The 142181-nt window shown below is 37.6% G+C and overlaps 9 protein-coding genes across 23 annotated transcripts; 3 read left to right on the top strand and 6 right to left on the bottom strand.

Moving 5' to 3' along the window:
• Positions 1–3049: 3049 nt before the first annotated feature.
• Positions 3050–21644, bottom strand: micall2b (mical-like 2b). 2 transcript variants are annotated; one of them, XM_041983374.1, is made up of 16 exons: positions 21262–21644; positions 16478–16526; positions 12933–13074; positions 12664–12851; positions 12326–12453; positions 10516–11217; positions 10236–10435; positions 9262–9325; positions 8575–8714; positions 8367–8431; positions 6755–6878; positions 6538–6640; positions 5725–5798; positions 5537–5651; positions 5098–5144; positions 3050–4473 (listed from the first exon to the last, which is right to left on the bottom strand). In XM_041983374.1, exons 1-16 carry the CDS (start codon positions 21414–21416, stop codon positions 4406–4408), a joined length of 2364 nt encoding a protein of 787 aa, XP_041839308.1. In that variant the 5' UTR covers positions 21417–21644; the 3' UTR covers positions 3050–4405. The 2 variants fall into 2 exon arrangements, with proteins under 2 accessions (XP_041839308.1, XP_041839306.1); XM_041983372.1 differs by having other exon boundaries at positions 8355–8431; positions 21262–21642.
• A 3235-nt stretch (positions 21645–24879) lies between these two features.
• gaa2 (alpha glucosidase 2) lies at positions 24880–37131 on the bottom strand. The gene is made up of 21 exons (XM_041982865.1): positions 36961–37131; positions 36251–36355; positions 35428–35988; positions 34414–34559; positions 33970–34135; positions 33506–33602; positions 31865–31984; positions 31536–31654; positions 31067–31198; positions 30870–30980; positions 30328–30441; positions 30142–30226; positions 29912–30029; positions 29634–29767; positions 29343–29494; positions 29040–29188; positions 28775–28916; positions 28566–28664; positions 28245–28409; positions 27660–27806; positions 24880–26253 (listed from the first exon to the last, which is right to left on the bottom strand). The coding sequence occupies exons 2-21, from the start codon at positions 36338–36340 to the stop codon at positions 26191–26193; spliced, it is 2910 nt and encodes a 969-aa protein (XP_041838799.1). The 5' UTR covers positions 36341–36355; positions 36961–37131; the 3' UTR covers positions 24880–26190.
• A 1917-nt stretch (positions 37132–39048) lies between these two features.
• Positions 39049–46390, bottom strand: LOC121638111 (zinc finger protein 2 homolog). 2 transcript variants are annotated; one of them, XM_041982596.1, is made up of 6 exons: positions 46205–46390; positions 44144–44268; positions 42832–43784; positions 42558–42741; positions 42328–42456; positions 39049–40901 (listed from the first exon to the last, which is right to left on the bottom strand). In XM_041982596.1, the coding sequence occupies exons 2-6, from the start codon at positions 44250–44252 to the stop codon at positions 40204–40206; spliced, it is 2073 nt and encodes a 690-aa protein (XP_041838530.1). In that variant the 5' UTR covers positions 44253–44268; positions 46205–46390; the 3' UTR covers positions 39049–40203. The 2 variants fall into 2 exon arrangements, with proteins under 2 accessions (XP_041838530.1, XP_041838531.1); XM_041982597.1 differs by having other exon boundaries at positions 42832–43751.
• Positions 46391–47340: 950 nt separating this feature from the next.
• On the bottom strand, positions 47341–55505 carry LOC121638113 (zinc finger protein 480-like). Of its 10 annotated transcripts, none has more exons than XM_041982598.1 (10): positions 55243–55505; positions 54669–54707; positions 53103–53153; positions 51819–51977; positions 51473–51538; positions 51279–51392; positions 51071–51186; positions 49429–49490; positions 48906–49125; positions 47341–48693 (listed from the first exon to the last, which is right to left on the bottom strand). In XM_041982598.1, the coding sequence occupies exons 1-10, from the start codon at positions 55464–55466 to the stop codon at positions 48416–48418; spliced, it is 1329 nt and encodes a 442-aa protein (XP_041838532.1). In that variant the 5' UTR covers positions 55467–55505; the 3' UTR covers positions 47341–48415. The 10 variants fall into 10 exon arrangements, with proteins under 10 accessions (XP_041838532.1, XP_041838534.1, XP_041838540.1 ...); XM_041982600.1 differs by having other exon boundaries at positions 48906–49047; XM_041982606.1 differs by lacking the exons at positions 53103–53153; positions 54669–54707; positions 55243–55505 and adding exons at positions 52145–52372; positions 53296–53301; positions 53857–54532.
• Positions 55506–62515: 7010 nt separating this feature from the next.
• Positions 62516–75908, bottom strand: LOC121638110 (zinc finger protein 37 homolog). Of its 2 annotated transcripts, none has more exons than XM_041982595.1 (12): positions 75743–75908; positions 72340–72517; positions 71805–72244; positions 70036–70219; positions 69445–69497; positions 68465–68612; positions 68297–68377; positions 68095–68169; positions 67511–67597; positions 66947–67024; positions 63963–64205; positions 62516–63662 (listed from the first exon to the last, which is right to left on the bottom strand). In XM_041982595.1, exons 3-12 carry the CDS (start codon positions 72138–72140, stop codon positions 62878–62880), a joined length of 2070 nt encoding a protein of 689 aa, XP_041838529.1. In that variant the 5' UTR covers positions 72141–72244; positions 72340–72517; positions 75743–75908; the 3' UTR covers positions 62516–62877. The 2 variants fall into 2 exon arrangements, with proteins under 2 accessions (XP_041838529.1, XP_041838528.1); XM_041982594.1 differs by having other exon boundaries at positions 72340–72514.
• Positions 75909–77618: 1710 nt separating this feature from the next.
• On the top strand, positions 77619–90906 carry LOC121637950 (bifunctional apoptosis regulator-like). Of its 2 annotated transcripts, none has more exons than XM_041982321.1 (9): positions 77619–77771; positions 79136–79436; positions 84579–84677; positions 84987–85080; positions 88069–88241; positions 88453–88597; positions 88846–89022; positions 89288–89484; positions 89636–90906. In XM_041982321.1, the coding sequence occupies exons 2-9, from the start codon at positions 79144–79146 to the stop codon at positions 89826–89828; spliced, it is 1371 nt and encodes a 456-aa protein (XP_041838255.1). In that variant the 5' UTR covers positions 77619–77771; positions 79136–79143; the 3' UTR covers positions 89829–90906. The 2 variants fall into 2 exon arrangements, with proteins under 2 accessions (XP_041838255.1, XP_041838254.1); XM_041982320.1 differs by lacking the exon at positions 77619–77771 and adding an exon at positions 77789–77998.
• A 756-nt stretch (positions 90907–91662) lies between these two features.
• txndc11 (thioredoxin domain containing 11) lies at positions 91663–100453 on the top strand. The gene is made up of 13 exons (XM_041982319.1): positions 91663–91940; positions 93141–93237; positions 93400–93519; positions 93973–94070; positions 94540–94669; positions 94800–94893; positions 94999–95111; positions 95221–95424; positions 96425–97133; positions 97437–97624; positions 98162–98274; positions 98387–98467; positions 98957–100453. Exons 1-13 carry the CDS (start codon positions 91816–91818, stop codon positions 99444–99446), a joined length of 2562 nt encoding a protein of 853 aa, XP_041838253.1. The 5' UTR covers positions 91663–91815; the 3' UTR covers positions 99447–100453.
• A 492-nt stretch (positions 100454–100945) lies between these two features.
• LOC121638858 (lipopolysaccharide-induced tumor necrosis factor-alpha factor homolog) lies at positions 100946–103971 on the top strand. The gene is made up of 4 exons (XM_041983894.1): positions 100946–101504; positions 101800–101829; positions 101924–102056; positions 103345–103971. The coding sequence occupies exons 2-4, from the start codon at positions 101805–101807 to the stop codon at positions 103451–103453; spliced, it is 267 nt and encodes an 88-aa protein (XP_041839828.1). The 5' UTR covers positions 100946–101504; positions 101800–101804; the 3' UTR covers positions 103454–103971.
• Positions 103969–138959, bottom strand: LOC121638857. Of its 2 annotated transcripts, none has more exons than XM_041983891.1 (65): positions 138846–138959; positions 136412–136513; positions 135053–135071; positions 134844–134880; positions 130686–130808; positions 130171–130370; positions 129984–130087; positions 129269–129381; positions 128894–129151; positions 127271–127345; positions 126923–127161; positions 126501–126588; positions 126202–126345; positions 125876–126081; positions 125683–125792; positions 125294–125412; positions 124998–125174; positions 124884–124915; positions 124307–124404; positions 122899–122921; positions 122745–122766; positions 122616–122640; positions 122448–122526; positions 122211–122354; positions 121892–122103; positions 121301–121401; positions 121103–121221; positions 120814–120990; positions 120692–120723; positions 120478–120575; positions 119776–119798; positions 119662–119683; positions 119540–119567; positions 119037–119121; positions 118773–118919; positions 118441–118652; positions 118213–118316; positions 117615–117733; positions 117337–117492; positions 116993–117207; positions 116802–116887; positions 116199–116335; positions 115991–116116; positions 115719–115909; positions 115550–115638; positions 115099–115226; positions 114860–114987; positions 114644–114761; positions 113274–113492; positions 112971–113141; positions 112650–112799; positions 112495–112559; positions 112255–112384; positions 111652–111737; positions 111440–111569; positions 109361–109551; positions 109014–109104; positions 108774–108903; positions 108483–108673; positions 106994–107149; positions 106769–106905; positions 106115–106254; positions 105918–106012; positions 105378–105762; positions 103969–104833 (listed from the first exon to the last, which is right to left on the bottom strand). In XM_041983891.1, exons 2-65 carry the CDS (start codon positions 136461–136463, stop codon positions 104745–104747), a joined length of 7896 nt encoding a protein of 2631 aa, XP_041839825.1. In that variant the 5' UTR covers positions 136464–136513; positions 138846–138959; the 3' UTR covers positions 103969–104744. The 2 variants fall into 2 exon arrangements, with proteins under 2 accessions (XP_041839825.1, XP_041839826.1); XM_041983892.1 differs by having other exon boundaries at positions 134844–134877.
• Positions 138960–142181: the final 3222 nt, after the last annotated feature.

Here is a 142181-nt window from a genome sequence, read left to right as displayed (position 1 = left end):
TTCTAGCACAAACAAACATGCATTCACAAAAAATAAAATGAAATAAAAAATAAAATCACAAGCCTAGGTTTCAATTCCTTCATTTATGTATTGAATGTTCATCTTTTTCTTCTCCTATTGCTGCCCTGTTGCTACCTTCTAGATTAGATTGGCCACTTCGAGGTTTTATCACCATATTTTTTTTTTTGTTGATGTTGTCTCTTTGAAGAAAGTGTATGTAATATTTAGGATTTGCCTTACTTCTAATTTATCATTTATCCCATTTACTGACTGATGCTGCTTAAATGTGAATTAAAGCTATTATAATCTATGAAAAAGAATTTTTAATTTTCAGTCAGCAAGAAAATGCAAACAAACCTGCAAATAACTGATAATGTTGCTCTTTATGAAAACCTTAAGGGCGATGAAATGATTGAAAAGCAAAATAATATTCAGGTTTCATTCAGCGTCATTAGAACCACATGATAACAAGAATTGTTAGTGCAGAAGAAGCAGGCTCATGCCTAAACTATTCAGGTCCCCCTTCTTGACCCTCTTCCTTGTCATACCCTAATTTTATTATTAGAAATGACTCATCAGACTTTTGCTCTAAACCAATGTTTTACTGGTTTTTGAGATCACTAAAATTTAGGGTGTAAATTAAAGTATTCAGTAGGTAGAACGTTGTGCAACTAAATGTCATTACGTTTACCACTCTGTATTTCAAGGAAGAGACTTTTTTTGTCAAACAAATAATTTGTTTAAAATTCAAGTTACACTTTCTTGAGATAATAGTTGGTTTTTGCATTTGGATTCTTTAGACTGGCCTTATGATGGTCTGGTGATCCCACCTGGATGTCTCGTTTGGCTGATACCAATCTATACAGATTAGAAACAATCATTTCTGAAATTAAAAAAAAAAGAAATGCAATCAATGTAACTTCAAAACTTTGTTAGATAATCACACATTAACATGACCATTAATGTTTTGTTCAACCGATACTGTTAGAAAGACCAACAATCCTGGTTTTTCCACATACAGTTATTTTTATGGATTATTTATCCAGGCCTATTGAGAGAAGAACTATCTTTTTTGAGGGAGTCCTGGTCCAGATGGCAGCAAAAAACAAAGTTTTCAGATGTTATTACAATAAAACTTGATATTGTAACACGTTTTTCACTGACTTGCCACATTTGATGCAACACCGAAAGGGAAAATACATTAAACCACAAAGGTTGTGAATAAAGAGGAAGACAACTTCAACAAGTCAAGTTGAAAAGTGAAATCTAAATGCAAGTCATTTAAATACTTCTGAGTGCACAGGAGTGACTTGTACACAGTGTGTCAAATTATGAACAGAGCCTCTTTTTTAACCTTAAAAGAGCAAAGAAAAGAACATAAAGGCATGAAAAAACAACAATGCCAGCAAGTTGGGAGCATGCTTATGGCAAGTTTACACAACTTTAACAGGGATCAAACGGATATGAACCATGAATGCTTCAATCACATTATGTCAGAACAGAGTGAGTCTCACAGAAACTCACTAAACTGTATGAAAGTGTGTGTGAATAATGTGTAAGGGCCCACTGTGTTATGTAAATGAACCACCTCAAAGGTATATTTAAACCCCAGTTTCCCACATTATAACTGCACCTTATTGAGTTGACTTCAAGGCACATTTTTAGCCCCAAAGATAAACATGTTCCTAAGTTGAGCAGAGACATGATTGATTCAGACACAGCGGTGCAGTGATGGAACATTTTATCACGGTTTCAGGGAGGAATCAACAAACATTTTCACACATAACAACAGGAACAGATGTTGCCTTTAGAGAGAGAAAGATTACACCGTTTTTACACACTGAAAGATATATAAAAAAATAAAAAATAAAAAACAAGAAGAGGAAGCTAAAAGGCCATTCCTCTGCTCTTTTCTACTTTTTTGGTAATATTTTTCTTTCCTGTAAAAGGACAAGCAAACTGTTGTAGAAAAATTGTTTCTGTGCTTGAAAGCTTTGTTTCTGTTGATGTCTAGTCCGTTTGCAGCAGCAGCTTTCGTGTGAAATCATTTTTCTGTACGTGTGCTCCTTCACCTGTAGCTTTTAGATGATGTGATCAAACCTGAACTGCTTGCAAAACTCTAAAAACACAAATTTCTGCTTTTACAAGCCTTTATGCACCATAAAACTTAAAGATGTCAGCCCAAGTGCTATTTCTGTCTTTTATTCCCCGTTTGATATTTCCTTTCTAAACTGCTCACATTAGTTTAACAAAGCTTGTGTGTAGTTGTAGCGTTTATAGCTAAGTGGGAAAGGTTGGAATATTTTTATTTAAAGCAAGTGCACAGTAGCTACACACAAGACAGAATTGCCCTCTATGAAATCTGGACTGATTTTAAAGTATTTGGTGGTTTGCAGTGAGAAAATTAGGTGACTTGTGCAGAAGTCAAACTTTAAATGGAGATTCAGATTGTTGTCAGGTTAAAATTTACAGCTTGTTTTGACATGTTTGCAACAACAAAATAAGAGCTAAAATCAAGCTACTATTTTAGTTTATTCTTGACAAATAAAGAAAATAAAGTGAAAATGAAGTAAATAAGGGAATAGCATGGATATGATATACAACTTTGGGAAGAAAAAAATATATATGTGGTGTGAGAAAACTCCAGGACTTTCTTTTAAAATAAATAAATATATGAATAATAATTTTATGATTTACATTATATATATATATATATATATATATATATATATATAGTATCTGTAGACTGTGTCTGTGATGATTCTTCATGCTGTAATTTAAATAAGCTGACATGAAGTCACATGCTGCCTCCTAGTGGTTGACCAGAGATTCTCCATCTGCAGTGTAGCCTGGGGGTAGCATTAAATTACTTGAAAATCTTCATCTCAAGCTGCTTACTAACTAGTATAAATTAGGATTGAAATTACATTAAAGTAACCATATGAATATCCTTAAATGGTCCCAGGTGAGCTGCATTAACTATTCCCAACTAAAATCACAAGTTTTCTTTTGTATCATAAACTATAATCACAGAGAACACCATCATCACTTAATTTAGACTTGTGTTTTATTAATAAAGTACATTTATTACAGTAATTAAAATTCAGGTAAGTTTGTCCAGTCAGTAATCAAGATTGTTGTGAGTAAAACCAAAAGGAGAATATGAACATATATACAATGTCCACTTCCACGCATTACCATTTACTTCTGATAAAAGTGAGTGAGTTAGATGACAAGACTATTAACAAGGTCACCAGAGTGCATCCTTGGCCTGATTAACACACCATTTCTAATGGCAACTGACATGCAGTTAATTCAGATGTATATATATATATATATTAAAAAAACATTCACAAATTCAAGTCCAATGTGGACCACATGTGGCATTTCCCTCCTTATGTTTGAGTTACTGGAAAGAAACACCCACCAGTGAGAGAAAGACCAGATCAATGAAATCAGAGTTCATGATGATGTGCAGAGCTCACTGCTTTTCGGGTGGACAAACAGTTTTCATCACAGATTGTGTATTTATCTGAAAAATGTTTTAGCTAAATAACAGAATTATTATTCCCTCTATTTGATGTATTTATATAACAATTCTCAATGGGAAAAAAAAGGAAAAGAAAAATCCTGTTAACCTGCTTTCTCCTTGCTAGATCTTCGGTTGGATGCCATTAGTCTAGAAAACACCACTACTTTTTCTTTTTTTTTTAATGCAATGTTCTGAGTAAAAAAAAGTTATTGCAAAAGAAAAATGTCAGAAAGATGCGTTTATCCTGCATAAAAATGAGCACCATACGTGGTTATACTGTATAACAACGAGCCAAGACATGATTCTTAACTTCCTAAATGTTTGAAGCCTGGACTGAAACATGAGCTGCAGGCAACTGTCTGACATCGGTAATGAATCTTGTTCTTTTAACTCCTATTAGCATCAATGTTTCCATATGAAAACAAAATTTCAACGAGGTGCACAAGTAAGAAGATGTAAGGAGACAGCAAGCAGTGTGTGTGAGGGCATTAAGTTTACAGATTAAGACTTGAAGGAGATTATAAGTAAACAAGCAGAGCACTGAACCCAATCACATCATGAGTGGGGAGTCATTAACCCTCCAGAATCATCGGTATACGTATGTTTGTGTGAGCTTTAATTGAGTGTGTGTGTGTGTGTGTGTTTTGTCGGCAGGCAGGACTAATGTCAGATCTTGACTGATGCAGTCGACAAAGGGGAGGGCTTCTTTTTTTTTAAGCAGCACTGAGGATGACAACTCATGCACACGCGCCTGCACATGTGGTACACACCAACACACAGTATCCATGTCATCCAATGAATCACAGGCTGAATACACTGACAGTAAGCAGCAGAAACATCAAAAGACAGACACAGCGGTGTGATTGTGGAGCATCATCTTTCCTTCTTGCTTCCCCAGCTGAACAGCTTGGATTTTTTCTTTGGTTTGTCCTTTTTAATGCCTGATAGAGAAAGAGAAGAAGTTCACACGTAAACATAAACTTACACAGGGCGGTACACAGAATGAGAATAAACTGTGAAACTTTGGCATTAACTTTATGAATACATTAAACTGAAATGGCTAATCTTTAGCCCACGGTCGGGCATTCACTCGCTGAAACATAATGACCTTTCACTTAAGTTCAATAAATCTCTTCAATTTCAGCTCTGCGTCCCTGATCATGAATTGCAAATGAAGTCCGTTTTAACTCTGTTCTATCACAGGGTCAAATTAGGCAGCTGCATTATCCATTTGTCTAACACGAACACTGCTGACAAAAGGGAGGGAGTATTTTGTCTGATGCCTTTTCCATTAGCAGATATGTGATCAAATGAGATGAAAAACATCACCCAACAGTACCCTTAAAATTGCATTACAAACTCGCACACAAACACGCACGCAAACTTCCATAAACCACAATGAGAATTCCATCTACTTCAATTAGAGATGAACATGATGGAAATCCTGAATTTCATCATTTGCAAGTCGACTAAATTGTTGTGACACTGAGGTTGTGATAACTAATGAACAGAATGAAGACAGGAGGTAGACCAGAGCCACCTGTGGAGGTGGTGGAAACACTCACTGAAATTCATCATCATCTTGTTTAGCTGCTCATCCTCCTCTTCCTCCCTAAGGAAAGTAAGCAAAGAAAAAAAAAGCAAAGAGATTAACAACTCAACATCCACATGTTTGCATGTACTGTTCTCTTACGGTGTTCCAAGGTGGACATTTGGATCATTATTTTAACCATTTATACTTAAATCTTCAGTAATCAGTAATGTGAAGTCTGCAACCTGTGGTGTGTTTACTTTGAACTGTTGCAGATGGAAAAATGTTGCTCCTCCAAATCGAGAGCGCTCTGATTCCTGCTGCACTACAACTCATATGTTCTACACAATCTCATTTACACATAAAAAAAAAAGGAAAATCCTTTTTAAATTGAGCTCCACATCTTATACTGATCTGTGTATGAATCCAGTTATTCACAACATATCCCTCCTGTTTTCTGGCTGAAAACACACCTGAGTCTGTCCTCGTCCAGACCCTCAACAATAGCGTTTCTATCGTTGACAATCTCCATTAGTTTTTCCATCAGCTGCTCTTCTCGCTTTCTTTCCCAGGCCGATTTCATATGTTCTAAAAGTACAAACAGATTTTAGTGTCACACAAGAACTTTGTGTTGTAGAGGAGCTAAAAGTGTTTTTCTCACCTGGTTTCTCCATCAGCCTCCTGAGCTCCAGCTCAACATTGGGCTGCTGTTCCTCCAGGTCCTGAGTTTTCCCACTGCACACGATGAAAAACACAACAACATGAAACATTTATCAAGCCAATCTTTTATTTACTGTAGGTATGTGGAAGATAGAAAAAATGTTGAAAGGAAGTGTGTTGCCCTTACAGGTATGGCCAAATGATAAATTCTACGAAATACAGTGCAAATAAATTCAAACCTAGCTAGCCTGACTTTATTTGCCAACAACTTTACAAAATCCAATGCCATTTGCACCGTTATAATTATCCTATATTGTGGCCATTTAAAAGTTTTACATCAAATGTTTTTGGGAACTTTGACAGAGAAGAAACAAACAGGCTTACAGTTATAAAGTTGAGATGGGCCAAGCTGCTAATTTTGAGAAAAGTTCACTACATTAGCAATGAATTCACTAAGAAGGTGGCGTACACAGAGTGAGCCATAACCAAATATGTATCCACAGGATTTTTAGCAGTTAAAATCGTGACAGGGTCCGGTTTATAATAAAATGTAATCAGGACTGATAATCCACAAAATATACTTATAAAAATAATTAATGTGTGTGTTTTGCTTCAATTTTTGTTTCTAGTTTAGCCGTTGGGAGGAGGGGTGGAGGGTCGTCTCGTTCCTTGCTGTGTGATGGAGGAGGGAGGACACTGGGAACTCAAACTGTCAACCTTCTGGTCACAAGTCTGTTTCACTAATAGTGGCATCCCCCATCTCTTAGTGTGTGACTTTATGTGTGTGTGTGTGTGTGTTTATGTATACACTCACATGTATACCAGCTCAGACTCCCGACGCATGGCCACCTGCTTGTTCCTGATCAGGTTGAACCACTCAACCATGAGCTCATCCATGAGTGTGTCATCATCCCCCTCTGACACACACACAAAAAACCCAGTTAATCACCGATACACTCCCTCCTCTCAGTCTCCCCGTTAGGCCACATCATGCCGACTAAAGATGTTTGTACGTTACGAGTTTATCTCACCTTCCTCACAGCTGCGCAGCTTCATCTCCAGCTCCACGCCTCTCTGCTCCAGCTCATTCAGATTATTTTCAATCTCCTGAAGCTCTCTGCTGATATCCTCTTTGGGAATGTAGTCTGGATTTGTCTACAGATGTGACATACATGCACAAACAAGAGCAGACAAAATTATATGGAAGATGTGCAGTTACAGTGTACAAAATTACAGACCATTAAACTAACCAGTCAACAGGTGTAAACTCTCGCCTGCTGATTATGTAACAATGTTTTTTTTATCATGTCTGTATTTATCATCAGGGTTTTGATCTAAGAGAGTTAAAGATATTTGACAACTTCTGTGGGCTCTTGGAAAAATCTCCTTTCCAATCTTTAAAAGAATTTCTCAGAGTCCAGCGTACCCAGAACAGCTAACAGCATGAATGACTTTTTTCAATAAGCAGCTTATTTTTAATTGACACTTCCTCCACCCACCAGTATAAGAAGGATTCATGAGGTGTTATAACGTACTGGGTTGTAGATGTTCTCCCTGTTAGGTCATTTAGAGGCTACCCACAACAACTGGCAACTCTCTTAAGAATGTACTGATAACAGCACTGGAGAAATGAACAAAAACATGTTATTTTCCATTTGATGGTTTTTCTGTTTCATCACCCTTGTTTGCATATTTGTTCATTTCAATTTTTATGTTGTCCTTGATGTAAAATATAAAAAAATAAAAAAGTGTATAAATAATGACATTTGGACATACTACTAACAGTGCAGCAAAAAATAAATAAAACAAAAATGTGTAAGTTCATAGTTGAGAATTAGCTGTTGGAGAACTTTTGATTCATAAAGCTCTGTGTTTACTTTATTTATGCTTATTTTTGCATAAGTAGCCATTTTGCATCCCCAGTGTTTTTATTTTTTTATTGTTACTAATGAGGATTATTGTTTTTTTTTTTTTGTGCTTCCACTGGATCATGAACTGGTAATCTGTCGTCCAGTCAGGTTTATGCACTGATGTAAATCTGTTGGAAGATGTACACTGGCATTTTAAAACATATTATGCAGCTTTTTTTTATTTGAATCATACAAACTCCTTAAATTCAACAAGCAAAAACAATGTTCTTAAGAGACTGCAGCTATTTACAGAACAAAGCAGTACATCTTAGGGAGAAATCAATCTGCTTGTCCATTTGTGTGCAAGGCCTGTATGATGTCATTTCATCATCTCCACCAGTCTTTCAGGACCAGGGCGCGTTACAGCAGGTTCTGTGCAACTAAAATATATATGTAACTGCACTGACAGACTGATAGTCAAGGTCAATCACCAAACAGTTTGCACACTGGGAAATCATGCTGCTAGCCTTACCAGTCAGACATGTGTGTTAGGACTGAGTAAATGAAACAGCAAAGCATTTTTGGGTAATCTTTCAGAAGCCCAAAATAAAAATTAAAAAAACTAGTTAAAGCAGTTGCTTGGGTAGCATGAACAGCTGCTAAATTAGGCAACTAAACTGATAAGTCATCCCCATCACCTGTACATGTTCCCAGATTGTGTGAAAACGTAAGCTTAATTTAATCTAAATCTGATCAGAGAAAAGATAAAGCAAACTGTTACCTGGCTTGTTACCTTAGAAACCTTTGACTCTGACTTGGTGCCATTTGCAGTTTGCGCTTTCTGGCCATTCTGAAATCCTAAAAGGAAAGAGTTGAAATGCACAAAGCAAATTCATAAAGTTGAAAACAAAAGGAGGGAAAAAAATAGAGAGAAAACTCTGCTAAATTGCAATCCATATTGAAACAGAACACAATCACAACACAGCTGATCATGTTCTTACCCTTTGATACTGGTGGGGTCAGAGAAAAACTTGGGCTGGGAATATGAGGGGAAGATGAAGAAGGCCCAGCAGAAACCCCTGGTGTTTTTTCAGCTCCATTAGACCATGGTTTAGGAGAAGACTGTGGAGGACCTGCAGGTCTGTGGACAGATGGAGAAAAACACAGGCAAAGGGACAGAAAGAATTTAACAACAGTTTATCTGCATCTACAAGTCATCCTTTCTCTGTATCTGCATCGTAGCTTTGATTCATGAGAGCGAGAGTAAAGGTCACGTGGGGAGAGGAACTCTGAGCACTGAACATATGCCGCACCACAGAGAACTCTGTTCAGACCTGACACCATTTGGGGCTCACATGCATGTGGCGGAAACGCAAAGACCGAGAGCTACGACTACAAATGATGGCTGAGCCATTTGGAGGAGCAGCAGGTACAGGCTTCCTGTGGGAAGAATGTTTGGGGAGACGGATGAAAGACGGGAGCACAGGATGGATGGATGGACAGGACATCAGGAGGGGAAAAAAAGATAAAGCTCAATGATGTCAATATGCTGAGAGCACACCCACATACACACACTCCCTGCTATTATGACAATAATAAAAGCAGCAGCCAAGAGGAGACCAAAACTACTCAGAAACATGAAAAATAGTCGCAACACAAACAAAATAACTCAGTAAAACAAGTCTTACTTGGTTTCTTTGGAGACAGGCTTGAGCTTTGATCTCCAATCTGCTGGCGACTCGTTGTCTGACACTGCGAAAAAATAAAAAAATAAAAACAAGGGAAACCCATGTTTTTTCACTCTCTGGCTCATTTCCTTCTCCACACTTGTCACACCCTCTATTATACTATAGATAATATACTATTGACATCTATTCTCCTTTTTATTGTGATAAAAATTGATAGCATATTTACCAACAATGGTGGGGCTAATACTAATTTAACACCTTTATATGAAATAAATAGAAAAAATGTTGATAAATTAACATGACTAACATAAAGCAAACAGACTTAAAAGTAGGTCTAAATAACTTCTCAGTCTTCAGGGAGGATGAATACTTGATTTTAACCATATTATCAAAGTATATTCTAGAAGCAGTCTAATTATTTACTGACTTAATGAAATAATTTCTCAGTGATTTGATTTTATTAATAAAGTAAAGCGATGTGTGAATGGTTTTGTTAGAAAAGTGTAACCTTTTCCTTTACATTATGATATAGTCAAGGCAATTTTATTTATAAGGAACATTTCCTACAGAAAAAGCAGCTCGATGTGCCTGACAGGAAACAAAGATAAACAACATTATACAGTAAAAGATTAAAGGCAACAAAAGACGAAGGAACATTTATAGATGGTACAGTTGGTACAGAAACAAAATAAATAAATTAAGCTGTCATAAGCACAGCCACACTAGACGATTGTCTTACATCTTCAGGCAGAATGTTCCAGGCTTTAGCCGCATAGAAATGACACGCAGCCTCGCCATGTTTAGTCCTGACTCTGGGAACCACTAGGAGACTTTGGGCTGTTTTACATGTCAAATATTGTGTTTTTACTTAGTGTGATTAGAGTCATCCTGTAATTAAATAAATCACCAGTGGAGAGAGGGAGTGTACTCCTAAGGGAAACATGATAAAACTGATGCATACTACGACTCTGTACCTGAAGTGTTGGGTGATGCTCTGCCGGGCTTTAAGTTTGGGGTCTTGTCTGCATGTCCACACTTGCCAGCTGGACTGTGAGCAGAGTTCTTGGGCTCTGGAACATGAAGATCAGCAAGGATTGCAGGGTCTGCTTTCAGTTTAACCCTCCCTCTGCCACCCTCTGTCTCCCTTTTAGGTGTTTCTACTTGAGACTGAGGCCTGAAGAGAGACAACAACACATTACATGCCATTCTTCACCTGCAGAGGTCAAGCTTTTGTGTCTGGAGTTATTGACTTACTTCTCAGTTGTTTTGAGAGCGGTAGTCATCCATGATGGCTTACTGTTGTTGTTATTCTCCTCAGTCAGTTTCTTGGAGATGAAGGCTGCTGCTGCTGCCTTATTGCTCTCATGGCCTTCATGTTTCGTGCGGGCCATGCTACCCACACCAGTTGTTTTAGTAGTAACCTTGCCTTTATCAGGATCTTTAACATTTACAACCACAGTTACGGCCGGACTTGTCTTGGCTTCCTGTGTCTTACCACCCATACTCTGACCTTTATTTAGGTCCACACTGATGGTTGAAGTCTTTCTTTCTTCATGGTTGGTGTTATTATCTGACTGCAAGAACTTAAGCTTAGACTCTCGTGTCTTGGCTGCTGCAGCTGAGGCCCGAGGAGCAGCAATGGGAGTAGAGCTGATGGAGGAGGTGGTAGTGAAGGCAGTGTCACGAGGAGAAGTGGGTTTAGAGACAATGGCTGCTGGACTTTCCTTTGAAGCAGGACCTGATGCAGACCAGGAAGAAGGTGAAGTGGAAAATGTGCTGGAGATCTTGGGAGTGGTGCTGGGTCTCTCTGTCGGCCATGTTGGTCCAAGTCTGGACGGTGTGTGAGCTGAAGTAACTGTGTTGGCTTTACTGGAATCAGGTTGAGGAGTGTATTTGGAAACAAAAGTATTTGTGGGTAAATTATGAAGCGGTGAGCTTTTGTTGGTTGATAGCAGCCTAAAATATAGAAACAACAAAATGGTTACAACTCGAGGAAATTCTGTTTTAACGTGATTGTTGTCCTGCAAAAACAAACTGGTGCAGCTAGAAACTGTTTACAAAGACTTTAACTTTGGTTTTGACTTTTTAACCATTTTTTCCTCATTTGAACACAGCAATGTAACAGAAATCAGCCACAGTAGGAAAGAAAAACTAATGAACTGTAAGAATGAACCTAAATAAAAAAGATTAGAAAGATTAACTTTGACTCCAGTGAAATTAGATAACTAATTTATCTTTGATCAAAATTATTCTTATCAATGAAACAAGGCTAAAAGATCCATATTGTGGGAATGAAACCTGTGACAGAAAATGTCCAATTCAACTTACTCTGTCCTAGTAAGTAAAAGCAAATATTTCATGTGTTACTTCTCTATATTTATCTGGCAGAAGTAGTAACCAGTAACCTTACACATTTTGCAGATATTGCATTGAAGAAACTAGAAAATGTGAGGTCCTGCTACAGTTATTTTACATTAGAAGAAATGAGACCATTCATCATGACTATATAAAACATTTTTCAATACTTTCTGAATTTGAACTAATTTTGTAAATGGTGTCATTTAATGAGGGAATACAACCAGCACATTAATTCATAATTAAATTAAAATGTTGTTATAGTTGGATATGTTGAAAATTAGCTCAATTTCATCCAACTTCACTAGTAAAATCCCATTAAAATAGTCAAAATACATAATGTACACCATTATGAATTAACTGTAAACAATAGATTTCATAAATGATTGTTTTTCTACAAATCTAACAGAAGTTTGCATATAAAAATAGGACCTTGCTGCAAATTAAATAACTTTTCCACAAACATAATTTCTTCTGAGGAACAGGATATTGTAAAGTAATATGTAAAGTATAATGTAAAGCCTTCTTCAGTTTGCTTTAAATTTTATTTGTTGGTCATTTAAGACAAAATTATTAAATCAAAAACTTGAAATCATTCTCTCTTAAAATGTCTCCTATTCACAATAAAAAAAACACCTTTGTCCAATTTTTAAAAGACAATTCCTTCATTGTTATGATGGAGGAGAATATTACTAAGCCATGTCCTTACTTTGCACAGTTTCTGTGATACAGCTTCCCTTCCACTAGATGTCGCTGCACCAGATGAACATGTTTGTCACAGGACACGCATTTGTTACTCAGGGTTCCAGTCTGATGGGATTTCTGAACATGAGCATCCTAAAACAGAGATAAAGAACAGAAAAGCCCATGTGGAACTTCATTCTTAATGAGATGCTTCCTTGTCCATTTTCTAACAGCATCTACAGATAAAGTAGCACATCTTTGTATTTATTTTGATCATTCTTAATGAGTTTGACTTCCAGTCTTTCTGAGAAAGAATTTCCTAAATCAACACATTTTCAGATGATACGATGGTACAAAGTTTACCTGTGATGAACTTCTGATTTGCAGTGGTGAAGGAGTGGGCCTTGTTATGTTGGAGGAAGGTGGAGGACTGTTCTCTCTGGCAGGTTTAGCAGCAGGTAACACCTTTGACACCACAGGCTGGTTCTTCTTCCCAGGCGGCTCATCAGTGAGACCCTCTGCCGGACGCTTTATACCAGCCATACCACCGACTAAGATCAAACAGATACACTAATGAGACGGGGGGAGATGAACAAAGGTAAGGACAGACACGATACAGTGTTTATACTTACTAGGGGAGCGTCCATGAAAGTAGTTGTAATACTGTGAGACATATGTCAGAATACTGAGGCGATCAGGAATCTTAAGAGCCACCATGTCTTCTGCATCCAGCAATGCTGGAATTCCCAGCTCCACCTCTGCAACCTTAAATGCCTGCGTATAATAATCAGCTTTAAATAAGAAAATTAAAGATGCACAGGGTGTTTTTTTTAATCTAGACAAACCAAGATGACAAATACATCGAAAGAAAGCGTACATGCAAATGTTGAAACATTTTTATAATACTGAGGTCACTTTTTTTAAATACTGGCTGTCATAAAGCAAACTGTACCGTTCTGACATCTTTAAGCCTCAGTAACCTCATTAAAAGGAAAAAATAAATCAATAAATCATATGTATTAAATTTCTTTTGAGGATTCAGTATCAAGGGAAACATACTTTTTCTTCTTTATTACCAAAAAATGTGTTCCTGTGTGTCTTTACATGTAACATAATAAAATATGTTGGGTGAAATACTGTTTAATCCACTATTGGTGCAGTAAGAAGTTAGTGGTAAAAGTGGAATTTCCAGACTGGACTCTTATTTACAAATTCCATGGAAGAAGACGATTAAAAAAAAACACACACAAGCAGAGGCAGGCCAAGGAGAACCAGAGACTCAGCTTCATCCGTAAGCCGATCGTCAAGACAGCCATGAAAACTGTTTATTTTGCTGTGCACTTTAAATTTCTAACAATGTCTTGTTTGATTAAGAAAGCTGTTGCTCAAGATAACTTTTGGCTGAATTCAAAGGTCATGTCATGTATTTTACTGCCAATTTTTTTCTTTTCACTTCCTGTGAACTTTCCTGTAAGAACTTTTATCAGGACTCAGAGTCCAACTAGCTTCAGGCAGAAAATGAAAGTAAAGAAAGCATCAAAGCAACGAAAATCAGAGTTCTCACATGGAAACACTCTGCATTTGGCAATCACTTGTGAATGTGACCCAACATAATACGGTGCTGATGCAATATCCAGAGGCAACAGACATGTAAAAGCAACCTCTGACAGCAAGGTATACCCATAGATCAATCATTTTTTGGATTAATTTCTTTCACATTTGCTCCAATTATGTTTGTTCAAAATGCAAGAACCTCAATTTTATATGGTTTACGGGTTTACTAACAGTTAATTTCCATCTAAAAGTTTTTTCCTTAACATCACTGCTGTCATTTGTGCATTTCTCTGTATAATACATTACAGTTCAAAAGCAAAGAGAAATGCATCTTTCAAATGACCAAAACACAAAAAAAGCATTTGTTTTAATATTATATACACTTTCAACAATGAGAGGTAAGAGCTACAAAACCATGAAGATCCTAAAACTTCAAGAAACTACTCTTTTATGACCAGACTAGAAATGCTGCACTGTACTGGCAGAAATACTGAAAATTAACTTTTCTGTCTCAGCGACCTCATAACTCAGTTCTATTCTCGGTCTGGATGTAGATGGAATGAATGACGTATGTAAACTAGATATGAGAGTGAAGGGCCATGTGAGGCTGGACGGAAAAGTGTTAGAAAAGTTTCTAAAAAAAAAAAAAAAAAAAAGTTCACCTGAATGTCACATCCGGTCACAACCATTTGGAGAATGATGCAAAGTCTGGTTGTTGGGAGGAAATTTAAGGGAGCATATTCATGTATTCGGTTAACATTATGCATTAAGATGCTCAAACTTTTCACAACATAAACAAAATAGAAATACCTGTAACTCAGCGGCTCAGAAAAATGGCTTATTAACAGACTAATGCTGACTTTGAGGGACATTTTATTTAAATCAGATGAAGCATGTCAAACATCTAAATTCTGTAGGACAGTGGCCCCGAGAATCAAAATTTTAAGAAAACATTTCTACAGTACTTTTAGGAATAACGTTGGAACCTTTGGTTTCTACACATACTGGTCTAGATTAGATAGAAAGGCGGTTTATTATTAATAACCTGACAAAAAGTCAGTTATGTCTTTGCAGTGTCCAGGCGCCTTTCATATCCCAACTCTAAAACACTCAAATAAACCTGGAATATACTTTACAGTTACAATAACTTGCTATGTATTTATTTTATGCAAGAAAGGAATAAAAAGGAACCTGACTTAGCAAAAAAAAAAATGTTTTCAGCAAGTTCCTGCTCTGCAGCAACACAGACAGACACACAACACGTCTTCAAAGACAGTACAATCACACACTCTTACAGAGGGAGAAAGCAGCGGTTGGAGGAGGCTGTGCGGCCACGTCAGTGGTCACAGCAGGAACTGATCGCCAAATGGTGGCTGTGAGTCGTTTCAAACAGTCCTGGTGATGTTATGGTCCTGATGTGCCGTGGAAACTCGTTCCAGGCTTTGCTCAGAACATAAAAGAAAGATTTTTGTCTATAGCAGTTTCTTAAGAGTGTTAATGGAAGAAGTCTGATCTGGTTGAACGCTCAGATCTGGGGTTAATTTTGGCACTAAGGCAGTTATGCTGCAGATCGGCATCTTTTGAGCAGTTAGAAATACAATTTAGTCCCATGATTTAAAACATATTTCTGAAAGGTTATTGCATTCAGCAGTGACAGAGCACAGCAGTGAGTCCAGCCAGGTAGCCTGTGGTGGATCTTAAATGCTCTATTATAGATTCTTGCCAGTGGCTCAAGGAATTCATTGGTTGTGAACAAGAAAAGAATATGACACAGTAATGAGAATAACTGCATGTAAATATGTGTTAGAAACTGATTTTACTATAGACAGATAAGCTCTGGTTCAGTTTGTGGGCAAGGTTTCATACATGCTCACTGTTTGCGAGATGAGAACCCAGGGTGATTCCCTGATACTTGTATGTAGCTACAGTGGAGAGTTTTTGGTTTGCTATGTAAATAGGATTAGATACGACTAGCTGTCTCCTTGAAGAGTGGAAATAAGTGCATTCTGTTATTTTACATTGATTGTTAAACGATTATCTTGCAGCCACCCTTGTAAGGACTGTGGATCTTCATTGAGTTTAAAAAGCATCACATTTTTTTGTTTCCCTTTGAGATCACTAAAGCAGTATTCTATAAATTAAATCAGAGCAACAGCCTTCTAACTCAGGTAGCTAAGTATGTAAAGGTTTAGTGTAAACAAGACCCCAGTCAGAACATTTGTGCACTTTTAGCCTGTTAGCATGTTAATGTTTGTTTTTCAATGTTTTTATTTTGTTTATTTGTTTGTTTTTTTACTTTATTTATTTGGAAAAGAACTAAAAGTAAGTCCATATGTGCCATAACAGACAATATAGCAAATGTCCAGGAATTTTTCTTTATCTGCTGAATCTGAATGTCTATTTAAAAAAATAAATAAATCATCAACCAGCTGTTAAAATAACATTGTGTTTAGATTTTAGACCTGCACCACCATCTGTAGAAATCACAAAATGATGAAGAATTTTGATTAAGGGAACTGTTGTGTAACAAGCCTGGGCATATACCAGAAATACAAGTCTGCCATAGCTAAAACAAACAAAACAAAATATTCAGAAAGAAATGCAGAACTTAAACATGTCCTACCAGCTTATTGTTCTCATAAACATCGTCCTTCTTCAGGGAATCAAAATTTCTGCAACAGAACAGAGAGGACATGAGTCAAACAACATGTGATCCAGTTTTTTTGCAGCCCTCATTTGTTTACAAGCTGTACAGAGTGAACATGTGTTGTTTAGTCATGCATAGTTTCCTTATTTCAACATGACAGCAAGACAGGTCAGCTTTGTGACTGCTGCGTCACCAATACCAAGCCCTAAAACTAAAAGCAACCCGAAGCTCTGTTTCCATTAATCACAGGCTCTAAACTGAGCAACTGGAGCAAAGACTCTAACCAATGTTTACAGTTCCAGCACATGTAAAATTAAATGTGCCACCACTGGTCTGGTTGAGGGTAAAACTTGAAATGGAGAAAAGCAAAGTAGCTTCGTGTCTTTTTGAAATAATAATTTAGTCTCTTTATTTATCTCTCTGGAATGAAACCAAGAGTGGGGGAAAAATAACAAAAACCAAGTAGAGAAACTGGTCAAGGTTCATTTGGTGACGATATCTTAAGAATTCAATCTGAGAAATGAACAGACAGACCTTTTTCAAGCCACTATAATTCATGAAGTGGCTTCCACATTGCCTTCAAGCAAAAGTTTATCTTTTATTAAAAAGATACTGAGGTTTTTCATTAAGTTTCTTGTAAGACTCAACAAAGATAAACACCAGATTTTCCTACAGCTCTTGACTGTGAAGGATGCCAGTTATGTAAACAAACTCAGAGCCGGAATGACATTTTAGAGGACAACTGAATGCTTTTATCAGACACTTTATTAGGTATACTTGTTCAGTTGCTTGCTAACACAACTTAGCAGGACCTCAGCATATTTAGGCATGTAGACATGGACAACATGACTAACTGAAATGCAAATAGAGAATCAAAATGCGGGAGAAGCGGGACTGAAGTGACTTTGAATGTGCTATGACTGCTGGTGTTAGGCAGGTTGGTCTGGGTATTTCTGAAACTATAGATCTACTGGGATTTTCACACACAAACAACTCCAGGGTTTATTAGAGAATGGTCCAACAAAAAGAGAAAATATACAGTTGTCTGGATTAAATCTTTACGTCAGAGGTCAGAGGGGAATGGGCTGGAAACTGGCTGGAGATGATAGAAAGGTAATGCTAACTCAAATACTCAGTTAGCATACCAAATACCCACTGGTTATAATCAAGATATGGAGAATACCGTCTCCAAATGCAAAATATGTTGAACTTTGAAGCAGCAGCAGAAGACAACCCAGGGTGCCACACCTGTCAGCTAAGAACAGAAACGGGGGTAAAAATTTGTATAGATTCACCAATATTGGAAAATTAGATTGGGAAAATGTTCAGTGATGAGTCTGGATTTCAGCTGCAATGTTCAGAAGATAGGTTCAGAATTAACATGAAACCAATGATCCATCCAGCTTTGTACCAACGCTTCTGATCTAGGGCAGGGGTCTGCAACCTGTGGCTCTGGACCCGCAAGTAGCTAGTGACCTTCCACAATGGCTCTTAATACATGGTTTAAAATGCTAAAGAATGAACGACTTTGTTTTTAAATATTTATATATTAACAGGTTTTTGGCCATTTTTAAAATGGAATAATTGCAATGAATTTCCACAACATAATGACACTAAAAGCACCAGAAATATATATTTTTTAATCTATTAATTTTGCCATTAGGATGGAAACTATGGGCTTTTTTTATACATAATTTTCCACAAATATCTACATCCCATAGAAGTTGGTCTATCCTCTTTTTGCAAAAGATTTATGTTTTTCTTTATTTTAAAACCTAAAAATATAAATAAAAATGTGGTTCTTCAAAAATTACAACAAATTTCCTGTAGTAGATATTTATCAATAATTATAAGTTGTCTTTTTTCAAACACTTTTTTTTAACATTTATGCAGCACTGCAGACAAAATATAGACATCTGGACAAACTGGTAAAAAAAAAAAGGCCAGTTCTGTGCTTGGTCGGGAGCTGGACCCTATTAAAATAGTGGCGAAGCAGCAGATGAGAAGGAAAGTGCAGGGCATTATGGACAGTAGTAAACACCCCCGCCAGAACACCCTGACAGGCCACAGCCATTAATCTGTACAACAGTGACTTCCAACAAGATCCTCATAGCCTATAATGGGAGCTATTACTCTTACATCTCTTAAATCTTTAAAATTCTAATTACTTATTTTACAGTTAATATATGTGTATATATGTAAAATAGTGAGATCCTGTACAATATGAATTTGCCCCATGGGGATGAAAAAAGTATCTATGTTTCTAAATAAGAATAATAATCTGAACAACAAGAGCGAAATATTCACCAAATTAACTGGATTTTTTTTAAGTTAGATTTAAAGTGATCTGTACAAAAATAGTGCTATTCTAAAGTCTAATCAAGCTTATAACATCATTTTAATATTTCCTGTAAAAACTGGCAGGAACCACTAATCAAACATGAAAGCTTAAGAGCTGTTAATTAAGTAATGTCTGGATAACATTATTACTCATCTATTCAAGATATCCTAATGAAGGATGCAAGAATGCCCATGGTGTCAATTATTTTCGAGAGACACATTTTCGGTAGATTAAAATAGAGACAAAGTTAATAGCGTAAGATAAAAGATGAAGGTTTAGCCTTTCAAATGGATTTTATTATTGTAGTTTTCTCAGAGGATGGAAATCAAAAAGGTTTTAAAGAATGTTAGAAGTTTTGTTTTGTTTGGTTTTTTTTTTTTTTTTAACAGCAGGAAATCTGACAGAGCTTGGCAAAGATAGGGTGACTATCAACATCTATTATGGTTCCAGAGTGGGCGGCGAGAGCAAGAGAAGAATGCAAGAGATCAAAGGCAACAAACGGTAAACCACTAGGAAGAAAGTTTGGTCAATGATTTAATAAAATAAAAGTATGCAGCTCCGGAGACAGAGATAAAGACACCTTATATTGTTCTGCCTTTGCTACAGAGGGTGAACAAGCTAGCGTCATCTACCAGGCCTCAAGAACAACAGGTCATGTTCAGACCTAGCTCTTATCTGGGAGATCCAATCACAAGTGGGCAGTGCTAAAAACAGGTGTGAACACACTCAGAACATATTGAGGATGCTTTTAGATCCGATTACACAGACCCAGCCAGCGGTCGTCGAGGACGCTTCTGCCCACATTCGTTTAGCAGTCTGAACCGAAAGTGTACTACTGACCTGAAATGACCCCACACAGCAGTGTGATTCCTGCAATCAGGAAAAAGACAAGAAAAGACAGAGTAGCCAGGAGAAGCAAAGCTAGCTGCATCTAACTGGACAACGTCGTTATTCACTCAAAAGATCTTTGTTATCAGGCTGAGCGCGCCTGAGAAAAAAAATAAATAAATAAATAATAATAATGCTGTGGAAGTGGGCTGCAGAGACTAAACTTTCTAAATGAGAGGGAAGAACTTAAGTCAGCGGATGGCTGCTTTAAATAAGACAAGAAGGCGTGATTGGAAAAGAAAGTATTTCTGGTCACTAATTAAAAAGGTCCAGCTGTGTTATAATGTTTTTCTGTTATCCATGTTCAGAAAAGCTTCGCAGATTGTAGCTTTCACTCCAGTTTGGGGGACAATTTCTGTAAAATGTGGAACAACTTGCTTGTTTAAGTCTGTAATACTGTTCGGCTTTCAGCTTTGCCCTGCAGCCAAAGAAACTGAACGTTAAGTGGACAAAGAACTGGTTTGTGGTGGAAGCAAAATGAGTGTATAAATAATAACACTGACATGTATGGCTATTGTCTGTAATATATATATATATATATATATATATATATATATATATATATATATATATATATATATATATATACACATACACATCTTCCTTTTTTTTTTTAAAACCCTTTTTCATCTTTCTGGTTCAGGCTAACTCTCAACCAGTCAGTATTTTGCTACTGCATAGTCATTGCCTATTTGGCTTTTTGGAAAAATGCACAAAAACCCATCTCCAAAGCCTCTGTGGTGGTTAAATTCCCAAAATCTTTCACTTTGCAAGGGCTTCGAGCTACACATTGATTTTAAACTGCTCTCAACTTGCCAAAGGTCAGGAAGATGGAGGAGGGTGCCAGTCTGGTGTAAAACAAGATGTCAACAAGCCTGCAGAGATGTTGTGGATGTGAATGAAAAATTCATGGAAAAGGAATGCCCATTTAAAAACTCTCATATGCTAACCATTACTCAGTTTTTGTGAGTCCTGAGACAACAAATAAAAAAAACTACATTCTTGGTTTTTATAAACATATTTTCAGTGGGACTCCACATATTCAGTTGTTGTTGTACGCAAACTGCTTTACAGCCATTTATGTTTCCATGTCTCTGTGATGCTGCAAGTCTTAAGTTTTTGTTCTTAACTGTAGCTCTGCACAACATACTGTCATAAGTCCCAGGGAGGAGTAAACTTCCAGTCACATGAGTCAGATATGCAGCTTAGAAGAATAAAATCTAGGTTTGCATGTACAGGTATGCAATCTTGAACTTCCCCTAAAGTAAGAAGCTATCTCTACAGACCTCTGTGGGCCCCTTTGGTTCCTGAGCTCCACATAGCTGAGCTCTTTCCTCGAGTTTCATTAGATCCATTCAGCTGATGTTCGCTGTCACTGAAAATTGCTGAAATAGATCTTACAGCTGAGACTGAAATATGTGACAGAGTTCATACAGCAAGCAACGCAAGATTAATTTCACAGAAAGCGCGATTGAAAAATTCAATACAAAACTCTCACTTAGTTCCTGCTTCGCTGTCCAGCGCTACTTACATGAGGTCGGGTCTGTGTTTGTGAATGAGGGCACAGAAAGCCAGACCGTCCCTGAAGGACGTGGTCATGTTGGTGATGGACACATCCCGGTACCCCTCACACTGGACCCGGCACCACTGCTGCAGAGCTTTGACGGCCGACATCCCGGAGCTCATACCCGGAGTGATCCGTGTGAACGCAGCAGTGTCTCTGAAATGCTCACGGAGCTTCCACCCTTCTCCACCCTTCTCCTCCCTCTCCTCCTCCCTCCCACACTTGCAACTTCAGAAACTTTCCACAGCAACTCACGCCGTGAAATAACAGGCTGACGTTATCTTGTGGGAATCACCTTCGTTTCTTTTAATACAAGAAGCTAAATGAAACGTAACACCTGCCAAAGGTCGAGAGTGACGCCTCGTGGGTGGAGTCCGGCTCATCCACGAGCTGGGTTAAACTCATTTCTGTCACTTTGCCACAACAATGCGTTGCTGAAACCACGTGGTTAATTAGCTTCTATCCCAAAATACAAGAAAAACAAGAAAATGACCAGCAGTTCCTTTTAAATATTCCTTATTCCTGTCCCAGGTCATCAAACACCCACAAAATTGCAGCTAACTTTGCGTAAAGATGTTATGATATTAAATAAAAGAGAAACAATGAAATAAAAAAAAGCTCCTCGGGTGTTGAAATCAGCCTGCCAGGTCCTGTTCTTCTGGGTGTGTTGGAGCTGGGTGGATACCTGAAACCTGCACATCTGCCTTGTTCATGGAGCAGGATAACAATGAGGAGACAGCTTTGTTTTGGAGTTTCAAACATGTTAATACATGAATAAATACCAAAGTTTCAGCCACTTCCCCCACTGGCTCAGGTTTCATGTTTTATTTGTTGCGGTGTAATGGGAATTTGATTAAAACATGTCACTGTAAACAAGGAGAAAAAAAATGTGGCCACAATGAAGCCAGTTATAAAACACAGCAAACATCTATCAGACAGACGACTTCATTATTTTTTTGCTCATATTGCTCCACCATTCATTCTTTGAACTTTATTATATTTTAATTTAACTTGATGTATGGTTCAGCCCTTCAGTGACACAAGACAGTTCTGTAATTTTGAAATATGACTAATTTGCCATCCACCTTAGGACCTCCTCATGCCACAAAAAAAGTTTTGCATGCTAATGTAAATAGTAGCTTGCTATCCTGCAGCAGCAACAAAGTGTACCCATAAGTTTATCAGCATGCCACGATATATCTTGTGTACTGGACTTTAAACTTACAATCAGAAGGCACCAGATTAAGGGACAATGTTTTCCAGGTTGGTGTTTAATTTAGCATAATTCCCCAATGTAAGAGTTACCCCTCAACTATTCCTCATCAAGTGGAAATCAGTTTTGATCAGTATTTGCCCTTTTTAGAGCCCAGACTCAATATAAATACTTCTTAAACATTTAATATTTTTCATTAGTAAACATTGTGCCAGTGATGTATTTGATGTGATGTAGATTTGGTTGGAGAAGTTAAACATACATCATTCAAACTAACAATGATTAATCTAAACATAGATTGCACTGCAAATTTGATATTTGAAGGAAATTTAAATAATTTTCTGTGTTGAGCAGATGTGATTATATCGTGGATTTGTACTCAAAACTCGCCACATCTTTTACCATATGAGCAATCTAAACATTTACTGAACAACCATCAGGGAAACCTCTCAGTTTGAAATACTTTATTCCTCTTTGGTTGCACATAGTTGACCTTTACACAACATTCATGACTTCCACATTCTCTGCTTGATGACATTTGGTCCATGCATCCACATTCCCGTCAGGATGAGCTGCAGTATTTGTGATAACTGCTCTTGTAGATGTATTAATTATAGTCAAAATGTTTGGAAAAAGTCAAAATATTTTCTTGATATGGTCTATATTTAGTGGGTTTTTTTTCTGTTTCTACTATGTGACTAAATGCACTTAACTTGTTGAACTGAGTGCCGACTTGTCAATGTTATTTTAAACAATAGTGAGCTAGACCATGCCGATGGTAATCCTGACATCAGCATGTTAGCATGCTAAAGTTGGCACTTTTCTCAAATCAACCCTTTCCTGCGTTGTAGAGCTGCTTTTATTATATTTAATAAAAATGTTTCCTATAAAGAAAACAAATCATCAAGCAAACTAAGCAATCATGATGCACTTTTCAAGTATGAAACAACACCAAGGATCTAACATGCACATTTATTTACCTAATCTTTGGCAAAAACCACAAAATTAGACACTAAATGGACCACAAAGACTGAAAGAAAGGACCTCACAAAAGTAGCAATTTAACACAAAGAAGTGAACAGAAAGGATCACACACACTCACAGAGACACAAAAGATCAGTAAAAAGAAGCATTGTGTTGTTTCGATGGACGCTCCCATCCCAAACTCTAAAGTTAAAGCAACACCTCCAGCCAGAAGTAAGAAACTGAACAATGAAGCTGCTTTAAGCTTTTTTATGACTTCCAGAACTTCCTCACACAATACCCATTTGTCAAAATGATTAAACGCAACTTTAAAACCGAAGCGTACATTTTTGTTTTATGAGGCACATTGTGAAACTCAATTTAAACAGCAACAAACTTTAATACGACTCATTTTCATGAGAAAGCTCTGAAACATTTGAACCCTGACACAAAACCACCTTCAGCGTTTGAGGATCAGTTCCCTAACTCGTTGCACGTCAGACAAGGACAGAATCCAACAAAATGTCTTGTACCGTGTTCCTCGTTCTACATGCCAACCATGCAAACACCCCCCCATGCACACAAATACTTAATCCTCCCAAATCCAGACAGGAAATGCCCTCGTCAGTAGAGCAGAATGCTTTTGACAGACCCCCACTGCTCTCTCCTCCCCCTCTGCTGAATGATGTATGTTCTTCTCTTCAAACCCCCATCTGGAAACAATTAGCCTGTGAACACACACAGCAAATACACATCTATTGCAGGTCTAGTTTATCAGTAGTACAAGCCTGCTATCAGAGGGGAACATCAGACAAGAAGTTTGCTTTCATTTTTAGAGGCTTGTGCATGTGTGTGTGTGTGTGTGTGTGTGTGGACAGGGAAATCTTTGTTTGGAGTCACGATTCATTAGATCCAAAGAAAAGTCTGGCTCTGTATCAGTGCTTGTCTTTTTGGCTTGCTTCTATGGAGCTCACTCTGGAGAGTTATTTAAATTTTAAGACAACAGCTTGATCAGTCCTCAGCTGACCTGCCTGCCCTTTACGACAGACATCCTGAAACTCATGTCTGTGGAAAAGTAAACACCGACAGAAGTAAACACACAAGCTGTCTTATAAGTTGCACCAACACGCACACGCCTCTATTTCTACACACTGTTAATGGCTGCAAGTGTGATTCCAGTAAAACAGGCAAACACTAACGACACAGCTTGCCTCTCTATCGAAAATTATTTCCTGATGAATAACAACTCTGAGCCAACGTTTCTCAGAGCTTTAATAGTTTGAAAAAATCTGAAATATGCACAAAATATGCCAAAAATCATATGTTGCCGAGAAGGAAATGACAATGTTCAAAGATATTAAGAATAATACTGAGAACCTGCCCTCTAAGAGTTAAAAACACAAATCAGCATGATTGAAAATCTAATTTATTGAGAGAAAATTTGATCATAAAGACTCCAAGTTACAAGAAAAAAAAAACATACATCTGTCTGGTTTGAAACTTTTTGACCTTCTGCCTCCCTCAGAAGATTTTTCTTTCCTTCATGTCTGCGCTTAAAACAAAATAAAAACAATTTATCATAAAATACAGTAAACAGTTGATGTTCCATCAATTAAACAAGATGATGTTTCTTTAGATGTTCAAATTAAAAGTGAAAGAATGAAACTGTTTTTGAGTTGTGTGTATTCACTTTGACACACACACTTTTCTGAAATCTTTATCCAATTATCACTAACATTACTGCAGAGGAGAGTACACACACACACACTTGCTGTTAAAGTAACCCTCATTGAGGCCAGCACTACGTTCTTCAGTGGTGGGATTAGAGTTTTGATATAAAGCTGAACACATAAGAGAAAAACATGCTGTAAAAACTAACAGTAATCATAAGGCACCTCTGTCTACCTTCACCATACTGCAGCAACAACAGTGCAAACCAGTCTGTAAACAACTTAAACCTTAAAATATATTACATCATAAACTATAATCAGATTTGTCACATTAAAAGGATGGTAGACAATCATCCTGCCTATTTATTGCACGTCATCTTTCTGCTGATAAACAGTTAAAAAAACTGGAGTTCTGAGTAAATTAAAGATAAAACTAAAGTCTAACCAGCTTAGCTGTGATTATGTGTTCTCACATTAAAGCAACATTTCAGCAGTTGCAGATCAGTGATGTGCCTGCAAGCCTTTTGCAATACATTTCCCAAAGACGCTTTTCCCTTTTTTGCAGCGTAAAAAGAGTTTAAATCAAGCTGAAATTAACACACATTTGACTCCTGAGTACCTTCTCTTTTACGTTGGTTGGACGTTAGCTCTGTATTCTAAAGCACAAAAGGAAAGAAATGCTGAAATCTTTTTTCCTTTTTTTTGGACAGCAGCATTGATGGCTGCATAGGTTTAAACTGACTGTACCAGGGTTGAAAAGGTGTACGAGACTGAATTCAGATATGGCCTACATTAAAAACAGATACTTTGTATGCTTTTAAACTACCAGCCAGATGTTTACCCTATCAGCTTATTGCAGAGACATTCAGTTGAAGAGAAAAGTGAAAAGCTGCTTTTTCAAAAAGAGGAAAATCAGCACTAAAGTTTTGCAGCTAGCTTTGAGAGCCAGTGTTCGGGAACACAGAGCCAACAATGAAAAGCATTGCTATCCTAGCACTGACAAACTGCAGTCAGTTTGCAATTATTATAGTCATAAAAGCATCAGTGTCGTCACATCCAGCTGATGGTGAAGTTCTGAATGAGGCTGAGACTCAGATCTGCTACTGTCAACACCTGCACAGAAAAAAGAAAGAAGTCATTAAAACAATTTTACATAAAAAACAGATTTGTGGGTTGAACCGTTTCTAGATATAAACTTTTTGCTTATATATTGGCATATAGAAAATACAGTCAAACACCCCTCAACACTTTGTTTAGAAGAGGTGAAAAGGCCAAGTTTCTTTATTTCCTCTCCAGATTTTGAGAAACTTATGTATTTATTTATTCATTCATTCAGGACTTGACTACTGTAACAGCCTCTACCCAGGTGTGAGTCAGTCCTTTCTCTCCCATCTACTGGTGGTTAAAAACGCTGCTGTCTGGAGGTTAACTGGCACTTGGAAAAAAAAGACCACATCAAACCTGTTTGACTTCTTGCACCAACTTAAACACCTATTTAAGATTTTTGTTTGTTTTAACAGTTATTAAATGGGTTGTACCCCTCTTATATCCATTTTAACTCCTAAGGCTCCTTATAGATCACAGAGTTCTGCGGATCAGTTGCACCTTGTGGTCCAGAAATCCAGAGAGGGGATAGAGCCTTTTCAGTTGTCTGGAAGCAAGTTTGTTTTTTTGTTTTTTTATTTTTGTTTGTTTTTGTCTGTGTTATTTTTCATCTTAATTTAGCTATTTGTAGCTATTTGTATTGCAGTTGTACAGCACTTTGGTTCAACTTGGGTTTTTTATGTGCTTATAAATAAATAAAGTTGACTTGTTATAATACACATTTAATATTAACCATTCTGCACAGACATTAAGTCAGCCTCTCAAGCTTTTAATACATTTATGTAGTCACTCATTCAAAGCCGTTATTCATTTTCTAAAAATCCTGTTTAGGTTATTTTATTCCAGTGATATATGACTTTTTTTCCACCAGTGTGGACACAAAGACAAGTGAGACTATTCCTCCAAAGAGAAGGATATTTTTCAAACAAATGGCTGCATTTTATGGTAAATTACTACTTTATTTAAATAATAAACATAATGAAAAGGGTTTTGTTACAATCTCAGTATTTAATTTGGCTCAGATTCATGTGTCACAGTTAGGATCAAGGAAATGATATAAAATAGCTTTTAATGATTAAATAAAACCAGTCAGGAGCACCACACAATATAACTTTCTCCAGTTCACTGTGTGTCAAACCCAACGTCCACTTTTCACTAAGCTGCAAATGGAACAAAACTCAGAACTCAAAGAATCTGTTTTAATAAAAGTTGATTATTTTATTGATTATTTTCTTCACTGCACCAAAGTTTAAGTTCTAAAAAGCATTGCTGTGTGTGTTAATAAAAAGGTGTTTTTGTTTTTTAACAATATTGGTTATGGAGTTAGGTGCCCTTCCAATATTATTCTGCTAGCGAGTGTAATTCTTCTACTTTCCATCCATTATCACTCATGTTAATATGACTTCTATCCTCACCTGGTTGGTTCTGTAGGTGAATTGTGCATCTTTGGAGTTCACCATCACTTTGCTTGGCTTGTCCTTGACACCATAGAAGGTGACAGAGTCAACAGATATGAAGGAGCCCTCCAGGTCGCTATGAAGAACCTGGGAGCTCATTGTATTCTAGAAAATAAGAAAATAAATGTAAGTCAAGCTACACTGTGCATTTATTAAATACTCCTTCAAACTGAACATTGCATTTCTTGTTCATTTAATAATGTTTCATGTCAAGAGGCTCAATTTTCCAATTAGTTGTTATCAGTTGCATAGTGGACATGATTAACCATCACAGCATACGTGATCTCACTAAACCCTGCTTGTTCATTTTTGTTCCAGCCTCAGTTTTACTGTGAGCACAGAAATCATCTGAACGTTTGTAAAAGCTAGACATGCGTTCAGATTAAGCTTAAGGATCAAAAACAAAAACAAAGGGGTGATATTTTGTTTAGACAGTTCGTGCAGGTTATCAGCAGGCATTCACAGAAATCTAATCATAATTTAATCTGACAAAGTGGACAAAAAGAGTTGGGCAGATACTCAGGGTAGACTGAGCAGGAGCACCTGAGCCACGCTAAAGATGACATAGGTGTATCGATCAGTCTCGTAGGTGTCGATGGTCTCTCCATCGTCCCAGAACAGATCTCCACTGGCTGAACCATCGTCAGAAAGAGCAGAGACTAGATGGAGAGGTTGGCCGCTGCTTATCCACAAAGTCAGGTTGGGTGTCTATTCAGACGTGAACACGTACAGAGAAATTCATCACAAAAATTTGTATTTGTAAACTTTCTTTTGAATAAACTTTAAATTAGACAGTACTTTGAGGGTTAAAAGGAGGAAAACAAATCATACTGTAAGCTTAACTCGGATGATAAAACCTTTTACCTGTGTTGGTATAATAGAGCCCTCACGCACATGCAGGTTAATCTTATCTAGTGGTGCATGGAGTCGAAGCTCTTCACCTTTGCTATGCACACAGTCACCCTGGAGGAACAGCAAAGAAGCATACACAAGTTTCCAAGTATCCTGTCCCAACCATTTTGTCCCTCTTTCCTCCAACACTGTTTGCTTCTTTTGTTTAAAATTAATCTTACCGTGTAGTAGTCATACCACAAACCCTCAGGGAAGTAACCATTCACATAGTCGACTCCAGGATCCACGACCGGTGTCACTAATAATCTCTTTCCCCAAAGGAACTGTTTGTCAATGCCATAGGTTTTTACATCTTTTGGGAACCTAACAGTTACATGGAGGAAAAGCAGTTTAAAGACCTCCCCACCCTTAGCCAAAACATCCAAACAAAAAATAATTGTTTACATGGAAAAGAAAGCATAGAACTTCACGAAAATCTTAACTTACTCAAACATTATTGGTCGGGCAACGGTGTGTCCGTGCACATGTGCATGATGAAAGAGAGAGTAAAGGAAAGGGAAGAGGGAGTAACGCAGAAGCAGAGCCTGTTTCATGGCTGTACGGGCAAACGGGCTGAAAGCTGTCGGGTCTTGCGGCTGAGAAAACATTTTAATAGCAGTTTAAAAACCTAGTGACTTCCAAAACAAATGACGGAGGCACAAAATATTAAGTCTATATCTAGGCAGAAAATCTAAAACTGTGTGCTGTCGCACCCAATGGTGGCATTTCATGTCAGTAGACCACACTCACATTCATGGCAATGGCATTGTGGTTTCGAGAGAAGGGATAGAAAGCTCCTAGCTGTGTCCAGCGGATACACAGTTCCTCCTGTGGCTCCTCGCTGAAGCCACAGATATCTGCTCCCACCAGAGGGATACCCAGAAGATTAAAGGTCAACATACCTGAGAGAAGAAACAGGTTAAAAACTTGAGATATAAAACTACTGAGGGATTGGTGTTTTGGATTTTGTGGTATCTGCAGGGACAATAACAGAGTTGCGTCATGATTTCCTAGTAGGGACAACTTTGCTAAACCTTTTACCTGCAATAGAAGTATAGAGGTCTTTCCACTGGCTCCTGTTGTCTCCCAGCCAGTGACCAGAGTAAAACCCCTGACTGGGGAAAGTGGAGCGAGAGATCACAAAAGGTCTTTTTCCTAGAATCCGCTTAAGAGCACTAGACAAGACAACAGAGAGGCATTGAAAACAACAGGCAGAAGATTTAGGGAAGAAAGCAAGCAAACAGTGATGTAAATCATCTTTTGGTATTTTCAGTGTTTGTTCTTTGTAGTCTGTCTGTATCTGTATTTAAAGTCCACACCTTGCAGAGGCTTTAGCTTCCATGAGTCCATAGAGACTATGCATGTTATAATGTATGGACTGTTTCTGCTGTGCAGAGGCACACACAGTTTTGGCTCTTAATAAACCTCCCAGCACACCTAAAAGAAAAACAAAAGAAAAATATATTTAAATATACATAGACAATTATATGTATTGTTCTTATGTTATGTGCTAAGGGTTTTTTTTAATGTTGAAATAAACGTTGCCAACCTGGAGTATAAGGTGGATTTTCAAGATTATTTGACGGACAGCCATTGGTTGATCCATCCAAAAAATTTGAGGGTTCATTCATGTCCTAATACAAAATGAGATAACATCAGGCAGAAGATATCATTAAACTATTTAAAACTCACAGTCCCCCACTCGCCATTCAGCACCTTCCTCTCCCTTACTTACAATCCATAATCCATCAAATGGCACCTTCTTATAGAACTTCTGAAGGTTTTCAAACCACCATTCATGCGTCACTTCATCAGAGAAGTCAGGATATGCCGTCAAACCAGGCCACACCTGGGGAAAACAAATTTGAAAATTGAATAAAAAGCTAGAATTTTGTTATGCGTCCACCAGAGACACTGGGGTTGTCACCTGTCGAGATTAAGTTTCACTTAGAACTAGTGCAGGTAAGGTGGACACTTTATTTATTTATTTTTTTTAAAGGCAATATTAAAAAATGTTTTAAGACAAGCCTAATCTGATTATTTTAAATGCTGTCTTTACAACAAATTTGGGGACGCCATTATGTCCTCTCATTTCATAAAGGTTCAGAAACTCAAAACACATACAATTCACTTTGCTGAGCCCATCTTTAAATCACAGTTATGTTAAGAGTTTCTTTCCTTACAAAACATCAAAGAAGGGTAAAGTTATCATTTATTTTAGATTATCTCACTAGAGAAACAAGACCAGCCAATGCTAAAATGCAACTTCTGTCTCACCTTCCCAATAAGTGGTTTTCCTTCAGCATCTCTGATAAAAACTCCTCTCTTGAGTCCCTCATCGAAGGGCCAGTAAGAGCCCTCAGGCTGTGTGCTGCTGATACCTGGATCCTGCAGGTGGAAATTTTTTTTTTATAAAATCAAAAGATTAACAAGAGACACTAAATCAGACACAAAACATAAAGACTTATATGTACCAAGATCATGACATAGGTTTGGTTATGAGCATGCAGGTCCCTGACGAGGTCCGGCAGTGTGTCAAACTTCGTTGGATCATAAGTAAAATCCATGAATCGGTCCATGTAGTCAATGTCATTCCACTGCACATCCTGCAATCAATCAGAAGAACACAATCAGAACAAACAGAGGCCATTACAAACAAGTGCTAAGTTCTAAAATCTGGCTTAAAGTCAGAAAACACTAATAACTATGTGATGTGAATGTTATACAAATCACTTATCTTTCCACTTGTTAGGTTAAAAAGGAAAAACACAAACATACAAATTATTTATCAAAAGAAGAAAAATCTGTTAAAACAGAAAAAGGCTGTGTTTGAAGTTTGTCCTTTTTCCATCAACATGTCCTGCAGAATTAATTCTAAAATAAAACAAACCGTAAACAAAAAATAAATAAATAAAAATACTGACACGTGCGATGAAAAATTACCTGAGGTATTCCATAATTTCTCAGGTTCTTGACAACTTCCCAAGTAGAATTACTGGTGCCGTAGCCCCAGCGACAGAGATGGTATCCTAAAGCCCAGTAGATAGGCATCGCTGGATATCCTGTCACAAGAAGAGCAAAAGAAAGCAGCACATCATGTCATGAAGGGGAAAAAAAAAAATCAAACCCTGATAAGTTATCTAAAAAAAACTTATACTGTATATATGCTTTTAGTGCTTCTTATCAGATTAATGAGTTATACGAGACATACAGTATTATCAGTTACAAAGTTAGCTCAGTACTTAAATGCCTTTAAGTGCACTCCTACCGACCTATAACGTCCACATACTGTTCAATCACTGAACCAGGATCAGGACCAAGGAAAACATAAAAGTCAAGGATTCCACCAATAGTACGCCAGGTAAGGGCTGGAGCCGGCTGGAGGACCACATCTGATAAAAAAATATTACAAACAAACACATAAGACAGACAGACAGCTATGAAGGCTACCAATGCCATTAAATTTCAAGTTCAGTGCAAATGTGAGATTAAAATTAAAATAAAATAAAAAAATGCAGCGAGAAAGAAAGTATACTTATCTAAATATGTTCAATTAACAGTCAGTTATTTCTGCTAATGAACAATAAGTCTTACTTTAAGAACATATGGAAAAAAAAGAAAAGTTTTAAGTGTTTCAAAGCAGATTGTTAAATAAAATTCTGCATTACGTTTGGAATCCAGTCTGATCAAATCAAATTTTATTTTAAGAGCACTTTTAATGCACAAAGCAACACAAATGACACCAGAGTATAACACAGGAAATTAAAACACATCTCACTGTAGTCTTTCACACACACACACACACACACACACACACACACACACACACACACACACACACACACACACACACACACACACACACACACACACACATACAAAGTGCATGTACACTCCCCCCACCTGTCCATACCCCATTCTGTGCAAACATGAACTACCATCCCTAGTTACTGTAAAAATATCGATAGATTGAAAACATCTGGCTTGACACTGCTGTGAGGAAACGGTGTCTTGGGGATCCAGTCACACCGGAAGCCAGCCCACCCAGTACCAGTGTGGAGGATCCCCAGAAGGAAAACACTGGAGTTAAAAAATAAAAACAAGATTAAATAAACTTATAAACAATAACAACTAATATCAGCTACAAAAATAAAAATACAGATAAAGGAGTTCAGGAAAATAAAAAATATAGTAAAATAAAGTAAAATAAAAGACTTCACAAAAACTACGTAGTTAGGTAAAACAAAACAATAAAAAAAAAACACAGAGAGCCACATAAATAGGTGGTATTTGAAATAAATAGAAAAATATGGACATAAATAATGAAATTCTAAACAAAAATCTAATAAAATCAGCCAAGCTAAAAAGAAAGGTCTCTGCGGCCCTGAAGTTCTCTGGCAGGCTGTTCCACAGTTGAAGGTCGTAGTGGTGGAACGAGGCCTCGCCATAAGTTCTGGTTCTGACTTTGGGAACAACTAAGAGGCCGGTACCAGAGGATCTTAGGGATTGTGACAGTTCATACTTTAAAAGCAGGTCCGATAAATTATAGAAGGCACAAGAACATTAAGACATTTATAAACAACTAAAAGAACCTTAAAGCAAATTATGTTTGCTTTAGCTGTGCTGAGCATTTCCTATATGTTAAACACACACACACACACACACACACACACACACACACACACACACACACACAGAGAAGTGGATTTGGATTCACAAGCTCAAATTAATCACATGAAAGTTTAACAGGAACTGTCTTACTCATTTCTTAATTCTATCAGCTGCTATCATCTGAATAGTTGTGAAATCTTGGAAATAAGGCTCGGCTAAATATTCAGCTGCTGATGTTAGTAAATGCGTGTATTTCAAAGCCAAACTTAAAATTGAAATGTAAGAATGTTTAACAGACTGACCCATTGCATTACTGTTTAGCAGGAAGAAGCCATGTGCATTCCCTCCATCCTCCATTGCCAGATAAAAAGGATGGGCTCCATATAGGTTGGTTTTTTCCTACATAAACAAAAAGACACACAGTGACTGCCACTCCTTTTACACACTCAACTGCACAGGAACAAACAGAAACAAATAAACTTGTGTGATTCACAAGAGCCAGCACGGAAAGCTGCGGTTTATGCTTTATTTTAACTGTGTGCACTATACCTTTGATTCAGCATGATCCTCGCCTTAATAACAACTCTAACACTCGTCCAAATGGCAAATGCCATTAAATCAGTGATTTTACAAACAATAGCACGTTTACAGCAAAATTTAACAAAACACAAAACCAAGATTTCAACTTCTGACAATGTCAAAACAGGTGTTTTTTTTTTTTTTAAATAAACATTAAACATGTATACAGAATAACAAGTGCAGTTACCGTAGGGGGCACATCTCTGGCCCACATGGTGAGTGTGTTCCACTGGACATCATGCAGAAAAGTGGAGCGGTGCTCGCCCAAGCCGAAAATGAACCGAGTGGGCAGGGAAGTGGAGAACTGAAGGAACTGATCAGCATAGAAAAGAGGAGCCACAGTGGTGTTCAGACTAAATAAAAAACAAAGAAATTACATTAATTATACTGGCTGAATTTACAAATAACTGTAGCTTGGAAACTATAATGATTTGTGGCCAAGCTCAGACTCCTCAACATTGACAACCTCACATTCATGTAAATTATGTGTGTGATGCTATTGGGAGCAAAAGGGCAGTCTGTTGAGCCATGTGAGAATATTTATCTATGTTAAATCAATTGTGATAAGAGAATTTCTGAGGTCTGAGCTTTGCTTGATCTGATCAAATGTTTCTTATCATCTCTGACTCACATCAATGCTCCGGTTGATCTCCTCTTCACAATGAGACCAAACGGCTGCTTTGATAGCTCGATGATGTACTCAGGGTTTTCTGCCTTCTTGGTGGCAGTGGGGACAGAGATTGGTACCTCAAACCGTGAGCTTGAAGGGTCAGTGATCTACATTGAGGTTGTGGAAAATTTCAGACAAGATCATCAACATTAGCATACTTTTGAAATTCAATAAACAGACCTGCAATGTTTCCACACTTATTTGGTTTAATCAACAGAACTGCATCAGATCATATTAGCCTATAAAAAGTAACATAGTTAGAAATTTAACTGCTTTTTTTCAACTTAGAGATAGTTATCCATGAGCTAAAGACCAGAAATATAAGCAGACAATAACAATTTTTTTATCACCACATGGGTCTAAGGTTCGTCTCGCTTACCAGAGCTATAAACACTGTTTCCATTTACAACTTTATGGGACTCTTTTAAAATTTTAGTCAAACTCTGAGACATAACCCGGGAAATAACGTTATTGTTTGTGAAAAGCAGAAAAGTCTGACTGCACATAAGGATGATTATATAAACTAACAGCAATTATCTTTTCTTTGGCAAGTAAATATGGAATAAATAAGATGCTCACTGAGATCTTCATTACTAAGAATTAATTAACTTTGCAGAGACAACCAATTTTGACCGCCAAGTCCTTCATGTATTCCTGATAATACATCATCAGACCTTCTCCCTTATGTCTACCACCAATCTAAATGTCTGGCAACACCATTCCTTTATACATTCTCCTACAAATGAAGCACAGAGAACTTGATGACAATCCAGGCCTACAAACTCTCCAAATCTGACTGAGCATCAACAGAATACAGCAGAACGAGCTGTATCCACAGAGATCCCACCCCCCCAAACAAACACCCCATAAGTCTCTGTTTATGCTCCAACAAGTCAGAATTGTTTTGGCAGTACAAGTGAAACCTATATTAGGCAGGTGTTATGGCTAATGTGTACATAACTGACCATAACTTACCCTGACACGCAGCCGTGTGTCTGTCTCATACCGAATCTCCACCTCTACAGTGAGGATGTCTCCAGGGTAGTAAGTCTTAACCTCCTTTACAAGCGTACCTTTCTGTCCTACTGAAGTGTCATTCAGTGACACCAGTGAGTAAGAAGGAAAATCCTGTGGATAGAAACACCAAGGGATGCCATTTTCCTCAGAAGGTCTGGAGGCAGAAGTGGAAGCATTGGATGCAGGGACAAAGCAGCAGTTCCTTGCTTCACACAGCTCTCGGGTCACAACCACCCTTTCAGGGTAACAATCAAACCTCCAGGCTTCTGGGATTAAACTACAAGCTTCATTGTAGGAAGCAGTTAAAGTGTCATTGACTTCTGTTTGCATACTAGAGCCTGAAGCTGGTGGCAGTGGTCTATGTGGCTGTAGGCTGGAAGGACCGTGTAACCAGAAGATGGTCCCCAATAGCCAGCCTCCACAGAGGAGTATCAGCAGGCAACCAATTACTAGGAGACCTGTGGTAACGGAGCATGATGGTATACGCTGAAGCAAGGAAGCATCTTCCGACTCTGGCACCTTGAATCATGAGGGAAAAAGATAGAGAAAAATCAAACTTAAGATAAAGATGAAGAAAACAAGTCCATAACAGTGTCAGTCACAACTTATATAACAAGACCTTTAAAAAGATATGAGTCGTTGTGAGTCAATGTTTCTCCTTTTAAGTTCCACTGAGCTTAATCTTTTCACAAAAATTACATTTACAAACTTCCAGGCTAACTTATACATCTTCGTTGTAAGTGGTAGAGAGAGGAGTAAACAGAAACCAACGTGAACTCACTGAGATATCTTGAATAGGACGAGGCTCCTCTAGCAAAACTTCACGAGAAAACTGAACATCCTCGGGATTCAGCCGCTTGTATGACACCATTGTGGTAATGCGAGTCTTTCAGAGAGATAGACAGCAGATCAAAGCTCGGAATGGTGACATTTTCAATTGCAATGAGGTGGAAAGAAGTATGCAAATTTGATGCAATAAACATAAACTGGAGCAAAAACAGGACTGTCTTTTAAAATCAGACACATAAAAGCAGATCAAGCTCTCTTTAGGTGTAACTGGGTTAAAACAAATACTAAAACAAGTTTAACTACACAGTCAACAATTAAAAATATTTTTTATCTGAATTATGTGCTGCATCCTTATCGACTTATGTTTTTAATCCAAAGGACGCATACTGTCCAAAGCACGTTAAAGGCTAACTTTAGTTAGCTGTAAACTGTTGGTAATGTTAAGGTGCTTCAAGGAGAAATTTTAACACTGAATTGAATCCCGTTTTAAAGCATGACTGATTCGGTTGGTTTACTTGTGCTGATAAAAAGCAAAACAAAACCAAACAAACAGTATCCAGTCGATGCAGACTAACACTGATGTAAACTAATGTAGCATAATGTTTAGTAGCGTTAGCAATTCTAGCCAAAGTTCTTGCAATGTCTTTGCTTTAGCTAACATGAGCTAACGTTCGTCACCAAGAGCGTTTTTTAGAATCTTACCTGAATGTTCTTTCTGCTTCACAGGCACAAAAATGCAGCACGTAGCCCAATACTTTCCTTTATATACATGCTACGCTGAAGAAGTATTCCGTAACACAGATAACCTCGTAAACTAGGCCAATAGAGCTGCTGTTTGCGCGTTGTGCGTCTGTTTATCTTTGCGGCGCATTCAAGGGGCCTCGAAAATCCTACAACTCCCATTTTAAAAATCTTCCGACGGGGTACAGTGAAGCCTCCAGGGGCGGTTGTTACCTTTGTGAAACTTAATGACCTCCCCGATGGACAGGATTAAATTCTTATTTTTAATTTAGTTAATGTGAAAAATTGTGCACACGCACGATCGATAAAACAGCCTATCTGGCTCTGATGACACATTTATGCCTGTGGTATCCAAACTGCCAAACTGCACCTCTTAAGAAGAGAGTAACCACTTGGCTTGTAATTAACACATAGTTTAAAAGGCAAAATTTTTATGATATGGAGGCACATTAGTATGGATTACCTGTAAATTTGGTACCCCCATGAAGACACCATTAATGCTTAATAATATTTACAGCTTTTGATCAAACTACACTATGCATGTTTCATACCAGCACACTCATCAGCAAGAGTCTAGGTGCAAAACTACAGAACCTCCATTTTAGACCTATCAACCAAGAATTTACTTGGGCTTTTTAAAAGCATTACTTCAAGGTAATCAACACATAGTTTAAAAGACACTGTTTTTTATGATATGGTCGCTTGTATGACACTGTATAGCATTTACTTCTCCAATAGCTTGGAGAAGTGAATGCTATACAAGTATAGTTTGGTCACGACTTCCATGCACAAGGTTGCCTTTATTTTAACTATTTTCTACACTGTGAAAGAATTCTGAGACCTCCAACATGCATGAGGTGTGCAAGGCCTTCTTTCCAAAAAAGTTGTAAAATTTAGACATGTACAAATTCCCAACAGTGGATGTGTTTTATGGAATTACAGAAAATAATTGAGTTCTGAATGAGTGCATTTACAAGCCTGTACAAAAATATCTGACTGATATGTTTTTGATTTTAAATTACTTACCCCATGGATGGATGGATGGCGTCCATCCATCCATTATTTAATCCACTACATCCAATAAAGGGTTGCGGGGAAGCTGGAGCCTAAACCAGCATTTTAGCAGGTGAGAGGCAGGGTACACGCTGGACAGGTCACTGGTCCATCGAAGGGCCAACACAGAAGGAGACAAACAACCATTCACACACACACACACACACTCCTGGGGAGAATTTAGAGTTATCAGTTAACCTAACATGCATGTCTTTGGACGGTGGGACAAAGTCAGAGTACACGGAGAGAACATGCAAACTCCACACAGAAAAACTCCACGCACACAGTCCAAAGCACGTTAAAAGCTAACTTTAGTTAGCCATAAACCATTGTTAATGTTAAGGTGCTTCAAGGAGAAATTTTAACACTGGATTGAATCCTGTTTTAAAGCATGTCTGACTCAGTTCTTGCTGTGAAGCCACAGTGTTAACCACCACACCACTGTGCAGCACAATTGAGACCAAAAAGCAGGTGCAGGTCCCACATTAAACATGTAGTACAAAGACAGTCTGTTCAAACTACAGTGCAGAGTTGAAAAATTTCAAACTGGAAGATCAATAATGTCCACTGCCAACGAAACACTCCAATGGCTGTGTGCATCTATGCAGATTTGTACGCTGGTGTACTCAGCATATGATCATGCTGCAAGTAGAAATCAAGTCTCGTTTGACTGGATTTGCTGTCCATCTGTAAAAGAAATGGATGCTGGACTTCTAAATCTCAGCCTCAAAGATGATGAATACCTCTGCAGACCATATTCAACAGGACAATGACCTTCAACAAACTTTTTGCCTATTTAAGGAGATCAAGTAACCTGACCTCCAACCTGAGAACCTGAGAGAAGAAAGAAAAATATTCCTTGTACTTGCTAATTTGCAAAAAATATAACAGACCTTCCCTGCAAGGCATTTTAAATAGCTAAACTTCAACTTTGAAATATTCTGGTACAAAAAAAATGTATCTGAGTCATAAGTATTCATGTTTGTAAGTCTTTCATCTATAAGTTTATGTATCAGAAGTTCACAGTTCAGTATAAACTTGCAATCAAACAGTCACAAGTTAAATACAATGTTTAATACATATTTTTTTATTGTTCAGCTTAACACGTCCCATACGTTAGACATTGGCAGACTGAATATTTTTTAAACCATCTACATGGCTTTAAATGATTTTCTTCTCATATCACAGGCTTAGAGGACGATTCTTTACTCACAATGGTTATATGGCCTCTTGGAGCTGTCAAAACCAGGTGATAATAAACACTCCTGATTTAGGTTTTACATAACTGCTACACAAAACAGATTAAAATATGTTCCTACTAAGGCAAATCTGTTTTGGTGAACATCTGTAACATACCACATTATTTCATTACAAGCCAAATTTCCCCACAGCATAAATTCTAACCTCACCCAAACCTTACACTATTTAACCCATTGAGACCTAATGCAGTGTGTGTGTTTCTACCTTTCAAGCTCGAAGCAAAGTTAGTGTAACATAACTTTCAATATACAAAAAACATTTCTTTACACTAACATAAAATTGGTCTTAAATTGGCAATGAAAACCAAAGTTCTGAACTCAATTGTTAGCAAATGTTAGTTTCTTTTGAGGCAGAAAGGTTTTATTGTACAGTTTGATAAAAAAAAACCCTTAGGTCTGAAAGGGTTAATTCCCACCTTAAGACTTAAAGCAAACATGTAGTTGTCAGTCCAACATCCAGATTACACAATTCGTTTTATGATAAATACTGCATGGACAAATTTAAATCACAAACAATAAAAAAGACATTTGTACTACCATAATACTCTAAATGTGCAATGGTCAAACATATCTAGCACAAGAATGAGAAATAAATATAACTTATGATTCATCATCCTAGTAGTTGATATAGATTTAGATTTAATAACACTTGTTTTTTATGTGAATACTGGTCTGATCATTGTGAATTAAACTGCAAGTATAGTGGCAGGACAATAACTTACATGTTTTTTATTTGTTAACTTGCTGTTAAATACTTCAATACTTTTCATATGAACCACATCATATGAGGTTAATTATCTATTCACAGACATAGGTCCTTACTCTTCAGTTCATGTTTTTTTTTACTTAAATATTGTAGTTATACTAATACATGTCTGGTTATCTAAATACATCAGTCATTTTTGTCTGCTATGCACATGTTAACTGGAGAGTCGTCATCGCTCTGTGAGAATTCATCATCCTTCAAAGTCACTGAGGACTCCATCTCAGTCTGAATCTGATCATGTTTGCGTCTGTGGAGCCTCAGGCTTTGCGAGCGGCTGAAGCCTCTACCGCAGATGTCGCAGCCGTAAGGCCTCTCGCCGGTGTGAAGCCTGAAATGATTCTTGAGACTTGACGCACGTGTAAAACTTTTTGCACATTCAGGACAGTCAAACTTCTCCCCAAAGTGAATTTTCTCGTGTTCCCTCAAGCGGCCGGACTGGTTGAAGCTCCTGTCACACAAGGAGCAGTGGTAGGGCCTCTCCCCAGTGTGTGTAAGCCGATGTCTGTTCATGGCACCAGAGTGGGCGAAGCTCTTACCGCAGTCTGGACAGGAGAACGGTTTTTCACCTGTGTGGACTTTATAGTGTCCCTTGAGTTGGCCTTTTTGGGTGAACTGTTTTCCACACAGAGCACACTGATAAGGTTTCTCTCCGGAGTGAATTCGCATGTGAATCTGAAGTGCCGACATCTTGTGACAGTCTCTTCCGCAGAGCCCACAGCAGTATGAGCTCTTTGCTGAATTGCTGTTGCACTGTTTTTGTACAGGCAGTGAAGAAACACCATCCTTTTTACTGCTTGTCATGTGATCAGGATTTTCTTTGGACACTGTAGATAGGAAGGGTTGAAAGAAGTTATTTACAAGTAATTTATTATAATACAAGCACTACTATCCATTCCTGTATAGTGCTATGAGTTAATAATGCAGCTAGAAAGTTTTTTTTTTTTACACTGGTATTATGGGTTGGAATTCTTTGCCAACTTCCATTAAACCTGTAACATCATAGAGAAGTTTTAAAAGCCAGGATAAGCAGTTTTTATGGAAGAAGGTGAATGTTTAGTGAAGGGTGACAGACTTTTACTGCTGTGGTTTGTGTTTATAGATTGTATACATGTGATTTGTAGAGTAAGGCTCTCTTGTTCTTGTTTGTGTTGTTTTTGTTTTTAACCACCAAGGACCATGTTGAAAACAAGTTTTATACTTAAGCATGTAATCCTTTGGAATGTTTTCCATCCTTTGAGTCCTGAAATGATTCAATCAATCAATACCCTTAAAACTACAAATCTTCTGCTGTGGTTTTAAACTGTTTTGGCTTTTTGTTTAAATTATATGTTGGAAATGATGACAGATTCTTAGCCAGCAGCATTTTTATGGTGAGAATCTACTCTGCTGCAGAGGAGGCTGAAATGTCATTAAAGTCAATAAAGCCTGCCACATTGTTAAGATATCTGTGAGTTGGTAAGTTTTAAATAGTGTAAACGTTATATTATAAAGAATCCAAATTACAGAAACGACAGCATGTTTGCAGTTCACTTTTGGTCATTTTAAACCATCAGGCAAATTGCTTAAACGTACATGCAACACAGCACATCTGTATTTACTTCCATTTTAATAGCAGTACTGATAAATACTTTGGTAAAACACAACTTACAAAAATGATATTTTGATTTATCATTAAGTAAGGCATCAAGATTAAGGTACTTAAAACACAACTTTCTGACGACTTTCTTTCATTCATTTTGTGTTCGCTCCAGATCAAATGTTCTTGCACATTTTGAGCTGTAACACAGTTTGTTAGAAATTGTTTTTATTGATAATTTAATATTGTTAGACTAAATGTAGACTACTTCTAAGCGATCATATCATTTCATTATTTTTTTATGACAACAAAAGAATGATGCATTTAAAGAAAAGTCATACTGCATGGCTGAAAAACATGTCATTGAGTCATTTCATGGAACTTTGAAAGCTGACTCATTTAACTTGTGCAAGTGAACTCAAGTTAAATATTAATACTTGTGAAGTCATGAAATGCTTAACTACAGTGGAAAGAGCCAGATAACATGATTTCATATTGTTGCATTATCATAATGGTCATAAGGTGCGCTCCCAATTTGGGGGAGTTTATTTGAACACGTACATGTGTATCACAGCTACAAGTACAACCTAATTCTGTGGGATATATCACAGAAACACATTCAACATCTTTAATAATAGATAAAATTAGTATCAACTCTCCAGTGTTTTCCTTACTGTTGACCGGTTCCTCCTCTTCCTCCTTTACTGTAATCCTCATTTCTGTCTCCTTTTCCTGGTTCAGCTCTTCAGTTTCTTCTGGTATGCTGCAGTCCTCACCACCAGACACCATGTTTGCAGTTTCTTCTGCAGAGGAAAGAACACCATCACACATGTTAAACTCTGTCATCAAAGGCAAAAATCCTTATAAAATGAACAAGTGGGAGATACGAGAAATCTGCCAGTACCACATAAAGGTTCCTCGTTTTCTTCTTCTTTTACTATTACATTCATATGAGGTGTGGAAACGCTGTCCTCTGGCTGGTCTCTTGGTTCTCTCAGGTTAATTTCAGGCTGAGCTGCTTTGACACATTTACAACCCTCTGAGGAAGGGGGCTCAGCTGCAACAGGCAGACTCTGGCAGTCAGACACCTATAAACACAGTTTTATAAGAACAAATAAGGGAAACAGCAGATAAAAAACACACAGATTCTATGTAAAACTGCTGTGTACTGTCGCTACCTTACAGTTGGTGTTGCTGGCCAGGCCTTGCTGGGATGATTCATCAACGGAAGCTTGAACATCACCTGAGACAACACCAGGGACAGATTCGTTCTTGCTCTGATTACATGACCGCTTGTGGTTTCTGAGAGTTCCTGCCAGTGAGAAGTGCCTCCCGCAGTCTGTGCAGGTGTACGGCTTTTCTCCGGTGTGAATCCTGGTGTGCCTCCGAAGCTCTCCTGGAGCAACGAAGGATTTATCACACTGTGTGCAGCTGTACGGTTTTTCTCCAGTGTGAGTCCGCATGTGCGTAGTCAGGGTCCACTGCTGTGCAAACGTCTTGCCACAGTCAGAGCAGTGGTATGGCGTGATGCCGGTGTGCAGACGCTCGTGTCTTACAAGGGTCCCTGACAAAGCAAACCGTTTGTCGCAGAATGAGCACTGGAAAGGCCTCTCTCCAGTGTGAGTCCTTTGATGATCCCTCAGCTCAGCTGCTGAGTTACAGCTCTTGTCACAATCTGAACAAGGAAACTTCTTCCTGGTAAAGCCCGCAACAACCTCAGAGTGCATCGCTTCCAAGTGCGTTTTCAGGTGCCAGTGACGAGAAAAGCTCTTCAAACAGATGGAGCAGTGATACGGCCTCTCGCCAGTGTGTGTCCGCCGGTGCAGCCGGAGCTCCCCCTGACTGGCAAATCTTTTCTCACAGAAAGTGCATGGGAATGGCTTTTCCCCAGTGTGGACTCTTTCATGGATCATAAGAAGCCCCTTTTCAGGAAATCTCTTTTCACACATAGAGCAGGGGAAAGGCCTTTCTCCTGAGTGAGTACGTAGATGGCGTTGAAGTTTAGAAGCATAAGGGAAGTCTTTCCCACATACTGAGCAGCTGTGAAGTGAAGGCGGTTTTTCATTCTCACTCTGCTCAAATTTCTTTGAGAGGGCCTCTGCAGGAACAATACCAGAGAGAGCTTTCACTCCTGTGAGTTCACATAAAGCAACAATAACATTGTCAATTTGTTTCTCTTTCATTTTTCTATCCTTTTAACTAATTTAGATTTTTTTTTCCTGTATCAAGACATTACAAATGCAGGTACAGGTCATTTGCAGTTAATATCAGTTATCACTGTTAAATATATTTAAAAAGCACAAAACTAAGATTATGGGGGGGGGGGAAGGAAATAATACTTCAAATACAATAACTTATCTAATGTTCTGTTTATTGAATCCTTTTTAATTTTTTAGCTTTAATGGAAGCACACCACAAAACTACATTTAAAAAAATAAAAATAACTAACTTAATGGACAACAATGCTTTAGACACATTTTATACACTTACTGAGATCTGAGAAATCCACTTCTTCGCCATCAGAATTTATCAGACCTCCTATTTCATGTGGATCATCAGAGAGGATCACAGATGGTCCAAAGTCGTTTTCAGAGCCCATCTTTCAAAGGTGCAGCCTAATAAAGATGAAAAATTATGTTTATTGTAAAAACACATTCATTACAATGTACAGAAACAAAGCTATGTTTATATATTATGTACTTTTGCAAATTAATAATGTAAGACATTCAAGATAATCATAGCCCTGATACAAATAAACATTTATGCAGCTGTAGGAGTGTATACTATTGTCTAAAATTAGGCTTTGCAATCATTTATGGGACAGACAGGAACTTTCTTTTGTATTGTTTTTTAACAGAAATGTTCAGTTTTGTCACCATATTTTTAATGTCATCACCAACTATATTTCAAGTTAAATCAATTTATTTCCAATTGACCTTTATTTCTTTTTCACTATTATCTCAATTTGATGCATGACACAGTTTAGGATAGACAGAAATATATTTGTTATTTTCCTGGGTATCGGCTTGATGATTTTTTACTCATTTGAGTAATTATCTGAAAAAAAAGGCAGAGACTACATCACCACTTTTCTACAAACATGTAAAAAATGTTTTGTTTTTTAAAATGTGAAGCACTTTGTGCTGCTTTTATGCATGAAACATGCTTAATAAATATCCACCTATCCATTTTCTTCTGCTTATCCAGGGTCAGGTCGCGAGGGGAAACCCGAAAAATCTAAAGCTTCACCTTTTGGCTCAGCTCCTTCTTCACCACGACAGACTGATGCAGAGTCCGCATCACTGCAGACGCCACACCAATCTGTCTGTTGATCTCCTGCTCCATCCTTCCCTCACTCATGAACAAGACCCGGAGAACTTAAACTCATCCACAGGTTTTGAATTTTCCCTCCTGCAACACACCTAATCCAGCCTGTCATCAAGCTGTGCATAGCTCTGCTAATTACCCATAGTCAGGTGTGTTTTAGCAGGGAAACTTGTAAAACCTGTAGGACAGCCCACAAGGATCCCTGCCAACCAAACTTTTTGGCAGAGCGCTTAAAAAAAAAAAAGAAGATGCCTGGTGCAGCACATTTTCACTACCCAGCCTTTGTTTTTGGAAGCAACTGATTTAAAAAAAAAAAAAAAAAAAAAAAAAAACCAAGCATGCAATTTGGAATTTGGGCACAAGGATTCAATCTCCAAATGAATTCCAAGGAAAACAAATTCCAAACTGGTTCTGCTTTTAATTTTAACATTTGATTTAATCCAATTTCATTTCCAGATTTTTTTTTGTTCACCTAACTTATACTTTAGTGCATCCACCCTGGAGGACATACAGCGGCCTTTTCCAAACGACAGGGAGGATGCTGTGTGGAGGGAGGGGTGGACCAGGCTGAGTCTTGTAGCAGAGCGAGGCAATCTCCTCAGTGACAACTGTAATTACCTAGATGAAACGTGTTATGGTATACTCCGTGGTTGAATAACCGTGCTTTCAAATGGTTTAAAAATAAAGCTCTGCGGTAAACTGTCAAGTATGTTAACTGATAACCCTGTTAGCTGAATAGCATTAGCTGGAAGGGATTGTTTTGCTGCATCCTTTAAGGTCTCACATTAATTGTGCTCTTAGTGAGCGAACCAGTGGGAAAACCTGTTAGACTACATTATATTCTAAAAAAAAAAAAATAACTAAAAACAAATAAAGGAACGAAATTAGAAGCAAACGTAGCCTGCAGCGGGAACCGTATTTGACCTCAGGATGAGATGTTTAAGCAGTGACGCATCGGCGGTGACCACCGATCTGGTCAGCGACCACCTCCACCTCTAGGAGGACTGTTGATAACCAGCTAGCCACTGATATAGCGTTTATTAGGCAAGAGGTTTAACAGTAAGCTAACAAATACCCCTTAAGGTAAAGCCTTTATTCAGCAACAGCAAATAACAGTGGAGAATCAAATGATAATTTCCCTCCTAAATCATCCTCAGCTGTGAATAACACTCGCTAACTATGCTAGCTAATGCTTAACAACAGACAATAGACATGTTGACCAACCTCTGCATAGATTTTTCCCCGGGGTAAAAGTAGTCGCAAGACAGATGTTTATTGAAAATACGTGGCAATATAGCTAATTCTCTAAAAGGTTCATGCTCTGTCTGTTGAAAAAGTGCGTAGAACGACTGTAAAGAAACTCAAGACTTATGTTATGCCAACGTCGGGGTATGATGACAACCTTTCTAGCGGTGACTGCTAGCTGACTTTAGCAGTGTCGCAACTTCCGGTTGGCTTTTAAATGACAATAAAAGCTCACATTAGCCAATCACTTATGTTTACTTTTCGTGAACCTGCCTTTATATTGCACGTCACACTGCTTTTATATTTAAATTGCTCTGCTTTAATAATGTAAAATATTCAAAGAAAAATAGAATGTGTGATAACCAGTCAAAAGTTTTTTGTTTTTTTTTTGTAAATCAAGGGGGGGAAAGATCCAATGCCATGGATGGGTGAAATGCTGTTGTCAGGTCACCTTTATGTTATACAAGAGGAATAGGATAATAAACTTGGTCAAAAATCAGTGACATTTAAGAAAAATCAGTCAAAAAGAAAGGCTTAAGACCCATCTATTTTAGTCCAATTCATTGCCGGATACATAACCATTCTGTGTGTACTTTGTTTTATCAGGGTTTTTAATAAACTTTCCCCGAGGCATGGTTACTCAGTTGTAAATAGAGAAACTTTAAAATCTAGTCCAAGTTGTTCAGTATTGTTATTGATAAAAATATCAAGTGGTGATCTGTAATTCCAAAGTTAATGGTGGTGGGTTGTCTCCTAAAGTTGTTTCAATCGCACCCTGATGCAAAGTAAACAACCACACAGGAGTTACTTGAAAAAAGATACCGCCTTTTAGTCTGCTGTTGAGCAGACTGTTGCCGTTTGTATGCAATTTGAGGGTTAAGATCCAAAGCAAATGCTCCAAACCAAGACTTGAACCCAAGCTGAATGACCTTCAACCTCTGCACCTGCCCGAACAGTTGAGTTATCCAGTGTCCCAAAATGTATACAAGACTAAAAAATTAGGTAAAACTTGTAGAAGTGCTCATCTTCTACATGATTCACCAGATTTACCTTATGTCCACAGCTGTAGTCAATGAAAATAAAAAGACAATGAAACGCTGGAGTAATCCAGGGGCTGCTGTATTCTCATTGCATGTTTTTTATTAATAAAAAAACCCCTCCTGTCCAGCATCATGACAGCAGAATGATGGTCTGGGTGCCATGTTGTGCATGTTGCTTTTGCCAAGACAAGCCTTTTGGAGACAAGGCTCCCCCTGAATCTTAAATGTTATTCTTTATTTGTTTTTTTATATATGTTTATAGCCAAATTTACACATACACATAGCTGGACTGGACTGGAGTAACAACTGAAGGCAGAAAAAAGAAAGAAACAAAATGTAGAGAACCAGAACAAATGTGCAATCAAACCCAAACATAAAAACCAGACAACCAGCGGCTACACCTGTAAAAAAAAAAAAAAACAGGAAACATCCTAAGGCCTTTGAGAAAGCGCAGCAGACAATCATCAGGAGCACCTGTGGGAAGAATACCTGTAAAAACCATGAACAACAACAAACACAAGTATATGTGTATGTACAAAATGTTATGGACGAGTTATGTTAAGTGATCATGCAAATGCAACCGTGGCCCCCTCCAAGGATCAGAAGCAGAATGAGAGGGCCCCAAACAGGGAGCAACCAGCAGCCACCACAGAGCACAGAACTGAGGCAGCTCACTGCAGGGATGGCCACACGTCCATCATGGAGGCAGCAAAAGAAGGCTACAGCCAGAGCCCCCAACTGCCACAGAGCACAGGTCCCAGGAGGCCAGGGGCAACGGCCGCCAAACACCGGCACCTTGAGCATGTGTCTGGGGCAGTAACATGGCAGCCATGTTACCAGTTTTGCTAACATGTTGTCAGATCACCCAGTGATTGACTTTGTAAAACAGTGTCCCACATCACCAAGCGTGTAAAACCAAAAACTTTTGATGAGGTTTAAAAATAGATTTCTGAGACAAGGGCAAAAAGATGATTACTAATGTTAATAATAAATAATAATATAATTTGTATACACAACATGAACAAAATATACAATCAAAACATAAGGATGAGCATTTTTACCTTGGTAGAGCAGCATGTTATTAATGGCAGTCTCACCCATTTTACTTAAGAGAACAAAGTGGGAAACAAACAGTGAACTGAAATAAAAGTCACTGGGACAACAGGATCTTGTGTTTTTCTTTATGAATGTTCATGTGAGTTTTAAGGTTTCCACTTTGTGTGAATCTTTTTCCACATGTGAAGCATTTGAAAGGTCTTTTTCCTGAATGGATCACAAGGTGTCGTTTTAGGCCTTCGTTCTGGGAGAAAACTTTTCCACATGCTGGACAAATGTAATAACTCTTTGGTTCTGGTTCTTTGTGCTGCTTTAGCTGATAATTATAATAGAAGCTGCTGTGCTCACTGGTAGATTCAAGATGAGTTTTGCCTTAAGAGGAAAAAACAGAGAAGAAATTGTGGGTATATAAAAACGCATAGGCTGAAAAAACTCTTGAGCTGTTTCACTTCAAGTTTTACATTTTTACATCACTAGTTTTTATTAATTGAATACATCATGAGTACATAAAAAGCTTATTTCATATTTATATATAAAAGACTAAAGCAATAATAGAATGACAAATCTGGTTTGAGCCAACTTACCTGCAGGACTTGTGCTGCGATTCTGGTCCCGTGTTTTTGGAGTGTGCTCCTCATGGTGATTTACCTCAGCTGCTGCCTTGTTCAAGTGCATTTGTGTTGACATGGAGTTGTGTTGGACAGGTGGCTTGAGTTCAAGCTCAGACTGTGGACACGTAGAGGAAGATTTTGAAAGCCAAGAGGGCTGTTCTGCTGAACAGATCTTTTCAAACTGCTCCTTATTCTGTAAACAGATTAAGCTTTTTAATTCTCAGCACACCGGGTTGCTTTTTATATGAAATGTGCTATATAAATAAATTTGCTTTGCCATGTCTAAGGACATCAAGTTAGTCTCCAAGTTTGTTTATATTAATTTATTATTGTAATAATTATACAAAATGCAGGACTATGACTTTGCCCAACCTTTGGCTTGCACTGAAACAATAAACCTGACTCATTGGTGCTGAACAATTTGGGTTTTGGTACACAAGCAACAATGATTGAAGGAAGGTTAAATTTAACATCTATTTGAGGTTGTTTTTCTCACCTGCTGGAGGTTCTCAGCAGGATCTTTTTCCTGGTTCTCAAGATGATGGTGAGGTAGGATTTCTGTATAAACAAAGAAGTCAGCATAATACAACCATTTTTTAAGTTAAACAGCAAATAGTTAATCAGTTGTCACTGAAACCTGTGACTTTTCAAGCCTGCCATTAATTGTGGATCAATAAATTCCACATCAATATGCAATCTATAGTTAATTTACAATGATTTTACACCAAATTTAGCTTCTGTTTAAAATGCAGATACATGCTAAAACAAGGCGATTGCCTTCTTTTTTCTTCAGGAGGAAAAAGCTTTGACTATCCTACAGGCAGTGTTAGACCACAATTTTGGTAAGCATGTCCTTCTGTGAAACATTTTTCTTTATTTTCTAACATCAGCAGTCAGCAGACATTTTTATGGACAGTGAACTTAAAGCCACTATACTCACAAGTAAAATTAATCCAGTAAATCTCTATTTATCTGTGTGCAGGTGCCCCTGATACTTCCAGGGTCTTCACGTGAGACACTGATCAGTAAAAGCATTTTAAAACTCATTGATTTAGCTCCATAACACCAAGAACATTTACATCTTAGATCTTGATGGATGAAATATTCTAGTTGTAAATCTTCATTGATTAAATAGTGAAATGTCTTGAGAATAACAGATGAAGGATCAATGGAAACCAAAATCATGACCCCGTGGATTCAGAATTATACTGAAAATAAACACGGAAAGATCAGTTAACAGGCCGACTCAACTTCTGAGGAAATTCAAAACCATTCAAAATAGGCTCAGTAGTGTGTGTGGCCTCTACATGCCTGTATGGACTCCCTACAACATCTGAGCATCCTACTGATGAGATGACAAATGTCATGACCTTCCTTCTGATTTTGAGTCTACTTATATTCAGCTGGCCTCTTGTCAGTTTGTTTAGTTGAACTTTTAATTTGTAAAGTTTCAATTTTTGGGGTAAAGAAAAGGATCCATGTTTTGAAAGAAAAAAAAAAAAAACTCCTGTGTCCTGCTGCCTTACTGCTTGGTCCCTGACACACAGGACCTCATATCACCCTCATGGAGTCTGTTTCTGACAGTTTGAGCAGAAACATGTACATTAGTGATCTGCTGGATCTGCTCATTGTGTTCCTCCATGCACATAGGAGCAGATAGCAGTCCTGCTGGTTGGTTGTTGTCCTCTTACCTCCATGTAAGTAAGTAAGTAAAACTTTATATAGCACCTTTCAAGATATAAAATCACAAAGAGCATATAACACGTCTCCGGGTACACTGGTCTGTCTTCCAGTATCTCCTTCATGCTCTCGACACTATGCTGAAAGACAGAGCAAACCTTCCCTTTTTAAAGGATTTTTTACTATGGGAGATAGAAGGTCTAATGGCAAGTTGATCCCTAACTAAGAAAATGTCAACAGTCATTGGCAAAAAAAAAATACAATGGCTTGGAGGAGGTCTGTGCTCTGAGTTCTTCTAGTTCATTCTTTTTTTTAGTAGCATGAAGAAACTATATTTTAAATTGTGTTATACAAACTCAGATTGTCAAAATGCTAAAAAAAAAAAAAAAAAAAAAAAAAACACACAGATAGATCATGAAAAGTTATAGAAGCTGGATAATCAAAGATGCTGTTCTCACTCTGAACTTGAATGTTGTCTTTATCTGCAGCTTCATGCGTGGTGTCCTCTGTGACCTCTTTGCTGATGGACTGAACAATATTCAAGCTTGTCTTGGTATTGAGGGAACCATTAGTTCTGTAAAGAGAGAAAATCTAATGACAAAAAAGAAAAACCAAAAAAAAAGAACTATTTTCTTTTTTGTGAAGCAAACCTGGTTAAAAACTTACTTGACATGTTCAGAGGGCATGTAGTCTCTGTCCTCGTAATATAAAGTATTTTCTTCTGAAACATCTCCTGTGTCCTCAGTTGGAGAACACATTCCATCATCTGCCTCATCAATACTGTATAGAAGTATAAAGATATGACATGACAACACTCAACATATCACAGCTCATAAATAATGTGCATGCATACAACTCACTCTGACTCTGGGTTATGACTAAAGTTATCTTCGTCAATGTCAACAACAATCTCCATCGATGACATTCTGAAAACATGGAGAAATGCACATTTCTGAGATACGTTTATGTGATTAAAAGAAACAAACTTTTAGCAAAACTACAATCCATGACCAGGCCAACATTGTAATTGAAAGTATAATCATCAATCAATCAAACTTTATTTATAAAGCACTTTTCATACAATGAAATGTAGCACAAAGTGCTTTACAGATTTTAAAAGAATTAAAAAGAATAGCCCACCAACCCCCTTCCCATCATGCTCCCTGCCCCCCATCTCCATCACCACATATACATATTCACACTCACACAGTCACATTAATATGTGGCCAAGAACAGAGGAGCCAAAACACTATCCCAGGAGCTGTCTGCACAAGGAATTGGCCGGACCACAGCGGCCAGGGCATCAACAAGGGTACCAGACAAGAGACCAATACCACGGAAGGTATTCTTTGAAGAGGGCTCACACTGAGGAACACCGGAAAATATATTTTTTAAAAATGATGAGAAAAAAAAAATGTCACAGGTATCTTTCTTATCACACTGGCAACCTTAATGTTGTGTTTATTTACCTATGAATTTTATCCTCATTGTAGCCAATGTGACAGGTTTAATTATGACAATAAAGAACATACCTTTCCTCCTCTTCATGAAAACCTAGACATGTTCTTGCAAAGTCATTATCTCTGGAAAAAAAAAATAAGTAAATGGATGTGAAATGGATTTTAACCAAGTAAACAAAGTGGGTTTTCAACCATTTTTTCAACATCCAACACACTGGACCATGTGTATACAAAGATTAAATCAGTATTCAAAGCAGTGTCACACCTCCACCTAAGCTCATCAGGGACCATTACCAGTCCCTCTACAAAGCTGGTGAGGATCTAGTCAGAGAAAGCCATGGCAGCACTTTAGGACTGTTTTCAAAACACAGACCTGTCAGTGTTCAGAGGCAGCCATCAGCAATTTGGGCACAAACACTGAGAATGCTGAAGCAGCATCTGGCCACATCTATAAAAGCATGGAGGGCGAATGGGAAACCTTGGATGACAGAAGTTGGACCCCTGCTGAAAGCAAGAAACGTCTCAAATCTGGCAATGCTGCTGCTTCAGCATTCTCAGTGTTTGTGCCCAAATTGCTGATGGCTGCCTCTGAACACTGACAGGTCTGTGTTTTGAAAACAGTCCTAAAGTGCTGCCATGGCTTTCTCTGACTAGATCCTCACCAGCTTTGTAGAGGGACTGGTAATGGTCCCTGATGAGCTTAGGTGGAGGTGTGACACTGCTTTGAATACTGATTTAATCTTTGTATACACATGGTCCAGTGTGTTGGATGTTGAAAAAATGGTTGAAAACCCACTTTGTTTACTTGGTTAAAATCCATTTCACATCCATTTACTTATTTTTTTTTTCCAGAGATAATGACTTTGCAAGAACATGTCTAGGTTTTCATGAAGAGGAGGAAAGGTATGTTCTTTATTGTCATAATTAAACCTGTCACATTGGCTACAATGAGGATAAAATTCATAGGTAAATAAACACAACATTAAGGTTGCCAGTGTGACAGGTTTAATTATGACAATAAAGAACATACCTTTCCTCCTCTTCATGAAAACCTAGACATGTTCTTGCAAAGTCATTATCTCTGGAAAAAAAAAATAAGTAAATGGATGTGAAATGGATTTTAACCAAGTAAACAAAGTGGGTTTTCAACCATTTTTTCAACATCCAACACACTGGACCATGTGTATACAAAGATTAAATCAGTATTCAAAGCAGTGTCACACCTCCACCTAAGCTCATCAGGGACCATTACCAGTCCCTCTACAAAGCTGGTGAGGATCTAGTCAGAGAAAGCCATGGCAGCACTTTAGGACTGTTTTCAAAACACAGACCTGTCAGTGTTCAGAGGCAGCCATCAGCAATTTGGGCACAAACACTGAGAATGCTGAAGCAGCAGCATTGCCAGATTTGAGACGTTTCTTGCTTTCAGCAGGGGTCCAACTTCTGTCATCCAAGGTTTCCCATTCGCCCTCCATGCTTTTATAGATGTGGCCAGATGCTGCTTCAGCATTCTCAGTGTTTGTGCCCAAATTGCTGATGGCTGCCTCTGAACACTGACAGGTCTGTGTTTTGAAAACAGTCCTAAAGTGCTGCCATGGCTTTCTCTGACTAGATCCTCACCAGCTTTGTAGAGGGACTGGTAATGGTCCCTGATGAGCTTAGGTGGAGGTGTGACACTGCTTTGAATACTGATTTAATCTTTGTATACACATGGTCCAGTGTGTTGGATGTTGAAAAAGGGACCATTACCAGTCCCTCTACAAAGCTGGTGAGGGTCCCTCTACAAAGCTGGTGAGGATCTAGTCAGAGAAAGCCATGGCAGCACTTTAGGACTGTTTTCAAAACACAGACCTGTCAGTGTTCAGAGGCAGCCATCAGCAATTTGGGCACAAACACTGAGAATGCTGAAGCAGCATCTGGCCACATCTATAAAAGCATGGAGGGCGAATGGGAAACCTTGGATGACAGAAGTTGGACCCCTGCTGAAAGCAAGAAACGTCTCAAATCTGGCAATGCTGCTGCTCTTAAGCCCACTTCCTAAATGTCAACAACTACTTTGTAAGATGTGATACACTCATTAACACACCAGAAGTGAAGGATCAACTTCCTTTCAGACACTGTCAGGTATTGGAGACCTGGCCCAGCAACGCTGTTTGAAACAAGCAGAGAGATATGTCCGTATGGGACCCAATGCATCCGAGCCACGGTTGTGTTCTCTGTTCTGCCCTCAGGAAAACATATTGCAGCCAACCCAATTTACAACATAATTTTGCACTGCGTTGCATGTCTGGAGTGGTTTTAAATGACAATAAATGAATCTCGAATCTTAAAACTAAAGATCCAGAATTGTTCCCAGTTAAAAAAAATCACATTTGCACATAACTGAAGTTTTAACCAAAAACTAATAAACCCATTTTTAGACACTGTGTGAAATATTAGCAATAAAAGAGTCAGAATGAATTTCCAACAGACCTTTCAACATTTCATAGCACAAAAAAAAAAAAAAAAAAAAAAAAAAAAAAAAACGCACAGGTGTCTTGACAGGTTCAAACATATGCGTGATTTTAAAATTTATATCAAACATACAGGCTCGTACCTCCTTGATGAGCTTGTAGGTGAAGCACTTGCATCATACCTGCAATTTTAAGCACTTCTTTTCAAAACTCGTTTACAATAACAAAGTCGTTTTATCATTATATTCACAGCACTAATTTGTAGCAGAAGATGTGTGTCAATGAATAAATACCACTAATAGTTGCACAGGTCAACTCAATATAATGTTCACAACAACGGTTGTAAAACAGTTTCTCATTTGCTGGACACCCTGTTTTTATAAATAAATAATCTGGGTAAGTAAAAGATTGTCCCAACCTCTGCAGTCACTTACACATCACTGACTGAGACATGTTAACTTACAAGTTGTTCCAATAAAGTCTGGGTCTAAATCCGAACAGTCCGTAACTACGAAAGTGAACCCCAGCACATCCATTTCCCCACAAACCTCTGCTAACCAGTGACACTGGTAAAAAGCTAACGTTAGGCTGACTGAAACTGATGCTGTTACAACAGAATAAGAATATCTGATGTTTGGACCTGCAGTAACCATAAACATTTCACCAACGCAGTTACCGACGTTTACGCCAAAAGCAAAAGCTGTCAAGGTTACTGACCTGTCGAGTAGAAATATGGCTAACTCTGCATCAGATTTTATTCTTTTCTGTTTTCGTAGCTCTCTCCATCTCGAAAAAGCCACTCCGATATTGACCCTTGTTCTATCCCGAGCTCGGTTTAACACTTTATGTAAAGCTCGCCGTTCGTCTGAGGTTTTCTTCTTTTTGGTCGTCTTTGCTGTGTATGCTGTTATTAGCAAAGGCGGAATGGGTAATTTAATCATAGCTGGTTCTTAGTAGAAGTTTCTTGAAGCTGCGTACTACCTCTATGCCACTACCGGCGTACTACCTCTATGATACTACCAAGTCTGAATTGCAACGAAGAGAGCATGCGCGGCTAAGAGGAGGCTGCGCAGCGTTGCCGAGACTCTCTTGGCTGTTGTGATTGGTTGCGTGCATTGTGTCGCTGGTACAGCAGCAGTTTTACATGGTGAGCGTCCACATTGGAAGTTATTATTTAGTAGGTCCAATATTGTCTCAGTCTATGCATTTTTCCTTTTAAAAACATGTTAATTGGTTGAGGGCATGCTTGTCATTAGCTGAGGCTTAGGTGAGGATCCAGGCTGAAGAGGCAGAAGGCAGACCGGTGCAGGATTAAAGATTTTAATCTAAAATGCAAAATAAACATACAGGGCGAAACAGCAGACATGACGGCGAAACACGACGGAAACAAGACAGCAACCTGACAAGAAGGTAACAATGAAACCAAGGGGTATAAATAAACAGAGGAACAGGTAAAGTGAACTTGCTAATTAAGCCAGGTGAGCTGACGCACAGGAAGCAAAACAGAACACAATATACAAGGGAAATGAACTAAAAAATAAAACCGGAAGCCAGACAAGGAACCTGACAATCTAACAAGCACATCAAACTGACCAAAACAAGCCTTTATAACAATAAGTAAAATGCTGCAAAGTATTTAAAGCTTTTTTTAAAAGCTTTTCTTCACCAGGCAACAATTTGAACTATGGTATATATGTATGTATGTATGTATATATATATATATATATATATATGTGTGTATATGTATATGTATATATAAGATTCTAAAAGCTTGTTGTATCCCCTCAGTCATGTTTTTGATAGTTTTGGTCTGCTGTTTTGGCTCTTGTCGATGCTTTTGACTTGTCATAAATCTTCAGATGGACTTGGTAAGTTTGAGAAAAACAGAAACCTTTTCCATACTTGCAAGTAAAAGGTCTCTCTCCACTGTGAACTTGCAGGTGATTTCTGAGGATCCCTGAACTGGAGTAACTTCTACCACAAACAGAGACAAGTGAGGCCACTCTCCAGTGTGTGTGTAGATGAATGTTTAGATCAGTGTAATTTATATTAAAAAAATCTCCCACACCAATCACAGTGAAAGTTCTTTTGTCCAGTGTGGATTGCCTCACGATTTTTAAGTAACTGTGTTGGGCCACAAGTCTTTTCACTCTCTGAACAGTGGAAGGAATGGATGTGCTGATGGATTTCAATAAAATTCTCCCTTTTGAATGTCTCGCCACAGTCAGGACACGCATAGCTTCTTGTGGCTCTCTGTGTTTCTCTAGTTTCTGTTAAAAGTCCATTCCACACCCTCCACAGATATTAGCTGTTACAGGAGATTCTGCAAGTTGCTTCTTCTCTTCTTCTCCAATTATGCAGCTCTCCTGTAAGGAAAACATATATTATTTACTTATTTCCTGTTTTATATGATGAGTTATATATTAATTGAAAAAGAAAATCAAAAACATTTAGTCTGCTACAAAAAAGTAAGAGGAGTAGGTCAAGGTGCCATGAGGATCACAGATGTCTTGTTGTCCAAGAGTGTTTCGAATCAGTCTCCAACAAACAAATGCAATGAAATTACAAAAGCACAAGCAAAAAGTCTTAAAGGCACAAGTCTAGACCTCAGAGCTACTGGTTAGACACCATACCAGGGTCAAAATTACTATTAAAGACAGTCATAGAACCAACCAAATCTCTACTAAGTGGGCAAGCTAACAAAACACAACTGTCACTGAATGAAAGGATGCCTTACCCCATGGAGCGAGGAAGCAGGAGCAGCAATTGGTCCAGAGGGCAGCGAATCAGAGAGCAGGTGACGAAGGAGTGCAGCCAATCCCAGCCAGGCGATGACACATGGAGATTTGAATACAAGATGGAATAATTAGTTGCACAGAAGATGAAGTTGCACGAACACCAACAGCAACTATATAATAACCAGAGAAACAGGCAAGAGCTTCCTGTTACCTTTGTACTTTAATGTGTGTTTTGAGATTTCCTTCCTGAGAGAATCCTCTTCCACATATGAAGCATTTGAAAGGTCTTGTTCCTGATTGAATCACAAGAGAAAACTTTTTTTCCACAATTTGAACAGATGTATTTTTCTTTGGTTCCCCTCAACAAAAAATAAATAACAGAGTTAGAAATAAATTATTTGTTTTTTCTTTTTTTTTAAGGCACTAAAAAGGACAAATGTACTGTATGTGACTTCAAATAATTATTTATTATTATTATTTTATTTTTTTTTTTAAAAAGAGGAATGACATATTCCTAGCAAAAACAAAAACAAAAAAAAAGATTAGACATTTATCATTTTAACACAGAGGAAACAACATTATGGATAGTTTTATATGCTCTGACTGTGTAATGAAATTGTCTGGAAAGTTTTTTAAACAGTAGTGGAAAGATGCAGAGTAACAGGTGATGCTGTTCTCACTTTTAACTTTAATGTTCATCGCTGGTGGTTGTTGTCCTGGCTCTTTGTTTGCAGCTTCATGTACTCTCTTCTAGCGCTCTTCTTAAGTAAAAAAGCAATGAGCAAAGAAACATTTTTTCATGAATAGAAGCCTTTGGTAAATAATTTACTGCCCACTTGAAGCAGGCTTATAGTCGCCATCATTACTGTCATCCTTGAAACTGTTCTTAATTCCTCTTTATCTGAAACACCCTGTGTCCTCTGACAAACTCACCCTGTCATGTTTTTGCACCATTCTGTGTAAAAAGAAAAAAAGATGTTACAAAATGACACTAAAAAAAACAAAACTCGTCTATACTGTGCTTACATATGGCTTACTCTGAGTCTGGATTAGTACTTAAATTGTTACCATCGGTGACCATCAGGTCTGTCATGATTTTCCATTATCAACTGACAATACCAGAAACATTCTCTCACCATTTAACCTCAGCTTAGTACTGTCTGTCTTGAGTTGGTGTATTTACTTACCTTAAAGTGTCCCCAGTATTTTAGCCAAAATAATTTCATAGTAAATGTAGAGTCAGCACATTAAAATTTATAATATTTTATAAGCCTTGGGCACCACCCACTAACTATAGTGGGAAAAATTATGTTATATCATAATTATATAATCAGTCTCAAGACACTAATCACGAGTTCTCTTTTTAATTTGAGAAAAAAGAGAATGAAGAACAAATTTCTGGATCTGATAGAGCTAAATTTGATAGTCTGTTTATAAATAAATAACAAACCTTTCCACTTCCCACTTCTATTTAATGATGTATGCAAACGTGATCTCACCTCTTTTGGTGAGTTAGTGATGATTTTGTCAGCAGACAGATCTTCCTCCATGGCTGTGAGAAAACATACCAGACACTGTCAGTCTGGTCTGAAAGAATTTATATCCTACCAGTATTTGTGAGCTTAAACAGCATGTTTACATGATTGACTGTAAGAGGAAAATGTTTAAATCAGTTGCTTTGTTTTTTTTTTCTTTTGCTAGATGTATGTCTGCATCTCACACTAGCCCACTCTGATTAAGTTTAACCATTAAATTGGCATCTCTGCCAATGATGCTGCACTTCCATGGACCACAGATCTTACTCACTTAAACACTGAAGGATCTGATCTACGGAAGCTGAGAGCAACTGTGCTCAACTTTTTTTTTTCTTTTTTTTTTTTTGTTAGTCGTCAACGAGGACAATAAGGATAATTTTCTTGTGAAAACTTATCTCATTATCTAGAGAAAACAAAGTTGGATTGACTTTTCACTGCTGATGATTATTTTCAGCCATGCTGCAGGCACAGTTTTCCTATTGGAGTGTTTCAAGTCCTCTTCTTCTGACTTGTATTCAAAGTGCTGCATTACTGCCATCTTCTGGGTTGAGCTAAAACCTAAAGTTTTTATTTTAAAAGGATCATCATCCTTGTCTCCTTTCACCGTGCTTATGAGTCTTGTTCTGACAAGTCCTTCTCTTTGAATTTCAAACATCATATCCAATCTTTGTGTAATTTTTTATGCTCTCTGGCATGTAGATATTAGATAGACCGCCTTTAAATACTGTGTACTCTACTGTTTTAATAATCACAATGTAACATAGATGTCTGAGTTGAACAGAGTGAAGAAAAACATTGAGAGTACAAACGCTGGGGGTGCTTCTGTGCAGTTATCCATGTCAGACACACAACCTCTAAGTAACTCATACTATGGTCTGTTTGACTAATGTTCTTATAATATATGCCCTTCTGCCATTCTACCTCATATTCAACCAAAACTAGACTTCTGTGTTTTCTATTTTTTCCAGCAAGTTCTATTTCCAACAGTATGCCTATAGGACGGTCACACAGGTATGAGCAGTGGTTCCTCTAGTTCAGTTAAGAAACTTCCACTGTGATATTCTAATAGTGTACCAGTTTTCTCTCAATGATATGTGTGCCCTTCATTTACTAAAGCAGTTGGTCTATTATTTTGGTAGAAGTCGTTGCCTGTTTTTTCTGTGGGAAAAGTCAGCACCTCCCTACTGCTTGATATTTTTTTCCACCTTATCCTGATTATATAGTCTACTACCCTGCTAAGAGGGTCTGTATTCACGTTTCAACATCAAACACCTTCACTTGGTGCATACATTTAAAATTTAGCCAAACCTTTTAGGATCTTGTCCATGGTAAATGGTAAACTCAACTCATTCTCAATTTCATGGCCTGAGTTTATTCCTTTATATGTCCATGTTTTCATATTTAGTTTTCCATTTTTACATCATCACTAAGTTAAATACATCTGTGTGCCTTAACAAAAAAGTTCTTTATTCTTTTCTGCCATTGCCAAAATCCCAACTCTATTAAAAGAAAAGAATTATTTACTAAAGCTTTGCATTAGTACAGAGTGATAATAATAGTTCTGAATTTCTAGAAAAAGCTTAAAAACTAAAGAAGCAAAGGTGTTGAAAAGGTCCAGGAACAAGATAAATGACTTGTCTTTAAATGATTATTTATTTAAAATATCTAAAAACCATGTAAACGTTATAAATGTGTCATATAATATAAAAGCTGATTGAGTAATGGAGACAATTTCCTTCAAGTGTAATTCTAAACATTTATCACACAGAGCAACAAATCACTTGAAGTCTGAATGAAGCAACGTTATGAGATGAAGAAATAATTGCTAATTTATGTGAGAGATATTAAGCCCTACATCACACACAGTTAATCTTTGGGCACCGTCTATAAAGCCTTCTAATGGTGTCTTTTACATTCTCTTACAATATAATTCAAAATTCAGAGTAATCCAGCTGGAATAGGCTTTAATTAGATGGCCTTTTTGTCATAATAGATAGATAGAAGTACTTCTAATGAGATTTTAATTTCTTCTCATGGAAATGATCAGAATATATAGATTTGTGGATGTATTCTATAAAAAATAAAACCTTATAAATATGAGGGTCACAAGAGGAAACATATAATAATAGTTAAGCTGAGAAATGGCTCTTCAAACCATCATGTCAATATTTGAAGTTTTATCTATTTACGATCTTTTGCATTCTGCTTTACAAATCTTATCATGGTTGACATTCATATTTAAATAAATCCTTTAAAAATGGATTTAATGGTTGACACTGACTGGACTTTGGAAAGAATATACTTTATATGAAATAATGACTGTAATAAAAAGGAACGAATTTGATTTAATTTAGTTTTACTGTAAGGGGTTAGAGTTTGAAAATTAAAAAAAAGATTTATTAGTGATGTAAGACAAATTCTAAGAACAGATGACACTGTGCAGGACCCTCAAGCTCCCAGGACTCTGGTAGAGAACCCGAGTTCAAAATGAACAGCCACCCACCCCACCCAGGCGAGATGGGCGGTGAGTGAGGGAAGAATTTTTTATTTTTGCATAGTCGAAAAGCATTAATTATACGGCTCCCTTCCACTGCTGCTATGTTGTTGAGCTGAATAGTTGCAGAGGTGACCTGATGTGTTGATGTACCATCCAATCGTTGCTGACTGAAGCCCTAGGCTGCAACTGATAAAATGTTTCAGGTAGTAACTATTATTAGCAATGGTTAGGTTGAGAGTCTTCTTCTCTAGCTTTCAGTCATTTTTAAATGAAGAAAAAATAAATGTTTCTACAAAATGTATTTCAGCAACACATTTTAAAATAACACACACACACACACATATATAAAAGGAACATAGTGCATGATTTTGAACAAGTATTATTATTTGGCATGCAAGATACAAAGGCACTCAATTTGTACAAATTGGCTATTACAGAAGAGAAAACATTGAAACATAGGCACAAAACAGTAATACAAGAAAGACAACACAGTTTGTTAGGCCTGTCGTGATAATAACTCAATTAATTGCACCGTAAGAAAAAATGAGCGCGATGAGATTGCCAGCTGCGATAATTTTCATTAGTTTTTTCTTTCTTTCTTACTTTACCATAGGCTGTGTATGACAGCAGGTTTCACTATGGAGTATCTCGACTGATCTCTCGTGTCATACTTGACAGCAGCATGTTGCAGCATGAGACCGTGGTGAACCATTAACCTGTGCGAGCTGGTATGCCGCATTTGTTTTACAAGGCTGCCAGCTCTCACGCATTGGCCATGAGACTCGCGTATTTGAGTGGCAATGCTGGTTAATGGAGGTTCGGGAGGATTCCCAGTGGCCTGCATTACTTTTGGGCCTGCGTCCTGGCGTATGAGGGAAAAAGCGCAGCGTCACGCTGCTTCATCACGCGGTTCACTTACTGCTCATAGATCAGTCTGACACGCAGTGATGAGGGGAAAATATTTTAGCTTCACGATGTGCAGTATGTTTTTCCTAGTTTTTTTTTTTTTTTTAATAAAATGGTACTAACTGGCAGTTTTGCTGGTTTTCTCTGTCTGAGCCCCATGTTTAATATTTTGTTTAATATATTTTTTGAAGGGCAATTTTATTTACAGAACAGAGACTGTATTTTCTATCATACTTATTGTTTGGGGTTGTGTTGTTAATGAGACTGAGAGTCCGTTCTAATTATTGTTTTTGTTTTATTTAAAATAGCTTCCAGTTCCAGTGTAAAACGTTCTTTATAAATGAAAGTTTATTGATCTTTGAACGGGTGTACTTGCATTATTATGGCATTGTCATTATATTAGTTGAAAATGGTCTCAAATTGACAATATTATCGCTTATCGCAATAATTTCTAACAAAATTAATCGCACAGCAAAGTTTGTTATCGCGACAGGCCTACAGTATGCTTCTTAGCTATTTTGGCAACCCACGCTGAATCTGTAGCACACATTTTCAGACACTATTTGTGTATGCTCTACACTGGAGAAATGGAAGGAGGAAGAGTGGAGAGGAAGAGGAATTTACTGCAATATTTTCGAACACTGTTTACAACAAAAGTGCACCAACGGATCAGCTGTTAGTTTTCCAGTCTGATTCTCTGTTTGGGTCTACCAAGTTGTCTGGTTGGCCCAATGCGTCTTCCAGCATGTGTACGCTGATGCTGGCGCAGCCCTTGGCGGTAAATGAAGCTTTTCCCACATTCCCCACACTCATAGGGTCTTTCTCCAGTGTGAAGCCTGTAATGGACCTTCAGTTCCTCAGATCTAGAGTAGCCTTTCCCACAGACACTACAAATAAAAGGTCTGTCTTTGATGTGGGTCTGGTAATGTGCTGTTAGGTACGAGTTGATCCGAAATGTCTTCCCACAGATTGAACATGCAAATGGCCTCTCACCGGAATGCTGCATCTCGTGCAGTTTGAGAGAGGAAGCTGTGTGGAAACCTCTGCCACACTGCGAGCACAAGAATGGTTTCTCCCCAGTATGGATGCGCTGGTGGATTTGTATGTAGCTCTCATTGATAAACTTCTTGCCGCAGTCAGGACATGAGTAGGGCTTCTCCTTGATGTGGGTTTTCAGGTGTTCTTCTAGTTTTTCTTTTTCACTGAACTGAATGCCACAGCGGCGGCAGAAAAGAAACTGTGATGCACTGTGCTTGACTGCCTCTGACCCAGTGGTAGCTTCACTGTGTGTAGTTATGTGGTGTGCTTGTAATGCAGAGTGACTCTCGCAGTCCTTTCCACATTCCAGGCAACGGAGGGTTGATCGGATCCTGGATTCTCCTGGCAGAGACTTCAAGTATTCAGAGAGTTCTGATGCTGATGGATTCACCTCTTCATCAAAATCCACAGCACCCTTTCGGCCTAAACAGAAATAAAAGGGAGGGAACTCATGTTTTATTCATGTTATGTTTCAAATACTATAAATGCAAGGTTTGGCAATACAATTTTCCTCTTATATTTTACATCAAACTTTGTTCAGCTCTGGAATATTATGCATTTGCTGGCTTTTAAATGTAAAACTGAGTCAAAAAGTAACCTACTACAAAAGCGAGCCTTGTGTGTTTCCTTAATAATTTTTCTTCAACATTTAAGTTATACAAAACAGAAAGCTTGATGAGCAATTCAGTGCTCCATTCAAAATGTACTGTTGATAAGTCCCACCAAGATGGACTTTGTAGTGTGTTTTGAGATTTCCCTTCTGGTTGAAACCTCGACCACAAATGGAACAGCAGTATGGTTTCTCTCCCGTGTGGATCAGCTCATGCCGCTCCAGTTTGTAGGCATGAGGAAATTCTTTGCCACACACTGAACAGCAGTACTCTATCTTCTCTTTGGGTGTCTTCAGGAGCTCTGGAGGTATTTCTAGTTGTACACGAACCATCTTTCTGCCGGGTTGCTTTTTGCCTGTACAGAAGAAAAATAAATTAAACTCTAAGATTGGAGTTGAGAATACAGACCAGATCCTATGAAGTCAAATCCCAACCAAATTCCATTTTAAAACTGTTGTTTGCTTTGATAGGTCGATCCACAAATCTATGGTCCTTTGGGGTTTCTGGTTATCCTGAAAGAAGTAGAAGTTTTGATTTATATTGAGAAAAAAAAAGGTAAACATTATTTTGATTCTTCAGAATTAAAAGAAGTAATTCTTTAATGCTTTAAACATAATTTTAGAGTTATGTTAAAAGGTAAACCAAATAAGCATAGCCACTGTATAGGCCTCCATGTGTTTAAGGACTATGGTTACAAGCATCAAGTTAATCATTTTGGCTTTCATTGTCTCGACAGATTTAATTTAATACAGAATCTTACTAAAGGTTGGTGGGTCTATATGAGATCTGACAAAAACTAACGAAGCCCATATGCTTTCAACATGTCTTGATCAGCTGCTGTTTATTGATCCTTACAGGTCCTGAATGAGAAGAGCTACAATATTCACACTGAGCAGTAGGGCTGGGCGATATGACCAAAATCTCATATCCCGATATAGCTCATTTTATATCCTGATAAAGATATACATCACGATATAGAATTTTTTTGTAATTTCAATTAATGAATAGTTTATATAAAATTGCAATGTGGAAATGCAGTGTGAAATGATATACTAAACAAATAAAAGGTATTATGTACTAAATATTTCTTTTATTTAGAACCTTTTTCCCAAGCAAGACATGGTGGTCATGGTAACATCTGCCATTAACATTCAACATGCACGGGTAAAAGCCTGTTGCAGCGTCTGCGCCTGGAGTTTATTATGAGCACTTTCGCCACCGCTCGACGCTGCTTTTGCGGCCTTTGCTCGTTGACTCTCTCTGTATTCTTTGTCGTGATTCTTGCGCAGGTGATAAAATAAGTTTGTAGTGTTGGAGTCCGTTGTTTGGACCGGGAGCCGACATACTTTACAAACAACGGTTGTCTGTTCCACGTCGGTCTTTTTATATCCAAACCACATCCATGCGACAGAAGTTGCCCCTCTTTTAGGTACAAGCTCCTCGGTTTGGGTTGGGTGGTCACCTTGTAATGCATTACCCTGCTCTGAAACGGGTCTGCTACCATCTTCCTCCATGTTTGTTAATGTATTGCAGCGTGCATGGGTATGTCGTAAGGCGAATCTTGGTGTAAAATACTGCAGTAACGCACCTAACCGTGGCGTAAACGATAGAGCCTCATATGAAACGATAGACATTTTCTATCGTCCAGATGATATATATCGTCATATCGCCCAGCCCTACTGAGCAGTGAAGGCGGATGTTTCCCTGCTGCAACACACCTGATTTAAATTAAACGTCTCTCCAACAGCTTGATGTCAAGTTCTGCCTCAAACCTCTTAATGACCCATTAATTTGAGTCAGGTGTATAGCAGCAGGGAAACATCTAAGGGTGCATTCACATCTAATATTTCGGTAGACTTTGATCAATGTGGGGTTGCAACATTCAGACGGCCTGAGGTTTTCTTTTGCACTGCACTTTCTCAAATGAATCTGACCTTTAAAATAACATATTCCCTTCAATGCTGCATCAAGAATTACAAAAGGATAAGACAAGACTAACAATGAAGAAGAGAACTTGCTCATCTATTGGTTAATGGAGGGCAACTTCTGCTTACATCACATAAGAGCAAAACATGGAGCTGCATCAAATCCTAGTGATCTTGGGTGATATATTTCTATTAGAACCTTTATAATGTTCTTCCATGGCTACGGTCACACTACAATGCTCAAATCAGATTTTTTTCAGAAATCCAATTTTTTTTTGCATTGTCGTTCACATTATCATATCAATGCCACCTTCATCCGACTTAAACGTGAACGGTACGTGGCCGTCATGCAGTGTGTAATGTTTATGGAAATAGATATGGATGCTTCACGTATTTGTGTATCAATTTGGAAGAACTTGCACATTTGTAACCTACAAAATTATGCCCAATTTATGAATGAAATTATTCAATATTTTCATTATTCAAGATTGCTGCGATCCCCTTCTACCAGCGCAGAATTGTGCCGTTTTTCTGTGACCTTAAAGTTGTATGAAATGCGGCACGCCCCTTCAGACTGAGGTCGTTAGACACAGGTCGGATATGTATCAGATGTGGGACCACGTAGGAAAGTGGCCTGTGTTGGATTAAAAAAAAATGCATTTGTGCCGTTTAGACTGTCATGAAAAAAAAATCTATGATTCACATATAGGCAAAAAAATCAGAATTGAGCTGCTGTGAACGAAGCCCATGTCTGACCACGAGCTATTTTTACCGGCCCGAGCAGCCTATCATTCTGCATGCATGTATGTTTTGGTTGTGTTTACCCACAATGCCCCACGTCGAACCCACAATGCTGTTTGGTTTGTTGTGCACTTCCTGCATTTGGGTCCCTTGAAGTGAACAGAGACTTGCGTTTGTAGGCGGACCACAGTTTGCTTCTTTGATCAGCATCAGAGCTCATTTGCGCATTCACACCTCCCCAAACAAACCTTTGGCTCACCTGACTGTTCAAAAAACCTTTAACTACCCCTTAAATTGCAGGCTAAAACAGAGCTGAAACTGAACAATAATAGAATAAACACCATAACATTCAATTTCCTTTAATGAATCAGTGGTCACAGCTCAAGAAGTAGGCCAGCGAGAATCTTAGAAGAACTTCATTTCCTCTTACCAGTAGTAACGGCTGTGTTTTTTCCTTCTCCTTCAGCCGATGGTTTGGTCTTTTTCCTCCTTTTATGAGGTTGCTTTGCTGCAAAAAACAAAAAGGTTAAATTTCATCTAAGACAAAACTAAACTGCTAAAAGCATCTTATGACTGGGGACGGAACATCAAAAAATGGTAAGAACATATCAGAAATCACCACTTTGTTGGCATGCGCCTGGCTGCATTTCAATCAAGTCTGTGCATTTTTTACGTTTCACACTGCAGCGCCCTTTGCTGCTCTATGAGTAAAGTTTATCATTTGTTCTCATCTGCCTGCTTCTTCCCAGTGAGGCTGCCTTTAGGTCCTCTTCATCAACACACTGCTTTATGACAGTTTTTCATAACAGAAGGGCCCTGGAAAGAGATGCTACTTTTGCTGGCAACTCACTGTGACTGGTCTTAATATTTCATGGTGCAATATTTCAAGCAATAAAAAACAAAACAAAAACCTACATTGAATCTAAATCCATATCTTGATTCAGAGTCAACTAAATCAAAAGGGAAAAGAAAAACACAACAAATACGATCTTACCAGAAATACGGCGAAGAACTTTAGAGTTTAATTCCTCTGGCTCAGCTGTGGAGCGGATATTTCTCTGTCTTCGGGTTCGCCTCAATACTTTGGGATAAAAATAAATAAAAAAAAGAATAACACATATTATACCATGGTCTGACTGAGTACTCGATTCTGTTTGGCTGGAGGGTGTCCACTAAAAGGTGATAATGGACCCCTATGAAACAGGTTCCAGCCAAATAGCCTTATTGCTGTAAATTATTGCGCTGACTAAAAGGTAGTTGGTAACCGTGGCAACAGAAACTTAGACGCTGGGCTGCAGACGCGCCAGATCAGAGCAGTCTACAGGCTTATTGAACATGTAGGAAACTATCTGTGGACTTTGACTATTTGAAACAACTTACAATTTTACCATTAAAAAACATCATTAACAAATTAATAATTTATTTAATTTTTTTTTCTTTCTTGCCAGACAAGGCAGCCATTATCATAAATTAATGAACGACGCGGAGTTGTGAACCCTCCGACGGTTGCCTCATCGGGCATGATCCCTTACTTATGGTTATTTCAGCAACAAAACCCGGCATTAAACAAACACTTACATCCAGAATCAGCCTGTAAGTCCTCACCAGACGACATTAGGGGCTGAGAAATCTTTCTTCTGCTTCTTTTGCTTGCTTATGGATGGTAACAGGAAACGGAAATTATTTTAAACTCAATACAAAAAAAAAGAAAAATCCATTCAACTTCTAAGATTTCTTTTAATCCTCCACATGTATTAAAACTATAAAACCGATCACCCACCACTTTTTGCTGGACCTTTTGCTGTGTCAGAATTGTTCAAAGACTCCACCAGAACATTTTTCCTTCCTCTCGGTCTTTTTCCTGCCAACATCAACAAACTGACATCAAAATCCCAATTAATCAAATAGTTATTAACCGGTTTTCATGTTTCTCTATACATGCATTTACCACTGTGTAAAGGGGAGACAGCTGTCATATTTATTACTCCCTCCTTTTGCTCCCCTTCCTCCTCGTCATCAGCTTCCATGAGGAGCGTTGGACTACTGCTGTCCCTCTGGTTTTGGCCTTGTTGCTGAGACTTGGACAGAAAGTCACCCTGTGATCGTAATTAAAAACTATGATAAACGACCCTCAAAACCTCACTGGGTGACAGCACTTAAATCCTCTGATGGAGTACAAAAATGCATTTATGAGGAATAAGATGTAATTATCCAAATTATTTACACACAAAATTGTGCTATTTTTCCTATGAGGTTTGTAATAATGCTCAATGCAATCAGACTGAGGATGCTCTCCTATAGTAACAGTTTTAGGTTACTAGTGCCCCGATATTAACTAACACCAAAGCATAGATATAGATAATAGCTCTGCCATGATATGGATGTGTATTTCTCTCTTTGCACAAATCTATTTAGCCAAATGAGGGTTATTCAGTGAAGTATAAGCCATACTTTCCACAATTACACTAATTTCAATGAAAATTCATGTATGGCCACATCAGGTTTAAAAACAAAGAGCTTATGAGAAGAAAACATGAGGCAGGAAGAGGAAGATAGTCTAGTTGTTGGATTGTTGTATTACACTTTAAAATTATATATATATACATATACATATACATATACATATATATATACATATACATATACATATATACATATACACATATATATATATATATATATATATATATATATATATATGTTTATGTACACTACCGTTCAAAAGTTTGGGGTCACTTCCCTATTGAATCCCATGGCAAAGTGGCCCCAAACTTTTGAACGGTAGTGTGTGTGTAGTGGAGAATCAAGGTGGCAATCAACACTGGAATTTGGTAACAAATTATCATTAACATAATGCAAAATTGTTTTCATATCCAACCCTACTTTTTATCCCAAAGGACTTTCAGGGGGAGGAAAAAAAAGACACACCTTATCACACTGAGGGTCTCCTGTGCAGTCAGAGCCTTGGTCAGAATTGTTTTCTGTAAACACAGATGAAGATGAACAGCAATTTAATTATAAACTAAAACAAATGCTTATTAACATCAAGAATTACGAACTTTCACTCCTGAATCTAAAAGGTCTTATTTTGGCAGAATTTGCTAAAGAGGTAAACTGTTGGGTCAGGGGCACAGAGAAGGTCCCTGAATGTATCATGGACAATGACAATTACCCACTGAACACTCAGATAACAAAGCAGAAGAGCATGCTGAGTGGAAGGTCGCTGCCAAAAGGAAACATTTGGGAGAAACTTTGTTCCCACAAACACGAGGCTCTTTAACTTAACCAATAGAAATTGAGGCAAGATGAATGCTCCTTATATAGTTATATTAACCAAAATTTCACATAATCTTACTTGGATAACATCTTTTTAAAAAGTATAATGTACTACATCATACACAGGACCTTGTAGTTCCAAGTCTTGTGGTGTGTTTATGTCCAGCATTAAGAATCAAAAAGAAACCCTTGAGTCAATACAACTGTAGGCATTAGGTAAATATGCAACACTCTATAACTTACTGGCATCCCATTCAACCACTTCTCCATCAGAATTGATTAAACCTCCAATTTCTTCATATTGTTCTTCCTCTTCCTCCCTCTCCTCTGCCTGTAACCTGACAGTCAGGTGGAGCGTTTGGTCATTTAAATTTGCAGATGCCATCTTCAGTCCATGTGACGTCAGGTGGTTACGTTCAGGAGAGTCCTAAACACAGACCAGAGTGCTGTAATGCATTTTCAAAACTTCTGCTGTAATCTTAAGAAAAAAAAACGCAAAAAAGACCCTCCTTAGCAGTCCGGAGTAAACGGGAAAAAAAACAAACAAAAGAAAAAAAACAGCAAAGTAATAGTAGCAAAACAGCTGCATAAAGAACTGATTACATAGAGTTAGATGCTGATACAAAGCAGTCCCTGTACGAGAGATATTATAGCTAAGTGATGCTGGGTGAAACTGTGACTCAAAATTAAGTTTACACAATGTTAATATGAGACTTCTGGTAATCTTTTTGTAACTATCCGCAAAAATGTAAAGAGCAGACAGAGTTCAGAGAAAGACATAGTTTTACATGTACAGGAGGATAACTGTCCAATTCAGACTGAACCTTTGAAACACACTTTTGCACAAATTTTTTGTTTGGTTTTCATCATTTAACACTAAGAGCAGAATGTCGTCTTCTAATGCCAAGCATGAACACATGGCTAAAGCTGCATGATACAGCGAACATGACAAAACAATATATTTTGTTCTGTGATTTCTGTTGTGATATTAAGATACAGATATTTTAATTAGTACTTAAACAAGTTTCTTTGGAAAGAACAAATCACTCTACAATATTAAGGGTCATCTTCTAGGTGAGAAAATGGAACTAAACAGTTTAAATGATGCAGACTTTACATTTCTCTGAACTTAAACATTACATATCTGCATGAACCATTGTTTAAAGAAAACTGTGTGTCTCTGAGGGATCATTGTTTTGCTTCCTTCCTCGTGAGGGAGGCTAATTCTTCTTTCCACAATGCTGTCTCAGTTGTGTTAATAAGAACAGTGGGGTGCTGCAGCAGTAGAAAAGAAAAAAAAAAAAAAAACTCTTTTTGGGGCTGCCTGGGTTTGAAATATCTCATTCAGTCAACCATTCAGAATTCCAGAGAATTTCTGTCCAAGTTCAGAGTAGAATTATCCAGCCTCCCCATCTTTATCTCCACCCAAATCATGCACTAAAATGGACATGGAAATTCCTGGTTAATAAAGGAGCTGATGGACTTTTTCTCCGTGGCATATATACCAAGGCCTGTCACAGACACTTCAATAGGCTTTGAGAAAACATGGCAGCTTGGGAAAGCTTGTAAAATCTAAATAATATCCGATCACTCTTGTGATCTTTTGATATCATTTGCATCATTTAAAGCTGCACATTTTGCTAACTAATGACTAAGTTCTGACTAATGCAAACGTAACACTGCAATGCCAGTGCTGTAAAGACATATTTTGGAGCCTTAATTACAGAGAAAAAAAAGGTTTGGTGTAAATATTATTGTTTGAAAATTATTTAAATAAATGCTTTGAAATGCTCTAACCTAAAACAGTGAATCTGTACAGAAAGGTTCTTGCATGAACTCCACTGTGGCATTATTAAAAATATTTTAAAAATAACAAATAAATTAAATCATTCACAAATAAATTATAAGAAAAAAATAAATAGAAGCAAATGTTTTTTTGAATTACTGATATTTTCATGTTACTATTTTTATACAAAAAAATAAAAAAAAAGCTCAGCAGTGTCTTAACCTACGTCTTGGTAAGGTGCTGATAAGTTAAGCTGATGTAGTTCTTCTGTGTGTAAAGTCGTGCTCTGTTCTTGGGAATGACATTCCTCTCCTTCATGTGCTCTTGGATGGGATTTTGTGTTCCCTTTGAGACCGGGGCTTGTGTCATGTCCTGGACAAGAGAAGGGTTTCTCTCCTGTTTTATTGCCCTGGTGCACATTTCCTAGTGCTTTGCCCCGTACACAGGAAAGCTTAACTTTTTCATTAAAGTCCTTGGGCAGATGTCTCTGTTTCCTTTCTGTAGCAGAGGAGCTTTGTCCACAGATACTGTGAACCTCAGACTCCTGGAAGCATTTTTCCATTGAACATACTCTCGGATGTCTCTTCACTTCATATGAAATGCAGTCTTCCTTGAAGAAAGGACAACAAGAACCTGCTTCATCTCTTTCGGGGCTTAAGCTCTCATCTGTGTTTAATATTGCAAAGAAAAACAAAAATCACCAACAAGCAATTGCATGTCTTAAAATTATATTAATATTTAAGTTGTTTAGTTTTACTCACAATTTTCTTTCACAGTGCAGCCCTCCTCTTCCTCTTTAATAATCACTTTGATCTCTGGTGTCTCACAGTTATAGTTGGGGCTTACAGGTACTTTTATTGGCTCCTGATGTGGTAACGTCTGGTCACTGTAGCTTTCTTTCAGACTCTGTGATGACGGATCTTGAAGATCAGGATCCTACTAAAACACAGAAAGATGATTAAAACAGAAAAATCTGCAAAGAGTGAGACCAACACAAATTGGAATGATATTTATTAAGAAAAATTGTATTAATCAGAAAACAAACTACATTTATTAAATGATCCACTAGACCTTTCAAAATGATACATAGTCCTAAAGCATTTAATTCAAATAAAATATGTGAAAGTTCATCTTAATATGGGTTGTGTGCCCATCCAGAATATTTTTGCTTCGTTTCTAATTTATTGATGTAAAGAACATTTCTGGTCTCATGCTGTTAATATCCGGCTAAACAATTACCTCAGAAGTTTGATTTGACTGCTCTTATGTCTGGTGTTTTACTGCTTTTTTCAAATTTTACTTAACTTGGTCCAGTGTGTTTATTTGATAGATGTTTTCAATTGCAAAAAATAGTCAGAAATAAGATGGCGTAGTATCTAAGAAAATTTTAAAAATATCAACAAAAACAGCTGCAATCCTGCAGACACTGAAACACACACTGCTGCATTAAAGAGGGCTGCATTCCACTATGAGGAAGTTCTGCTTTTAATAGCTCTACAACTAACTAGTATCAAAGGTACAAAAGTAAATGCAGATGTTATTACACTTGAGATTGGCACCACATATTGAAATATGTTTGCATTACAAGTCAATTCAACAATGACATCACATACTGCTTGTTAGTATTGTGAGGCTTTTGGTAGAAATGAATAAATAAATAAAAAACTGTCATAATTACATTGGTGCCAAAAATTTGAAGCAGATAGTTGACCTCTTACATGAATATAAACAAACGTCCGGCTTCACAGCAGCTTTTCTAGGCTTTTTTTTTTCAGAAAAAAGATGGGTGAAATACTTTTTATTCTAGCAGAATATATTTCGTTAGCAGGTGTCCCAATAAATCTGGACAGTCAGACAGATAGCACAATGTGACATGGCTCACCTACATCAAATGCAGCTTTTCCTGCCATGCATAACATATTACGTGTTGTTAAAAACATGTCATTTCTGCAATGATATGGTTAATAAAACTTCTTGGTGTTGGTGCAGCATAAATAATGAGCTGTAAGGCATGCATTCATTCACTGCCTAGCCAAAGAAAAAAATGCCACCTGGATTTAACTTAGACAATAGGTACGAGCCTCCAATTGGACAATTACTGCCTAGGTGATTATCTTTCAGCTGGTAACAAATTATTAAACCCCCGTGCCCAAAAAAACAACTATTATCTGCCTCAATGATTACCGGACCGTCACTCTCACCCCAGTCATCATGAAGTGTTTCAAACAGATCCTTCTAAAGCACAGCAAGAACACCATCCCTGCGGCCTGGACAGCCTGCAATTCGCTTACAGGGAGAACTGTTCTATAGAGGATGCTGTCTCGGTAGCACTTCACATGGCCCTGCCTCACCTGCAGCATCCCAACACTTCAGCTCAGTCCACTACAGAGTAGAGGTCTAGAGTGTCACAAAGTAGTGTTCCAATAACAATGTGGTCATAGTAGATTCCAGGAGGTCCAGGAAGACTGAGCATGCTCCTCTCTGCATACATGGAGAGGGAGTGGAGTGTGTGGACAGTATTAAGTACATGGGCATCCACATTTCATCTGACCTCTCCTGGACTATGAACACTTCACACCTGGTGAAGAATGCCCAACAACAGCTCTTCTTTCTCAGGAAGTTGAAGTGGATGGGATTCTCTTCTCAGCTATTTGTGAACTTTTACAGAGCCACCATTGAGCATCCTGTGTCTCAGTGAGATGGTGTGGTATGGCAGCAGCACAGAACACGGCAAGAGGAACTTAGCCCGGGTGGTGATGACAGCTCAGGGGATTGTGAGCCACCGTCTACCAGATCTGGACTCCATCTACACTGCTCAAGTCCAGAAAAGGGCCACACGCATTGCAGCCGACCCCACCCACCCACTCTTTGTACCGCTTCCATCAGGAAAGTGGTACTGGAACATTAAAACCACCACAAAAGAACTCAGAGACAGAGCTTCCCCAGACCTGTGAAACCTGTAGTTCTACACCCCCCCCCCCCCCCTTTACAGGACTCAAACACATGCACCCAACCCTCCACAGCCACACACACTGACAATTCACACCTTATCAGAGACACACACAGATCTCCGTCCTTGCACTAAATATAGTCTGCTTTTAATTTTCTCATTACTGTAAATATAGAGGTGTTCTTATATCGTGATTTTTTATTTATTTATCTGTGCCTGTCCTATTTCTATTTCTGATTCATGTGTGCTTAAGCTGAGAGACTCCTCAAAATTGCATTATTGTTGCATAATGACAATAAAGATGTTGAATCTTACATTCAGTCTGAATGAAGATGAAAAAAATTACATTATTAGAAAGAGAATAACTTAAATATTTGTGATGCAGTTGTTGGAGCTCGGGTAGATTAGATCATGGAGGTTTGACTTTTTTTCCCCCATACTCAGAAACTGATAAATACTTTAGACTATTCAATGTATGTATTTAATGCGGTCTAGATATGCCAAGTGCAATATGTGGTTATCTTGGCTCACATGCTCCTATAGGCATTACAGGAATTTATCAGTGTGGTGTCGTTTCCCCAAACATCAAGGTGAGGGAAGGCTAACTGTCTCGGACTCCGAAACCCCCCCATTTAATTCCACATTACTTACTGTACCTAATATATTAGGAATATTTTTTTTTTTTTTTATCAAGTCACTTCAGAATCAATGGCCCATTTGAACACTAAACAGCCCCTCTAGTGGGTAAAATGAATATACTATATATATCTATATATATACACACATATATACATTATATATATATATATATCTATATATATACACACATATATACATTATATATATATATATATATATATATATATATATATATATATATATATCTATATATATACACACATATATACATTATATATATATATATATATATATATATATATATATATAAACTGATGACAGCAATGGTTCTTAGTTTAATTGCAACCGCCAATTGCTAACTAGCTAGCTTTTCATGTCTTATGACGATTAGAAATAATGTATGTCTGGGGTTATTAGTCAGATTAAGCGTAAAGCAGCAGATGCACTCCAAATCATTTCTTCTCTACCAACCAGGTTAACTAAGCTTGTTAACCGTTACTGTTAGTCTACATAAACAAACAAAAAAAACAATCAAACGACACACAGCTCTACAAAAGCTACGTTCTCCACGTTACCTCAAACATAATGCGAGGTGCGTGCCAGCTTTGAGGGATGTCATAAGAAAACCAGCATAAGCAAATAATAAAGCCAAGCTGTAGCTTGAGCCCATCTGAGAACAAGTGTTATGAATACAAACTGTATTGCGCCACCACTTCTTCTGCCGCTGCTGCTTCTTCTTCTTTCTTTTCTCTTCTTCTTCAGCAGTTTATTAGTGGTTGGTTGACTAATAACGTACAGATGTGCTTTACCGCCATCAACTGGTGGACTGAAATATGACGCTTAGTAAATAAAATCATAAATATATATATATATATATATATATATATATATATATATATATATATATATATATATATATTTCATTTTAGAGTTTTGCTTTTTCAACAGGAAACATCTCTTTTCAACCATATTGTCTGCACCCCCAAGTAGACTTGTTTATATATATATATATTTTTTTAATTACCTACGTGTATGACCCAGTAAGTTTCCTATAATTTGCACATAATTTATGCTTTAGTTGTCTGGCTACTTTTACTCTTTGACTGCTTACCTACAGCATACCTACTTTTTTTTTTTTTTTTTTTTTTTGGGTGTTTGCTTTAATTTTCAATGCATTTATTTATTTGGTTTGTTTATTCTTGCATGTGTAATTTTTTTCTTTACCCTCTATTATTTTCAACTTTAGCAAAAGTTCACAAAACAGAACCTGACCATGTTCAACAACACAAACTCAAGTGGAGTCATTCACCTTATCATTGCCTTCTTAGCATCAATTTTACATTGTTTTGATCTAACTTCTTAAAAATGTTTGCTCATGTACATAGGGGAAAAAAAGTCTGGCAAGAACATACAGCATGAAGCTTTGGGCTTTCATGATGCAGGGTTCTGACCGTAGCAAAGTTCAGCTATGTGTTTTAAATGTAACAATCTCTCTGTACAGTGCAATCATAAATTTAGCTGGAAACCTGACCTTGTCTAGAGGAACAGATCAGGTCCAAGATATACAAATTCCTGCCAATATGTTTGAAACACATCTCTCAACCGATCAAGGCAGATAGTTACCTTTCCGGAGCTTGGTTCTGAAGGTATTCAATCTGTTGGTTTACCATTCCTTCCTCCCTTCCTTCCTCCCTTCCCTGGACTGAATGGATTTGGATTAACTGGATTTTAATCAGACTCAAATGAATCATATTGAATTGGACTGTGTCTGTAAAAGTGCCTTTGGTGGGTACTTTGTTGTAAAGTGGTGTTATACAAATACACCAAAGCTAAACTAAATCCAGTTGAAGTGAACTGAAGTAAATTTAATAGTCTGTATATCATTGTCAAAGAACTATGAAAACCATTTTTATTCCTTTGCTATGAAACTAAAAATACTAGTAATTTTCTGTTTATATATATATATATATATATATATATATATATATATTTAATTAAAAATGGAAAAATAATTGGTGGAGGGGAAAGAACTGTATCAGACTGCACCAAACATAATCGACTTTAAAAATGTATCATCCCTAAATTATATAATGTATCTAGATATGTGTCAAATAGGGGAGAGATAATCATCAAAGGAATAATTATTAACAAATAAAAGGCAAAAAAGTGTTTTTTTTTTTAACACTCTCTTAGTCCTGAAATTCACAACTCGTTGAATTTATTTATACCAAAACAAGACGACTTCGTCATTTTATTCAGTTAAATACAAACAAATGAATTATTATGAATAATTGTAGTTAATTACATTCTGGTGGAGTCTTATCTGTCTGTGAGAGTTCTGGTGGACTATCATCAGGTGAACTACACATCACCTTAAACTCAGCTGAGACTTTCTTAAGCACGCGACTGTACGTGTGTGTTAGGGTACAGTTTCATTATCGTGGTGAGCAATAAGGAGCCGCCGGTTACCTCAGGCCGGCGACTACACTGACAGGATCACATCTGAACTTTGATCTGAGGCAGCTTTTAAAAGCTGAACTGCTTAGATCAGTTGTGGCTCAGACCAGCACCAACGAGGAAGACACTTCTCGAACTCTTCTTCAGGTACCCACTTAACATCGTCACCCTGTTGACGTGGGCGTCGGTGGTAGGAGGGGGTTTCCAGCCGGACTTATGGCAATAACCATTCAAGCAGAAATATCTGCTCTACCTGGACGCTTCAATTTGAACATAACTAGCGACAGGGGCTCTCATGCTAGTTAGCCTGGCAGTCATGTCATCCTCCAGTTGAACACTCGTCTAAAGTCAATTCCAAGGCGAGGAACAACGGGGTTAGTTTACTGAACGACGTCAGTTGTGTTACATTTAGCCAGTAACTGTTAGCTAGCGTAAAGTTATAATTTGCGAGCTAATTAACGTATTTGCCTGGAAGCTAATATAGTAAATTATAGCATCTGCGACACCAGCAAATTGTTTCTAATGCTTTGTACGAGCCCACAAAACGTTACGTGTAATTTAGCTCGTAGCTAATCACAGGCTAGCTATCTACAGAGTACGGCTAACTCTCGATCAGGATGTAACGAGTTAAAGTCACAGGCTGTCAAAATTGGCAAGATGTTCGTGTCGAAACCTATGTAGTGGATTTATCCCCTTGTTTGCAGCTGAGCAACTTCCGTTTGCTGTTTGCCTATCTGCATGTATTCGCAAATATGTCCAAATGTGATGCAATCTACTCATAAACGTCGTGTGCCAATCAACGTCGTACAGCTCTCTTGATTGAGTTTTTACTGCTGATCCATGTTATATACACGGCATTTCTAATCGTTTTTAAAAATTGTTTACCGTGTAATTTGACTTGGAATTGTTTTCCTCAAGTAGTCAGGTCCATTGCCGGATTTAAGTTTATTTCAAAAAGAGAAGAAAAACATAGCCTATCAGTACCTACCTACCTACTTACTTACTTACTTACTTACTTACTTACTTACTTACTTACTTACTTACTTATAATTAAAACAGCACAAACTGGACAGAATTCCTGGAAGGCTTTATATTATCATACACAATGTTTGGACTGGGAAATGCAGATGCTACATTATTGTTTATTTTTTACTTGATAAATCAGGAACATAGGTTCATAGAAATCAAAATGAACTGCAGTTATAGTCCATAGTGGCAGTCAGATAATTATTATGGTCTTACGCAACGTGGGGAAGTTTCAAGAATTTGATGGTACTGTCAAAGTGTAAAATAAAGAATCAGAACCAATCAAAACAACATAGTAGTCCATAAAAAAGTTAGTTTTAATGCAACGTATATCATCTGTGGTATACAGGATAAAACTTATTAACAGCTGTTTTTCTGTAGCATTCCAAGAATATGGCCTTATTTATCTTACTTCTTAAAAAGCTTAAACAATGAGGTCCCTCCTCAGTGACCATGTGCTCTTTCTCTCTCTCTCTCTCCTTCAGACTTGGATATGCTGCACCAGATGGAGAGGGAATTGGCAGATGATGATCCAGGAGTATTAACATGTGATACATCTTGCATATCTGACTCTTCTCAGTCTCAGCCCACAGCAAGCAGCATATCAGAATATGAATTCTCCTGCCACTGTTGCTACGACATTTTGGTCAACCCCACGACTCTGACCTGTGGCCATAATTTCTGCCGCCACTGTCTGGCTCTGTGGTGGGAGTCATCACACAAGAACGAATGCCCAGAGTGCCGGGAGAAGTGGGAAGGCTTTCCTAAAATCAACATACTGCTGAGGTATGCATCTCACAGCCGTGCTGTATCAGTGGTTGAATGTTTGATCCCCCACCCCACCACCCCCCGCCTTCTTCTTTTAGTCTACTCCCTTGTTTTTCATGCATAGTCGGTAAAAGAGTCCTACTGACAAACTCCAAAAAACATGGGGTGGGCATCACTTACTCTAGACTTGATATTAGTGCCATCTTTGTGATACTTGAGGGTTGGTACACAATGGAGCTTTAGGTGTTGGGAAATAAAACCTCTTTTTTTCTATTTAGAGGGGAAAAAAATCCTTTGAATATAAGTTTTACAAAATTGCTGCACTGTCATTTGTTCAAGTAAAACACTCAAAAACTGGCACTCAAAATCTGCATACAGAAATACACCGTAATGACTAATCTGATTTTGTGTTTTTTTTTTTTTATATGAATAAAAATAGTCATTCAGCTTCCTTTATAATTGTAATTAAGATTTATGATCATTTGAAGTTGTGCAAAAATATCTTGAACTCATCTAGTAGAGCTTTGCTTTCCATTCTGGGTTGTTGCTCCAGTGTACAGTAATTATTTAAACAAGTAAAGTTTATTTGTATAGCACCTTTCACAGACAGTCGTAACAAAATGCTTTACAGAGAAAATAGCTGATAAAAATTCACAACCATAAAACCACTCTGGTGGCTTGTCTAACAAACTGGGGGGAAAAAAGAGCATAACAAAAGGGTATATGCTACTAGGTATCCTTGTGCTAGTCTTTCAGTTTTCAGCAAAATGTCATTTTGTGGAAAAGCAGAAGCAAATAGATGCTCATACAGTCTTACAAGTTCTAGGATGATTTCTCAGTGGTATAGAGATTAGAAAAAAAAACAGGGATAAGGTGCTGGAAATATCTGCTTTTTGTGCTAAAAAGCATTCTAGTGTGAAAGGGAAGTACTCTTGAGTGTTTTCACTTGCAAAGCTGGGACATTTTATTAATGAGTTCTAGATCTTGTTTACACACACCCACACACTGCACGATGGAGACTCGCTGGTCATATCTTTCTCGATATACTTAAATCCTGCTGCTGTGCATTGGAAAGGCAGCCCATTGTGAATTCGCACATGAAAGCACACAAGTCAGTGTAAAAAATTAAGCATTTTAAACTCGTGTACACCTGTACAATGGTATTAGGTAGGTTTTTTTAAAAAAACAAAAACAGTCCCAATCCAGCTCACTGCTTTGAAAATAGTTTTTTTGTTATTAACATTTTAACACATATGCACATTTATATACACTGGGCAGGCATATGCTGGTGAACAGAGGAAGCAGAAGATTGGTTGCTGAGTTATGGCAAACACATTATATGGGCATGATAATTTAGGAAGATGCACTAACTGATAACACCCAATAATTATGGGTGTCTGCATGATCATTTCCAAGTCATTGTGTTTTTGTCAGTCTCATAGTTAAGACTCCAAAATGTGTTTGTGAATATCCTCAAGCTGAAAATGAGACCAAAATATTTGGAAAAAGCTGTATTTATAACATAAGTCTAACACACATAGACCAGATCTACAATGAAGTTCATGATTGTGCTGGACTGACAGCTTCAACCTGGTGGTGCATAGTTATATGGGGACCCCCCCCCCCCCCCCCCCCCCCCCCCCCCCCATATCCTGATCCAGAAATGCATCAACATAAGGCCTTCCTTCTGCATGCCTGCTGCAGAGATTAGTTCTAAGGTTTGCTCAGAATTAAAAGCGTGTATGGATAGTAGGGGTTAGTGGTGGATGGGTGCATGTATAAATCAACAGAAACACAGTGGCTCGCCATTGCAGTTTAAGAATACACTGCATGTGAAACACTGATTTGCACGTGAATAGAGTCTAAATAAACAAAATATTTCTACAAGCTACCAAAATAATCTTATAGGCTTATGGTCTTTTTTTCTTGGAAGTTTAGAGACTAGAATTTACATTCATTGTAACAAACCCAGATCATCTTCACACCAAGATTTTTGACACAACAAGCTCATGCCGATTGACAATACATGACATCAGGTTTAAACAGGGTTAAAATGTTGCACCAATGCTTCTGAAAACACAGAGTCAACAGCCAAAGAAGGTGAAAAGTAGAGCCAGTAAAATTCTATTGACATTAAGTGAATATGTTTTATTGGGATTTACATCTACGAACAGCAACACACCGAAGCCCTAAAGTTTCTTATGTGGGGAGAAACTAGCTAACAGCAGCATGAAGCCAGCCCATCTCCCGCTGTGTTTTCAGGAGGAAATTGGCAGAATTCAGGTCATCACAACACATGATCTAAAAAGCCTCGACCACATCACCAAACACTATGGAGACTTTTTCTGTGGTGCCTTTGCTCATAGGTAAGGCAGGAAAAAAAACAGCAAGACAAAAAATAGACAAATAAGAACTTCTAAAACAGGAAAAAAAAAGTCCATTCGACATTCCTCCTCATCTCATTACTGTAATACTTGACTGGACTAGCTAGATTTAGTTGTAGTCAATCACTGCAGACCAGTGATCCTAATAAATCAGATTTATTTTTGGAAATGAAGTAGCAATGTGGGACAGTTATGAGCGGCTCGGAACGTCGCCTGTCTTCTGAAAACTATCATAACATTATTTATATGAACTGCGTAAAGAATAAAGTAAAGAATAAAGTTACCAACGTGTCTGATTTAAGGGTCCAAAGTCACCATGATCACTGCCTCATCCAAGGTGTAACAGCAGAATCTCTCCATGTCTCAGCCCAGCATAAAGTACATCTTCATCAGGTTTTGTAAATTAGACATTTTTCTGTTTCCCTAATGAAAGGCAAAAACATAAATACATTTCAAGTGTCACGTTCCAACATTTCACAGTATCTCCCAAATTAGTAAATTTACTCTCAGCAGCAGGGCAGGTCCTTGTCTCTTTGTCCATTAGCAATAACTAGCATAATAATTATGACTTATTGCGCCATGTTAAGCTTGACAGCAACATGGAAATGCAGAATTTAGTGTCAGATTGACAACTTTTCACTGAAACATACCCTGCTGTTGTTGGCAATAAAATCTGTTAATATTCTTGACCCACTTATGTCCAACGTCCCCGTCTTCTGCCCCTCTGTTAATTTTTTCACAGCTGAAGTTTTCCACTGCTGTCAGAGCAACCAAGAACTTCACATGTCCTCCCAGATTTCCTTGACATTAAGAAATTAGCAGTATGAAGCAGAAAATGACCCAGTTTGCTTCAGAATTACTTATAATAATAAAAATAATAATAATAATAAATCTTTATTTGTATAGCACTTTTAAAAAACAAGGTTTACAAAGTGCTGAAAAGCACACAACAAAGTAAGGTAATAAAATCAAAGAAAAGACTCATGCATGAGTACATTTTGAAAATAAATAAAGTAAATAAAAATGTTATTAAAAAGCCAGTTGATAAAAGTGTGTTTTAAGAAGTGACTTGAGGCTGGCACCATCAGTATCATCTTTTATCTCCTCAGGCAGGTCGTCCCAGAGTCGAGGGGCTCGGACCGAAAAAGCTCGGTCACCTCTGGTCTTGAGTTTCAACTCTAACACAGCTAAAAGGGACCTGCCTGAGGGTCTAAGGCTGCGGGGAGGCTCGTAGGGTGTCAGTAAATCTGTAATGTAGCTGGGTGCCAGCCCTAAACATGCTTTAAAAGCAATCAGTAAAACTTTAAAATCAATTCTAAAGGGAGCCAGTGCAGCGAGGCTAAAACAGGTGTAATATGTTGTCTTCTGCTAAAACCAGTGAGAAGCCGAGCTGCTGCGTTTTCAACAAGTTGGAGGCGAGAGAGGGATTTATTGTCAAGATCGGAGAGGAGGGAGTTGTAGTAGTCGAGTCTGGAGAAAATGAGTGCATTGATAACTTTTTCTAAATCAGGCTGGGAGAGGACAGGTCTGATTTTACTGATGGTGCGGAGGTGAAGGAAACAGGACTGGGTGACTTTTTTGATGTGAAGATGAAAATTAAGATTGGAATCAAATATGACACCTAGGTTTATGGCAGAGGGGGCGATGTTAGAAGAGAGAGGACCGAGACTGTCTTCAATATGGGCAGTGGAGCGAGGAGGGTTGATTAAAATAATTTCAGATTTAGAACTGTTGGGTTGTAGAAAGTTTCGTGCCATCCAACTGTTCACATCGTTGAAACACTAACTCAGCAGCTAGGTCTCCAGCGTCCCCTGGTCTCAGCGGGAGGTATATCTATGACAGACACACAAGGGCCGCTCCACCACTGCCAGGAAAAATGACAGACGGTCTACTTGTGGTACTTGCTCGGATTAGTCTATACCACTTATTCCAGTTCAGGGTTGCAGGAAAGCTGAAGCCTACTCCAGCATTTGGCAGGTGAGAGGCAGGGTACACTCTGGACAAGTCGCCAGTCTATTGCAGGGTCTACACAAATCCAAACAACCATTCACACTCACTCCTAGTGTGAGTGTGACCATTAGAGTGACCAGTTAATCTAACAGGCATGTCTTTAGACTTTGAACACGTCCTGTTCTGCAAAAATTTGGAGGTAAAAACAACAGGACATTTGCCATAGTTATGTGCCTGCACATGATAATGTTTGTATATGACTACAATTGTGCAATATTGCTGAGCCATTGAATTTTTATGAGCAGACTAATATTCTTTGCAAGCACATCAGTTATTTTAAGCCGCGAATAATCTTTTGCCAAGAATAACTTAATCTGAGAAAACAAAAATAACAAGCCAGCTAAAAGCCTTTTTTTAAACTTGACTGGGTGTTTAGTCTCTATTCAGTTTGCTATCTGCAACATTCTGGAAACAGAAATGCATTTACTGTTAGTAATAGCTAGAACATACTACATTAATTACACCTTTTTACCTTCTTTTTCAGTGCTCAACAATTATAAACAGAGGCTTTTCAAACAAACAAACATCCACTGCATCAAACAGATCATAACCAAATACCCACACAATTTCCTCAGCATGGCTGCAGGACTGTTGCAGCTCTGATCCTCTGACACAGTGTGCATCAAAACAGTTTGAGCTACTATTAATTGCTATTATCAATGGAAAAGTCAAGGAACACCATCGTTACCTTTGCCACATGTTTTCTTGGTAATATTGTGTAAATTGCTCTTATATGCTACTATAATCCTTTTTTTTTTTTTTTTAGGGATGCAACTGACAAGCTTTTCCGTGAGGTTGTACAGCGAAGGAGAGCAGAAATCCAGGCAAATCCCAAAATATCCCGGAGCTTGCTGGCTTTCCAGAGGTACTAATCTGTGGTAAACTATTTTTAAATTAAACTGAAAGTTGTGTCAGTGTAGTATTGACTTAATAATAATAATAATAATAATAATAAATGACAGTACCATACACTGAATTCCTTTGGCTTTCTCAGCCTTATAGCAGAAATAAAATTTGTTTGGGGCTGTGAATTTAATCAAGACTTAAAAAGAAATATTTTATATAAAACTTAACAGTAATGACTTTATCTTTGCTTAATTACCTGAAGGCTGATCTGTGTTTAAGTGTTTTATCCCTTTTGTGATTTAAAGCATTTTGCTCTTCCTTCTCTCAGGTATGGAGACAACTTGGGTAGATCTCGGACAAACCAGCATAAAGGAGCAGGCTTCTTCTTCTCGGGGGTCCTGACCGCACTTACATGTGTGGCTGTAAGTATGCAACAGTAAAAAAGAAGAACTTAAGGATTATAATGTGTGGTGTAACAGCAACTAAATGTTTGGCAACACACACTACTTGCTTACTAGCTTACTATCTTGCTGTGTGCCTTTTCATCTTCTTTTAAATATAAAAATGATAAAACCAAGCAGCCTTTTTGACGTGCCTTTTAGGTGCCATTACCAGAAGTTATCATGAGTGTTTTTAGGTTCGTTAAGTCAGAAAAGTAACTTATTTTATTGGGCACAGCACAAGTTAGTGGGAACACAGCTGGTTTAGCCAAACCTGACTTTGACATAGTGGCTTGTTGTTACTTAAAATGATTGTTTTTATACAGTTTTTGGTATTATTGATATGTGATATTTATATTTTCGGCAGCTACGATGTCAGGTTGTGTCAGGATACTGTACCACAGAATTATGTACTACTATGAGGTTACTACAGTTGTGACGTGGGTTCAGTTGTTCTCCTGCTATCAATAGAACATGTTTGTTTTGTCCATGTGGCATTTGGGAGCAATGTCATTGTGTGCTTTGCCACGTGGCAGTAAATTTTAGTTTGTGTGTGAGTGTGTGTTGCTGGTAGTGTGGAAATAGATTACAGCATAGTTTTTTTTTTTTTTTTTTTTTTTTTTTTTTTTTTTTTTGACCCAGTCTCACAAATGATATTTATTCAAGTAATTTCAGGGGAACTCAGCCCGTTCCTGTGTGCAGAACATCTGTTTATTTTTCTTCTGCTCCCATTATTTGTATTTGGTTGGGTATGTTTTAGATTGGCCTCCTGTGTGTTTGTTTTGTTTGTGGACAGGTTGTTACCAAAACCTCTGCCCAGTGTTTCTTATCAGAAATTGAATTTTAACAAGATTATAGATGCTGTTCACTTCACTCGGTGGTGGTTCATGTTGTTAGGGAGAGACAAATGAATAACGCTTAATAAAACTCTGTTCCTGTGATGGGAAATTATTCGTTGTTACTAGTGATGCGCGGGTCGGGTTTTTTCCGACCCGCGGGTCCCGCTCTTTTAAAAAAATTGGACCGCACCAAACCTCCCCGCACCTCCGCTTCTATTTTTTTAACCCGACCCGACCCGCCCCGCCCCATTAAAACACATGTTATGATATTGACGAATGCTTTTATTTAGTCTGAGAAAGGTGCATATGGTCTCCTAAATTGGCACTGGAAACTGGCAACACAAAATGTATTTTCATTTGAACGTTAAGCCTATAAACATAAATAGGCAAATAAATAAAGTGTTTTAAAGCGTTTAAGTGTTATAAAGCACATAGCCAATGCTGCTGCTGTTGTCTGCACTGATTACCTCGTTGAATCTGTCCCAAACCTGTGATTTAGCCATTTGACCCTCTTTCTTCTTTTTAAGGACGTAAACTCCCGAACGAATGTTATTCAACACTTCTTCTTCCATCTTTTGTTGCTTGTCTGCTTGGCGCTTTCTGCACCTGCGTAGCCTACTATGCGCCTACGTGGACATTACGTTACAAAACGTGACCTGTGTTTAAATAACTGATAAATATTTTGTCTTACATATTATAGTAACAAAATGTAGACACTGATTAAGGTCTTTATTTTCAGTTTGACAAAAAATAAAATTAATAGATAGAACTAGATATTTCAGAATAGTAAACCACACCAACCCACCCCGCAGCGAAGCGAAAATTCTTTGACCCGCCCCAACCCGAACCGCGGGTAACCCGTGGGACATAAAGCCTTAGCGAATGAGTCTCATGTCAAACAAATGGTCACCTCCTGGTCACCTCCTGGTTATGAAAGTGATGGATCAGGGAACGTATAGAACAGTAAGAATTTCAGGTGAAGGTCTCGGCATACACAGAGTTATCAGTAACCATGTCATCAGCTATCTTTGCGTTCTTCTATCTGGTACACACCGACCTGGCTCTCTACTGTCTCGATTAAAAGTGAGACATCTTTCCAATGATGACAACAATCACATCTTAGAGCATGTCATTTATCCAGAGTAGAAAATTATTACTGTTCACTTTACATCTCAGTAAAACACATTGTATGAACCAGGGAACAAGGGAAGTTGGCTTCCGAATGTATTTTGTAAAAATCACAGACATCGAGCATCAGTTGCATTAATATTTCTATGAAAAATAATAAAGTGACTCCCCCTAACCTGCTGACACAGTTTCACACCTTATTTCCAGGAGTATGAGCAGTGTGTATATCGACTCATTTATGCAGTTTTTTCTTTTGTACTTTATTCATACATAAGATTGATGACAAATTTGCACTGGCCTGATTTACCAAACTGGACTACAAGTTTATGTAGGAATATTGTAAAAGAAAGCTTCACAGATCTGGCAGATCAGGCTCAGAAAGTTAAAATATTTTTACCATCATGCCTGCATTAACATTGCCACTCAAACTTACACACAGGCACTTTGCTGTGGATGTTTTGCATTGTAATTAGAAAAGACTCAAAGCTCACAGTTTACAAAATGCAAATGTCTGAGATAACAAACAGAATAGCTTTACCGTGTTGTTTAATTTGACAAAGCAACAAAGGCAAAGCAACCAAAGTTACGGGTCAGAGAGCACACTGTCAGCCACATCCAGCATCTTCCACTATTTTACAAAGATGCAGTCGATGCATCTCACAGTTCCTGCTTTGTTAACTATTAAATTAGTTTAAATAGTTGTGCATGATGTAAAAATGTCATGCAGACTGGTCATACTTTTGGAATATTTATTTGTAAATTGCTATAATTAATTTTCTGGTGGCTCCGTTGTCAAATTATCAGATGATACAATTTTAAGTTAGATTAAACCATAGTTGATACTTGCTGACAAGCAGTAAGTATGATGAAACTGAGAAGGTGATGCAGTTGCAGGTTTAGTCAACACAAGAAAAAGACTTTTAGAATGTACCAAACTCCTCTGGGATCTAGTGCTTTCTGGCCAGTTGCTTGGCTGCACTCTGTAATGGCTGTGTGCTTCCAGGTGATGGTGCTGGTGTATCATTGGGGCAGCGGCGTGGTGGAACAACATGACCTGTTGATCAGTAAACCTGTGTCTCACTGGACTCCGGAGGAGGTCTTGTCCTGGCTGGAACACCTGGGTCCATGGACTGAGGTTTACAGAGGACCCTTCAAACAGGAGAACGTTAATGGAAGGTTCTTACCATCTTTTTTTTTTTTTTTTAAATAAAGTTTATTTTGATTTTATCCTGATATTTAAACATAAACACCATCAGTCCTGGAAAACAAAACCCAGACTTGGCCAAGCTTTACTGGTTTAATGGCTGGATTTCTAAATTGAACACAAACATTAGATCACTCCTGCTGTGTCTCGTCTGATAGTATGCTGTTAATTTTCATGATTCAGGTTGCTGCTGATCCTGGGGGATGAGGAGCTGTTAAAACCACCTTACAGCATAGAGAATCAGGCCCACAGGCGAGCTGTGTTGGCTGAACTGGACAGAATTAAAGCTCTGGGGGTCAAACCTCCGCAGAGTCTCTGGGAATACAAAGTAAGGATTGTATTTGTATTTTTTCCCCAGTGTTAGTTTTTATTTGCTAGTGTCCTGTACTTGTGAACTACTATAAATGAGTTTAAATGTACATCTCTTTCTTCTACTACTAACGAATAGACTTGATTATTTAATAATTTAGTGTTCAACCACAGTTCCTTCATTTATACTTCAGTATTAAGATTCTAAGAGCTTAGTTTCCTGCTTGTATGTTTGTTTAACTTTTCATGCATTTAAATGTCTTCCAGGCGGCTAATGCAGGAAAGTCTCTGTTCTTGCTGTATGCACTGAAGCGCTCCCCTCGCCTCACAATCTTTTATTTGTATTTATTTGACTATTCTGAGACCTTCCTTCCCTTCCTGCACACCTGCTGTCCAAGCATCACACATGTAAACAAGTCGGAGAGCAGATACCTGAACACCCAGGTAACACTGGAAACCAAACTCCCAGCGGGCAGAACTTCAGTAAATCCAGTAAATTGTTATTTAAACAATCATGTGCCTGCTGCTAATGATTATACTGGAATAGCATTACAAGCAGGACGATGGATGCATGATCATTCTTAATTTAAGCTCTGTGGATTCCAGTTTTTATATGACGACGTAATTAAGGATCCTCCTGTTAACTATATTTTATTGTTGCATGCAACACCTGTTTCAGTGATTTTTTTTTTTCGTGTGTGTGTTTTAGTTGCAGCCAAGTTGGCAACAGTGGGCGGAGTTCCTTGTGAAATACTGTGTGCTTCCATACCAGCTGATAGCAGAATTTGCTTGGGACTGGTTGTCTGTCCACTACTGGACATCCCGCTTCATTATAGTCAATGCCATGCTGCTCTCTGTGCTGGAGGGTTGTGCTCTATGGAGGCTCTGGACAACAGCCAGGATCAGGTACACACAAAGAGAGAGCTGGCTGCTTTCTTTTCTGCTCTTTTGTTCTTTGTTTTCACAGAAACACTATTTCTAATGCTGCAAATAAACCACATGTGATGGCATACATTACACACCAGTACTCTAATCTATGAAATCCACTTATTTGCAGGACTCTGCCACAAAAGATGTGGAATCACTTGTGGAAGATGCTCTCTCAGGGATTTGCCTTCGCCCTCCTGTGGCCTTTTGTCCCACAGTTTGTGTGCAACTGCCTCTTCTACTGGGCTCTTTACTTCAGTCCTATCATTAATATAGACCTGGTGGTTCAACAGTTGATGCATCCTGAAACACAGGCGCTGTGACGGACAGCATGTAGTCAGTGCCTAATCTATAATGAACAGTTCACAGCAAACAATATAATCTGAAGCCCAGTTGCTGAAGAGAAGGGTTCATTTTCAGCAATAAATTCAGATGAGACTGGTTTTGTTTGCTGTTGGAAAGGAAGTTTTTTTCACTTCTTGTCTATTCTTTCTTTTTGCTGGATGGTTACAGTGTGGACCAACAGAGATAATGAGCTGTTGTAATAGGTGAGAGACATGCCTGTAGTGTTTATGACTTGGATTGATCACTGTTGTTGTCTCAGTTTCCACAGTATATTTACAAATTGCAATGCCTAAATGATCCAAGGGGCAGTCATGCAATCATAAGTCATGATTAAACACTGGTGGTCTTAGAGATCGGCCTTATATGCTGCTGCTGTTAGCTCTGTAACACCGACATGGCTTTTGTTCAAAGAAAAGTGAGTATAAAGCTACCGAAAATTAAACAAACGTTATGTTAAAAGTTGACTTTATCAAATGGTTTTTGTTATGTAATCCACAATAAGAGAATGAACAGCTGATTGAGAAGTGACCAGTTTTAAGTCCACATCTTAAGTGTGAGTGTGATCTCAGAGATACAGAGCTATTTGAAAATTAACTCTGCGGTTTGGTAAAATGACCGAAATGAGGTAAAATTGAGGTTTGGAGTTCAGCAGCTGTTTGTAACCCTCAGGCTATAGTGCCTGTTTTAAGAGACAGCCTTGTTGAAGAAATGTTCATCAATGTCACTCCAGGAGATTCGACACTCGGATTAGAAAAATAAAGGAAAATTAAGGTTCTTAAAAAAAATTTGTAGAGATGGTTATACAGATTGATTATTTTTATTTTTATGATTTTCTTTCAAGGCTTTTTCTTTCTTGTACTGCTGACAAATAGTGTTGCACATCTTTTTGTTTGTTTTTTACAGTTCAGAAACTTTTGTTGTACTATATTTTCCATTTCTTCAGTGGACCAAGCAATTTAAGATTAGTTTTGCATTGTTAATTTGCACTTAAAAATAATACACTGTGATGTTCTGTGTTCTATAATGACAAAATAAAGTTTCTTTATTCTTTTTTTTATATTTAAATGACATTACGCTGTTGGATTTATTCTTATAATGTGGGAAATGGGTGGACAGTTAAATATTATTTTTAATTTTTTTTTTCAGAATGGTATGTATATTTGAAATACAATTTAGAGACGAAAACAAAGTTTCCACATATTTTTTTCTATTAGCAATAGTCTTCCTCGAGTTTTCTGACTTGTTAATTTAGCCAATAATTAAGGGTGTGCTACTCTACAGTAACTATCATATACACAATATTGAAATGTTTTGTAATGCATCATTCATGTTCTTGCATTTATTTATGCATTGAGTAAGATCTGCAGTATTCATTCTTTACTTAAGACAATGCATCTTTTTCCATTCAATAAAAATTGGGCACTCTTGAGATTTATCTGGTGTTTCAAGTTTTATGTAAATAAAGTTTTATGGATTGATTTTAAAACTACCGCCCCTAGCGTTTAAAGATCGTCGTTGCAGCTAAGCCCGTCGTCATGTGTAGGGACTGTCAGAAAGGACTATATACGCAAAAAGAATCAAACATGCTTACTTACAAAAAAGTCAAAACATTACTATTCACATCTATTTGATTAAGCTTAAGTGTCAGTCCAGTTAGGACATTAATTATATTTTAATTATAGCTCATTGTTAAAATGTTTAACTCATTGCACGCTTTTAACCCCCCTCAGCACTTTACGACCTCTCCCTTGCGCCTTTGTTGCGGAAGTGAAAAGTCTACGTGGGGAAGAAAGGTTGGTCTGACTGTGTTTGAACACCTTGAATACCAACAGAACTGATGTCCAATCCAGGCCAGCCCTATACCCTGTCTAACCAGTCTTCCTCCTTCTCCCTTGTTAGGCAAATGAATTCGCTAAGCGGCATCCGGGGCATATAAATGTGCCAGAGAGCCCACGACAGGCTGTAATGCTGCGCCGGGTGCGGCAGTCTCTCCGGCAGGTGCTGTTTCTGATGGCCCGGAGACCAGATCTACTCTGCGGGGCTATCGTGCTCAGCGTCCTGCTCGTACTGGCGGTTAAATTCACGTGCAGGTAGTTAAGACCCCTTTCTACTCTGACTGTATGAGCTTGAGTTCAGACTCACCTAACACCAGAGGCAATTAACGTTATTTTGCTGAAAGAAAAACATGTTTATAGCATAATTAGGCTGTAAACTACCTGCACAAAATTTACAGTAGTTGTGTTCTGATGTTGTGTTATACCTTGTAGCTAATCTGAAACTGACTTGTACTGTAGGATAGGAGGATTATCCAATGCTTTAATCTGTTTAAACAGACAGGGGACTTCTCAAAAGCATTATTGGTCTTTGCGTTCTTAAACAGCAATTGGTCTCAAAATCACATCAAATAAAACCGTTCTGGATCATTTAATCGATTATTCTATTATCAGTTATTCTATTGCAAAAACAATCAATTGTTTTTCATGCAAAATTATTAATTGCTGCTTGAATTGAATTTAATATTTAACTGGATGTCCTTGGATCCTGGAGGACTGGCCCTACAAAATAAGCAGTTTAATTACATCTTCTTAGCCCAATATATTGGAAAAATGCTCATATATATATATATATATATATATATATATATATATATATATATGTATATAATTTTGTCTAAATTATTTAAAAAGTAGATTTGCAGAGTAATTGATTATTCCATGCTGGCATCATTTTAGGGATTCGGCTCTGGATGCAACAGTTTGACAGACTGAAACAAACAGCAAACAGCTGTTAACCCAACTGGGGAGACCATTTCTAGAAAGATTGAAACTTGATGCAAATTGCAGGCAAATGATCTGAAGCAAATCATGCATCTTAACATGTTTACAGGTTGTTGCAGTTTTTCTGCAAACTCAGAATGTAGAGATGTTACCTGCAAAATTAATAAAATCACCTCACATTGTTTCACACAACAATAAGGAACTGCATGGATACCTCAGCTCAGCTAGGAGGATTTTTAAAACCAATGCTCTCTTTAACCCAATGTGGGACGCGCCTGGAATGGCTTTGCCATTAAAAGAAACAACCAGACACGACTGAACAGGTGCACCTAATGATGGAAACACTGCTCCCACAGCCATATTTGTCACGATGAACAATGTTGGCATTTAATTATTTCTATGAGATCTTGATAATGGGTTAACTAGCCTGACAAGAAGGCCCACTCTGGCTAATCCAGCACCAGATATACTGTCATCCTTTTCATTGTTCGTTGTCATTATTTCTATCTGTAGCCGTGCTAAAAATGTGGTGGCAGCAGCTCGGCCTCCTGTGCGGTTCTTCTCTGCTGATGCCCCAGTTGTGGACCTCTACTTGGGTCAGCTAGACCAGGTGAGATTCAAGAATACAGAAACACACAAAGAATCACACATGTCACATAGAATTAAGTAGCTATTTAAAGCAGGTTATTTACATGCAACATGCTTAGTAAATTCAGGAGTAAATTCAAGGTTATAAGTTTATAAAATCATAACATAAGCTCTGTATCTCCAGGTGGAGCGTCTCAGAAGTATGGCTGAGGTGTCTCTAATTTTCTTTTATGCTCCGTGGTGTGCTCACTCAATGGCTGCCCGACAGGAAGTGCAGCTGGTAGCCAAGAAGCTGGCTAAACAGGTAAAGAGCAGCTGAAGACACAACAACTGTCACCTTGCAGGGCTGTTTCAGTGCTAAATTAAAACCTTTACTGATACTTTTTCTCTACTAAAACTTTATCTGGAAGAGTAAAATGATCTCTTAGGATTCAATAAACTATAAACTTGTTATTCTAAAAGCTTATTATTTTGATGAACTAGATAAAGTATTGAAGCAGTACCCTTAGGCTTACAAGACCTATTTAAATCACATTAACCCTGAAACATAGTGGAAAAACTTGTTATAGAGAATGTGTTGGTCTGCTGGGATGGGATTTCACATGCACTAATTTTAGGGGCTTATTTGTTAACTAAATGCGAGACTGAGATCACACATGACTGAGAACGTTAGCACCATGCATCCTAACTGTGGTCTAGTTTGGTTTTGTTTGTTCAGCTCTACCTCCTTCTGTTTTTCTTAAACACACAAACACAGGTGCAGTTTGTGGCTGTGAACTGCTGGTGGAGTCAGGGGAGATGCAGGAAGCAAAACCGCCTTTATCAGTACCCCATCATCCATCTGTTTTATAGAAGGTAAGAAGGAGAGATTGAATTTTCAAAAGCCTATAAAAAATAGTGACCATTGACTCTTGTAAGTAAAGTGTTGCTAAGTGCAGTTAAACCCTCCCGGAGTAATCTTCAGCAAGATAAAACATGTATAAAAGTTATATATTCAGCTATTTCTATACATTACCATAATGTATTGTTTCAAGCAACCAGATCTTGATTGATATTCTGGTATGAATTGTTATGGTGATCTGACACGTTGTTTAAAAACTGTAACTCTGTAAGGACTTATTAGTTCATATAACACAAATCTGAAGTATCACACATACACCGTGGCTCTTTACATAATTTTTACCGGCTTGTAATAACAAACGAAGAACTTTAATGGAAAAATGTTCCATGATTGAATCACTTAAGCAGATTAATTAAGTCATAAATGTTGTGCATCTTGTCTTAAAAGGCTTTTTTGATATGTCACTTGTTCATGTTCCTATAGGTTCGGGCCAATTGAATACAAAGGTCCATTTGTGGCTCCATATGTTGAAAGTTTTATCCTCAGAGTCATCACACCACTGACTTACCTCCCATCAAGAGCACACCTGAAACAGTTCCTCTCCTGTCATGAGGTATCTCTTAGTTTTTTTTTGTTATATTTTTATTTATTGCTGTCCATGCTATTTGATTATGCTATCTAATGCTATCTAAACTAAAGCCTAATTTTCTATATTCTTCTGTTGGTCTTTTTTTAATTGCCAGCCTCGTGTAGTTGGTTTCTTCCAGTTTAACTCCTCTCCACAGCCACCAGGGTACAACACATACCTCTCCTCTGCTTTGCAAGCCCTTAGAAGGGGTAAGAAGCTGTTTGCTGATCACCTCATCAAGTATAGTAAAAGTGAAGATAGAAAAGAGAGTTTTTAGCCTTTAATTCAGCCTGTCTTTCTGTTTTATGGACTAGATTTCCGCGGGGTTGTCCGTTTTGGAATCGTGACTAACAAGCATGTGGCAGAGGCTGTCTCGCTTAGTGAGGATAAAACTGTTTACCTGCACAGAAGATTTAACTCCTCTTTGGTGAGAAGCATCAACAGGTCACAAACATCACTGAAAACCCAAAAGCAAAATGGAGCCAAAGGAGAGTGTACTTTTTCCTGGTATTATGCAGTTTTTTTTTCTTGCGCAGATTTTCCCTAGCAAAGAGCGTAACTTCACATCAAATGCCATCTGTAGCTGGGTGTTTGAGCACCATGAGACCGTCCTCCAGTGGCTGCAGCCCCCAGGAACAAAGTCCCATCTGCTGGAACAGGAGCTGACTAAAGGCCCTGCATTACTGCTGTTTCTACCACATGATCCACTGGGGTCTGAGCCCAGTCCCATATTACAGCAGGTGATCATTATTGTGACACTAAACATGAGTAAAAATGTGTTTCCTTCATAATTACGTCATAAATACTTTATAAAACAGATTTACTTTTGTTTAATTCAGATGGTACCTAGCAAAACTTTGCAAAAACTGTTTAGGGATCTCTGCTCGAGGGATAACTTTCATTAAATTCCCTGTCCAACAATATATTGTCAGTTTATCCATCAATTATCAGTATCTTAAAGAAGTAAAGAAGTTAGTTATTTTCTCTACACCTCTTGAAAATTAGACTACATATTTTTTGCCATCCTAACAGAAGGTATGCATGTTTTATCTCTTCCTGTTTTCCAAACTAAACTTCTTTTTGTGACAGCTTTTTCCTTCACTTGCTGCTGGTTCATTGGGAAAAGAATTTAATTAAAGTCAGGGAAGCATCATTTCATTGTTTAAGTACATTTAGGTATCCATTTATCTATATTTTGCCAATTAAAATTAAGAAGGAATTAAATCCAGCCTCAAAATGTACTAGTTTCATTCTTAGGTATATAAATTATAGGTCCTTTATTTTCAAAGCCTTTCCTTAGACAACCTTGGTCGTGCTTTCATTTGTCAAAACCTGTAAGTGTTTTCAGACTGTAGCTGTGAAAATTCTTTAGACATTGCCCAGACAAAGAGAACTGTAGTATCTGAGTTAGTCAGAAAGAACAATGTGCTGAATTTCTCTGGCCTGTTAAGACCACCCCTGACCAGAGCAGGTAGCGTTCAGCTGGTTACTGTTGCGTCTTAATTTTTCCACTTTATTTTGTATTTCTTTGCATGATTTCATTGTTAGTTTGGGTATGTTCAGATGCATCTAGTTTAGAAATTGGTCCACAAACAAGCAAAGCTGTATGAATTTTTTTTAGCATAATTTTGCAATTTGAGAATTTCCAGAAGCGAGAAAGCTTCTCACACAGGTGGTCCTCTGATGTTTGATTTTAATGTACTCTTTTGTGTGTGTGTGTGTGTGTGTGTTTCTGTTTAGGTTGCAGACATTGCTCTGCGCTATCATTCCTGCACCCACTCCAGCTTGGACAGAAGGGTCATGTCTGACTCATTGTGCTGCCAGTCGGTTCTTCTTCCAGAGTCCAGCACAAGTGTGTGTGAAGTGTGCCTGAACTTGTCACGTCCCAGCCCCCCCACCTCTGGTTTTCGCTGCTCATTTACCTCCATGACACATGGAGGAGACCCTTTTCAAACTTATCTCAGAAACTGCTGCCTCCACCAAATACCTTCTTCCCTGTCCATAAGAACTGCAACTTCAGTGGGCTGTAACAATTTTCTGAACACTTACAGTCCATTCAGTCAGTTCAGTGCCTGCTGCAAAAAAGTAGAACCTCAACTTAATGAATCACAGACCAAAGAGGAGCCAGATGTGCAAAGACTTCAGCTTACACCTCCTCCTTCCATAACCCCTCCATCCTCTGCCACTCATCAGGGAGGTGATGGCATTACAGGGCTAAGGTGTCTGACCAACAGGACACTCAGGTTTTATGTGCTGGATGTTGCTCTTAACTGGCCTCTGGCGGTGAGGCTTGGAGCATCAGGAAACAAAAGTGCTTCCCTGCACCAAGAGGCTTCTAAACAAGGTCATGGGAGCGGTGACGGGTCTTTTGCAGCTATTGTGAACCTTAAGGATGAGGTTCATTATGTTCTTCGTCGCAGTCCAGCAGCCACGCTGACAGAGTCTCTGGGTAAGACAAGCGGCTTAAAAGACTCCAAGTTAGAGTTTACTTTCAATTTTGGTTCAAGTTGTTTTGGACAAAGATTCTGCTGCATTACCGAGACATCCAGGCGTTTACTGTTGTCACATTTTTATCCTCATAATCCAGCTGAAAACATTTTAGTGTGTTCAGTGCCACATCATCTTTCATATCTGCTGATATGTGTACAGTGATAGACCACACTTAGTTCTGTAAGTGTTTTTAAAAATGTGGACTAAAAGGGAACTTTTTCTTTTTTGGTATATTTGTTTTTGTGCATATCCCACTTTAAAGAGGCCTTCATCAGGAACTTCAGTGCTCCGTACAGCATTTTGGAGAGACATTTGGTTGGAGAAGAAGACGCGAAGGAAGGCAAAGAAGACACCAAGCATCCAGATGAGCACCAGCGTGCTCCTCAACGCCTCCTCATCACAGAGTTGACCACTTCCTCCTTCCTGCCCTCTGTCATGGACGTTCACAAGGTGAAAAATACTCAGACTTCTTTGCTTTCTGGAATCTACCTCCCTCAGCTTCTAAAATCTGTGTTTTGCTGCAGTTTTGTGCAGGGTTCTTCTAAAGATGGCGGCCCCAAGTAACAGATAACTGGTTGTAGTAAATTCTGCCTTCCTGATCTACCAAATGTTGGTGTCTGTGAAAACATTGACAAAAACCCCTTTTAACATGTGGTGAAACAAAACAGAATGAGCTAGTTTTTCCTTAAATTTGCTCCTTTTTTCTTTTCTTTTTTAGTTCCTCATCAATAATCTGGGATTTTAATCTGCTGTGCATAATTGATGCTTTTTAAATTGAGGTGTCTCTTAAATTATCTTCACGTGTGTGTATGAGTTTCAAAACACATGTAATTTGTTAATTTACCATCTTATTTTCCTTCTGCTTACACTGTGACTGATGAGAGGTGAAGACATCCCACAGTTTTTCTACTTCCACCCCCATGAAACATCAGCTCACTCAGAGGATCAGTTCACTTTTTAAATGGGGACAACATGTGTGTGTTTCAGGATGTGCTGCTGATCTATTACACTCATTGGTGCGGATTCTGCTCTGTTCTCAACCACATCATCATCCAGCTTGCCAGATTATTACAGGGGAACGCCGCCATAACTGTGGCCAGGTAACTGTGATGCCGTCTTTAATGTGCAACTGGAGTTTAATTGTAATATCATGAACAAGTCATTTTCAATTCTCAGAGAAACAAAAGTAATGAAACACCCTCTTGTGTTCAGAGTCAATGTTGCACGTAATGACCTTCCCTGGGAGTTTATGGTGGATCATGTTCCTTCAATCCTTCTGTTTCCCAGATACAGGTGAGAATAATTACAGAGAGATGCACAAGAACAAAACACACCAGTGTAAACACTTGTTCTTATTCTGTGCTTTTGTACAATTTCTATGCTTGTAATTAATGAGAAATTAATTTGCCAGAAATGAGACAAAACACACAACAGACTAAAACAAAAACCGATCACTTTAATAATTATGATTTTTAAAATCTACTTTTATTGGTATTTTTATCCTGTTGTTCCTTTCTATTATAGCCTTCAATGGTGATCTTCTTCTCTCCCACCATGTAGCTTCATGCCCTCTTACACTAAATCCATAAATTGCTCTTTGGTCTTCCTCTAGGCCTCTTGTCTGTTAGTTTCAACCTCAGCATCCTTCTGCAGATATATTCACTATCCCTCCTCTGTACATGCCCGAAGCAAACATAAGCTAAGCTAAATAAGTAAAATGCTGTGTTACAGAAATAGAAATGAACTTCTGTTGTCTATTGTTGTGTTTATTCTCTTTTTCAGAAAACATCTCAGTGTGAAGTATCCTGATGACCTTCCCATCACATTGCCCGGCCTCCTCCAGTTCATCCTGCAGCACTCTGGCTCTGTACATTATGCAAAAAAACCATCTGCTGCAGCACAGGGAGCAGTGCCTGGTGCCGTCCTCCACGCAGAATTTCTTGCACTCCAGCTTGAAGTTCAGACACTTCACCAAGCTCGCGAACGTCTCTCCCAACAGCTGGCGCAGCTCTGGCGTGACAACCGACAGCTGAAATTTGACATTCAGAAAGTAGAAAAAAGTTTGGAGGAGCAGCTCCGGGAGAAAAGCCGTCAGCTGGAGGAGGCGGTGAGGCGGCTGCAGGAGCTGGCAGACACGTCCGAAACCCTGCTGAATGAGAACACGCTGCTCAGGGTCCTGCTGAGGGCGCTGAAGGACAGGACAGAGGCCAGAGAGCAGGCTGAGGTGGAGAGAAAAGAATCGGAGCAGAAAAGAAACCATCTGGCTTCCTGAGTGCACGTCTGCAGAGGATCCTGGGAATGAAAGAGGAAAGCAGGAAAGATACTGCACCAGTAAATGAAGGAAAGGCTAAAAGAAGGAAGAAAAGAAAAGCTGTGATTAGACTTGAGGAATCAAGAGATAGGAGGAAAATAACAATGAAATGCAGTGATGTAAAAAGAGAAACGGAGGATGCATTGACTGAAAGTTGTGAATCAATAAGGATTCTTCAATAGGAAACACTCAAGAGGACAAGCGAATAAGGGATGAATTGAGAGACGGAATACTAAAAAGTGCTTTAAGTTTTCCCACTCATGGAAAGACACTAATTTAGGAATTCAGTGCAAACTGTCCCAACAGTTCTAACCTTTTAGTTCTGATGCTGCACTTTCAGAGATTTATTGTCAGTTAAAGGGCGATGAAATCACTTGAGGAAACCTTTTAAGACCTCAGAGCCAAATTAAGATTCCCTTTATTACCTCTCCCTTTATTATGCAGGAGGTACAACACAGTAGTGTTATACTCACTACTCTGTTAGTTCTAGTTGTTTTCATACTAAAAACCAGCCCATTCAAGAAAGACTGTTGGGTAAACTTGGTAAACTTGGTAAACATGATTCACTCGTGGTAACTGAAAATTCAGGGAAAGTGTGTGTTCTGACGAAAATATAGTGAAACATTACATTTTCAAGTTGAAGAAAATGTAGAACAAGAGAATCGGATGAATTAAAGGGTTTGGATATCTACTATGCACACAGCTGCATCCCAAGAGTCAAACACTTCATGTTTTGTTTTCCGTTTGTTTTACAGGTTTGGTCTTTTTTGGCTAATTTCCTAGAAAGATTTTACAGAAAATGAGTTGGTATTTGGCAGATTGTGGGCTATTGTAGATTCATATGGCAATCATGAGAATGAGACCTTGATCCAACAAAACTCTTTTTAATGTGACAGATAATTTCCTTTATGAGCATACAGGCTTTTTTTTTTTTTTTTTTTTTTTTTTTTTTTTTTTGTAATTTAACCAATAAAATTCTTTGGTTTTTTTTGTTCTTCCACCTCTTTTCAGAGAGCTGTTAATGAAGCAGAGAGGTGGTGGCTGCTGCTTACCCTTTGAGCTTCAGAGCACTTGAAATAAGATTTTTCTCTTTTTTTTTCAAATGGGATGTTGATGGGTTTGTTACACTGATCTATTTTTTCAGTAATCATTGAATCACTAGAATATTTCTATGTAACTATTCAGGTATTAAAAATTAATTGCTGCAATTGTTTACATGTGAAATATTGCACCGGTTTTTACTGATTAAAAATCTTTCATCTTACTACACTGTTGTTTCATTTACATATTACAGTAGAAACATGGATTTTGATCTTAAAGTTTAAGGACTGTCTCAAGGACATTTTGTGTCCATTTGGCAAACTTTTAATCCCATCCCAACTTTGTTATATTTAAATTCTAATTTGTTTAGGATTTGTTGCTAGGATGCTAATGCACAAATATTTAGAATATGTAGAAAATATTGACACGGTCAACATGAATGCATCTCTGTCTTGTTCAACGAATGGTTAAATGCCTTGGCTAATTTGGAGCAGCTGGAGCATGTGCTGCTAATTCCAGCCTGAATGGAGCGTTATCTCTTTGCTCAGTGTCATGCTCCACAAGTCTCTCAGAAACAGAGACCTTTTATGTTGTCTCCCTTTTACTGGATCTTTCCAACAAACACCAGCTGCAAACTGGTCTTACTCATGGTTGTTAAACAAAAAAGCAATGATTAAAAAAAAAAAAATACTACAACCAGAACAATATTGTTGCAGTTGCATTTGGCCAGCAAGTTAATAAACTGATAGAGCTAATCGTTTGGGATGTCTTAGGGGAAGTCAGTGATTCAGACATTCGGGGATTAAAAAATTAAATAATGGCTCAGAGCGTCTGGGTTTGCTCAGTGAAACTCTTAGATACAATCTCATGACTCCTGGTGAATCAATTAAGGCTGGATTAGAAGGTGTGGCCCTGCAGAAAACGCAGAGCTGTAGGGAAACGGTTCGCTCTGAAGACAAATACTCCTACACAAAAACTGTAAGTACTAATTCAAATAACCTAAGATTATTCCCTCGAGCTAATTATTTTAGCCACACTTAGATTTTAGTGGTTATTTGTTGCCTTCATTATGCTTGGAATTGTTAAATGATAGTGGGTCCAAAATATACTGTATATATGAAAGGCTGATGAAGTCATGTTACAGTTCAAATAACAGGTAAAATTATTTCTCATATTTTGAAATCATGTCAAAATACAACAGGCATTTCTAAAACATGTCTGGATTTGTATCAGCCTGTGTTTACCTTCATCTTGTTTATTTCATTGTTTACAGGAACAATGTCAAATACACAAGTGCCTGTTGGTGAGTCAGCCTGTGAGGATAAGAGATTCAACAAGCTCGTAGCTTTATTAAAGCACCCATTATTTTACTGCTCATCATTCTTCCTTTCATGCAGCGACAATCGGCCCGTTAGGAGACAACCCGGTTCAGATTGCCTGTCCTAAGTGCCATCAGACAGTCCTGTCAAAGGTGGAATACTCGTCTGGTCTGCTCACCTACCTCTTCTGTGGAGGACTCTTCCTCTGTGGGTAAGAGGAGTTGAAGTATCACTTGTTTCATGTGTTTTTCAAGCAAACGGCTGATTGGTTATGGCAAAATACCACATAAGTAGAAACTGAGTACACTTACAATGAACCAACAAATGAAGATTTGTACCACCATCAGGTTGGTTAACCATCCTGGTTATGCTCAATATTTAAGTTAATCCATGGTAATATTTTAACAGTTTAAATGACCTCCTACTTCTAACTTTTTGTTTTAAGTGTACTGTTTGTGTAGAGAATGAATATTATTATTTAGGGATCCTTTAGAAGTGTTTGGAAGCAGCCGGGCCAGCTGTTTCTCTACATCTTTTTGACCAACCCCAGACTGATTACCACTTTCTTTAAAGCCCATTTACGCAGTTGTGAAAATGGTATAAATGTGTCAATTATACTCACAGAAATTAAGCAACTACATAGGTAGATAGGCTGTCAACTATTTCTAACATTAGCTGTTTCATTGAGAGACCTCTTTAGAAACAGATATGCAACTGAATAAAAAATATTAAGGGCTTTTTTTTGTTGTTGTTGCAAAGCTAATGAAGAAAAAAAAATTGTTTTTTATGAAAAAAGCTACAGTAAAAATCAGTTAATGTAAAAAGTTATTGCATAGATTGTATAAAAAGGATATTTTAATGCGTAATATACTGTGTGTGTATATATATATATATATATATATATATATATATATATATATATATATATTGCTAACTGGAACAAGGGACAAGATTATTGTAACAGGAAACTTTGTTGTTTCTCTTTGTACTCTTTGTAGTCCAAGTGACGCTGACTAATAATGTCTGAACTTGACTGAGTTAAAGCAAAGCTCAAACATAAATATTAAGAGCAAAAGAGTTCATATGCAACTGTAAAATCTTGAAGCCATCGACTGCTGTCAGATGACAGGTTTTTCTTAACTTTTTAAAATGTATGTATGTCTGCATTTAAATTACAAGCAGCACACAGCAGAGGAAACCTTGGCTTATCTTTCAGTAACTCCGATTTTGACATCTTGATTGAAAAATGGAAATAAATAAAATAATTATGGGGGACTTTTCTTTTTTGTTTTGGCATACATGTGACCCCTGTTGAGATATTTCAGTCTGTGGAACTGACAGCTCATCATGGACCTACTTAAGCAGATTAAACTGACTCTGAAACTGTCAGCTTTTATAATCTGCAACTGACTTGTGTGATCTGTCAAATGTATCTGTCTTCTGTTTTTTATGTTTAGATATAATTGGTTGATCATAATAATATCTGCCTTCTTCTCCAGCTTTGTTTTAGGTTGCTGCCTCATCCCGTTCTGTGTGAACCGCCTGAAAGATGCCAAGCACAGCTGTCCTACCTGCAAGACTGTACTCGGAGTTTATAAACGCTTATAACTGATTTTTACAGCTTTAACAATCGGTTAATTAATCAGTGAAGTCATCTAGAGAGAGAGTAACTCTGCAACTTTTCAGATGAATAACTCAGCATTTTAGCCAATTTTGAATATAAAATACAATTATTGTTTTTAAATATAAAATACAATATTTGTTTTCATGCTCCATGCAAATTTGTGAATTTGATACTTCTTTTCGTCCTACATGATAGCTTACTGCCTACAGCTCTGCAGAATTATGCTTTCTTTTTCTTTTTTATTTATTAATGTTTTCTGATTTTCCACAAAGTTTGAGAGATAGCTGAACAGAGTACAAACTGCATGTAATGCGGTTGAGTGTTGATTTGCTCCTTTTTAATTCAGGTCATTTTCCTTTTTCCCAGTGTGTAAGTCTTTTTTTTTCTCCAGCCACTAATTTCTAACTTAGTAGTAACTAAACTACAAGGATACAAGAATTTATATCACTGCAGTACAATTCTTTCTGCCTTGGATTATAAATAAACTGAGACCAATAAATGATATTTAGTATGTTTTTATTATTATTTTTAATCACATACAGAATATTCAAGCAATATCAGCTTCAGGAAAGGGACTTCTTAAAATGTATACAGCCACACAAAGAGAGCTGGAATCTGTCGGTTACCTGTTAAACCTGCTTCAGAGATGAGTTACTATATGTTTCCACATTTTCTGTCATTCCTACATTTTAACAGCTTACTGAACTATGACCAAAGGAAATGATCAAGTACACAGATGGTCCACTTGAAGTAAAAGCAGTCTGAAACCAGATGTTCAGACTGCTCTGGGCACCTGGTTCCTGTCTGGTTCTGTGACATTCTTTACTTTGATCATCTGCTCCAGGCATCACAATCACACAACAGAAAATTAATGGCATTTTTGTCCTTTTCTTTCTGGGTATCAGTAACTTTACTTGTATACATCCTTCATTTTCCATGCATAGATGCTGGCTGCTAGCAGCTTCTGTCTCTCTGTTGGCATACAGAAAGAATTAGTTCTATATAAATAAGGGTAGTTTTTGTGAATAATGCCATGTTACTGTAGAGGTATCTCAGAAAAGCATATACAGATAAATTTCAGTATAGCATGTCACCTTTCACAGATAAAACCACCGAACCACCAGGAAAACAATAAAAATAAATCAAATATGAGATCTCACAACCAACCAATATTTAAACACATTTTTCTTCAGTTAGTTATAAATAATAAAATTATTTCCCCTCTTGTCCAGTTAAACACATGCTGGACTGCATTTTAATAATCAGCCATGTTCTTTATATTATGATGTGGTGAGAAGTGATGATAAGTGCAAGGAACACAAGGATGGAGAAGCCAGCGTCTGCTTGGATGCGGAAACCATTTCCTAAAACAGAAAAACACACATTAGCATCAGTAGCATTATATTTCTTAGCACTTTATTTGAAATGCATTCCCCCAAATTTCCAATATATGTACAGAACCAGTTTAAACTCACTTTCCCAATGAATCTAATAAGAAAAATGTATCCAAACTTTTGAGTGGTAGTTTAAGTAAAGTAAGTTACTTACTTAATTTACTTACAAACATTCAAGAAGCAGCCTCTAACTTTACTAGCCAGCCTAGACTGGATTACTGAGCAAGCTTAGGGAATCAAAAGGATTCCTAAAAATGTTTAACACCTTGTCACTTTTGCTCACATTTATAAATGTGCACTTGCTCTAGAGATTCTGGTCATTTTGATGCAGCGGATTGTAACAGACACCCAAAAATGGATTAAAGCACACTGCTAGCTAGTACATCAATACTATATCTTTATTAAAGAAACATGAAAGATAATCTGGGTAAAGTTCTTTTCTCTTCTTCGGTTTTTATATCAAGTACCCTGTTTCTAAAAACGTATGTTATATAAATAAAACTGAATGGAAAACCTGTGGCTTTAGTTGTAGTTGGAGTTGTAGTTGGAGTTGTAGTTGGAGTTGTAGTTGGAGTTGTAGTTGTAGTTGGAGTTGTAGTTGGAGTTGTAGGTGCAGTTGTGTTTGCAGTTGAGGGGGGAGTTGTGTTTGCAGTTGAGGGAGAAGTTGTGTTTGCATTGGAACTGTTGGTGTTTGACGAGTTGGCTGTTGGGGTATTGGCTGTACTGTTGATGGTGGTCACTGGGTCAGCTCTGCCCCCCTGAATGCCCAGTCCAAGTGTATCAAGCGCTGACTGGGACTGCCTGGTGATCCAGGTCTGTATCAACGTCTGGTTTTCATAGGACTTCAGATCTGGCAGGTTGGTACCAAGAAGACCTTTAACTTCATCAACAGTCAGGTTCTGTTCAGAGAACAGATTTATATGCCCAGCATAGCCAGAAAAATAAATAAAGAAAGAAAAAAGTTAGTATTACAGGACACTGCCAAACAAACAAACAAACAAACAAAAAACAAAACAAACAGAACAAAAGACACACACATGCATACAATACTGACCAGTAAAACATTTGCATTTAGATTGGAGAAGGTGGCCAGGTCCATGCTGACATTGGAGGTTGCCAAACTTCGGACATAGTCAAGTGAAGCACCACCTGCAGGACAAGAAAAAAGACAAAACCAGTGAATTCACTGCTAGCTGGGTTCAAATAAAAGTTTTCATTTGTTGTACAGATACAATATATATGCTCGTTTACTTAGGTAAGGTTGTGTGAGTTGATAAGAAGAAACCGAGATGGATGAGCGGGTGGTGCTAACAAATGCTTGACTGGCTATGCTGAACATTTCTTGTTGTTTCTCTGTGGTGCAGTTGGACAGATCCAAGGCTTGGGCATTTCTGCAAGGGACACACATGCAGAGTGAGATGTGAAAGAAAACAAATACCCCAAACAAGATGAATCATTTTGCAGCTAGTTTAATTATAAATCTATAGACTGCATGCTGTTTTCAGTTCTATTGAGCTTTAAAGAACAAGATCAGTCAGTAGATGTGGCTATTTCTGTAAGCAGCTTGAGAAATAGTGATGCTGCAACATAGATCTGTAAAACATTTTGTTACACTAAATGGTTTTATTGTTTTCTAGAAGAGACACTGGAACATGAAAGATTACTTCAGCATTTTAGTTTTCTCTTCATAAATATGATTTAAAACATGGTCAGATTTGAAAACAACACCAAGAACTGATCAAAAAAGACAAATAATTAAATCACATAGAAAATATAGTACTTGTTAAAAGGTGTCAACCTGGAGATCAGTGGCTCAACTCTAACCAGGACATCCTTGCAACTCCAGCTATTAACACGATAATATAAGTATAACAATGCCTCAAACAGAAAAAATAGACTTCTTACTTGAGGCTTTCTTGAGAAATGTTCCTCAGAACATCAACATCCAGGGAGCATAAGTTTGTTCCTCCAATGCTGTTGAGCTCTGCACTGCCAAGTTTATTCCCTTTCACACTCAGATACTTAGAGATGATGGCTTTAGCCTGGATGAGGAAAGTCATGCACTAATAAGAACAGAGATGCCTATTAAGTATGTACACATTAGCTTTGTCCTGGAACACATTTGCTCACCAAGCTTGGATCCCACTCGCCATTTGCTGAGTTCATCAAAGCAGCAAGCGTGTCGATCTGAGTGATATTCCACATGCTGATGTCTACAATTGTTGCAAGACGAGACGCTGCGCTTAACATCTGAACCTGATCTTCTGGGATGGTAGAGATATAAGCCTAAAAATATAGAAGAATCAATGAGATAACATCGAGCTAAAATTTGTCTTTGTGTGTTGCTAAAAAGAAAACGGGATAATGAGCTGCTTGAAAAAACACTTGAGGTGGATAGCTCAGAGTTCATTACTGAGGCCCTGAAAAACAAGTTAAAAAAAAAGAAAAAGAAAGTCTGACCGAATATATATATTTCCCCCCAATGGTGACGACTATGAAAAGGTTGGGAGAGGAAAATGTTAATTTGGATACAGTCTTTCTAAGTTCCATTTTCATTTATTTATTACCTTTTTGAAAAGGAAAAAAAAATGACCAAGTTAAGAAAAAAAAATGCGTTTTAGCCATTAATTATTCATTTATACATGTATTTATTTAATTGTTTGTTTGTTTGTTTAGTTTTGGATCAGTAGATTTACTACATAAGACAAAAAAAGGCTGTTTTAACCCTTTAAGACTAACAGGAGCATTCCTGTCTGTTAAGCTTCTGCAGATTTTCACCACTTTGGCGCCCCAGCTCCAGGACTGTACTGTAAAACAAGTTTTAGGGTTGGAAACCTATGTAGTGTTGCTTTAAGAGCTGCTGTTGTTTTATCTTTTCCTGTAACCAGAGCGCTTACAGTAAACCACTGCCTTTCAGTAATATCTGGCAGATTTAAGTAGAGATTCAGAGATTTATACCCAGGAAATCACTTTTTAATTAAGTTTTTAATTTCTACATGTACTTTAAACACTATTCACAGGCAGTGCGTGTTACTGAGTAGAAGGTGGAACGAACTTATCATTCATTATTCAAGTTTTATCTTTGAAGAAAATTTTACTTTTTCTGTGGTGTGAAATACATATTTCTAGAGAGCGAGGAAGAAAGTTTCTTGGAAATTTTTATTCTACCAAAATGTCTTCAGAAAATCTAAATAAAAAAATTATTTAGAAGAAAAAAAAATTGAAAGATTATGTTTTACCACCTGTTCAGTGGTTATAAAATTACTACATAGTTACATATATGAATGTATATATACATATATTAAGATAAAAGATAATATAAAATAAAATCAAGTGGAAATAATGAATTTGATTAATTTGATTTGTTAAACGTTCTCTGTAAATTTAGCTCTTTAAAAAAATTGTTTCTTTGTTTTTTGCCATATTTTTTGTCTGGCTACACATTTGTGTTTGGCTCTGTTCTGTTCATGGTGTTCATTTGTTTTGATTTCTGTTTTGCTTTTATTTTCTTTGTAGCATTTACTCTTTACACTTGTTTTTTAATTAATTAAAGTCTTCCTGTTCTTTGTCCAGCTGCCTCTTCTAAAACAATTACTCACTAAAACAGTCTTTTACCCACCTCTCGCAACTTGCTGAGAACAATCTTGAGGTATTCTCTATCATCGATATTCTCAGTGATCACATCCAAGTTGTCCTTGACAGTTGTGGCACTAAGGCAGTTGTTGAACTGGTTAATATCCACATAGTTGAGGAGGAAAGTTGGATCGCTGATAGTCACCTGAGTGATCACCCCCACTGTGCAGTCTGTGGCTAACGAGCGAAAAAAGAAAAAAAGAAAAAGATGTTTAGATGGTAAATTCTTGTTTAAATAGATGTACAGAGCAGGAAGCAGAAACACAGGAAGACTAACCTAAAGATCGCTTTGACATTCTTTTGATGGACTGTACTATTGCATTATTGAATTTTGCCCTCTTCTTTCTGTCCACACCGTTGCTCTTGATAACTGTCAGGAAATACCTTAAGAAATTTTGCTTTATTTTCTGCAAAAAGGAATAAGAGAAACACATGAAAAATTAAACATCACCGATCCCAGTCCTATCCGGTAGAGGTGATCTTTTCTGCTAACAGTGTGTGTGCATGGGTTACTCACTCTACTAAAGTTATCGTAGAAAGATGAAGACAAATACAGCGGTAACATCCCAAGGTCCACCAGAGTTTGGCCATTCCAAGATGAAGGAGCGCTGGTTGTCCAAGAGCAACAAATGGTTATTTTTAAGGATGATAAAAGCTGTTGAGAATAAACTTGGCGAAGATGGACGGCAAACTGATTTAGACTCTTAGTCATCCAGGTCATTGTAAGTAAATAAAGGCAAGTGGACTTTTATTTTTTGGTTTTTGATGAAATAGAAATCCAGTTGCCTTTACTCAAGTCTTATGATGAACAACTGAAATTGTTTTAAAACATAAGAACTGAGATCCATTTTGCTGGGGACATACCCATAATTTGTTTTCCCGCTGGTTAGCAAAGATTGAACAGCTGCTGCTTGAGCGTCAGTGAGATCTGGGCAGTTCTTAAGTTTTTCCAAGATTGAAGGATCAGAATTCTGGATGTAGGATCCATCCAGCATGCAGCACATGTTCCCCAAAACTGATATAACATCTTTAGTCAAGCTTGTGTTTGTTATACCCTGGAAAGATGATAAAAAAGAACAATTAGTAGATTAGAACCATTACAAATGCATTTAATAAAATGTGTTTAGAACCCTTATTTCATATATTATATTATATTATATTATATTATATTATATTATATTATATTATATTATATTATATTATATTAAGGCTATTGAAATGCAAGCATTTCTTCTTTTTCTTATTCTTCTTCTCCAAACTCAGCAAATTTTGTGCACCCCCACAAACGAATCTGAAAGATTTGATGTTTTGAGGTGGTCGGGACTGGCAGAATTATGCAACAGCCACCTATTTTTGAAACCCTGCCACTGCATCTCATCAATCTTTATGAAAATATATATTGAAATTATATGAAAGTGCTTCACAACAGATCAAACCCTTTCATGATACCACAGTAAAAAACGGAAGTTCCTTTGCCAAATGTAACCATGGCGAATACTTGTCTGACATCATGAAACAGGAAGTCCCTGTAACTGACTCATTGTACTGTTGACCTCCACCAAATTAGGGAGGAGTAGGGGAGATAACAGTCATGCCTGGAACTGAGTCAAATGGAAATATGCTGGAAAAGTTGCAATATTGCTCTTTAGCACCCCCTACAATCACTTAATCAATTAGCAACACCCACTACATTAACCACCATGGATAAAATTCAGTACATAGCTACAACATGCCAGGACATACAAACAAGCCTCCTTGACTCATAACCTAAATTAAACAGGAAGTCAGCCATCTTTGAAAAAAGTGCAAATGTTGAGGTAATTTTTATCCTTTTCTTTACCTTTTAACAAACCCCTCCAATAGATTTTATTGTACTAACCTCAACATCGGTCTTAACCCTCTGGAGGCATGTTTGATCAAAAATGATCAAAACATTTCTCAGAGTTCAGCCGCGGCGGCTCCTCAAAGTTTGATGTTTTACCATCAAGCACGGAGTCCACTATGTCCTACATACAACACTCAGTCTGCACCAAACTGAAAGTTTCACTCCAGTTCCATCTTGACCACATCTACATGTCCAGGTGTTGTCAAGCCATAGCCCCGCCCCCTGCCAACAGGAAGTGACTAATTTTAAGGCCTAAATTACCTGCATTCAACAGAAACACTTACTACACTGCCTCATTTCACTCACTTATGATTCCAAACAGCTTATAACAACATTGACTAAACTGAGGTGCTGCACTGATTCGGGCAGAGGGGATGGACAGGTTATGCTGCATGCACCTGCATGACCACGTGTTTGGCTGCAGGTGAGGGTGAGAGCACTTTGGCAGGGAGGTTGCCAGGGGATGCAGTGGCGAAATATGTTATATTTTTCAAGTTTGAGAAATATTTTTTTAAATTTGAAAGATACAAACACATCAAACAAAATATGCAAATACAAAGAGTGACAAAATAAAAACAAAAGTCACAATATAAATGTATTACCGAGTGTATGCTAAAAATAAAACTGACAATCAACTGATACTGACAATTCAACCATAAAATTATTACAGTGAATTCATCAGAAGTGGGGACTCAAAATCATGGATCTCTGCCACAAACATGACAACTCGTTAAATCCCCATTAATGCAATGAAAGTTAGTACGTAGTGAGCAGAGTTAATTAACACTTGGTGAGTTTAGTGAGGTTAGCTGTTCAACTCTGTTGGACAGCAGACCAGACAGAGCGGTTAGGGCTGCAGCCAAGAAGCAGACGGTCTAAATCATGTAGTCAAATATCCACTATATGAGGCAAAAGTGCTGAGTTACATCTGAGCCATTTTAATGCAAAAGGGAAATATTTATGAATGTATCATTTTAATAAAAACTTGATAACTGACACAAAACATAACAAACAGCCTATTTGAGATGTAGCCTATTAGCAGCTGTTTAGGGTCTCACCAGGCAGCTTCTGGCATTATTGAACAGGGCAGTTCGTTTGTAGCTGAGGACCGAAGAGAAGACAGAGAAGTCTGCATCAGCCAGCTGCTGGAAATAGGACCTGCAGCTGGCCTGTGGCACCAAAGAGTAACTGTGGACAGAAAAGATAAAAGGAATTGAAGCCAAACCTTAATTTGATCATGATCTAACAAATAAAGAGGATAGACTCTTACTCATAGTACAGCAGCACATCTGAAGGATAAAGGTTAAAGCTGGTGACATCTGAATCGCCTCTGATATAGTTGTACATGCAGGTCAGCTATTGGTGTGAAAAAGAAAATGTGTTAATTGAACAGCGGATTGTCTTTGCTGATTTAAGCAACTTTTAAAGCAATTTTAATCTGATTTGATGATTTGAGCCTTGTTGCCATGACTTCAGAGGATGTCACATTAGCGTCCTTCAGATTATTTTTATTTATCCCTGAACCCTTCAGTGAATTAGGAAAAGCACCAGGAACTAGGAAGGACTTTAAATATTCTGCTCCCACTGCTTGGATTCAAATGTGAAAACATGAGTTTTCAGCTTTACTAAAAAAAAAAATCATGCACTTTAAACATATTATGTCTGGTTGTGAATGTTATGATAAACATTTTGCCCATGTTTGGCCTGCAGTAATTGTTACGATTAAACTCTAACTCTGGCTATTACCTTGATCTATATGATTTCTACTTAGAGGATTACTTTTATTTATTTATTTTTCTAAAAAGGGCAGCATGCAAAAATGTTTATTTCCAAACAACATGAGTAACACAAACCTGTTGTTCTGCATTCTCACCTGAGTCTCCACCAGTTTGACCTTGGTGTTGCCACTTCTTCGGCATGCTTTGATCAGCTCCTTAATCTGCACACTGTTAATCGTCCTTACTCCCGTGCATGTGAACCCTTGTAACATATAGGAGGACAAACTGGACACACACACACACACACACACACACAAATATGAAGACTTATGTGAGACTTTTCACACTGACTTGCATTTTCGGTCTTATCTCATGAAAAATTAGCCTAAACTCACTTTTGTGGACCTCCCAGGTAAGCAGTGGCAGTTTCCACGGCTATTGAATTAAAGAACAACTCAACCTATCAAAACAAAACAGACGAAAGCTTAGTGTGCAATGACACAGAAAGCTGACAATACACTTAAGCATCTCATTGGTGAAAGCCCCCTACCTGTTCGCGTTTCCAGGTCTTCTTGTTGAGTTGGGTGACAACGCTGAGGCTGCTTGAGAAGCCCTGCAGTGTCACTCGAGGGATCTCAGTGGCAAATCCATCTGGAACATTCTGTATCATCATATCACTGCTGCTGCTCACTGAAATGATCTGGGAAAAACATGAGAACCAGAGAGCTGTTACAAAACCTTTCTATATGTATGCATCATGTTTCTAAATCAGGTTTACCACATGCTGTTTACAGCATCAGTAACGTTTTTAGCTTTGAAAGAACATTTTTAGCTTTAGAACATTGATTTACCTTAAATGATGGTGTCATACCTTAGTAACAAAAGTCTGATGGACAGTCTGTGAAGCAGACATCAAGTAAGTCATGATTAAAGAATTTTGGGATGCAATTAGAAGCTGGGAGCCACTGATGCCATTGAGCATGTAGGAGGGGATGCCCGAAAGGAGAGACCCGAGCATTAAGAGGGATGATGAGCTGTTGATCTGGTGGGACGAAAAAAGGGTGGCAGTAGCCCACAGGAGAAAATTTGAGCACACAGACAATTTCTTTCTGACTGGTTTGCACACAGACACAACTGTAGATTCTTTACTAAAATCAGTGAAGAAATCACCTACCTGCATCATCCCTGAAGACATCAAAGACTGGAGAATGGCCATGGCCTGTCCTGGTCTCCAGCCTGTCACGCTACTGAGAATGTTGAGGGTAAGAAACAGGTCCTGAGGGCTTATCATCTTGAGCTGGCCCATTGACAGGCCAGTGCTTTGATTGCTGAGACTAGTAATGACTGTGGAATCAATGTTGGTACCAAAATTACTCGCCAAAGCAGCAGAGACCTGCAAATGAAAAGAAAGACTCTGTTCTGTTCCTGGAGGAGCATTCCCAAGAGCCCTCACCTGCTTTTCACCCATAAAACTGAAAACACAGATGTCCAGTAATTCTCTCTCTTAGTAAGTAATAAAAAAAAAACAAAAAAAAAAACATGACTGAATAAAGGAAACAAAAAAAAAAAAACGTATACATTTTAAACGATGTTTATCACATTGTCAGATTCACTGTCAGACTAAGATTTTTGAGCTGCAGCTCTTTGTTCTAACAAAGATCTAACTTGTGACTCAACCTGAAATGTAGTTGTACTAATGTTAGTTTAGATATATGGATTTATGTTCTGAACTTTATTTCTATTGAATTTTTACTGTAATAAGAAAAGCGAACTATGGCTATAGACCAAGATTACAAGAAAGTCAGGCTTTTTGGAAGCAAAATATTAAGAAATTAGGGGTGGATCAGGAGTTTTACACAATGTCAAGTTTCCTGACTTTTCTGCATTAGAAAATGCCAAAAAAAACAAAACAAAAAAAAAACAACAAACAAATAAAAAACCACACAACTCACTCTTAAGTCGATTACTTCTTCTATTCTGTCTCTTGTAAACTGCATTTTCAAAGTTTAATAACCAAACCTGAAGCTCTTCAAATTCTCATTAGATTTGATCATAAAAGGCTAAAATAAAATAGGCTTTGACAACCTGTGGCTTTCCATTTTTTTCTGTATTTTCATGTTTCTTGTATTCCATTGTTAAACACTTTGTGATTTCTATCCTTAAAAGTGCTGTAAAAATAAAAAGTGACTTGTTTACTTGTTTTCTTTCTGTTCTACTCTTTCTCTCCTTCAAGATAAACTGAGCCACAAAAACTGGTGCAAAAATATTCCTCAGGATAAGAGTCAGCTGCCGATCTCAATAAGCTAAAATACTTTCTCTTTGGCCTTCATTCAAACTTTAATGAGGACACAATCCTTTTACACAATCCTAAGTCTGATTCTCATCAAACCATCTACTGACATCTTATGGCAGATTGGTGACTGTGGGAATCAGTAGCTGTTTTTTTGTCCTCCACTGTTTTTCTTTTTTTCAGTTGTACGTTACCTGTTTGGTAAAAAGGTTGTACCACTAACATATTTGTGTTTTGTTATGTGTGTTTGTTACCTGTGGATCTAGGGCTGTACAGAGAGTGGTGAGGTTGTGCAGAACTATGATACTCTGCTCTGCAGTCAGCTGGACAAATGCTGGACCAGGAGCGAAACACCGACACAACATAGGAAGCCTGCAAAAAAGTTAAATAGTTCGTTAAGTAGTCAAGTAGTTAGGACAAATACAACATGTTTTTGTGATAATGGTCATAGTTTAGCGGCTTGAACTCACAGTAAGGGGTTGAAATTGCTGTCCTGTTGATATATCAGCTGAGTGTAGTAGCTGGTGAGATTCAGAGGTAATGAAAACTGATTGAAGAGTGCGATGTTCAGCTGGTTCACAGCAAACACCTGGAGAACCTGCAGGCAGGGGGAGAAAAAAGCACATTGATGACCATTGAATCTGTCAACTACTTGAGTAAAATCAAAACTTTAGTTGCAGTTTATGCATCCATGATCCTGATTCAATACCTGCTCAGATCCAAAAGACTGAAGAGCCTCCAGGGTGAGGAAAGGCATGAAAGGGCCGATGTACTCGACAAACCACGCTGTAGTGTTTAGCTCTGCTTGGCTGGGGTCGTAGCACCTTGGTGTTGTTACTTCAACAATAAATGACAGTAATTTTGGTAAAGTCTTTCTATATTTAGCATCGCATGAAAATTTTTTGTTGCCCCTAAATGTATTAAATGACATAAATCAAAAATAAAAACGAAGCATTTCTTGAAACACAACGTTATTACAAAAAAATCTAACAATTATTGTCTGGACCAAACATTTGTTTGGAAAAATCTCAAGATAGTATTTTGATAAGTAATCCCCCCCCAGAAAAAACAACCATGATGATAACCTGAAGCATTTCTATTGTGTTGTATTTGCCCTCTCTTATTATTGAGGCCTGAAGTACTTGCTTTAAAAAACTGACCTGATGTAAGGTAAGCCCTGATGGTGTTGAACACATCTTCCTTCACAAAGTCTCCAGTAGTGTAGTTGTGTTCACCAAGAACTATGACACTAAAACAACACAAGATTAAATCTGAGGATAAAAACACATCATTAACTTAAATGGATCATAGATCTGCAATAAAACATACAGCTTTTGGAAAGCCATGCATGAGGCGTTGTATGTGACACTCGGACTGATTAGACTCTTCGTGAGGAAGGGCATGTAGTTCTTGAGACTTCGGTCAAACCAAGTATTGACCTCTGACCTACTGGTGCTGCTGAGAGCCTTAGGCCAGACGCAGGGCAGAGTGGGTCGCATCACCACTGCTGGTAGAGTCTCCTGCAGTCAATGTACAGGTTAATGTCATTACATCACCATAACCTGTTTGTGTTACTGTGTATTTATATTTGTGGTACATACAGTCTCCAGAAACGCTGGTGTCAGGTCATAGTTGTTGTAGAGCACGCAAAGCTGTGCTTCGTTGTCTACGACATTGGGGCGGCGTAAGAAATCGGCAAGATCTGTCACAGGAATGGAGTTCAACAGCTGGAAGAACAGAAATCTTAAAATAAGTCATTCTGCTGCTCCATGTTTGTCTTTATTCCTGACAGAATTAAACTCAACTCACCAAATGCATTCTGTCAAGAGGCATCAGAGACATGAAGGTGGTCAGGTTGGGGAACTGGAATCCCATGAATGAGTGCATAAGGAAAATGTAGAAACTGTGGTTGAAGTTGTCACCATAGCAACGCAGAGGTGATGGACCTAAAATGGAGGGATACATTTTCTTTTACATTGAATATATAAGTGAATAGAAATAAGACTTTATTTCCTAAACTAATATGTTAAAAATGACACATTTTGTTAATCCCACTATTAACAACAACTTAAAAAATTATATACAAATGTTTGGGCATGGTCACCATCTAGTAGCACAATGCATTGCTAACCCTAGCCCTAACCCTAACCCTAACCCTAAGCATAGCTCCAACAACCTACTGGAAGATATCAGAGAGCTCAAATCCCTTGAGGTGCTTAAACATAAGCATGCCACTCTACGGTAAGTAAATATTATTGCAACCATGTGTGTTTCCTTTTTGAAAACCACCATTATGGGTATTAAAAAGGAAACATATCTATTTTTTTATGTGCAAAAGATTTAGTATCACCCCTAACTTTACGATGAAGCGATACATGGCTGTATATCAGACACCTACAAGTGGATCATTACCTTCGAGAGCTTGAATGATGTGATTGTGGATTGCTGTCTGTGTATCTTCACTGAGGGTTGAGATAGTCATATTAAGGGTCTCCACACTGTAATATATAGAAAATATAAAGTGTTTTCAGAGAAGTGTCAAGTCAAAAACAGGACTGAACTGAAACTAATCAATAATCTGGTGTTTGTGGATTTATGCTTACCCTTGCTGCTCAATGCTACAGTTCCTTCCTGCCAGTATTCTGAAGAATGGTGTGACATAGGAAGGTGACAGGTTGACCAACAGTGGACGCAGCCGTCTGTGGAGCCAGTCCGACACAACTGAGTCGTCCACTGATGGATCGGAAAGGTTTGCACGATCAAACACAACTTCCAACATGGCTGACCTCACCAGAAGGGGGAACATGTTTTCATGACCCTGAAGGAGAACACACACACACACACACAATATATATAAAGATACATGCTGACCTGATGTCTTCATGGTGACAACAAAACATGTTATAACAGAATCTGCAGGAATTATGTTAGTGTGATGTATGCTTACCATTATAGCAGGTGAGAAAACATCAAAGAAAGAGGCAAGTTGTTGGTTGGGGATGTAACTCATCACCATGGCAACCTGCTCTGAAGATGTGAGCTGGCCAGGTGTTGCAGACACCTCTGCAAGCTGTATAACTGTCAGCTGTGGCAGGGCTTCCATCTACTCATACACAAGCACACACACATATTTACATTAATTCTAATGGTTCACAGAGAGGAAAGAAAAAACATTAAAAGCATATAAACAAACAAAGATAGGAGTCATGGTGCAACTTGACAGACCGGTGAAAACTTGGGGTAGAGCTTCTGGAGGTCCAGGAAGGAACTGAGGATGGAGAACCCTCCCAGGTTCTTCTGCAGCCACTCTCCACTGTTGTTGACATTTAAGCTGCAGAAAGGATCTGAACCATAAAAATACACAGAACAAATTCAACTTTACTTCTCAGAAGGAAAATGTTCCGATCCTACATACTTCACGAATGCATCACTAAGAGGAAAATATGTTAATATAACAGCCAATGTTTTAATTTGGATATTAATAATGACAATTGTCCATGAACACATGTTAATATCTTGAGCCATAGTTGTATCATGGATTTGATTATGCTGATCTTCACAACTACTAGAAGATCCATCACTTTTCATCTTTTGGTATTGACAGTGGCTCATGAAAATGAGTGAATTCTCTTTTTTTCATTAAAAACTAATCCGCAGATCATAACACATTTCAAAGAATTACATCAGGGATCTACCAAAAGACATGAGATTAAGCTATCATAGTTAATAATTTATTTATTGATTATAATCCAATATGGCAGAACCAAAAGCAGGAATATGTTTAACTTCAACACCCTGTCTTTGTGGTAATACATGTGCCTACCTGCAGTGTTGTTCCTGGTCAGGAAAACCTTAATGAAGTATGTGTTGACTGACATCTGTGTGGCAGGTGTCATGTGTGGCTGGACTTCACTCAGAATCTGAACACTGAGTTTAGAAATAAGATGAAAGGGCCACATGATTAACAAAAAGTATACCTATATCTTAGTACAAAAATACAAGAAGTCAGTTTTTTTAGGCAATTACACATTATAAATGTCTCATTGATTACATCTGCTGGTAGGCACTGCAGTGCAAATCCTTTGTGGCGAAACATGACAGGGAGGCAGGGGAAACGGCGGGCAGGAACGGGCGAAGACGTTGGTTGAACCACAGCTGGATGAGGGTGGGATCATTTAAGATGTCTGTGCTGATTGTATCCAAACGGATTTCTCGAATGGAGTCCAGTATCATGGACACTGAAGGACTGCTGGGGTCCAGGGTCTGCAGATAATATGTAAACATTCCCTCACAGTAATTATACACAATTAAAATCAAAGTATCACCTTCTTGCCATCTTACAAAAAATATATATATAACTTAAATTCTTAAATTCATCCTTACACTGTTGGTCATAAGATCCAGAGCTTCATCCAGTACCCGAAAGGTTTTAGAAAGGAGAAGCTTCCAAACAGCAATGGAGCCACTTGAGTTGGAGGAGCGATTACACCTCAGTACCGTCACCAGGTCCTGTGCTGTTAACGCCGACAGCTGTGTAGTGAATGAAAACAGGTGAGACGTTATTTTAAGGCTTAAGGTCAACTTGAAACCCTTTTTTACAGCATTAGTTTAAGATGGTTGCTGATCTGATATGTCTTGGTGTCTTACTGAAGCACAAGCAAATTCCTCAACAGCAAAGTCGCAGAAGTGTTCGGTCATCTTTCCGGTGTCTAGGCGGAGCTGAAGTCCTGTGCTGTGGTTCAAAAACAAAGTCAAGTTCAACTTCTTTTTTAATGTTATTTTACAGCACTGTGCAAAAGTTTCATTTATTTGTAGTTTTCTATCAAGGTCCAAGGATGTTCTAACCTAAAGTAGTCTTGAGCAATTGATTTTTAGGATTTATGAATGTCTTCTTTTGGCCATTACCTGTCCATTTTCAGAAAAAATGTCCTTTAAACAAGCTACTTAATACTGACCTATGATTCATTCAAGCATAAAACTTGCTGGACGAACCACTGTTGTGTCAACACATAACAGACAACTTTACCAAGAACCACATTTTCATGGAAATATATAAAAATATGAAGGATGACTCAAGATTTACACAATACTGTGTATATGACACAACATTTTAAGAGGTAAAATTTCAGACAGTGTACCATAATTCCTACCTGTTGACTCCAGTACAGATATCGGTTTCTGTAGAAAAGAGCAATAAATAAATTTTATTAATAAAGTTATCAACAAAAAATACTTAAACATATAAATCAACCTATGTCATGAGATCACTTACCGTTTGTCATGGTAACATTGCACTTTGGAGAGGAAAAGACAGAAATGGTTATTAATCTTCTATTAAAAGACAAATTTGAGACTAAAATAATAACATTAGTCCAAAATGACATACCTGTCCACTGTATATGATGCAGCCTATTATAAAAGACAAGACAAATAAGTTTAAGGTTGGATTTTACAAATTCCTCAGTCATTCAAAACATAAGCTTGCAGTTAGACATTTATGAAGACAGAAACGTGATTCCTGATCTGTACTATACATGGAGAAGATAACATTTTTAATTTTATGCTCAGCATGCAAACATACTGCATGGTTATTTTTGCAATAAGCACAATACATGACTTTTGTCATATTTTTCTAAACTAGAGTAACTGCCCCAAATTTATAACTTGATCTATAAGTCAAGCTGCATTTTCCCCACATACAGAAAACTTTAGATTTGAGTGATCCCAAGTTCCTAACATATTAAATATCTAACTTTATGATTTTTTTTTTTTTTTTTTTTTGCATTAAATGTGTCTAACATGAAACAGTCAAAAACTGCAGTAACAGTTTAATTTTGAGGCTGGACACTGTTGATATATGCTTGTATATTATCTACTGTAGGCCTGTTCAGCGCAGGAATATTGAGCCTTTATTGCACCTCACTTGAAAATGAGAAATTATGTTATTGTATGATCTGTGTAAGAAAGGCTACAGAGTAGAAGAATAAAAAAAGAAAAAGTTGAATAAGACTGAATATAAAATTCCACATAAGATAGGAGTTAAACCAATGTGAATATATTTTTTACTTTTTGTGTGTAAAGCTCTCACCAGGTGGTACGTGTTTGGATAAGGCCACTTTGCTGTTTGTGATGGATGAAGCAATGTCAAGAGATGCTGTTGTCATGGCCAAGTCCAACCTGGTAAACCTGGAACATCAAAACATCATAGATAAAATCTCAATGTCTTAACAGATTAAATAATCTATGAACTCCCTAAGAAACAAAACAAAACAAAACAAACAAAAAAAATGATCTGAACTCACAGTGTTCTGTACGATGAACAGGAAAGGTTTCCCTTTGAGAGGAAATCAAACAAAGATTATTACTTTATCAAATACAGAATGTGTAAAATCTGAAAGAAAAGAGAGGACTTTCCTACTTTTACCTTCTCAAGGAACATAACGAGGTAGGACAGGAACTCTGTTAATTTCCTTTCCTTGGGAGACTCAGTCAAGTAATCAAAGAGTATATTGATGAGGATGTCTTTACTCGGAAGAGTGGGAGACGTCAGTACCAGCAGCTCTGCACTCTGGTTTGGAGTCAGCAACTGGAGGGCCTCAAGCTAAAATGGACAAAGCAGACAGAGTTGATAGTTTTTGTCATGGTGAGATTATTACAAACATAACCCCTTTGTTAAAAAAAAGACCCCATCATAAGTCAAAGTTGAGTCTCACAGGATTGAAGTGTGGGTTGAGATAGAGTAGAGTCTCAACGGAAACAAATCTTGAGAATGGACCCCAGTTGTCCCAAAGCCACACTGCACTGCCGTTGGAGGTCGACACACAACCTGGTCCTGGAAGTCAAATAAGATCCATCAGATTTTTATACTGTCCATACCAGAGTTAATGTATTTAAAGGTGCAACTTTATTACCTGAGAGGGGTCTTGACAGGAAACGGAGGACAAAATCCTTTAAGATCAGAAGCTGCTGTTGTAAAGACATATCCTCAAACTGATGGTTAAATGCCTGCAGGCTGATAATGAAATAAACAGAAAATGACATAATTAGCATATTATTTTAGAAACAAAGAGCTTAAATACACAGTCTACTTTGTCTTGCTACTTTGGCTGCTCTAGTTTGAGAGACCTGTCAGATAAATGGTTGTGCTGTTACGTGCCATTTTACAACAACTTAGACAAGCTTGTGCTACCCAGTTTTCTATTGTTAGGTTTGAAAGAGTGATCAGTCACAATTTTATCATGTCAAAATGATTGAGGATTAATTTTTAAAATCTTAATTAATAATAAATGTATGCTCTTAAAGCATTAAATGTATTCTAAAAAATTACCTGGAGACACCAATGTTGTTCATTTTCATGGCCATCTATAGTCAGTGTTAAACTGACTGTGTCTTTTTGAGTCTTTAAATAATTAATTACAGATGGCCACATGTAAACAGTTGAAAAGCATGTTACAACATGCTTGTTAACAGCTGTGGTGAGACTGTGCACTGTCTGTACTTACATCTGCTGGTATGACGAACAGCTGAGGTTCCGGCTGCTCAGACAGTGCAGAAACCTTCCTGAAGCAGATGGCAGAAAACCACTCAGACGGCTTGAGAACCACAGCCTGAGTGTGTCACTGTTTATCAGCTGCCCATCAGTCAGCATCGACAACCTGATCTCCCCAATCACATCCAAAATCTCCTGCGCTGATGGTCCAACCATGCCCACAGACTGCAAGAGAAATGTTACTAAACATTTGAAATATTCATATAAAGTATTCTGGTGAAAAGGCTGGATGTTACAGAGTTTACTGTGTATTTGTTGCTGAAGCTACCGACCATGTTAACCAGCATGTCCAGAGCCGGATCCAAAACATAGGAGTATTTAGTGAGCAGTATCTTCCACAGCACATGGGAGTGGCTGCTGTTTCCTGGCAGATTGCACCTCAGGAGAGCAGCCAGCTGACTGGCTGTAAAGTTCAGCTGTATGTGTGGGACATTCAGAGGTCATTTATTCTGCAATTATTTTTGGAAAATTTCCATTCTGACATTAACGTATTTAAAGTAGATAGTCACCTGTGCACATGCATATTTTTCCAAGGTAAAATTGCAGGGAAAATGCATGGACACGTTCATGTAAGACTGTAAATCAGAGCTGTGAGAACATATGAAGAAACAGTAACATTTCAACATAAAGATAATCAGTAGGTTTGAAGGTTTGTATTTTAATTATATGTGGGATACCTGTCAACATCTTTGCAGATGGTTCCTGTTAAACAATGATTAAAAAGAAATTATATTAATATTCAAATCTTAAAATCTGCCTTTGCAACACACTGTTTATAACAGAAAAAAAATATATAGAAACCTTACCATTGATCTGGGTTTCTGGACACTGTGAATGACAGATTATTTATTTATTATTAAATTTAAAAATGTTTAAAGACATTTAAGCAATTAAGCTACAGTTACACAACTTGAGAAATGATATACAAATTGAGCAAAAATAATAAAAAAAAAATCTCACCGTAATGTTTTCTGGCACACACTCTGCCCAAAACAAAGCACAAAACATATTCAATGATAACATCCTGCACTGCTAACACCACCAGTACAAATATATGCACAGTTCATACAGTAGAAATTAGGGATGTGTAGTATCACTGATTATCTTTCCGATCAAATACCAAGTACAATTCAGGCTGGTACCGAAACCATCCAATACCGATCATGATAGTTTATATACATTCACTGTTTTATACAAAATACTGTGTGACTCATATCTAAATTGAAAGTAAAATACATAACTAAATTTAAAAATGGAACAATAACACCTAAGACTTGGTTGATATACTTTTTAAACTATAAATGTCAAAACAAATGAGAATTATTGCTTTTTTCATCTATCTATATTATCTATTAAATATTTTCAGTAGTATTTTTATTTTTTGAACCCCACGATAACTGTTATCTTCTTGGTATTGAATGACACCCAACCAATGTAATGATATGCTCTGCAGCAGAGCTTATCTTACCAGACTTAATCTAGGCCTGTTGTATTTATGTGACATATTCTCCAAGACACAAGCTGAACTCATGCAGCTATTTTTTGTAGTATTTACTTATTTCATAACTATAATTATTACTGTATATTTAAACAAAATGGGATTTCCTAATTTTAAGATTGTGGGGAACTGGTTGTTTGAACATCAACACATAAATCTAAACGTGGTAGCCAAATTCAGCTTCAGTACTACATGTCAGCTACAGCTCCACATTTTCTCTTCTATACCTGGATAGTACCTGATAGTACCTGCCTGCAGCATCAAAGGACTCAGAGTGACGTCTGTCTCGCCCTGGCAGCGTCTGTGTCCTCTCCTCTCCTCTTCTTTAGATCACGTCATTATAGCTTCATCATATGCTATGATTGATTTTAGGTGTAAAAGGTTTGCTATGTTGCTATAATACCGCTCTGTCTTCCCCCACACATTACACAGTGCTGCAGTTCAGCTCCTCAGGTCACTGAGCTTCAGACTGAGAGTGAGTGAGGTGCGCTGCTGCCCTATTTCACATATGACTATGAAAGATGGAAGAAAATATACTTCCTACATACTGGGCATCATCTATGCAAGATCCTGACAGTATAGCTGCTTTCTGTTGTCTTCCTGTTAATGATAAACTACACAATTACCCCAAATTACTGAAATATTAATATTTTAACATGAAAGTCTATTCTAAACTATAAATAGCTGGTATCAAAGGTATAGATATCACTTATATAAATGATGTCATCGCCTTTGAATGAAGTAGATGACTAGATATCTTCTATTTGGAGATTGGTGTGTGTGTGTGTGTGTGTGTGTGTGTGTGTGTGTGTGTGTGTGTGTGTGTGTGTGTGTGTGTGTGTGTGTGTGTGTGTGTGCAGACAGACTCACCTTCTGGTGCAATGTTTATCAGACCATCTATGCTAGCCCAGAAGACTGGTTCCATTTGTGGAGACAGAGACTGTATGGCTCCATACAACCGAACAAAACTGAAATAAAAAAAGAACAAATTAAGTCAAATGAAAAAGAAAACATAAAGATAAAAAAACATGAAAAAAATGACATAATAGAGGATTTTAAGACCTTATCCAGCCATCAGATTTACAAAATTTTTAGATTTTTTTATTAGAAAGAAAACACCTGAATTGACAAACTAATCAAATGCATAGAGTGACAAACAGCAAAGCTTAATGCTACATCTGTTAAAAAATGACTTATGAATTACAGTCGTAGTAAATGACACATATTATTTCACCCATGTTTTCAGCTAGGCTTCATCTGGAAGAGAACATATCTTTCATACATATGTATGCATCTAGTGAGCACATGTGGAGCTTTTAATATTATGTTTCATTTGCACTTATCTTCTAACCAGTAGACAGGGGAAAAATATCCTTGAAACAGTATTTTTCCTATAGTAAAAGCAACCTTTGTGGTACATTTTCTAAAATCTTCTGCAGGAACTCACATTTGTTTGTAGACACTGCAGGGAGGATTGACCTGAAAAACAGAACATTTTACAATCAGTCAACCAGAGCTGTAAAAGTCTGTGGATCATTTGCGTCCTGATAAAGGCTTTTACCTCCTCTGCAAGCTGGACCAGAAAGTGAAGGACCTCTGGAAATTTTTTGACCTGAGATGGCTCCAACAAGAAGTCAAACACACCGTCGATAACAACATCTTTCTCTGGTGGTGTAGGAAGAGGTAACAGCAGCATCTCTGCTAGCTGCTTTGGAGACAGCAGGTGAAGAGCTTCCATCTGAGCCAGACACAGAAGAGAAGTATTTATCTACAGACAGACAGCCTTTTTTACTAAATCCTTCACTTACAACTGATCTGGATGAAGATATGCAGATTGATCATGTTTTCCAGACTTACACCAGAGAAATGAGGGTTGAGCTTGTAGAAGTCAGTGATAGAGGCAAATCTTGAGAAGAAACCAAAGTTGTTTGTCAGCCATTCTGCACTGTTATTGGCTGAGAAGACACACTGGGGGTCTGAAACATTTTGGACGAAAATGCATATTTATTAATATTAATGTTCATATTTCTTTGTTTGCTATAAGAGAAATGACTGAAGAGCAACTGTAGAAAGTACATTTATGTAACACATTACATTACTTCTTACAAAATCATTATGAATTTACTTTGAAAAAAATCCACCCAAACATTTAACTTGTCCTTGTTCTTTTTATTTTTTACGTGCTTTATGTAAACATGCTTTCATTGTATTAACTGCCCACATGTCATGCTTTCTGTAACACTTACCAGAGGTGTTGTGATGCATCAGGAAAGAGTAAATGAAGTGCTGATAGATGTTGTTACTGTACATTAGATCAGCATCCATGACACTCATGTGTTTTCCCAGTTCTTCCACACTGCATAAAGCATGACAAAAAATAAGTGATGACAGTAAAGTGAGTGTATGAACAAATAAATCCACACAAAATGATGAACTCACAGGGTTTGGTAAACAGGACAGGAGAAGTTCTTGGTACTCAGACAGGACAGGAGGTCTGGGTTTACATCAGGCAGGAGAGGCAGCAGCTTGATCTGGAACCAGAGCTTGATGAAGGCAGGATCTTCCAGGTTTTCCTGAGTTAGGTCTGGTGAGGGATGCTCCTCACTAAAGATGCCCTGAAAGTCGGACACCACCTCCTTGAAGTTCTATGGGACAAGAGAGATAGGAATTACCGATGTGGGGGTTTGTTAGAACACCCACCAGTCTGGCCATGAAATTCAGTACGAGTATGATGTTTGACAGGTAAGTGTGGTTAATATACTCACTGCTGTGGACAATTCTTTGATCAGGGTGTTCAGGCGCTTTGTCAGTTCTTCAATCAGTCTCATAATTGTTGTCTCTGTCATTGTCAGGTTTGTTTTTGCAGCACAGTGCAACACAGTGGCCAAGTTTTCCACTGCATTCGTCAGCTAGTAGCATCAACATAAATATAAAGGGGACAGAAAGTCAAAGATTAGTGTGACCATTCAAGAAACATTTTTTTTGCCATCTTTTGAAAACTATGAGCATATATTTGAATACTTTATATGTATACACTATATACAAGAATAAAAGAAAGCCTTACCCCACAATGGGTAACACTCTTGTCAAGTGTGATGCTGCAGACATCCAGGAGCTCAGTAGTGTCATTGCCCATACCATGGTCTAAAAAGCTGAAATAAATTAATTATTCAATTAAAGCTAGTAGACATTATAGATAAGAATCACATTAGATAAAACTGTATACTCAGTTGTCTCTTCTCTACACAGCATGACATCTTTCCCAGCTGTTAAAATCTCACGTAGTTAGGTGTGATTTTGTGTCTCAGCTTACACCCACATTTCAAGCTACTCACACTTTGATTTACAACCCTCTCTTGTGGTCTGCAGACACCTGTCTAAACAGGTGCACTAAACAAAGTTGCACCCACCGACCAATCTTTGGTCTCTTGTAATATGAAAATGAAAAAACACTGATATATTTGGTTCATTGTTAGCTTGACTTACAACACTTGATGGAAAGCGAGTGTGATGTTTGGATGCATCAGGTGTGCATCATTTGGCAGGAACCTCTGCAATAACGGCACCACAACCTGCTGGTACCAGTCCTCCACATTTGTCACATCAAACTGAGGCGCCTCTGGAACTGTGGTGTTTTTTGGCCGGTACATGTCTGCCAGTTCAGCCAAAGTGAAGTTGAGCAGGAACTGAGTCAGAGTAGTGCTCCTTATTTCTGACATGTTTCTCTGTAAGATCAACAGACAGGAGTCATTTAATTCACTGCTGCTCACAGAGCAACAAAACATGTCATTTAAGCAGCAAAGTGTGCGTGTGTGTGTGTGTGTGTTTATTTACCTGTTGTGTGAAGGACACAAACTCATGAGCAAAGCTCCCAATAGGTTTGAAAGCCATCATGAACCCATTTACAACCTGAGTGTAAAAAGAGAGATGATATAAAATGAGATTTAATCCCTTACTTTATGTGCTTCTACCTATTAACACATCAACAAAACTGATCAAGATGATTAACTTTTTAGCTAAGTTCACATTTTATCAGCCTAACTAATGAAAGTCGTCTTCTTATTGCTTTATTTTGCTCCACCACCTTTGTAAAACAGATAATGACCCATTTCTACATATTGTCATCATGACACATGTGAAATCTATTTACCAATAACTTGCCAAACATTTTGATAAAGCTATAACAAATACCTATACTCCCTATAGAAACAAGCCAGCCAAATCACAGAGAGCAACACCAATCAATGCTCACATTGGTATAGGTCTAAATTTCCTAAATCATGACAAGTTTACATTTTTATTCAGACTGTGTGAGGGAAGCCCTCTCTCTCAGCTTTCACATTTCAACTAGTCTTTTTATATTTTTTGTAGTGAGTAAGATAAGGACACCAATAGCAATTACTCATTTTATGGTTAATTTAAGGAGCCAGTCCAGTAGCTGTTAAGCTAAAGTTAGCAGACAGATTTTAGCAGACTACAGACTAATGGTTTCATCACATTTGTTCCTCACAAAGAAATAATCCTGAAAAATTATCTTACAAAGAACTTAGTACTGTAATACACAGATTATTTATTATTACACTAATTTAATTTGACACTTTTATTGGTTAGCTATGAAGGTAATGTGGCAAAGCCAGTCTAGCCAGTATTTTCAAGTGGCTTCTGCCCCTGTACATAGCATGACAACACCTATAAATCTGTCAACATTTTGAAATTTTAAGTTCCCATTTGACCATTGCTATATTTGTTTTTGTGGAGTCATAAGTGAACACACTTGGGCAAAACGGCGAGGCTAAAGAATTACACTAGAAAAATTGACTGGTTCAAGTTGAATGAAAGAAGTTAATGTCTTATAGATTCAAGTCTACTGTAACTATTGATGTTTTAGAGCCAGTTCCGATTAGTCATCAGTGGTATTACACTGTAAGGCACTTCATATTGACTTCATATCTGACTGCAAATTACCTCAGTCTACATAATCTTAGTGTTAAGCTAAGCTTACATGCTGCTTGTTCTGCATTGAATTTTGAAACATAAAGATGTTGTCAAACTTCTCACATCACTAAGTTTAATACCAAACTATTCCTTTCAGAACATCAGGATGCATAACCTTGTTGTTGAAGGTAAAATCAATAAATAGAGTAGGCTAATATGATTCTGTCGTCCTCTGTGAGTTTGTTACCAACAATATTTGATCTGTGGTCAATAATAACAGGCTACATTATGATCTTTTGTAACTGTGGAAAAAAGTATCAGTGAAATCAACTTTAACACTAAAAGGTGCTTGTTCATATTTATGAAGCTATGAGGACACAATATGAAATATTTAAATGGCTTCATATTTACCACGGTTTTTCCTGCAATGTAAGACATACTGGAAGAGATTTGTCGTTGCTGCTGTTATGAATACTTTAAAACAGCCTTAAAGTTATGGAAGTAGATATGGTGCTACAGTACCTCTCTAAGCTTGTCCTGTGGAGATGGCATATATGAATCTTGTGTAGGCTGCGGAGGAGGGGAGGGTACCATAGTTGAGTAGTCAGGGCTCGTCCAGCCGTGGCCCTCTCCAGGACCAGCAGTGGGTGGAGGGTCAGAACCGCCAGTCAACAAATTTTGGAAGACCAGGGTTAAGGTGCCATTGTCTAAACTCTCCAGTTCAGGACTTAGAAGCAGCTCTGCCTTTTGTGCTGGAGACAGCAGGTGAAGAACCTCCAACTAAAAACAAGAATGAGAAGAAAATATATTTTCCCCTTGTTACAGCTTAAAATATTCAGTGTAGCATCTGGAGATCTTTATTATTACAAAGACTAAACATAGGTCAGTCTAACTTACTCCACTGAAGACCATGTTGAGGGTTGAAAGGTCCTTCATTCGAGCCATTGCTCTGAATGCACCAAAGTTCTTCATTAACCATTCTTCACTGCTCTCTTCTGGGTTCACACAACCTGCACAGAAGCAACACATTGACTAAAGATATACAGTATACTAGTATTAATGCAAAGATAGATAAATCATACTTATACACCCACTAAAATTAAAATCTAAAAAAAAAAGTTTTGTTGTGCATGATCTATCTATCTATCTATCTATCTATCTATCTATCTATCTATCTATCTATCTATCTATCTATCTATCTATCTATCTATCTATCTATCTATCTATCTATCTATCTATCTATCTATCTATCTATCTATCTATCTAATTTCTTATAAGATTTTAATTAAATTAGTTTTGATGCAATTCAATTGAGTTAGATTTTTTCATTCTGTTTCAGTCTGGACATCCTGTCAGTTTTCTATCTGTTGTCTAAATTTTTATTCACCAGATTGTCCTGAGTTGTCTTGTCCACAGCCAGCTTCTCTCCAACTGCTTGCTGTCCCCCAGCAGCCTTCATCACACTTTCTTGACTACCATTAGTTCTGTTACAAACTCATGTTTCCCACTACTGACAGATTTTGTACTGTGATTACAGTTTCTGTTTTTGAATTTTGGACACTTGCTATTTTAATTTGGCACAAGTGTAAATCATTGTCTTTAAAAACTTTACCAGCAACTCTGTCTCCAGACAGGAAGGGATACATAAAGAACATGTAGATCCACTTTTGTCTGACTGGATTCATCTCAGAATAATGGTGACTGAGCTCCGTCACCCTGCAAGAGAAAACGGAATGTTAAACATTACTGTTAGAAAAAACAAAACAAAACAAAACAAACATTATCAGAAACAGACATACACAGTCTGGTAAGTGGAACAGCTGAAATTCTTGGTGCTGAGACAGGACAGGAAGTGTTTGGTGATAGATTTCAGAAGAGGTTTTATCTTGATCTCAAGCCACATCTGAACCAGGGCTTCATTCTGGAGAGGGTCTGCGTGCGGGTTTAAGTCCAATGCTCCATCCAAACTGAGAAATGGCACACCTGTCATGCTGGATTTCTGTTTAAACAGTAAAAAATGGATAAATAAACAAAGCAAAAACAAACAAACAAACAAAAAAACAAGGTAAAACAAAATTAAGGCATGTAATTGACTCTTGTCTGTATAATGTAGATTAATAGGTTTTAAAAAAATCAAAACAACAGAAATAGATTGCAAATAAAATAGACTGGGATGACATTGTGAGTCAGTATGGTGCATTCTACCATCACATGGAAAGAAACAAAAATAAAGACAAAAGCAGTAACGTCACTAACTGGTTTGGCTGGAAAACTGTGCAACGTTCCTTTTGTTGTGTGTTTATTAAAGCCATACCAGGAAGGAGTACACGTCCATGGTGGCTTCAAGCATTCCCTTCAGTCTTTGCATGTGATCCTTTCCTGTGTCTGTTGAAGGCAACCCCACACACTGCAGGAAGTGAGAGGTCGCATCTGGCTCCTTTATATTCAAAACAAGAAGAAAAATGAGGAACAAGTAATATTAAATAAATTTAATATTATATTACTACAATCTATCTTCACGCTATTCCCAAAGAAATTATATAGATATAAATGCTCGTCAGTACATCCAATAATACAAATAAAAAAGAAATTATGATATGATGTACTTAAGCATTTCAAAATGCCAACAACAATAGGTCAATGAGGTCACAGTGCCATTATGTAAGGATTACTGCTGCAAACAGTTACATAAGATGATTTTTACACTTGTGTGTAACTTAAAGAACCACTAAGCTGTCTACACTGAAATTACTGCTAAATTAATTATCTAAAGTGCTAAATGTTTCACGGTAATAATACTAAAATCAAGCTTAATAAAGACCTTTGATAATCTATCTGAAACTTAAATGTTATCCAAAGTGCTGCCATTCAGTTTTGATGTTTTTTTTCCACCCACATGCAGCTCCACTTGTTTTGACCAACTTGGTTCAGGGCCTGTTCTGTGTTCAGCATACCAAGACATCCCTTAATCATGTGGTTTAACAGGGCTATACACTGGAAATCATGCAAAACTTGATATTATCTTTGTGAGTCAGCCCATGTTTACTGACTCTGGATGTAAAGAAGGCACAGTCTGCACTTTATGACCAATCTTAAGCATGGACAGACATGTAGATGAACATTTTTCTTAAGAAGAAAACGTAACAATCTTCTGTAAATAGGAAGAGTTTAGATATAAATCCAGTCTGAAAGTGAAACAGTTACTATGTATCATATGTAGATTAAAGCCCAAGTACAAACTCCAAAGATGGGAAAATTTCTCAGATGCAGTAAAAGCAAATCCATAATTCCTTTATTAGTTTGAAGCTTTATTCAATGGCCAGAAGGTAAAAAAACAACAACAATTTTCTGTGTTTTCGCTTATCGACTTAGCTGTTATCAACTTATTTCATATTTGATGTAAAAGTTGGGAGAGAGTCAAAAATAGAAAAAATTCTTTTTGGAAGGCGTTAATTGCAATCAGTAGATTAATAGGTGTGTAATTCCTGAAGGTGTCAGGATGGAGCATTCACCATGGCATTATTACTTCTAAGCAAAGATGGAACAAGGCCAAACTCAGTCAGGGAATCGTTTTGACATGGGGAAATCTTGGAGAGTAAAACCAAAGGACAGAAACCAATGATGGATGCATGTGGCCTTTGAGCCCTTTAGTGGCAATACATGAGAAACTGTACATGCCATGATCAGCATGATCAGTTGCATGCAAGGGCTCAGAAGTACCTTGTAAAACTATTGTCACTGCATCCAGAAATTTAACCTGAAACAGACTTTCTCAAGGATAAAATATCAGCTCTATGCAGGCCCCTCCCAAAGACAGCTACTGATGTGACCAAAGATAAACCAGCAGTGTTAACTGAATAGGTGACTGTGAAAATGAGGGACTACTCATTCCACACGTGTAATTTGGTCCGTTTTCAGGGAGCTGAGCTATAACAGCTAGAAGACGGAGCAATGCCACCAGAAATGGCAGGGACAGTGCTGACATGCGAGCAGCAAAAGAAACAAGCCAGAGAAGGTGAGGACCGTGTTGTGCGGTTAGCAACAACTTTATAGCGATACACCCATGCTGTCTCAAACTGACGTCGGCTCGCAAGAGTAAACTCTGAACCTAGCACTGCCTACTAGTGGAGTGACTCAACAACCATGGCAACGCAAAAGACACAGTAACGTGGGGTTCAGTGCCCAAGGACACTCTGGTATGTAGTCAGGGGAAGCCTGGAACCTATTAAAATTCTGGTTGGCAGACAACTACTCTTTCTTCTGAGCTACAGCCGCCCCATTGGATTAATATGGATGCGTGTTGGAATCATAAACTGTATATAAAAGAATGGTAGAGGCTAACATTTAGCATCTCTATCATGGTGACTGGGTGGCCTACACACTACCAGTCATTAATATGAACAGGCTGGACATTTACATGGAGAGGTTGCCAGCTATCACATATGGTGGAGCTGTCACCAAAAAAAAAAAGGGACCTTTAAACATTATACATTATTACAATATTATTACATTATAACGTGATATGTTTTTTGTAAAAACGTGAAATGTATCATGTTACAGAGTGATACGTTTTGTGGTGAAAACGTGGACTATAAACCACATTTGTCGTTGTATGGGGAAACTTTGTGTGTACGCCCAGAGAAATGCCTAATTTACCAAATGGAATTAAGTTTTACTTCATTGGAGAGATTTGATGAAGCTTATTATTGCATTATTTTCAGTATAGCCCAGTTTCAGTCCAAACTTGTGGCGAAAGATCCTGCTCGCCGGTCGGTGGAAGGAGTCCATCTGCAGCCAACCCGCCAAAACAAGCTAAGCTTCTTTTAATATTTCCTGGAGCACAGCAGCCGGTAAGACAGTTAACAAGCTAATTGCAGGGTTCGTTGTAGGAGACATGGTCCCCCTGTCGACTATTGAATCTGCCAGGTTCAGAAAAATACTAGATAAAATGATTATGAGATAAGTGTGCCCATTTCTTCCCACAGACAGGGATGTTGTTCGTATGGTTTTAAAGCCATTTTGTTTACAATATACAGTAAACACTATGCAGACAGGCAGTGATGATTCGACTATGATGTTTGTCCATGTCTACACAGTAAATTAAGAAATGGTAAAGTAATAAGTAGTAATTTCATTACTCTTGCAAAAGACACGTTTGACCTCAGCAGGACTTCCTAGTTAAAATTAACAAAAACTTTATAACTACTTAGAACTATAAGGTGTTTACAAAATTATCTGGTGCAAGTACAGATGCATACATTTATTCTTTTACTTTTACATGCTTTTACATACTTTTATTTTTTATGTGAGAAAACTGCTTCATTCTGTGTCTTGATCATATACCACTTGCTTGCGATTATACAAAAGTAGTAAGCCACCTTTGTGATACTGAAAAACATACTGAACAAGAGATCTTTGTTCCTGTTCTCTAGGTGGAGAAAACAAGAACACCGTTTTGTTCTGGTTATTTCAGACTTCATGAGAAACTTTGCGATGAGGCAGATTACTGTAAGTGACTGTGTCTGTCTTTAGATCTCATGTCTTGTGTAGATTTTCATGCTTTCATACTGCCTCAGCCAGCTGTTTGTTAAACTATTTTTAACATTGTTTAATCATTTGCATCAGCGGAAAAAATTATTTTCCCCTTGAAGCTTTTTTGCATTAACCACGCCCATTTCAAATTCTGTTCAATAACATAATTGTCCTCAGAATCTGGATGAGGATAAATGGCTGCTGTACCGAGAAAAAGCAAACAAAATGAAGTAATTTTGTTCTTCCCGCCTTGAGAAAAATAACAAACTTCCCTGTTCTAGCGGAGTGTGAAATGGGCTTTAGTTACACAGCTGAGCAAGTAATCTTGCTTATAGAACAGGTTCCATTTGTACTTTTACAATATAAATCAGAAATATTTCCAACGCTGACATGGGATCAAGATGTAAAGTTAAACTACTGGTATGTGATATGGGCAGTTTTGCAACTGTAGCTAGGCGTGATTTCAGGAATTGTGACGAAGACAAGCAAACCTACACTTTCAAAGGGCTTAAATCACACAACATGACTGTCTCATGCACCCCATTCAGAAAACTCTTGGTATTAGTTTAGATAGGCTGCCAGTTATTTCTTCATTTTTCCATAAAAGACCAATAATTATTACTTCAATTTTTTTTATGTAAATGACAACAAATACTGCAGCTGTACTATATATACTGAAAGGAGACTTGATTGAAAACATCTACTGTAATTAACCAAAAATTAAATGTTTGAACTTGTTTAAAATTAGCTTTTAATTTGTTGTTCAGTAAACAATTGGATAAACTGCATACATGTAGATAAATCACAATATGACGTTTGGCATCTTCAAATAAAATTTGATTATTATGAAAAACTTGAGCTCTGTCTATAGATTCTGAAAAAAAAAAACACACATGTACAACACATGATTTGAAAATGCTGATGTGATGTCTTCACTCACCAGATCGCAGGATTCTCTTCTGGCACATGTTACACTACTTCAGTTTTCCATCGGATAACCAGCCAGATGAGCATTAAGAGACAAATGATTGTTTATTGTATTTGGAACAAAGTGAACTATGAATATGAAAGCAGATTTTATGCACTAATGACTCAGTGGAAAATCTCACGTCTGTTGTTCCACTGAGAATTTCAATTTCCTGAACTCACCTCTGTGTATTTGTTCCTCCTGTTGGAGTAAAACAGAGTTGACTGTTAGATTTCAGCCTTTAATTCATATAGTCATATTTATTAATATTTGAGTAACAGTTTCTAAAAGAAAAAAAAGAAAACATGCTGAATGTGTAAAAAAACAAACAAACAAAACAAACAAACAAACAAACAAAATGTCTCATCAAAGTAACTTTTTTAACAAGACAAAGTGTTGGTAGAATGTAATTGAAGGTGTCAGCACCACAGAAACACCAACAGACATTATGTTACACAAATTCACAAGTGCACATATAAATTTACTCCCTGTGGATTAAAAACAGATGAAGACCCAAACAAATCCACATTTAGGGGCTGGAAGGGATGCTTTTGGAACAGGACAAATGCCAAACCTTTAAACAAGAATTTGTTCTCTAATAAGAAACTTAAGTCCATTTACTAAGGCTCTACTGATTTTTAAGATTTTATTTTATTTTATTTTGGCACTTTCCTTTTTCTGGGTTTGGTTTATGCAGACTGATCGCCAAAGTAGTCCCACTTAAAGTTTTGTTAACATTGTGTGGATGGATACACATTTAGTTGCGTGATTTATTTATTTTTTTTAACTTTAAGAGGACAAAAAAAATTACAAAATATTGATGTATCTTATAAATATTTGGTTCATGCATTTAAATTTTCTTTTGCTGAGAAATATTTGTGTTGCTAGTTCTGACATAGTGAGTGACAAATGTGAAATGAACATATTCATGATAAGCTTGTTGGCTTTTACAACATGTGATGAAGTTTTAACAAGCCATGCATTTGATTTTATTATTGGTCAGATTGTTGATTTTGTTCTTTTCAAAGATTTCTTGACAATTCTTTTGCCTATAAGACAAAACAATATAGTTTTAGTTTTGTGTAATTATTCTATTGCCCACTAAGATCTCCCAGTACTGTCATGCTTGCTATTGTGAGATAATAGAACTTATTCCTCTCTCTGCAAACATATAAGATATTACGCTCTAAAACAGTACTTTCTGCTAAAAGCTGAGCAGTATATTTTCTAGCCATCGTTAATCAAACAACTTTAATCAGTCAAAAAACAAAAAAGTGTTTAATGCGTGCCAAACAAGGTATGAAAGTATGTTTTGTGTTGATATAGGAAATAGTGATTTTTATTTATTTGTTTTTTTAGCAACTGAATAACACAGTGAGGGTAAAAGAGGAAAGGGGAAACAAAAATTAAACATTGCCAAAGAAACTTTTGGTTATTGGCTCAGAGTTTTAATGACTCTAAAAGTCATAATAAATGTTCAGCTTTTTATCTCTTAAGGTGCAATTGACTGAATTCCGAAGAACAAAACAATCTGCTCTTACCAAATAAGCTTCCCAGCAGGTAAACCAACAAGAATAGAGAGCTGGACTTCATAATGAAGGAAGTCTCATGGGATGAGAGGCTCTGAAGAGGAAAATTACTGGCTATGGAATAAGAGGAAGCAGTAAGCCATTATTCACCATCAAGCAGTAATACATTATACGATTTTTCTTCTTTCTGCTCATTTTCATTCTTGTTTTTTTCTGATTATCATTTATCTGTTTTGTTCGAATGTATTAAGAATGAAAAAAAAAAAAAAAAAAAACAACTTGATTGGGGCATTTTTCTTTTTTATTTCAAAGTAAAAATCAAACCAGTTTATCCTGAGCCATCATGGTGTGAGAAATCAAACCTGATAAATTACAAAAGTCTTCCAAAGGAAAACAACCTTTGTCAGGCTATTGTTGCTGTCCTTTAACCTTCATGCGCATGTGGTTTTAAAAGACAGGAATCGGGGAGTGGCAATCTGATCTTTTATGTTCAGTGGCTTACAGTGACCTTTAACATAGCAGCTTGATGCAACAATGGATCTATGAAAAGAATCCTGAAAGTCTACACCATTCATCTCCAGACAATGAACATAAGATATTCAGCCCATAACGCTGCTTTTAAAAAGTGCATTTAATACCAAAGAACTTTGTTTTCATTACTAGGGTGTTTGTCCATCTCTGTTAGACACCCCACTAAAAATTAGCTTTATAAAACATTGGTTAAAAAAAAAAAAAGCTAGCAAAAAGGGGACCCTCAAACTTGTTGGAATACTTACAGTTTATGGTGAATTTAGTAATCAAACTGTGGACCTATATTATATCAGAGTTGACTGTTGGCATTTACCACTAGTAAGATTGCCAACAGTTAGTCAAATAAAGTAAAAGTTTGACAAAACTCAAGCTGGTGTCATTATTAATGTTCTGAGTCCCTTTCACACAGAGACCTTTTCACATTCTCTGGATCGCTTGATGACATTGTGTACAGTAGAATATTTAATGTCTTCACAATTTTACTTTGAGGATCATTTTTCCGAATTTGCTCCTTTATTTATTTATTTATTTATTTATTTATTTGTTTGTTTGTTGTTGCAGATTACTGAACCCCTGACAATCTTCCCATTTGAGAGACTACACCTCTGTAAGATGCTCTTTTACAGCCACTCATGTTAGTGGCCCGTTGCCAATTAACCTAATTAGTGGCAACATGTTCCTCCAACTTCTATTTTTTAGTATCATTTACATCCCTCCCAACTTTTTGAGATGTGTAGCTGCCATCAACTTTAAGATAAAGTAATATTTTTCAAGGAGATGCCAAATGTCTTGCTTTAAATATTTTGTTATGTTTTATATGAAATATGCTGATATGTTTTATTGTGAATAAAAAACTGGTAAGCAAATTATTGCATCCTGTTTATATTTACAAACGCAGCATCTAAACTTCTGGGATTAAGGTTGCACAATATGGCTGCTTTAGAAGATTGGTGCCTCCACACGATTTCAGTATATAATCATTAGTTTTAGAAACACAATTAATAGACTTTCTAATGAGAAAATGTTGAACAGATGTCACAAAAGCCTTCTCTATAGCTCTCCTCTGAGTACATTTACCCTCTTTTATTCTTTGCTACAACATACATCCTTGTGTCAGAACAAATGGAGGGTGAAAGTTCCAATGTTTGCACAGGATAACTTCCCCACTCATTTAAAAGTCTGGCAACTGAAAAGAAACACCATTCAGATTCTTTGTGACTAACTTTTTTACTTTTAAAGCTCTAGTTTAAAGGAAAGATTTGAAAGTACAAGAACATTTTCTTAATATTCAGTGTATTGTTAATTAATAATAATGAATATAACTCAAAGGAAAGTATTGAGTTTTGGCAAGCTAGAATAAAAGTATTATATCTGAGATCGTATATGAGCCATAAATTACTGATGCAATTAAAATATCTGTTTACCGGCATAGATGTTGAGGGAGTCGATATAAACAACGTAAATTCTTTTGTAAAGTTGTAGGGATTTCTTTTGATTTTCAAAAGTGTGGTCTTTTTGATACTCTGCTTATTTTAGACTATGTCATACATACATGTATCTCACAAAATTTGTTATATATATATAATGTACTCTTGTGCAATTACTTTACAAAATATTTCACACACATGAACTCCTTGTATAGGATGAATCTCTGAAGGTAAAACAATGGAATGTAATATTGCTAAAGCTGGGACTAAACTGAACAACTAATTCATTCCTCCATTTTCTATACCCAGTTATTTAAATTCAAAGGGATGCTAGAGGTTATCTCAGCTGGTATCAGGTGAGATGAAGGGGTACATCCAGGACAGGACATAAATCAACATGATCATATGAAATAAACATAATTATCCGAAAAGATCTAGCATGAAAATTATAGCCATAATACTGTGAAACTCTCAGTTGAATCTCTTACCAAATCTTGTTTGTAGCTCGAGTCCTTCAGGTGCTGTTTTCACTGTCTCTGCTCAGTCACCTGAGACACATGTGTACCAGTAAAAGGTGTGTTGCCTTGTGACAATAACACAAGTGATGATGGCTGACTCCTCTGTGCTGCACAAAGGGGCTGAACCAAACTGGTTGTGGGTGTGTATTATACTGCAATTGGTGCATTTATGTATCTGTGTGTGTGTGTGTGTGTGTGTGTCAAGCTTTTGTGTGCATGAATGCCACTGTAAAGTTGAGCAAGAGAAAAAAAAAAAACAAACATCAGAAACAAAGTTTAAAGTTACTTCTGATTCATGCTCAGCTGGTTACACCTTCACAGTATTTGTTTTTGGTTATATAAGCCACTTGCTTTGTTAGGATTAAAGCACTGTAGACTTTATATTTGACACAGCCAGTCAGATGCTGTGTAACTTATAGGTTAGCCACAAATTTAATTTGGATTCATGCTGAATGCTTAACTACTCCTCTGGGAACTATTTTCATCACACCCACTCTAGACATCAGAAACCAAAATAAGGGTAATCTGGTTTGCTAAGGATGACAAGGAGATGTTATCTCTATAAATATACAGTAGAAATTACATTATTTCCAATTCGATTTGATCCTATTTGGTCTTGAAGTAGCTCTGCCCATAACGTTTATTACACCACAAGTAAAACTTGTTGAGATCACAGTGATTATTTGCGTAACCCCCCCCCCCCCCCCCCCACACACACACACACATACATAAAACAAACACACCTACACACACACAGACTCACACGCACAAATCATAGCAAGCATACCTAAATCAAGTTCAACTAGTTTCCTATTCTCAGGATAAATATTCTTTGAAATAAGTTGAGGCTCAATTATGAGTATATAAGGAAACCATAAGGAAACACATAAATAAATATGAATGAATGAATGAATATATACATACATATCCAAACACCAATGAAGATAAAGGTATAGACAATATACTAATGACAAATACAGTAAACAGATAGTCTCAAATATTTTTAACCACAATGCTTCATAAAAGTACATCTTTGAAGAGAAGATAAGAGAATAAGGGGCACAATATTTCAAACAGGCTCACAGTCTTGGATGTATGAGATGAGTCTTAATAATATTATGAATGTTAATCATATATATCCTACTTGATAATTTTGCTAATAATCTGTTTTAGAAATGTTCTGCAGCAATCAGATTTTTGTAAATAAACTGATGCTAATTTTTAGAACTTATTCCAGCAGAACCTTAACCAGTATTAACATTTATAAACAAAACTAAAACATAAAAACTCAAGACATAGTACATGTGACGAAGCGACTTGGTGAAGGACATATTTTGCAGTGTTTCCCTGGTGAATCCATTAATCTGCATCATATGACAGCTCCCTTGGCTGATTGTGCCAAAGTCTGTTGTTCAGAATATTTAATCCAGATAAAAGCTATCCCGATTTAATCCCGTTTTTCGGGCGGATCACGTAATCCTGGTAATCAAGTAATAAAAGTTGGTAATCAACTTTTGGCAAGTTCTCAATGGTAATAATGAAAACCCGCCATCTACAGGCGAGATGCTGTTACTGCGCTCCCTGCGAGTGAAACCACCGGGGGGCAACATGTAAAATAATACGTGCATGTATTGTCCTGCAGAACATTGACTGTCCCTCTCTGTGACAATGTTAATGACGCAACTGAGCCTAGTGTGGAGATACCGGTCTTGTATCGAGAAGTGTGTCCCTGTCAGGACCTGTTACTTGTACCTCCCCCCCGCAGGCCCGACCTCTGGCATTCCGTCATAATGAACAGGACGGACGGGACGTGTAGTGAGGGATGCAGTCGTTAGATTTTTTTTTTTTTTTTTTTTTTTTCTTGGAGAGGTTCTTTTTTGATTATGCAGTGATGAATATCAGGAAACGAAATATTTTATTTGTGTTATTGAATTTGTTGGGTACATGTCATGATCATGGATCATGTATGTCGTTTTTTAGTTATGGTTTTGGGTTATAGTTCTGGTTTTGTCATGTTTAGTTTCTGCTTTAAGATCATGGTTTGGGTTTTTGGTTTTGTCATGTTAAGTTAGTTTTTTTCCTTCATAAGCCCTGTTTCTTTTTCTGGCTCATTAGATCACCTGGTGTAATTACTCATCCACTTCACCTGTTCCTCATTACTCCTTACTGCTTATGTGGTATATTTCCTGTCATGTGTGGTTCCCTGTCTTGCATTTTTGAGAATAAAGCCATTTTAGCTGTACCGATCCTGCCTCCTGCCTGAGCTGCCTGCACTTGGGTCCTCACCTCCACCGCCACACGTTACAGGGACATGCTTTACTATGCTGAAAAGGTTAATAGGCAACCACTTTATCCCTATAACGGTTAAACAAGTCAGGTGCAACATATAAATATTAACATATCACTGACTACAAAAATACTATTATTTGTCAAAATCTGAGTTTTTACCACAGTTTCCTCCTGAAATCCGCCTTGAAATCCTTCCCTTATTGTCCATAACCATTAGTTATCCTAATTCTACTCAAAAGTTATGAACAACCCAAACGAAGTTTTATCCGGATAACAAACAAGATTGGATTACGTGGTCCAAGCTGATTTTGGACTCCGGGTGTCCCTTTTGAACAACTCATTTTCTAGATTTGATCCTATCCCATAACCGAAATCCGATCACATTACGTTTGAACAACCGGTCCCCAGCTGTTTATCACTGTACATTTTCATGCTCATATATTTTTAACCCAGCAACATCCTACAGTGGCCAAAATATTATAATAAATAAAAATATTACTCACCAGAAAAAATAAGTTACTTATGACAGAACCGTGATGGCTTCTATGACCTGATTGGATGAATTACACAAGAAAAATCACCACCAGTGTCATACTTGTAATATAGGCTAAAGCACTGTATACCATCATGGTCGAATATTTATTGTTTTTTGGATGAAAACTACGTCGAGTGAAAGAAAAAGTCATTATGAAAGTACTACCAAACGAAGAGGGGAGGAAGAGAAAAAAGATTAATAAGAACCCCTATAAAAAGAAATTATTATTCAAATTTCCCTCTGGGATTAACAACATATTTTTCATGTAATCAGTATTATTATTATAACAATTATTATTATTATTATTGATAACAAAACTTTGTTCCCTGTTTCTACTAAAAAAAAACAAAAAAAAAACAAATATTTCAATTCTATTACATTATTAATTCTGTTTTAAAGTAAGATCTTAAAGTAAAAACTGTAAAATACTGATATTGTTTGCATGAAGTAAACAAATTAAGTACAGTAGCACAGACTGCTGC

This window comes from Melanotaenia boesemani, chromosome 4, assembly GCF_017639745.1.
Source record: "Melanotaenia boesemani isolate fMelBoe1 chromosome 4, fMelBoe1.pri, whole genome shotgun sequence".
Classification (NCBI taxonomy): domain Eukaryota; kingdom Metazoa; phylum Chordata; class Actinopteri; order Atheriniformes; family Melanotaeniidae; genus Melanotaenia; species Melanotaenia boesemani.
The sequence above is the reverse complement of the archived record's forward strand: the minus strand, read 5'-3'. Positions and strand labels throughout refer to the sequence as shown.

Excerpts from the sequence above, each read along its gene's own strand:
- LOC121638857 (XM_041983891.1), bottom strand. The coding sequence starts at position 136,463 with ATGAAGTCCAGCTCTCTATTCTTGTTGGTTTACCTGCTGGGAAGCTTA. Across the intron at positions 125,793-125,875 it reads TGTCCTGTTTACCAAACCCT|TGTGGAAGAACTGGGAAAAC; the intron begins GTGAGTTCATCA and ends TGCTTTATGCAG. Across the intron at positions 112,385-112,494 it reads TACCTGGGAGGTCCACAAAA|TTTGTCCTCCTATATGTTAC; the intron begins GTGAGTTTAGGC and ends GTGTGTGTCCAG.
- LOC121638113 (XM_041982598.1), bottom strand. The coding sequence starts at position 55,466 with ATGATTAAATTACCCATTCCGCCTTTGCTAATAACAGCATACACAGCA. Across the intron at positions 53,154-54,668 it reads CCTACAAGCTCATCAAGGAG|AGATAATGACTTTGCAAGAA; the intron begins GTACGAGCCTGT and ends TTTTTTTTCCAG. Across the intron at positions 51,539-51,818 it reads CCACATATTAATGTGACTGT|AATGTCATCGATGGAGATTG; the intron begins GTGAGTGTGAAT and ends CCATGTTTTCAG.
- LOC121638111 (XM_041982596.1), bottom strand. The coding sequence starts at position 44,252 with ATGGGCTCTGAAAACGACTTTGGACCATCTGTGATCCTCTCTGATGAT. Across the intron at positions 43,785-44,143 it reads AGTGGATTTCTCAGATCTCA|GAGTGAAAGCTCTCTCTGGT; the intron begins GTAAGTGTATAA and ends GTGAACTCACAG. Across the intron at positions 42,742-42,831 it reads CCAGCAACACCAACTGTAAG|GTGTCTGACTGCCAGAGTCT; the intron begins GTAGCGACAGTA and ends CTGTGTTTATAG.
- txndc11 (XM_041982319.1), top strand. The coding sequence starts at position 91,816 with ATGCTGCGCCGGGTGCGGCAGTCTCTCCGGCAGGTGCTGTTTCTGATG. Across the intron at positions 91,941-93,140 it reads GCGGTTAAATTCACGTGCAG|CCGTGCTAAAAATGTGGTGG; the intron begins GTAGTTAAGACC and ends TTCTATCTGTAG. Across the intron at positions 93,520-93,972 it reads CCAAGAAGCTGGCTAAACAG|GTGCAGTTTGTGGCTGTGAA; the intron begins GTAAAGAGCAGC and ends ACACAAACACAG.
- LOC121638110 (XM_041982594.1), bottom strand. Across the intron at positions 69,498-70,035 it reads AGTGGTTGAATGGGATGCCA|AAAACAATTCTGACCAAGGC; the intron begins GTAAGTTATAGA and ends CTGTGTTTACAG. Across the intron at positions 67,598-68,094 it reads CTTACAGGCTGATTCTGGAT|TATTGAGGCGAACCCGAAGA; the intron begins GTAAGTGTTTGT and ends TTTATCCCAAAG.
- LOC121638858 (XM_041983894.1), top strand. The coding sequence starts at position 101,805 with ATGTCAAATACACAAGTGCCTGTTG. Across the intron at positions 101,830-101,923 it reads AAATACACAAGTGCCTGTTG|CGACAATCGGCCCGTTAGGA; the intron begins GTGAGTCAGCCT and ends CCTTTCATGCAG. Across the intron at positions 102,057-103,344 it reads GGAGGACTCTTCCTCTGTGG|CTTTGTTTTAGGTTGCTGCC; the intron begins GTAAGAGGAGTT and ends CTTCTTCTCCAG.
- gaa2 (XM_041982865.1), bottom strand. The coding sequence starts at position 36,340 with ATGGTGTCATACAAGCGGCTGAATCCCGAGGATGTTCAGTTTTCTCGT. Across the intron at positions 29,189-29,342 it reads ACAATGCCATTGCCATGAAT|CCGCAAGACCCGACAGCTTT; the intron begins GTGAGTGTGGTC and ends ATGTTTTCTCAG. Across the intron at positions 28,410-28,565 it reads GCTCTATTATACCAACACAG|ACACCCAACCTGACTTTGTG; the intron begins GTAAAAGGTTTT and ends ACGTCTGAATAG.
- micall2b (XM_041983372.1), bottom strand. The coding sequence starts at position 21,416 with ATGAGCTCCGGGATGTCGGCCGTCAAAGCTCTGCAGCAGTGGTGCCGG. Across the intron at positions 11,218-12,325 it reads TATCACAGAAACTGTGCAAA|GCTGCTATCAACCAACAAAA; the intron begins GTAAGGACATGG and ends TCTATATTTTAG. Across the intron at positions 5,652-5,724 it reads GAGGCTGATGGAGAAACCAG|AACATATGAAATCGGCCTGG; the intron begins GTGAGAAAAACA and ends TTGTACTTTTAG.
- LOC121637950 (XM_041982321.1), top strand. The coding sequence starts at position 79,144 with ATGCTGCACCAGATGGAGAGGGAATTGGCAGATGATGATCCAGGAGTA. Across the intron at positions 84,678-84,986 it reads AGCTTGCTGGCTTTCCAGAG|GTATGGAGACAACTTGGGTA; the intron begins GTACTAATCTGT and ends TCCTTCTCTCAG. Across the intron at positions 88,598-88,845 it reads AGAGTCTCTGGGAATACAAA|GCGGCTAATGCAGGAAAGTC; the intron begins GTAAGGATTGTA and ends AATGTCTTCCAG.